Raw genomic sequence first — 135,131 nt, 5'->3', positions numbered from 1 at the left:
GACACGAGGATCGGAGGGACACGGCGAGGGCACCGAACAGCTGCAGGGGGCTATTGGAAGCCCCAGTTGAGTAAAAGTCTTTTTTTTTTTTTTCGACTTAAAGGACTTATGAGCTGAGTCATAGAAAAAAAAGTTAATTACCTTAAGTGAGTATCAGACCTCAGGGCAGACGATCACTGGCCCCCTTGCTGTCTACAGATGCTCCGTTAGCCTAATCCACTTATCATTAGCGTCCCCGACCCGGCCCAGGGTCGCCTTAGCTCACAACGCTTATAATCGCTGCTTTAAAAGTCCTCTGCCAGTGCCTGCGCAGTTCGCATAGCCAGTACTGCGGCTGCGCAGGCTTTCAGCCCTGGGAGCTCCACATCGTCGCTCCGTATACACTGTAATACGTCATGTGGGCGTCACCACATGACCGCCCACATGACTGACTGCCCTTCACTAGCCGCGCCCCCTCAGCACAGAATATCAGCGCTGAGTGAGGGAGGACGTTACCTAGTTACAGGATTTGTTTACTGCAGATTTGCAGAGTAAGTTATTTTATGCAAATCTGCAGTAAACAATTCCTGCAGATAGGTAACGTCCTCCCTCGCTCAGCGCTGATATTCTGCACTGAGGGGGCGCGGCTAGTGAAGGGCAGTCAGTCATGTGGGCGGTCATGTGGTGACGCCCACATGACGTATTACAGTGTATATGGAGCGACGATATGCCGCTCCCAGGGCTGAAAACCTGCGCAGCCGCAGTACTGGCTACGCGAACTGCGCAGGCACTGGCAGAGGACTTTTAAAGCGGCGATTCTAAGCATTGTGAGCTAAGGCGACCCTGGGCCGGGTCGGGGCCGCTAATGATAAATGGATTAGGCTAACTGAGCATCTGTAGACAGCAAGGGGGCCAGTGATCGTCTGCCCTGAGGTCTGATATTCACCTAAGGTAATTAACTTTTTTTCTATGACTCAGCTCGTAAGTCCTTTAAGGATCACTTTAAGAGCCAAGCGGTGGGTAATGTCTATTACTTATATACATGTCAGCCATTTTGCAAGCAGAGGTAAAGGCCAGTTCTAGCAGAAGACATTTTTTTGCTTTTAGCGATGTTCCATATATGGTGGAATGAATGACAGTCATACTTAAGCCTATAAGACCATGAGAAAACGGTCATAGTTTTTCAGACGGGATTCCCCAGTTGATCGCAAGGCACTCTGTATAGGCCATACTAGCTTGGGAAGGTTCTTGTATGGAAATATTTACCCTTGAGACAAAAGTCAACATTTCATTCAAAATGCCATAGCCATGTAAAGCTTGTTGAGGTCTGTACTGGTAATTATATAGATTGGTTTAGCATTCTTTGCTTGAACCGTTGTGAACCAAAATTTATTTGGTCCTTTTTCCAGTTTTTCACATAAATGCGTTTTCTTCCATTTTGTATTCTCGGGAAGAAAACAATGTGAAACAGACAACCAGGAAGTGATTATTGTTCCTAGGAATTTCTAGCAATGATTTCGGCTTTCAGCATAGGCTAAGATCACTGCAGGAGGCCTCAGAATATAGTGATGGAAGCATGCTTTGTCACTCAGAGGTTAGTTACTACAAAAGATGTGCAATGAAGACCACCAAAGTCATTCTGTGCTCAATCCATCCAAGAGCAGGTGAATTACAGAAGCAGGGATTCTTTGCACGTGACTAAATACTTGAAATAAATGCAGTAAAACTTTACTGCTCTGCACTGAATAGTCTCAATAATGAAACACTCTGCACCAGATTGGATGCTTGAAGTGAACACAGTGAATATTCACCGCTTATTATTGTACATCTCTTTCAGTAAAGCCTAGGTGGCAGGGATAGGTCCTCGATCTCTCGGGTGACGGTGAAGGGTTGAGGCTGTACAGATGCATTGGTAGCCTCCACTCTAGCAATGCGATCTGTTGCTATGGAATGGATGGGGGTGGACATGCGCACGCACTATGCAGTGGCTCCCTGGGGCAGTTTGAGTGGGAGAACAATGCTCTCAGGGCTCACTTGAATGTCAGATGTCCCTAAAGATCTGGCATCCTGGATCTTTAAGGCCTGTACCCACCATGCAATTCTTCAGGCAACCTTTCGTGACGAATAACAGTTTTCCACGGTATTGTGTAGCATCTTGTACCATCATTTAACATAAATTAGTTAAAGTGTCATGACAGTCGCGATCACGGACAATCGTTCCGATTCCTGTAGACTCCCTTGTATTTACGCCCCCTGTTTCCACCAATACAGGCCTGAAGCCTGAAGCACTATGATTTTTTTTATGGCATACAAAATGGCTGACTAGGAAATGGCTGAATAGGAACATTTTGGAATGAATAGATAATAGTACAATCTTCTAACAGAACTGACACTTTAGTCTGCTGCAGCGATGGCAACTGCACATTTAATGGGTACCAATCAATAAAATCTTAATATGCAATGAAAACTATCATCTTGTCTCCTACGAGGTTTCATGAGATATGTACAATGGCTTTTATTTCTAATAGAACTGATTGTATACTGATCGCCACAGACTGATTGGCATGTATGGATTCAGTTAGCACTGATGAGATGCCAGACACAGCTCTACTACGCTGGTCTCACTTTGCAGAGAATCATGTGGTGCACATGTTCTGCTATTTCACACCTAGGTTCTGCCAACAATGGGCATGGCCAACGAGATGCTAATAATGATGGCTAGCATGCAAATAAAAAATCAATAAGTGTATTTAATAGACCCAGTTCCAATCAGCATAAAATGTGCATTAAATTTGCATGCAAGCTAGAATTATTAGCATGTCACTGACCATCTCTACTAACTTATGCGGCTTACACTGTCCAACCACAACATGGCATACTCTGCACTTCAAACTGCATCCACATACTCAGTTCAATTTAAACATAATGTATGATTAATGATAATATAAATGATGTAATCTATTTTCTGTTCATAATTGAACTAAATTAAGGGGGGAAAATACAATAAACATTAAGCAATTTCTATGGTGACTATAATGTGTGGTTTTTTTTCATAAAAGGAAATTATACTAGTGGTTGGTTAGGTTTGAAATGTAAAAGCAGTGTTTTATATCTCTGTCACATGGCTCCACTGAAGTGAATAGAAAAACAGGGCAATAACGTTCGTTTTTTCCTATCCATTGCCTATGCAATGTAACATAAGAGCTGAATGCAATAAAAGAAGACAAGAACACGGAAGAAAAGAAAAACTTAAAAACTAGAAGATCAGGGAGGAAGACAAACATAACGTGAGCATTCGCAATATCGATCATTTGGGCCAATTTGGATAATCAATCATCCAAAGAATCGTATCATTAATATTAATGGCCACCTTAAAGGAAACCAGAAATGATAGAAACTAAAAGTTTTAGACATACCTGGGGCTTCCTCCAGCCCCATGCACACGGATCGCTCACACGCCGCCGTCCTCAGTCTCGTCCCTCTTCAGTACCAGGTCCCGTAACTTCAGCCAGTGGCTATTCTGCGCAAAACAAGAGCGCCCTCTATGTATCTCTCCGGCGGCTGATTTTATAGATTAAACTTATTATTAGCAAAGCAGTATCCCAAAATTTTGACGAGTTTCCTAAACCTCACGAGAAATATCACTGTGCCTCACAATCGATTAGCATTGCACTAACTGGCCTAATGCACAAAATCACTGCCAACATTCAAATCTGAGGTTCGAACGTGTTGCCTGTGCATGTTTGAATAACAAATGTTAACCTACGAATGACTTCTGCTATTATATATTCAAGCAGTTACCACTAGCTTTGTATTCTATTTTACATCATGTAACTTGTCAGTGTGCATGTAAAGATTGGTGTCAGCAAGCACAGAATTTCTGATTATTGGTGATCTGCAGTATCACCAATAATACAGATGCTATACCTGATTATATGGTGAGCTACAGAATCACCAATAATGCAAGTATAGCGTGACACGAATACAATCGGGTGCAAGAAGGTGCTTGGTGCAATAGAGTATCTCTATGGGACACAGAAATACAACCTCCAGCAAGCTGGAACAGCAGACAACAATAATATACAGTGTAATTAACAAGTCTGTGGAAAAGTCCACAACACAGTAATTCCTCAGAGGTGTGGTTACCTCTGAATGGGAACCCCGTGTGTAAGATCCTCCAAAAGACGGAGTGAAGGAGTCTAGGCCTCTAGCAGCAAGGGTTTGCTAGTGGCGGTCGTCTCAAAAGAGGCAAGCCTCTGATAGAACCCTACAGTGGGAGACGTTCCACTGAAGGGAGAAAGGTCAGACAAAATGAGGTTCGGCAACAGATGAGGCGGCAACAGTACAGAAACGTGAGACAAGAGAATAGTCGGAAACCAAGCCAATAGTCGATAACGGTACGGGCTGGCGAAGTACAGAATCAGGAAACAGAAGAATAGTCAAGACAGGCACAGAATCATACACGATAAATCAAGACAGTATAATATGTGTATATATTGGCGATAAACCAATATATAACACAATATCAAATACAAGGCTGACTAAGTGTGACAAGAGCCGGGGTCCTGCCGGATTATCACACGGGAACTGACTAGGTCTGAGTGCTGACACAGGGTAACGCAAACACAGACGAAGTGCTACTGAAAAGCACTTCCTTAAATACTGCCTGGGAAAGGAGTCTCCACCCCAAGCAGCAACCAATCAGAGCAAGCTAAAAAACGTCAGCTGACCTCCAGGTCAGCTGACCCGCTTTCAAGGAGCATAAAGGCGTGCCTGGCGTGCGCGCGCATCCCCTAAAGGCACGATGGCAGAGCCCTGGTGAGCAGCACGCTGGTGAGTTAGGCACTGTGCGCTCGGAGGATCTTGCGCGGCGGATGCGGCCAAATTTCCGCATTCCGCATTGGAAAGTCCGCATGCCGGAACGGATGCGACCATATTTCCGCAATCCGTCCGGCGTCGTGGGATTTTCGTTACAGTGCATTTTTACTACAATTAAGAATAATAGCAGTTTAAGCTAAGATCCACTCAAACAAAATGGATAGGGGTAGCATAGGTTCCATTACTGTCTGTGAGATTAGATTGATGCACTTTTAGGATTGCTGTTGGAAATGTCAATTCTATAAATGCAAATTAATATTTATAATACAGTTAAGAAAAAACAGGCTAGTATATCCATCACCAGACACCCTTCAAAGTACCAATTTCTGAAGAGACCCATGTTATAAGGTCTAAAGGCTCAAATGGATCACCCATGTGATCACCACAACGATCAACTTTCTCACAAATCCTTGAAGATTTGTATTACCACTGCTCCTCTTTAAAACAGCTGCCGCTCCCAGCATAAAAAGAATAATAGCCGGGACAAATCTAAGTGTACTCCGTTTAAAACAACACATTTATTGCACATCCACGATTAAATACAGTTTCAGTACTTAGTTCCAGGCCCTTGTGACTGGGACCCTTAATCTTATCTCGCATATCACAGAAATATCCTGGAGTGCCATCCTTGTCTACCATCCGTAACCCCGACCGATTTCGCTATTGCGTCATCAGGGGCATGCATCAGGGGATTTGTGAAAAAGTTGATTCTTGTGGTGGTCGCATGGGTGATCCAATTGAGCCTTTAGACCTTATAACTTGGGTCTCTTCAGAAATTGGTAAGCCTGCACTTTGAAGGGTGTCTGGTAATGGATATACTAGCCTGAAATTCCTTATAGCGCTGAAGTTATTGAAGGAGAATTGGTGATGAAGTCAATCTGAGGACTTTTTGACTTCTTGGCAGCTTATGGGACATTTATTATCTCCAGCGCGGATATATTAATCTATACAATCACCTTACATGACCTGATGAAATAAGAAGTGTCACTCAGTGGTTGCTGTGAGTCATTAGATTCTTTACTAAACCCAAACTCCTGCTATTTTGTATAGAGCTTTTTTCAGAGTACTTTTGAAAATGAGAACTTGTTTTTATAATGTTGACCCTTTATTTATAGTATTATGTCCCTTAGTTTGTAACCTTGCAAGGCCAGTGTTCCTTCCCCTATTGTTTCTTGCAACTTATGCTTCTGTCAAAAAAATGCCTTAAGCTACCCAAACAGTATTTAACCGTGTCGCTAATTTTCCCTCAATCTACCTGCAATTGACATTACGGGTCGATCAAAGAAAAAACTCCTATCCCAATCATGAGATATGGCTGCAGGTTGATTGCTAGACAACTGCAGCGCCATGATTGACCACAAGTTCTGCCCAATTAGACATATTTGTCTGATCTAACGTCTGATTGGGCAAAAGATATTGTATAGTGTATGGGTACCTCTATCCTGCTCTTTGCTCTTACGTGTATGCTTGGCCAATCACATTGTGCATGGTCATGACAATATATTTTTAAATAAGGCTTCAACTAAACTCATATTCTTGTTTTGTTGTGTTCATTGTATGGGGAAGAGGCATGTACACCGGCAATGAAAGATCAGGTATACAGTTTGATATACACTCCCATAATCACTGACATTGCTAATACATATGTCATCATCAGTCATAGAATAGGCAGTAATAGCAGCTACACAGAAGAAATATTGCATGATACAGAGGTCCAGAAGCTTTACTAAAAATAACTGCTTTCATCTCCACCACAAGCTGATCTTCTCCCTGATGACCCCATTTACCTTTCTAAATATAGGCTTGCCTTAAAGTTTGTGCACATTACACATGTATGTTTGTTACGGCAAGACAGGGTCCCTGCTGTATTCAGAAGCAGCCTTGAATAAATTGATTCCAGTGGGACCTTTAAAATGCACCAGAGACTAGCTCTTGCTTTGTTAGAAATAAAACCGCTGAAGATCCATAAACAGTGCATTGTAAATAATCTGCAGCAATCATCATCCTTACAAGTCATATCACATCTACGAGTGTCTTAATGAAATGCAGACATTTGTCTAACAGTTTTTCACACATAAAAATACGTACCACGCAAAATTGCTTGTTCATATTCTAAATACTGGCGTACGCACATTTACTAAGCTAAACCCAGCTGTCCAGCACACCCTATCGGCAGTTGGCATTGGCTGTACAAGAATTCACTATAGTAAATCCTGGCTATTTGCAGTGGCACAGCCCTGACATTTTTCCACAAAACGTTGTGTAATCTTTAGTTTTTTGTTTTTTAATCTTTTTGTTTTTTATATTTTCTTTTTAGATTAAATTTAAATTATATTTTTTTAATTGAACTATTAAACACACACAAACACACACACACTTATGGCCCCCTCCCTCCCAAGCCCCTTTGATCCTTGTCCCTGATGTAGGCTAGTGTAACCCAGGCATAGGACAGTCTACTGTAGGGCTCCACCACCTGGACTATACCATTCCACATGCTCGATAAGACTGGGGGACAATCTGCAGGAGGAGGAGGGCAGCAAAGTCTCCCCACCTTTACTAACTGACCTTGTCAAACATTGTAGATAAAAAGCTAATACCTACTTTGTGCTAAGGAAGGTTGGGATAGCTACCCCCACACATGTGAAGGCCTCCGGTCAAATCTAGAAGCCTCCTTTAATAATATGGAGACCCTTAGATGTACACCTCGTCCCAGGTAAATTAGGTAATTTTGCACCATCTACCTATTTATAAAAAATAGTTAATAATGGACTTTATTGAAATCAGTAGCTAATAAAATATTTGTCAAGTATAATCAAGTAAACATTTTTTTCTCTGTTTTTGTTTGTATACTTGAATTTTCACCTGTATCCGTCTTTCTTCTCTTTTGTGTCTTTTTTCTTCCGTATTGTTCCTGGTAATGATGTAATCTTCAGTATAACTTAGTTATTTTTCTGGCATTTTTATGTCTCAACTTCTTCCCTCTGCTTGAATCTCATTTTTTTCTAGTCTTATGTTCCTCTACCCTTGCAGTCTTCTGGTTTTTTTTTATTTGTTTTATGCTTCCCGTTCTTCCTTCTTTCATCTAATAGCTTGGTGGGGCAACTGCATGCGGCTCATGCCTACTGCTACCTGCTGAAATAGTAATCAGGGGAATACTGATCCATAGTGGGGACCAATAGGAATTCTGTGGGCAAATTCAAATAAGTGATCAATAAAGCAGTAATAACTAGTGATTTACAAAGTGGTAATCACTAGTGATGATCTTAATGTGGTCATTACGATTGCATGAAATTTTGTGTAAATTTTCGCAATTACGGACAGCATAATTACGATTTGGACATTTAACTGATTTTGTGTAAGCCATTCGTAATTTGTGTAATTTTGTGCCGGATTTTGGGGTTAAAAGCAAAGCCCCCATACTTTCTATTGCTGCCAAAACTTCTATATATTAAAGGAAATTACGCAAAAATTACATGAAATTGCAGAATTATGATTCCTGATTATATTTATAAACAAAACTAATTACGATTTTACCCAAAATTTTGCATCGTAATTGCTAATTACGATGCAAAATTACGATTATGAGAAAATGTATGCTCATCACTAGCTCCCCATCAAACCTAGCACCAATCTCCAGCCAGCCTGGAGGCTCCAGCCTGAGCCCCCATTTCATGCTCGACTGAGGCCTTCAGGTTAAGGCTCTTGCACGTTACCTTATTCTGACATTTGGCAAGCTTCATGTCAGTGCAGAAATTCATGACAAAGATGCAAACGGCATAGTACAGTAAAGCATGCTGAAGATGAAAACCTAAGCGATAAAAGGGAGATCGGAGCAAAATATAAGGTGCATAAAACACAAGAGGAAGTCTTTGAGTATTTGTAAATGACACACTGCTCAGAACACAAACACCTAGACTTCTGTAGACCTTTCCTTCACCACAACCAAAATGAGCATGGCATGGCAGGCATGACATGCGGAACCCTCTTCAGGTGTAGAGTTGGGCCGGACGGTTCGCCTGCGAACGGTTCCATGCGAACTTCAGTGGTTCGCGTTCGCGTCCCGCAGGCGAAGTTTTGCGGAAGTTCGGTTCACCCCATAATGCACCATGAGGGTCAACTTTGACCCTCTACATCACAGTCAGCAGGCCCAGTGTAGCCAATTAGGCTACACTAGCCCCTGGAGCCACTCCCCCCCCTAATAAAAGGCAGGCAGCGGCGGCCATTACGCTCACTCGTGTGCCTGCATTAGTGAGAGTAGGGCGAGCTGCTGCAGACTGTCTCTCATAGGGAAAGATTAGTTAGGCTTAGCTTGTTCCTTCCTGGCTGCATACCTGTTCTGTTCAGTGAGCCCACCATACCTGTTCTGTTCAGTGAGCCCACTGCATACCTGTTCAGTGAACCTGCCACTGCATACCTGTTCTGTGAACCCACCACTGCATACCTGTACTGTGAACCCACCACTGCATACCTGTTCAGTGAACCCACCACTGCATACCTGTTCAGTGAACCCACCACTGCATACCTGTTCAGTGAACCCACCACTGCATACCTGTTCAGTGAACCCACCACTGCATACCTGTTCAGTGAACCCGCCACTGCATACCTGTTCAGTGAACCTGCCACTGCATACCTGTTCAGTGAACCTGCCACTGCATACTTGTACTGTTCTGTGAACCCGCCACTGCATACCTGTTCTGTTCAGTGAACCCGCCACTGTATTCCTGTTCAGTGAACCTGCCACTGCATACCTGTTCTGTGAACCCGCCACTGTATACCTGTTCTGTTCAGTGAACCCGCCACTGTATACCTGTTCAGTGAACCTGCCACTGCATACCTGTTCTGTGAACCCACCACTGCATACCTGTTGTGTTCAGTGAACCCGCCACTGTATACCTGTTCTGTTCAGTGAACCTGCCACTGTATACTTGTTCAGCTAACCCGCCACTGCATACCTGTTGTGTTCAGTGAACCCGCCACTGTATACCTGTTCTGTTCAGTGAACCTGCCACTGTATACCTGTTCTGTTCAGTGAACCCGCCACTGTATACCTGTTCTGTTCAGTGAACCTGCCACTGTATACCTGTTCAGTGAACCCGCCACTGCATACCTGTTGTGTTCAGTGAACCTGCCACTGTATACCTGTTCAGTGAACCTACCACTGCATACCTGTACTGTTCTGTGAACCCGCCACTGTATTCCTGTTCAGTGAACCTGCCACTGCATACCTGTTCTGTGAACCCGCCACTGTATACCTGTTCTGTTCAGTGAACCCGCCACTGTATACCTGTTCTGTTCAGTGAACCCGCCACTGTATACCTGTTCAGTGAACCTGCCACTGCATACCTGTTCTGTGAACCCACCACTGCATACCTGTTGTGTTCAGTGAACCCGCCACTGTATACCTGTTCTGTTCAGTGAACCTGCCACTGTATACCTGTTCAGTGAGCCCGCCACTGCATACCTGTTGTGTTCAGTGAACCCGCCACTGTATACCTGTTCTGTTCAGTGAACCCGCCACTGTATACCTGTTCTGTTCAGTGAACCTGCCACTGTATACCTGTTCTGTTCAGTGAACCCGCCACTGCATACCTGTTCTGTTCAGTGAACCCGCCACTGTATACCTGTTCAGTGAACCCGCCACTGCATACCTGTTCTGTTCAGTGAACCCGCCACTGTATACCTGTTCAGTGAACCCGCCACTGCATACCTGTTCTGTTCAGTGAACCCGCCACTGTATACCTGTTCTGTTCAGTGAACCCACCGCATCAGTGCGCATACCTGTGCAGTTAAGTGAACCCACCTACCTACGTGAGTGCACGCAGTGTGATATACCACTCCGTGCATACCCGATATGGACAAAACAGGTAGAGGAAGAGGTAGTGCCAGAGCCAGAGGAAGCCCACCCGGCAGGTCTGTGCGAGGTCGTGTAAATGTAACTTCGTGTGGACCTGGCCCACAGTACAGTGCTCGGAAGAAGGCACGTCCCATCACCTCCCAAGATTGTCAGGACGTGGTTGAGTATTTAGCGACACAGAACACCTCATCTTGCTCAGCCACCAGCGCTACTACTAGCACCACTTCCGCTGCATTTGACACTTCGCAAGAATTATTTAGTGGTGAAATCACTGATGCACAGCCATTGTTGTTACAGCCAGATGAATTTTCACCAGCTCATATGTCTGAGTTACGCGGCAACACTATGGATGTAACGTGTAAGGAGGATGAAGGACCTACTGATGGTGCATGTTTGGATTTTTCTGAGGCAAGCGAAGCTGGGCAGGATGATTACGATGATGACGATGATACGGATCCTCTGTATGTTCCCAATAGAGGAGATGAAGAGGGGGACAGTTCAGAGGGGGAGTCAGAGAGTAGTAGGAGGAGAGAAGTTGCTGAAAGAAGCTGGGGCAGCTCTTCGTCAGAAACAACTGGTGGCAGTGTCCGGCACCATGTATCGCCACCTATGTACAGCCAGCCAACTTGCCCTTCAGCATCAGCTGCTGAGGTCCCCATAGTGCCCACATCCCAGGGTGGCTCAGCGGTGTGGAAATTTTTTAATGTGTGTGCTTCAGATCGGAGCAAAGCCATCTGTTCGCTCTGCCAACAAAAATTGAGCCGTGGAAAGGCCAACACTCACGTAGGGACAAGTGCCTTACGAAGGCACCTGGAGAAAAGGCACAAACAGCAATGGGATGGTCACCTGAGCAAAAGCAGCAGCAGCACACAAAAGAAAAGTCACCCTCCTCCTCTTCCTCCTTCAGGTGCATCATCTGCTTCTGCCGCTTTCTCCCTTGCACCTTCACAGGCACCCTCCTCCACTCCGCCTCTGCCCTTGAGCGCTTCCTGCTCCTCTGCCCACAGCAGCAGTCAGGTGTCCGTGAAGGAAATGTTTGAGCGGAAGAATCCAATTTTGGCCAGTCACCCCCTTGCCCGGCGTCTGACAGCTGGCGTGGCGGAACTGTTAGCTCGCCAGCTGTTACCATACCGGCTGGTGGACTCTGAGGCCTTTCGTAAATTTGTGGCCATCGGAACACCGCAGTGGAAGATGCCAGGCCGCACTTATTTTTCTAGAAAGGCCATACCCAAACTGCACCGTGAAGTTGAGAGGCAAGTGGTGTCATCTCTTGCGAAGAACGTTGGGTCAAGGGTACACCTGACCACGGATGCCTGGTCTGCCAAGCACGGGCAGGGCCGCTACATTACGTACACAGCCCATTGGGTCAACCTGGTGGTGTACGATGGCAAGCAGGGCGCAGCGGACCAAATTGTGACACCTCCACGGCTTGCAGGCAGGCCTCCTGCCACCTCCTCTCCTCCTGCTACATGCTCTTCGCTGTCCTCCTCCTCCTTGGCTGAGTGGCAGTTCTCCTCTCCAGCTACACAGCCCCAGCTCCGCAGGGCCTATGCTGCATGCCAGGTACGACGGTGTCACGCCATCTTAGACATGTCTTGTCTCAAAGCGGAGAGTCACACTGGAGCAGCTCACCTGGCTGCTCTTAAAGGGAAGGTTCAGGGAGGGTGGAGAAAAAATAAAAATCAATTTCCACTTACCCGGGGCTTCCTCCAGCCCGTGGCAGGCAGGAGGTGCCCTCGCCGCCGCTCCGCAGGCTCCCGGTGGTCTCCGGTGGCCGACCCGACCTGGCCAGGCCGGCTGCCAGGTCGGGCTCTTCTGCGCTCCAAGTCCTGGCACTTCTGCGTCCCACGCCGGCGCTCTGACGTCATCGGACGTCCGCCGGGCTGTACTGCGCACGCAGAAGTGCCAGGACTTGGAGCGCAGAAGAGCCCGACCTGGCAGCCGGCCTGGCCAGGTCGGGTCGGCCACCGGAGACCACCGGGCGAGGGCACCTCCTGCCTGCCACGGGCTGGAGGAAGCCCCAGGTAAGTGGAAATTGATTTTTATTTTTTCTCCACCCTCTCTGAACCTTCCCTTTAAGAAACAGGTGGATGAGTGGCTGACCCCGCACCACCTGGAGATAGGCAACGTGGTGTGCGACAATGGCAGCAATCTGCTTGCCGCTTTGCATATGGGGAAGCTGACACACATACCCTGCATGGCACATGTCATGAATCTAGTTGTTCAAAGATTTGTGTCAAAGTACCCTGGCTTAGCGGATGTCCTGAAGCAGGCCAGGAAGTTCTGTGGGCATTTGAGGCGGTCTTACACAGCCATGGCACGCTTTGCGGAAATTCAGCGGAAAAACAACTTGCCGGTGAGACGCCTGATTTGCGATAGCCCCACTCGCTGGAATTCGACCCTGCTCATGTTCTCCCGCCTGCTAGAACAGAAGAAAGCCGTCACCCAGTACCTCTACAACTACAGTAGAATGAAACAGTCTGGGAAGATGGGGATGTTCTGGCCCGACAACTGGACACTGATGAAAAATGCATGCAGGCTCATGCGGCCGTTTGAGGAGGTGTCCAACCTGGTGAGCTGCAGTGAAGGCACCATCAGCGACTTAATTCCCTACGCTTACTTCTTGGAGCGTGCTGTGCGTAGAGTGGCGGATGAAGCTGCGAATGAGCGTGACCAGGAACCGTTACGGCAGGAACAGGCATGGGACCAATTTTCATCAGACCCAGCTGTTTCCTCAACACCTGCGGCAGCACAGAGGGGGGAGGAGGAGGAAGAAGAGAAGTCATGTGCAGAAGACGAGTTAGACTCAGAGGATGATGAGCAAGGTGTTTCTTTGGGGGAGGAGGAGGAGGAGGAGGGGACGGCGGCAGGAGAACAACCGCAGCAGGCATCGCAGGGGGCTTGTGCTGCTCAACCTTTCCGTGGTATTGTTCGCGGCTGGGGAGAGAAGGTTGACTTACGTGACGTCACTGAGGAAGAGCAAGAGGAGATGGATGGTACATCTGCATCCGACTTTGTGCAGATGTCATCTTTTATGCTGTCCTGCCTGTTGAGGGACCCCCGTATAAAAAACCTCAAGGGGAATGAGCTGTACTGGGTGGCCACACTACTAGACCCTCGGTACAGGCACAAAGTGGCGGACCTGTTACCAACTCACCTGAAGGTGGAAAGGATGCAGCACATGCAGAACAAGCTGTCAACTATGCTTTACAATGCCTTTAAGGGTGATGTGACAGCACAACGCCAGCAAGGTACCACTGCCACTAATCCTCCTCCCGTGTCCACGCAGTCAAAGACAGGACGCTCCAGCGATCTCATGGTGATGTCGGACATGCGGACGTTCTTTAGTCCAACGCCTCGCCGTAGCCCTTCCGGATCCACCCTCCACCAACGCCTGGAACGGCAGGTAGCCGACTACCTGGCCTTAAGTGTGGATGTAGACACTGCTGTGAACAGCGATGAGGAACCCTTGAACTACTGGGTGCGCAGGCTTGACCTGTGGCCACAGCTGTCCCAATTTGCCATCCAACTTCTCTCCTGCCCTGCCGCAAGCGTCCTGTCAGAAAGGACCTTCAGCGCAGCTGGAGGCATTGTCACTGAGAAGAGAAGTCGCCTAAGTCACAAAAGTGTTTAGTACCTCACCTTTATCAAAATGAATGAGGCATGGATCCCGGAGGGCTGCTGCCCGCCCCAAGACTAAGTCAGTCCTCGCACACACAGCATCTCTGCCTGCACGCCGTGTGACTGGCTGCCTGGCCTGCCCCAAGAAGACTAAGTCGCTCCCAGTCCCTCCACACAGCATGTCTGCCTGCAGGTCGCTTGACTACCTTCTCCGCCACCACCAACAGGGTCCGGGACTCCAGGCGGATTGCTGAATTTTTTAGGCCGCTGCTAGCAGCGGCCGCTGTAATAATTTTTCTGGTGCGTGTACATGACTGCCTAATTTTTCTGGCTGCACTGCGGGCAGCTGCAACAACAAAAGAAAAGGCATGTACATGCGCCCATTCCCCTTCGTGATCATTACCTTGCCGTGGTGAAGGGGCTTGCGTATCACAATGAAGCAATGACCGGCGCCTAGATGAGTGTCTCGGGGGGCACACAAAAGATAATAAGGTCGTTGCTTCATTGTGGTCAGACCAAATTTGATCAGCTGGACAGTCACTGTTCTGTCATTCAGCTACATCAGCCAGGCGACCATATGGGCTGTAAAGCCACCAAAACCTGCACTCTCGCCATGGTGCGCACCAGTCCAGCACGGCCGTCACTACACAAACAGCTGTTTGCGGTGCGTTACACGGTGAGTTTGGTGTGTCAGTGTGAAGCAGTACCTTAATTACAGTACCTGATTGATGTATACACATGCAAGATGTTTTAAAGCACTTTAGGCCTGTCATTTAGCATTCAATGTGATTTCTGCCCTTAAAACGCTGCTTTGCGTCAAATCCAGATTTTTCCCCGGGACTTTGGGCGTGTATCCCACTCCGCCATGCCCCCCTCCAGGTGTTAGACCCCTTGAAACATCTTTTCCATCACTTTTGTGGCCAGCATAATTTTTTTTTTTCAAAGTTCGCATCCCCATTGAAGTCTATTGCGGTTCGCGAAATTTAACGTGAACCGAACCTTCCGCGGAAGTTCGCGAACCCGGTTTGCGAACCTAAAATCAGAGGTTCGGCCCAACTCTATTCAGGTGCGGGGCCTGGGGCGATCGCCCCACTTTCCACCACCCAAAGGCTGCCTCTGATCACTGTCTGGTGATCTATAAAGGGATGATCACTCTCTGGTGATCCCTAAATTGATGATCACTGTCTGGTGATCTATAAAGTGATGATTACTCTCTGGTGATCTATAAAGTGATGATCACTGTCTAATGATCTATAAAGTGATGATTACTCTCTGGTGATCTATAAAGTGATGATCACTGTCTAATGATCTATAAAGCGATGATCAGTCTCTGGTGATCTATAAAGTGATGATCACTGGTGATCTATAAAATGATGATCATTGTCTGGTGATCTATAAAGTGATGATCACTCTCTGGTGATCTATAAAGTGATTTCATACAGAAATACATGGAGAATAGCCTAGAGGATAATCAGCCCCTAACTGGTGCAATTGCATGGGCCCTAGAGGACATGGGGCCCCTGGGCGTCTGCACGGCTTGCACGGGCCTATGTCCGCCTCTGATGACACTATCACTGTTCACTACTGTATGTGATCTTTCTTGCACATTTTTTAAAGTGGTAACTGAACCCGGGTTCTTACTGCAGTGGTGTTCTATTGGTGAACAACTCAGAGTATATAGTTACATAGTTATTTTGGTTAAAAAAAGACAAATGTCCATCGAGTTCAACAACACCAGCCTGCTTCCTCACATATCCCTGTTGATCCAGAGGAAGGCGAAAAACCCTTACAAGGCATGGTCCAATTAGCCCCAAAAGGGAAAAAATTCCTTCCTGACTCCAGATGGCAATCAGATAAAATCCCTGGATCAACATCACTGGGCATTACCGAGTAATTGTAGCCATGGATGTCTTTCAATGCAAGGAAAGAAAATATATTTATATCTATTCACTAGCTGACGCATATATGTAATTTATGAGGTCATTACTGATTATTTATATGAGTAACTGTGGCATGGCTGTTCTCTTTGGTTTTAGTTTTTTTTTAACAATCTATAGAGGCTTTATTTTGTTCCTGACACAGGAACAAACTGTACAAACTGTACTGTACAGTATAAGTTCGGTCTTGCAGTAAATCAGCCCCAATCTCGCTAAGGCCCATACCCACCTCACGATTTTTCATGAAGAATTTTTTTGCGAACAATTTTGCGCAACTAATGCTTTTGTGCAACTAACATTTGTTTCGCAATATTGTGCAACATCGTTTAACGAATTTTCGTTGCCCGAACCCCTATAGCCATGGCACGTCTAGAGGAATTCGGATGCGTTCTCGCATCACCAGGGCCGGATTTGTACTGCTTAGTGCCCTAGGCCGAATATTGCCAGCCGCCCCCTGACACAGCATCCACCCACCCCTCCCCCCACATACAACTCTGTTTTAAGTGTGCACAATGGGGATTGTGCAGGACAGTACACTTTCCAACAAGTGATGTCAATCAGGGGCTGCTCTCACTGTATCTGTATCTGCTGGTGTCCTGGCAGGTAGCACACATACAGGACACCAACGGCTAGAGTGATGTAGATAGGCATTAGGAAGGTAGGGGTAAAAAAAAAAAAAAAAAAAAAGACAGGGGGGGGGGGGGGGGGGGGGGGGGTATTTGCCTCCTTACACAAACATTTAGTCACTGAAAGGACATCAACCTGACCTATGCTTTATAGACCTCGCTGCTATAAATGGGGCTTTGCCAGCCACCACTGTAATAAACCTATTTTTATTTATCAGAAACATTGGAATAGCAAACATTAAAAATATTTAAAATTATGCACAGGTATCAGCTAAATGGATTAAAATAACAGCACTGCTGCAAAATAGCAGATGGCCCACAAAATAGGATGCAAATATGGCTTATTGCACAGTGCAAGTTCTGAACTCTAACAAATTCCAACTGGGAACAGTTCTCCACAACAGAGCTCCATGTGACAGTGTTCATGCTCAATCTTTACATATCCAGATCACAATTTGGAACACAAAGGCACACAGCAGAGCAGCTAGTCAGCATATTTTGCATGCAGTGAGGTGTAAGCAAGGCAATGCATATGCACAGCAAAGCCAGCATTCAAAGACATATGCCCTCCATACTCACAGATCACGTCATCTGCAGGTTGCTTGTGTTGGCATGCATACGTTGAGTGCAAGTGTCCCAGCTCAGGTGACCACAAATGTCCATAGGAAGGGGCCCCACTAACTTCCACATTGCATGTGTCGTGGATCCTCATACACAACACCGCTGATAGATGCCCTCCGACCGAGAGTTGAGCAGTGACTCCCCCCCACAGATCAGCTGACAGATCAGCTGTTTCAATCACCAGTCTGTGTGGCCGCCGGACTTGCGATCTAGTGCCGCTCCTTCCCGTTCGCTAACCTCCCCGCACTTTGCAAACATAAATCCTCCTCCTTGCGGTTGCTGTGGCTTGCAGGCCTGCCCGACATCAAACAAACAGCGGCAGATAAATAGCGGTGCTTCTTTCATCAGAGCGATGAGACAGCGAGCAGTTCCCAGTGACGCGCCGTGTAATTCAAATACAGGAAGTGACATCACCGCTCACTTCCTGTACACGGCTCGTCACTGGGAACTACTCGCTGTCTCATCGCTCTGATGAAAGAAGCACCGCTATTTATCTGCTGCTGTTTGTTTGATGTCAGGCAGGCCTGCAAGCCACAGCAACCGCAAGGAGGAGGATTTATGTTTGCAAAGTGCGGGGAGGTTAGCGAACGGGAAGGAGCGGCACTAGATCGCAAGTCCGGCGGCCACACAGACTGGTGATTGAAACAGCTGATCTGTCAGCTGCAACAGCGCCCCAGCCACGTTGCCGCCCTAGGCCCTAGCCTTTGTGGCCTGCCCACAAATCTGGCCATGCGCATCACTGCTAGTGTTGGATTGCGTTTTACAAGATGCACGCCGACACAGTGGAAACGGGTCCTTATTGCATTATAGTCACACAGCACAGCACAGCATACATACTCTACTCAAAAGCAAGTGATTGTATTAGTGACTGACTGATTGACAGTGACTACCTAGCTGTGTCACTGTGTCCTAGCTACCTAGCTGTGTCACTCTCATCAAATCTGCCAGAAACCACTTTCCCAAACATTTCTGACTGGCCAAATTTCTATCGATTATAAAGCCATTTTTCTGAATCTGATGCTTACTGTCCGACCAGACGTTAAACAAAAATTTTGTAAACCTGCCATTAAAGTAGACCTGAAACATAGAGATATGCACCCTGTATGTATTTAGAGAGTTTAGCCTGTCTAATTCGCCTCATCTGTGTCTAATCACAAGTTGTAATTTTCTCTCTCCCCTGTGTCACCTGACTGCCAATGACAGATAAGGCAGATAAACTCATTTGAAAGCACAGGATGTTAACAATATGTCTGCTACCATGAAAGCAGGAAGTAGAAACAATGTAGATTTATTGCAGGATTTGTATAAGATGTAACAAAGAAATGTTTTTCTTTAAAGGCTATTATGCTGCTGTGTGTCTTTAAGAGCAGAAAGGATGTTCTGACTTCAACTTTAACGATTTTGCTCATCCCTAATGAACAACACCAGGAAGGGGTTAAAGCAGCAAACCTGTAGGCAGCTCACTAATCTCAAACATCAGATACTAGAGATATGAGCTTACTTCTTGTGGGAATTTCACCACCCAGTAGTGTGACCACATAAAAAGACCAGGCATTTCCATGGGAGTGCCTCATACTTTTACACACAGCCGCCCACCGGTCATGATTTGAATATTAACTTTAAGGATCTGCAGAGACAAAGCACAGACACAGCATAATCATAAATGTACTCTGTGATAGTCTATGCTGCCCGCTGTGATGTAACACTGCTGTTTGAAATATGTTACTGCATACAGATATTCCCTTTGATAGAAGCTTCTATTCTGCATTAGATGCACAAAGAAACAGCACTATATCAAGGGTAGGGATGGTCAATGAACTGCTAATGATTCCAAGTTGGTGCAAATTTGATGCTAATGTTACAGAGATATATGTAGCTTGCATCTCTACTAGGGTTGTTAGTATGTGTTACATTAACAATTAAATGCATCCGAAGTGTCGTGTCATGCCAACTATTATAGACAACAAATTCCCTTGCTTAATGACTGCACACTCAGGCATGGAGTCTATCATTGTGGAAGTACCGTAAGTATTAAGCTTTCACGCTACGTAGAATGTAATCACTTACCTTGTTTGCTGAGAATTTCTATTTTAGACACTGGGGCCTGTTTAGATGACAGTTCTATTTTCCTGCATGTACTTTCACTAGACAGTAGAGGTCACCATAAAGAGAGGGATGACCTGCTACTTTGCAGCACTGACCTCTAGAGGCTGGAGTGAGCAGGAGTATGGAGCTCCAGAAAGCAGGAAAAACGAAATGACTGTTTTTTCATTGCTGCTACATACTGGGCAAAATGTATTCTTAACCAGTCAATGTTCTTGCTTTAGCCTGCGTACACGCATTAAATTTTGATTGGCCAATAATTTGACGTTTTTACCACTTCCGTGTAGTATGAGGGCCAACAGATTTTGAATATTGTGAACAGATTGTGTAGGTAAGTTTTCATACTACATGGAAGTAATAAACTTGGCCAATTATTGGCCAATCAAAATTGGATAGGTGTGCGCTCCTTTACAGCTTATTGGCCCTGGTTTCATTTGCCAATATGGGCAAACTCTGCACTGAGTTTCAATGTTCTACATGCTTGCATGGTTGCATAAATCTACTTTGGGCTTCTCGCCACAAACCAAAAACAAAGAGGCACGTGAAGAAGCATCATGCCAAAGAGCCTTGCACTATGTTTTATGGTATGTGCTTGTGAGACTTTTTAAAGTCACATCACTCTAGGCTCCTTTAGGAGCAAGACAATATGGGCATTGTTTAATATTCTACACTGAGCAATATAATATGGCAGTGTTTAAGAAATAATGCAAATTACACGCAAATAGTTTTTTCAATCAAGCTTGCAGTGAAAAATGGAAATGCATAAGGCAGATATTTTTATGAATGAGGCAGAGTATCAATTCAACATATACATAGCACATCGGTGACCACATGTGCTTTCAAAAGGTGCTGGCACAATGGATCGGCAATGCAGTGATATTTGTCATGGCAATTTCAACACCATGGTTCAGTGATACCCAAAATGGTATTTCCCCTCCCGACATCTAACCTTAACCTCCCCCATTTACATTAACGGTATTAAACTCTGACTTACTATTCAATAAAAACGTGTTTTCCTACTTTTTATTACCCATACAATTATACTTGCTTTTGTGTTCAAGTATTATTATCTATTTACAAAGTTCACAAAGAACAGTTTATCTGCTCTGAAAGCTGCCATTACATTTTACTGCATAGCTGCTGTATTTTTATATTAAAATCTATCTAGCAATCACTTCTCAGCTCCCTCTGAGCTGCGCACATTTCAGCATGCTTCTGCTGGTTACGAAATGTAGCAGACAAAGGAATGTAAACTAAAGATAATGTTATCACCTCTTTGGATGTGAGAAAGCTTTCCACTGAAGAAGAGAGTGCTGTGTTTAACTGTTTGAATGCTTTTCTACTAACTTTTGGGGGGTTAGGGTGTTATATGCTGTAAATAATCTTTTAAAGCAAAGAAGAAGTGGTGAGTTTCATACCACTTTAACCCCTGCATCAATGCCTAACCCCCCCCCCCCAAAAAAAAAATAACCCCTGCCTGATGCTCTAACCTTCAGCTTGAATAATGATCTCCTCCCTGATGTCTAATCATAACCTCCCCTGAAGTTAATCCTTAATGATGCATAACCTTCCCCTCAACAGTAACAACTTCTTGACTCTTAGCACCCTCCTCTTATCCCGCTCTTCCTGTATTTTATAAGGTTGCCAATGTGGCATGTCCGAAAACTTGTCACCATATTTGTTGCTGTATTAGATGCACTTTTTCTCCCCAAAGTAAATAGTCCCTGCATCTTATACGATAAATTCAGGGAATTCCTGAGTCATGAACGCCCTCCGATACGACCCGCCACAACGTGGGACTCCCTGCACTTTGCTGATCGTGTCATCAGCAGAATTCATCACTAGGGGGAGCCGTGCAGGAGATGAGAGGTCTGTGTTCCTCACTGGAGCCATTGATGTGGTGAGACACACTGCCATTTCTCCTACATACACACGGGGGGGCAGGGCAGGCTACACGGGGGAGAGGGAGACACACAGGGGGGCACAGAGCAGGCAAAACAGGGGACACCGGAGGCCACACTAGGGACAGAGGAGGCAAAATGGGGGACACAGGAGGCCACACTGGGGACAGAGGAGGCAAAATGGGGGACACAGGAGGCCACACTGGAGACAGAGGAGGCAAAACGGGGACACAGGAGGCCATACAGGGGACAGAGGAGGCATAACAAGGGACACAGGAGTCATAACAGTGGACAGAGGAGGAAAAACAGGATAGAGAAGGCCACACAGGGGACAGAAGGAGCCACACTGGGGACAGAAGGGGACACAGTAGGATACAATAATTGGGGGAAAACATGTACCAGACGCTCCTGGACTATGGACGCACCAGGTTTAGTATATATTTTTTTGCTCCCTAAACCTAGGTGCATTTTATATTCCGGGGCATCATATAGGGCAGCATATACGGTATATTCCACTAATTCCAATGCTCTTCTTTAATTCCATTAAATTTTAATGACGTATGGTGTCAGTCAAAGCTTGCTCATCAACCATGTGCAGGTGAAGATGGGACTGATGGAGTTTCATACATGTATGAAGTGAAATATTACACATTTAAAAAAAGATGCTTCTTGTGTCTTTTAGGCTAATTTCACACCAGGACGTTGCGTTAGAGGGGGCGTTAAGGTCGCATAACGTCCCCCTAACTCAACGCCTGGTGGTGCTGGATCTGGACGTCAGAGTGAGCCGCGTTGTGCAGCTCACTCTGGCGTCAGTGATGCCGTGATGCGCACTCTTGTGCGCATGCGGCATCACGTGGTCCCGCCGGCCAATCGCCGCACAGAGCGGCTGCTCCAGGATGTAAACACTGCACGTCACAACGTGCAGTGCATAATAATTAGCCATGTGCCTGGCCGCTCTCCGCTCCTCCCCAACATTACTGAGCATGTGCAAGCAGTCTAACGCGGCTCAACCGCGTCCAAAGTACTGCATGCAGTACGTTGTCTTGTGACGCAGCGTTACAATGTAACGCAACGTCCGCACTGTGAACAGCCTCATTGATTTTTCATTGCTGTGCGGTGGGCTGCGTTACAGGCTGCTCTAACGTGCGCCTGTAACGTCCCACTGTGAAACCAGCCTTAACCTTCACAATGTTCATGGATTTTTCTTGTTTGTTTAACACTAGGTCACTGTTATTTTTGCAAGGAAAATTGCTACTGGGAATATGTAAAACTGTCCTTGTCTAGAGAGGAAGCTCTCGGGAAACTACTGTACCTCGTGAATAGGTCAGGACTGGGTCACAGCTGTATGTAGTTCTGCATTACTAGGATAACTTAGGTCTTGTCTATGAGGAAGTTTTGGTTTTTTTTGGCATAATTTTGAAACCACTTTAATGATTGTGTAATTTCTTTATAACTTGCTAAGTTGATTTTTAAAGCCCTATTTCATCTTCCTAGACTTTTCATTGGCAGTAAAGGTGAATAAAGGATTATACCCCATTACTTACTTTTCATATTCGGTCTAGACACGCCCAAGAAATTACTTTTAGGATCCATTCACAAAAGTTTACATTTGAAAAAAGAGAGTAGGCATTTTCTATTCTCCTGTTAACATGCTAACCTCTCTTTGTCCAGCACTGCAGGTATAGAAGGTCCTTATTATTTAGAGACTTTACTGTAGATATAGTGCTGACCACAAACAGTTAATCTCTTATCAGCAGCGGAAGGAGGTGGGCTGGGTCAGATCTGGTGAAATGTGTTGACAGGGAAAGTTTAACTTGTGCCCCTTTCCTGACTGCCTAATGTTGGTGATGATGGGATAGAGGAAATAGTCCGGATAGCTTTATATGGTCTAACATTGCATTGTTGTCTCAACAGGATAAAGCCAGCTAGCTAATCTTAATATATTTATTACAAAAGGCACAGATGTGCAATACACACAATGCCTGTATGCCTAATTAATGAACGTTTACTATCATTAGCATAAAAATGGGAGGCTGAACTATGGCTGCTGTTATCTTACTGTCAGTTGGAAAGCACAGTAAATGTTTAGCCAACAAATCATAACACATTCCTCCAGAAATCATGCTTGTGCTATAGCTGCTTTCAGCTTGCTACTGAGCAGGGCCGGATTTCTGGAGAGGCCACCAGCCCGGGCCCAGGGCGGCTGGACATGGAATGGTTGCTGTATATGGCAGAGGATAAAAAGGAGCTACCGGACAACAGGTATATTCAACAGGTTAATTCTCAAGAAGAGGCTCATAGGATGAGCGGTGCAATGCTGTGCATGGAAGGGGAGCAACAAGTAGGTTGGCCTGGGGTGAAAAAATATAAATCTGGCTTTGCTCTTGGGGATGATGTCTGTGTACACTGAAGGCAACGCCACACATACTATAGGTGGTTGCTGTTACAAGATGTGGAGTTTCAAGTTGCTGCTGGTGTGACACAGATAGTAGGAAAGCCATGGGATTACATTAGCAGAAACTACTAGAAATGTATGAGAGATATGTTGCCGCTATTTATCTCCATATGTTCCTCTTCTTGGCACCCCCTATTTGTACTGCCCCCATTGGTATATAGCTATCACCCCTTCTGCGAGCAGCCCTCTTCCAGCTCTTTGGGCTTTCCCACTTCCAAGCGTCTCATCCATGTTCAGCAGCCCCTCTCTTTCCTGTACAGCTCCCTTGGCCGGCAGCTCCTGTCTTCCATGTTTTGCTCTCCATTTGCAATGGGCTGCTCAGTTCATCAATCTGAATTAGCAGTAAGGACTGCTGAAATGAAATGTGAAGTGAGACATGCTTTTGAAGAAGATAAGTCTTTTTTTTTTTTTTTTTTTTTTTTTTACAAAGTGATTAGGGAGAGCCATTAACTAATGTTTCCATGAAGCATTGCATACATAGCAGTCTTCCTAGCATTCAATGTGAGCATCACAGCTGATTATAATTTTGCTTTTAGATAGCTTTCTGCAGCACGTTACAGAAGTCTTTGAACAATTCACATTGCCAACTGTCCATCAGCAGGCCTGACAAGTTAGTGTTCCACCACAGCCTGGGTCCAATTTTAGCATTAGATTATTAAATTACTCATGTTTTTGGTCTGTGAGGCCCATCTGAAAAAGGCCAGACAAACACAAATTCAAACTGCATTTAGAGCAGTTTGATCAGGATATGATACTGGAAAGCTATAGGAGAAGGCTAGCCACTTATGACTGGTACACACATCCAATTTTGATTGGCCAATGACTGGTCAGTTCTACCACCTCCATGTAGGATGGGGGCCAACAGATTTTGAATACTATGAACAGAGTGTGTAGGTCAGCTCAGCTCTCATACTACATGGAATAGGTAAAATTGACCAATCATTGATCAATCAACATTGGATGTGTGTACTCACCTCTAGGCACCATGCTGTAAGAACAAGGATGCACAGTGATTGTACCAAGTGGCTTTCTGTTTCAAAATTTTTATTGAATTTTCAAAATACAAAATATAACATATACACTCTTGCATAACAGATCAGGCGGGACAGAGTGTGACACAAAGAAATGTCCAAGTTTCTGGTGGTCTCAATGTACCAGCTCAAGGCTTCATACTTGCGCTTCTGGAATGTCCACAGATGAGACGCATATAGTCAAAGACACAACTGACCGCGTTTATACTGGTTGGGCCGTAGCCCCCAAAACAGAGTGAAGGTAAGGGAAGGACAAACTCAAAACAAAAGAAAAAGAGAGAATAAAAGGAAAAAATGAAGAAAAGAAAAGAATAGGAGGGGGAAGGGGAGGGGGTGAAGGGAAGGGAGGGGATGAGGGGGACAAGGTCTAGACTCCGGTCTCCACGGAGGGCCAGGGTTAGTTCGCACACATGCATAGGACATTCAGAGTGTGCAGTTTCTTAGTGGGAGGTGGAGGTAATATAGAGCTTCCATGGATCCCAAATTTTGTGGTGGGTTTCAACCCTGTCTTCCAGCATGCTGGCCATCTGTTCTTGGACCATGTATGCAGAGACCCTGTGCTTCACTTCCTCAAAAGAGACAAATTGGGTGCGCCAGGCACGAGCCACTGTCTGGGAGGCCGCCACCAGGATAAAGTGAGCCAAAGTATTCTGAGGTTTGGTCAACTGATCGATTTTATAGTGTAAAAGTGCAGACCACGGGTCTCTAGAGACCTGTTTGCCAAATAGTACCTGGAGCATTCTATATATTCTGGACCAGAACCTGGATATCATGGGACAGGTCCAGAAGATATGTAACATATCACCTTTGGTTTGGCAACCTCGAAAGCAGTGGCCCGATTCCATACCAGGAACATGTCGGAGTCTGGCAGGCACCCAGTACCACCGAAGCAGAACTTTATAGGCTGATTCAACCAGGGCTAAGTTTAAGGAAAGCTTGGGTACCGTGCTCCAGATTGTCTCCCATTCCTCCTTAGATTTAGAGCTCTTCAGGTCCGATTCCCACCTGGAAACATATGCATGGCGAAATGATAAAGGCGGGTCATTAAGGAGGGCATACAAAACCGAGATTACCCCCCTGGCAAAAGGTTCCAGGGCGCAAAGCCTCTCGAATCTAGTTAGGACAATTGGGAACTGGGTTTGCCGCGGGAAGAGCGAATTTAACCAGTGTTTCAATTGGAGATAACGGAATCTTTCTTTATTTGGAATTTGATATTTGTCTTTTAAGTCTTCCCAGGATAATATCCCGGCACTGTTGGTCAGAGATTTTATTTGCTCTAGGCCCTGGTCTCTCCACCATCTAAAGCTGCCCGGGTTATCGGAAGCTGGGGTGAAGAGGGGGTTGTCAATAATGGATAGAAGGGGGAGGGTAGGAGACATCAGATTTCTGGAGTATCGTGCTGCGTCCCACACCGCCAGACAGTGTCGCAGTGGGGCACTCAGGGTCTGGGGCCGAGATCGTTTATGTAGCCATATGAGAGTCTGGATAGACTGCGGGGCTGCCCCAGGAATGTCAAATAGGACCCACGTAGGCATTTTGGGACCTTTGTACAAGTCTACTAGGTGGGTTATTTGGGCAGCCTGATAGTAGTTGGAGAGGTTGGGAACTCCCAGGCCTCCGTCTCTTTTGTGGATATAAAGAGTCAGTTTACCGACCCTTGGGCGGGAGTTATCCCAAATGAATTTGTTTAATTTGCCCTGCAACATTCTGAGGAAATGGGAGGGGACACGGACCGGCAGCAGCCTAAAATGGTAGAGGAGCTTGGGGAGGAGTGCCATCTTGATGGAATTAACCCGACCCAACCAGGAGAGCCCGTGGGTGGACCATTGGGATAGTAAGTGTGTTATTGACCTAGCTAAGGGGTAGTAATTGTATTGAAAAAGTGTGTCGTATGAGGCAGTTAGGTTAATTCCCAGATAGTCTAGAACAGGGCCTGACCACGTAAAGTGATATTGGAGTTGGAGGGATTGGCAGGTATCTGGGGCTAGGGTGATATTAAGAATTTTAGATTTTTTAGTGTTGATCTGGAGGCCAGAGATAGTTGAGAATGTATCCAATATAGACATTACTTCTGGGATGGTAGTTTGGGGTTGGGTTATAAACAGTAATAGGTCGTCCGCAAATAGATTTAATTTGTGGTGTACTCCCGCTAGCTCTACCCCCCGAATTCCACTGTGTTGTCGAATAGCCGCCGCTAAAGGTTCCATGGCTATAATAAAAAGGATGGGCGACAGGGGACAACCTTGTCTGGTGCCTCTGTGGATCCTAAATAAGGGGGCAGAGTGACCCGCGTAGTGTATACTAGCTGTGGGGTTAGAATATAAAATTTTGATCCATGAAGTGAATGAGCCTCCCAGTCCCCATTTATCCAACACTGCGTACAGATACTCCCATGAGACCCGGTCAAAAGCCTTATAGATATCGAGAGAGAGGCACAGGCCTGGTATCTTCCTTAAGTGCATAAGCTCAAATATTTGGATTGCCAGTAAGGTGGCGTCCGAAGCCTGGCGACCTGGGACAAAGCCCACCTGGTCTTTATGTATGATATCTGCCAGAAATCTGTTGACTCGAGAGGCCAATATTTTGCTTAGTAATTTAAGATCTATGTTCAGTAAAGATATAGGCCTAAAATGTTGAGGATCCAAAGGCTCTTGGTCGGACTTAGGGAGCATCACTATATCAGCCTGCAAAGAGCTGGGGTGTGGGGCATGGCCCTGCTTATAGGCATTGAAAAGTGGGACAAGAAGGGGGCTCAGCGCATTTGCAAATTTCTTGTAGAAAAGTCCTGAGAATCCGTCAGGTCCGGGAGTTTTTGAAACCTTGAGAGATTTAATAGCCTCTAAAACCTCCCCCGACGTAACTTCCCCATTCGTCAATTCTATAAGGTCCGGAGGGATCTGTGGGAGATAAATGGAGTCTAAAAAGGATGCAAGATCCGCCACCGGGTGAGGATCTGGAGGGGCGTAGAGCTTGCTCAAAAAATTATGGAAGCCTTGAGTGATCTTTTGGGGGTCTAGGGTTACCTGACCAGAGGGTAGGCGAACTGATAAAGTAGGGGGTCTATAGACCCTATGTTTTAATTTGTTGGCCAGTAAAGTGTTTGATTTATTGGCCCATCGGTAGTATTTATTTTTTTGCCAGCGCAGTTGTTTTTCAGCCACATCTGATAATTTAAGATCAAGCTGAGTGCGGAGGAGGTCTCTTTCTCTTTTGAGAGAGACAGTAGGGTTATCTTTCCAAGCAGCCTCAGCTTTATCTAACTTATCAGTGAGGTCCGCTATGTCTTTTTGTTTCTGCTTTTTCATATGTGAGGCTAGGCCAATAATGCGTCCCCTGACTGTTGCTTTCAGGGCCTCCCAAAGAATGATGGGCGAACTGACTGACTCCCCATTCTCCTCTACATAATCCTCTAAAAAAGTGCGAATTTTGCCCAGAGAGTCCGGGTCTGAGAGTAGGGAGTCGTTCATGCGCCACCTAAAGTTTGATTTCCTGGGAGTTAGAGAGGTTAGCTGGATGAGTAGTGGGCTATGATCCGACCATGTGACTGCTAGTATTTTAGCTCTATTTACATTGGGCAAGGTATGCTGGTGGAGAAAGAAATGGTCTATCCGGCAAAAGCTATTATGGGGATTGGAGTAAAATGTGTAGTCGCGCGTATTAGGATTGAGCTCTCTCCAGGCATCAAGGAGGTTCTGGGAGCGAAACAGTGAGCTAATGGTTGTGGGGTTTGGGGTGCCGGGAGCCTTGGAGGTATTGAGTTGATTAGTGGTCCGGGACCTGTCTAAAGCCTCGTCTAGAACAGAGTTGGTGTCTCCACATAAGATTAGAGTGCCCTCTTTGTGACGATTAATTACTTGAATTAGGTGAGAGAGAAAACGTTCCTGAAAGCTGTTTGGTGCGTAATAAGACACTATATAGTTAGGCTTTCGTCGCCCAATAACCCCACTAAAAGAACATATCTCCCGGTTGGGTTGGTTATAGATGTCTTACATTTAAAGGGAAGTCCCCTGCGAAATGCAATTGTCACCCCCCTCACTTTTTCTCTAGCCTGGGAGTTAAATGTCAAGGGAAAATGATAGCTAAGGAAGGAGGGGTGAGAAGAGACCGAAAATCTTGTCTCCTGCAAGCAGACAATGTCTGCTTTGCACGATTTATAATAGTTAAACGCTTTAGTTCTTTTTTGTGGGACGTTGAACCCTTGTACGTTATGGGAAATGATAGTGAGGCCTCCAGTGGTACTAGTTACAGCCATGGTATGGGCCTGGTGAAAGCAAAATTTTACCTGCCTCCTGAGAGGGCGGAGTCGGCGGCCCTGGGGAATTGGGGAACGGGGTGGGGAAGGGGAGGAGGGAGGGAAATGAAGGGTGAAGAACATAGAGGGAGAAAGAAAACCATAAAGTGCACCCCCCTGGAAGGAGACCAAACAGGGGGTTGCAAACCATTTTCAAAAGTTGGCTGTCCCTGTGATCGGAGAGCACAGGGGGAGCCAAGGTATCGCCTAGTATTACTAGGAGATAAGCCAAAAAGTCTGGGGCTGGCGGGGGAGTCCGTAACCCCCTCCAACTGCAAAGCTTAGTGTAACTTTTTAAACCAATAGAAAGAGGAACCTGTCACATGATAAACTACTACAATTGAAGCCAACTCATCTATATAACAATAAAACTGTGCATCAATGGAAGGTTAGCATATATGTAGAAAGAAGCTGATGTGCTTTATAGAAGCACAAGGCAATACTTAAGAGATAACAGCAGCTAATTGAGGAGCAGCCCTCCTGCAGAAGGACGCTAACATGGCTAGGAAGTGATTCAATGCAGTGGGTTAAGGTCTGGATAGCCATCCAGGCCTATTACTTAAGCCAGTGCTAGTTTAGCCTGTAGTTCTCAACCCGGGTCGGACATCCTGGAGGGTGAACCCCCAATCTCTCGGCGTCTGGAGGTAGTGCGGCGTGGTTTGACCGTTTCCCATAGGGGTGCCGAGCGAGCTGAAGTGTGGCTGCGCGCGGGAGAGTTGTCAGGCAGGCACAGATGCAAGGCTTAAAACTTTTGCTGAGCCTCCTCAGGTGTGGTCACGATCACTTGCTTGTTCTGATGGGTGAAGATCAATTTAAAGGGGAACCCCCACTTATATTTTATGCTATGAGTTATCAAGATTTGTAGGTAAGGTTTCATGGCTCGTCTGCGCAGAATCGTTGAGGGTGCAAGATCCGTGAAAAGCTGGTATGTGTACCCTTGAAAAGTGAGATCGTTCTTATCTCGACGCAGCCCGCAGCAAGGCCTCTTTGGTATTGTAGAAAGTGGGCTTCACTATCACATCCCGGGGAGGGCCGTTAGGCTTGAGTGGGGTGAGAGCTCTGTGTATTCGATCAAACTCCAGCCTGTCGATCGGTATTGCTGGATCGAGTTCTTGGAAGAGAGCAGTTATGGTAGAGTTAAGGTCAGTCACTGACTCAGGGACCCCTCGGATTCGGAGGTTACAGCGTCGGGCCCTATTCTCAAAGTCCTCCATTTTAAGCTGGGCTGACTGCATATCTGTTTGGACTGACCCGATATCCTTTTCATGGGCATCTAAAACCACGGAAGCATTGTCCATTCTTTGCTCGAGAACATTAGTACGGGCCCCAAGCTCTCTAAGCTCTCTCTTGAGTTGGTGGGTGATATGCGCGGAGGCCTCGTCCAGCCTGCGCTGGAGAATAAGTTCAAACTGTTCTAGCAGTACTTTATCCCGAGACTCAATCACCCCAGTACCTTTGTCAGCAGTGGCCGATCCCCGTTGGGCTGAAGATAAGGAGGCTGCGGTACTCGTATCTGAGGCTGATGCAGGCGACCCTGCACGCTGATGTCCAGGCGCCATCTTGGCTGCGCCGCCCGCAGAGGGGGATGATTGTTGTGATGTATCTTTGGAGGCTTTGCCTCGAGCAGCAGGGAGCTGTTTCTGCTGCCCGTGCTCTACCGGCTGAAAGGAGATAAAGCTACTGTCCTCGGAGATGAGAGCCGGAGAGTCCGCGCGCGGCTGATCGGGCGCCATCTTAGACTTCTTGCCGCGGGGAGGGAGAGGCTGGTGTGTCTTTGTTTTGGGTGTTTTGCCGGAGCGGCGGCCGCCCATCTGTATTCCAGAGGCTCTTGTGGCTTCAATCGAGTGGAAGAGCAGTTTAAAAGTCTGCTGTGACAGGTGCAATTAGGGCAAATGCAGCCGGAGGGTGCAGAGCGAAGCTAACGTGCGTCCATCAGCCTCGGTCGCTGGCCACGCCCCCCGTACCAAGTGGCTTTCAAGCAATGAAATGTTGGTTGTTATGGACAATACAAGAAGGCTGTTACAGCACCAGTCACTAGTAAGGCTTTGTTCACATTATTCACATTGCAGTATAACGTAATTTTTAACTACATAGAAACGCTCTGCAATGAATCCACAATCAGCACATTCACAGTGCTGCGTAGACTCCGTGGTGCATCAATTTCCATTATAGTAGCTCATATTGAACTATGCAGTATTGAGTAACACGCAAGGTTTACCTGTTTTATAAAAGGCTGGCTACAGGGTACCATGTGCTGTGACACATGCGTTGCTGCCAGCCGCCAGTTTTGAAATCCATTGAAACGTGCCGCATGCTCATCACAATGCATTCAGTGTGAACTTAGCCTATCTGTTAACCCTGGTACACACCTCAATTTTGATTGGCCAATTACTGACCAATTTTACCACCTCCATGTAGTATAAGAGCTTACCTACACAATCTGTTCATAGTATTAAAAATCTGGTGCAGGTGAATCAGTGTAACAAAAAAAAAAAAAATCTGGTGCAGGTGGTTTCAGCACACAGTGCTCAGCACCAGCTGCTGAATGTTATGCTGCGCGTAAGAGTAATTCGGGATCTGGCGATTGCACCTCCCTCCCTCCACCTGTGACGACTCGGTGGAGAATAGTATTTAACGCCGGCTGGGAGTTTAGCGGCAGCAGAGACAGCCGTCATTCTGCTCGCCCTGCGCTCAACTCACCGACGGCGTACTTACACATACTCGTTAATCCAGCCTCAATAATGATCAATGAGAGGGAAATAATCTAGGTTTGCATGCAAACCACAGCATGCAGCTTGGAACTGAGCCAAACAAATGTAGTGGTGGCATCAATTTGCTTGGTTGAATTTTAAGTTATAAGCTATTTGCAAGACAAAGTGGAATATCAGCATGTTCTCAATCAGCACTACAGACCATCAGAACTAGAATTGGATTACTAAAGTGTCAAATGGCATCTGCACTAAGGAAACCACTACAAGAGGGGTACAAAAAGTCACTGCATGTAACATATTACTGGTGAGAATATATAAAGGCTCATATCTCAGCCTCTTGCTGCTCTGCAAATGCCTCAACCCACTAAGTGCAGTTCGGTTTTAGGTCAGTAAAATACCACATTTGGTATTTTACACTTTTTTTTCCAAATTCACTAAAGATTTTCTGCATGAGGTAGAAGTTTGGTAACTTACTGAACAAACATGCTTTCATTCACTAAGCATTGCTTAGTAAGGCCCAGTGCACACCGAGCGGTTTTTGGAGCGATCCGCCGGCCGCATCCGCCTATAAAAACGCTTGTCTAATGTATTGCAATGGGATGGTGCACACCGGCGGTTTGCGGTTTTTGCCAAGCCGCAAACGCGCCTCCTGCTGCGCGTTTGCGGTTTTCGGAAGCGTTTCGTCCTCAATGTAAAGTATAGGAAAAACGCAAACCGCTCTGAAAAACGCTACTTCAGAGCGGTTTGCCAGGCATTTTTGTTACAGTAGCTGTTCAGTAACAGCTTTTACTGTAACAATATGTGTAATCTGCTACACAAAAACGCACCCAAAACCGCTAGGTATGTTTAGAAAACCTCTCTAAACATACCTAGAATCGCTCTGAAATCAGCTCCCAAAACCGCTAGCGTATTGCGGATCTGCTAGCGGTTTTGGTGTGCACTGGGCCTTAGTCTCACTTACCAGGTGTGAAGCAGGTCAGCGGTCAGGCAGAAAACTGTGAGCATAAGTCAGGGTTTTCTGTCCAGTGCATCCCCGGCATTCCTATAGATGTGCTGCAGCCACCAGGGGGAGCTCTTCTGTATGAGTCTAATATTCAAATCTAAACGGATGCAGAAAAGCCTCATAAAATGTCTTCTTCCCCTGCTCTGTCAGAGTGAAGTCCCGCCTTTCAGGGCAACAGACCAAATCACCGTGAGAAGCAAGGCTGTGTGGCTCTCCCTACTGGCTTTCTGCTACATCTGTCAATATGTTACCACATAGAAAAAGTGAGTTTTCGGCTGGTCAGAGCTGGAGAAAAACACAGTACACTTTTGCCTGATTTCCTAAATTCATAAATCTATGTGAATTGCAATTTCTTGACATTTCTTGAGGTATTTACCTCACTAGTCGGTAATTCTAAATTTCTGTGCGGTAACAAGTTTAGTGAATTGGAAATGTGATCAGTAAAATCAGCTGTTTTCTGCATTACCGACTGCGGTAATGTTTAGTGAATTGAGGCCAAAGTCATTTTACCTTTTGTGTTAAAGTGTATAGAGTATAGACACATATTTCTAGCTAAGCACCCTGGTAGTGATCATGTGACCCACCACACAATGGCAAAACAGTTCCCAGATTCAAGGAAGAAGGTACACATTTCTGATCTCCCTTTAATATTTTCATGCTGGTGGATTTTTGAAGACTGAGAAACAAACGCAAATGTACAGTGCGCTATAAAATATAGATGGGCCCATAGCAAGAAAAAAAAAAGATTCAGTGTGTCACAGTGTACAGATTTGACCACAGAAGCATACTTCTGAGTTCGGAGGGACAGCTAAGTGACAAGACAATATACTCTGTACAGCGCTGGGGAAGATGTCGGTGCCGTACAAATACTAAATAATAATAATACTTCCCTTCATAATTGGCTTTGATAAGCTTATCTTACAACGACAAGAAACCTATACAAATAAACTTAAACAGCAACTTTACATAAATAGTTCATTTTCTGTACAGATATGGGTATGTTTATTGAATGTATGTTATAAAGACAATGTTTGTATAATAAAGTATATTCCTAACATTTTTATTTTGTAAACAATGACCTTTTACTAATAGATTAGCACTCTCGGATGAACGGTTTTAAGTTCTGGATTACTGTAGCCAATAATTTGCTTCCAACTGAGTTAGCTTCAAATACTCAACCCAGTTCAGGAGATATATTTGCATTATGTGAATTCCTTGGAACTGATAGGGTATTTGAAGGGGGCACAGGTTGGGGGATGGGTGACTCCTTTAGCATATCAAACCTTTACAATTATTTCTACCATGCACATACTGCAATAGGGTAATCAAAGCATTTAATTTTTCATTACTGACTTCGTTAAAGGGCAAGCAAAAATCATCTCTTGTAATGTATTACAAAGATTGCTCTAAATGAGCAGTGCCGAGTGTTGCAGCTGTATTACAACACATGCCGCTCCTGTTGTTTATTTTTATAACCCGTGTCGGGGTCACAGCGTACAAATTGGTCCCACTGGGGCACTAATTGGCATCCTGCAGGAATTGGTGTTGTTACTCAGTTACCCTCTTAAGAACGGACAAACATATACTTATATGAATCTCTTTTAATGCAAAATAAACTAGCTGCAGCGCCAACACCCAGGATAGGCCCGACAGATGGTAACCAGAGGCGTCAAAGTCTCACAGTTTTATCCTTTTATTTTTTATGTCCGCATATATGCTTTGAGTCATAGGCACATATTTCTTTTCCCTCTCATCCAGGAAATAAAGGGGGTCACTGATGGTGGCTGGATCAAAGCCTTGTTTCACAAGCTCCACCTTGCGCTGTTTGAAGGTTCCGGTGATCTCCAATTGATCCTAGTGAAACAAACAGTCAAGCAACAATGATTAGAATCTGGTTGGGGTAACAATCTGGAGAGATGCAATAATAATAAGCCATAGAAATAGTACCAGTGAATCTTACAATTAAGACTCAGGACGGTTTTACACTTATGTTTTGCGTTGCAGTGGGGATGCGCTGCTCCTGACGCATCCTACCGCAACTCAAAAAATGACAAGCATATGACCCTAGGGCAGAGTGCGCCGACAGGGCCATATGCAGAGCACCGCCCCCCACTCAGTGACGTACTCCTTGCTTGGCAGGAAGTATGTCACTGGGATTCCCTGGGATTCTGGTCGGTCCACAAATGCGTGCCATGACTCAACGTGTTCCCAATGAAATTCTTACATCACTTATTGACTTCAATTACTTCTGCCGCTGCTGCGTCACCACGGAAGTCATACGATGATGTGCTGCAGACTTTACGTCAGCTCGGCAGCAATTCAGAATTTTCCGGCGCAACGTGACGCTACACGGTACGTAGGCTAGGCCGTATTGACTTGCATTGCCATTGCGTCACCCTGTGGTAAAACAGGGTAACACAAGGCACACTTGCAATGCAAGTGTAAAAGGGGCCTCAAATTCGAGGCCAGTTTTTCCCAAACGTACTCAAGTGCCAACAGTACACGGATAGGATATATATTCACACGGGTAGCTAATTCATATTGCTGAGACGTTAATTACCCCAACTGCCCATATTAATAACTCTACATGTCCAACCACGTGTTCTGTTTGTGGGATTTCTGGTCAGGTTTGGGAAACATTGCCATTGGGAAAATAATAAGCCATACCTGAATTCTAATAAAGCGAGGTCTTGCATAGTTTGGAAGAAAGTCTCGAACATGCGCATATAGCTTTCTACCATCAAAAGTCTCATACTCCCTTAGCTTGATCGTGGCCATTCCTATTCGACCTTCATGATCTGTTCAAGAAAGCAGAACATCGTTCAGACTGCAATTGCACTACAGAAAAATGAGGCAGAACAATACTTGTGACTTACTGTAAGCCTGGTACACACATCCAATCTTTATTTGCCTATTTAAAACTTCCATGTAGTATGAGAGCTTACTTACACAATTTAATCAAAGTATCTAAAACGTGTTGACAATCTTACTACATGGAATTGGTAAATTTGACCAATCAAAATTGTAAGTGTGCATGCATCTATACCAGAAGGTCTAGATTGCTTGTTACGCAGCTCCAAATCAGTATAAGCAGCATACAGTTTCAGAGTTGTGTTCTGAAGCTCTACAGCATTAATACGTACCTAGAGAATTTGACACACAGGGCTGATTATTTACAGACCCCCCCCCCCCCTCCCCCAAAAACAACCAATTCTTTTGATGGGAGGGTTGACGGGATGGGGCATGAAGCGCGTCACACTGCTTATTTTGGGAGCTTTTGGGGGAAAAGGGGTCTTCAGGATGTGGATGGAGCTAACTGTTATGAAACTCTGTACTCGGAGTGCTGCAGAAGATGTCAGTGTTATATAAATACACAATAATAATATGGTAGGACATTAGACTTACTACGGTACAATTAGATTGTGAGCTCCTCTGAGGACAGTCAGAAAAGGGGGACATACAAAAGAGGGGGATGCATAGGAGGAGGGGGGATAAAAAGGGAAGTGGCACAAGATGGAGAGCTTGGTGGGAGAGGAGAAATGGCAGGAAGACCAGGCCCATTTCTAGGCGCCCTGAGGGAGGGGGGCGCTGTAATGGAGGGGGGAGTCAGCCATGGGGAGGGCAGCGCGACCTCTCCCTCCCTTCCTCTCCACGGGCCGCCCTCCGTGCTCCCCCCTTTCCGACTGCAGAGTTAGCGCAGGGAAGCGCTGTAAATAGTAACTCACCTCTCAGGTTCCAATCGCTGCTCACTAGCCGCTGGTCTCCTCCTCGGCATAGACTCTGATACACACGCTGCTTCCGGATGGCGACCTGGAGAGAGGAAGGAAGGGAGAGGTCGGGCTGCCCTCTCCGCGGCTGACTCCTGCCTCCATTATGGGGGCAGCTACCTATCTACCCTATACTGGGGGGCAGCTACCTAATCTAACCTATACTGGGGGGCAGCTATCTATCTAACCTATACTGGGGGGGCAGCTACCAATCAAACCTATACTGGGGGGAAGCTACCAATCTAACCTATACTGGGGGGCAACTACCTATCTAACCTATACTGGGGGGCAGCTACCTATCTAACCTATACTGAGGGACAGCTACCTATTTAACCTATACTGGGGGGAGGGCAGCTACCTATCTAACCTATACTGGGGGCACCTACCTAATCTAACCTATACTGGGGGGCAGCTACCTATCTAACCTATACTGGGAGGCAGCTACCAATCTAACCTATACTGGGGGGCAGCTACCTATCTAACCTATACTGGAGGCACCTACCTATCTAACCTATACAGGGGGGCAGCTACCTATCTAATCTGTACTGGGGGAACCTACCTATCTAACCTATACTGGGGGCACCGACTTATCTAACCTGTATTGGGGGCACCTACCTACCTAGCTAGCCTATACTGGTGGCAACTATACTGACTACATATATTGAGGGCACCTACCTAATTAACCTATTCTGGGGGCACCTACCTATCTGACCTATGCTGGGGGCAACTATTCTGTATACCTATATTAAGGCACCCACCTAGCTAACCTGTACTGGGGGCACCTACCTATCTAACCTATACTGGGGGCATCTGCCTTTCTAACCTATACTGAAGGCAACTATATCGGCTACCTATACTGGAGGCACCTACCTGGCTAAGCTATAGGGGGGGGGCAACTATGCTGGGGCACTTATGCCTGGCTACCTATACTGGGGGACCTATAGCTGGCTACCTATACTGGGGTACCTATGCCTGGCTACCTATACTGGGGGGACCTATAGCTGGCTACCTATACTGAGTACAACTAGACCTGGCTAACCTATACTGCAGGCACCTATACCTGGCTCCGCGGGGCAGGGGGCGCAATTTTTACACCCTCGCCCTGGGTGCATTTTAGCTTAGAAACTGCCCTGAGGAAGATCTCTCCCCAGGACTGCAGACATCACCAGAGCTGTTTGGCACAGGCATGCTGTTAAAAGAAGCCACTGAAATCTGAAAAGAGGAAAGGGTCATGGGGTAATACAACAGAGTGGGAGGGGGAGCTGGGAAAAGAGATAAGATTACCTGCAATCAAGCTAATCTAAAATGCCTGGAGCTTGCTTCTCTGTAGAAGTTGGCCGTCAGCACCTGTATCATTGGTGTGTGCAACAGCAGACTGCCCTGCACTATTGATTAATTACTCTGATCAAGGTAAATAATCAATAGTCTAGGGCACACTAGTATTACAGCAGCCAGTGCACATGGCTACTAATGACAGGTAACCTCTGAAGCACTAAACACATTCTGCCACCTCTCCCTGCTAATGTCCCAGCTGCAGCACAGCAATCGTTGTCTCTTCTCACCCTGCCGCTCTGCATGTTCACTCACTGCAGGCTGTATGTAGAGAGTGAGGAAACACATTGCCAGCGACAGAAGTGGGGAGGGGTGCTACATCTAGTGCAGGAAGCAGTCCAGTCCCATGCACTGCCTGCTGCTATTTTCCCAAATGTTGCCCAAACTATGAAAAAGGTCCCAGGTGGAAGAACACAGTGATTGAGCAACACAGCAGCATCCCTAGCCATGGCTACACCCAGGGCTGTGCGCACCTGCAGCCTTGTGGTAGGTACGCCACTGATGAAGATAAAACAGTGCGTAGTATGCAGCATTTCCACATTTCTCAACTGTACTTGTGTAGGAGTTGTGGGAGGCGAGTTTCTGCAGCAGGATTCATAAAAACAATTTTACAGCATATAAGAGGATTTGCTGTCTGTTGAGCGGTCTGATGTGGACACTTTAGTCCTGGTTTAATGACAGGAATGAGAGGTACAGTTACCCGGGCACAGCACATCCTGCTAAGGAGTATATCTACATGAGAAGGAAAGCAAAGAATATTAAATTCCAGTCAGCAATGTTAGCTACAACAGTGCATAATGCAGTAGTGTAGGATTGCTGTGACTGTATATTGTTCACCAGCATGGGAAATATATCCCTACATAATAATATGATTAACATAAGCTCTATAGTAAAGTAAAATGATATAAGCTGCGAGATGAACTCTGTACACTGTAACATGAAGATCTAGGCTGGCAAGGCAGGAAGCAGGCAGCAGGTGAACTGGATGGGTGCCCAGATCTTGCTGTATATCTCTGCTATTTTAAAGTAGGTAACAGATAAAATGTCTGGGGTGCTCACACCTTGCACTGCCATATTTAAAGCCTTTACACACATCCAATTTTGGTTGGCCAATCACTGGTCAATTTTAAAAAGGTGGAGAGGCGCTTAGGTGGTATGGGAGTACAGATGGGGATAGTGTGGTTCTTTTCACCCGCTGCTGTTCACTGGCCAGGGGTTCCCAACCACCTCTGGTTGTGTTATAAATGGAGTCTAAATAGGTATGAACAGCGCTGAGAGTAGTAGTTGGATAATATAAGCTTTAATAGATTGTTATGGTCTGTATATATTCAGGATAGATTTCAAAGCACAAGGTCAAATGTTAAAAATACAGAATTTAAAATCTGTAAAAAGTCTCACAGCATATAGCTAGAGTGCATATATTGCATACACGTACCCTGTGTGTGTTTAGGATTAATATTCAATCAAAAAAATCCCTATTCAAAGGTACAAAAAATATATAAAATCGCATAGCATGTAATTCAAATCCATATATTGCATACAGTTGTGTTATAAATGGAGTCTATATAGGTATAAACAACTCTGAGAGTAGTAGTTGGATAATAGAAGCTTTAATAGATTGTTATGGCTTGTGTATATTCAGGATAGATTTCAAGGCACAAGGTCAAATGCTAAAAATACAGAATTTAAAATCTATAAAAAGTTGCACCGCATATAGCTAGAGTGCGTATAATGCATACACATACCCTGCGTATGTTTAGGATCAATATTCAATCAAAAAAAGATCACTATTCAAAAGTTCAAAATATTTAAAATCGCATAGTACGTAATTCAAATGCATATATTGCATACAGCTAACTGGGTTGTTATAAAAGTTGTAAAAGTTCACACCGCATTGGGAGTATTCACCATAAATTCTGTGACAAAGAATGCAATATTCAGTCTACATTCAACAATCAACCCCTATTCACTCTTGAGCCACCCGATGCTGTTTATGCACAAAAATGCGCTAAGAAAAAAAAAAAAAAAAAATTGGTCAGATAATTCTAGGACCAAAATGTCCGAAAGCAGCGGGGGGGGGGGGGGGGGGGGATGATAAATGATGGATATTCTAGCAGTAGAGACTGAGTTTAGAGTACTTCTCGTGGTTGCGCTTCAATTGCGCTTGCGGAATTCCGCCGGATGTAGATAATGGTGGATCAAAAACTTGATGAACGGATCTTTTCCCCGATCAGCGGGGGTACTCACACTCCTGCAGCTATCCAGGTGTACAGCGGTTGGTGTCGTCCTGTGCGGGGCTCCGAATGTCCTTGTCCGCAATCCAGGTGCGTATCTTCCGCTGGTTGCAGAGCTCCAGTTCCAGTGTAAGTGCTCCCTGACAGCGTGAGAGCTGTGCAGTGTGACAAGAGTCCTTCCGGATCTGCCTAGACGCCGGTGGTATGCTTCCGGGTATGGATGGTGACGTCACCCTTCTAACACCAGGATTTCCCTCCATCGGGGGCGCCACCTACATCTGGCACTCTCCCTACCCCAGGGCCCTCCATTCTATATACACGCCTCCTCTTCTGTGGTGCCACCCACACCTGGTACCCCACCCCCCGATCAATCCATTCCCATACCACTCCCCAATCTCTCTCCCCCCCTTTCCCCCACTGCTCCACACTTTATTCCCCCGCTCCCACCCACCTCCCCTCCTTCCTACCCTCCTCACTAACACTTGGAGCTGGTAGGGACACATGCATAAATCAGCATGTGTAATATATAAACCGAAGATGGGACAAAGTACAAGCGGGGGGGGGGGAATTGAACTTACAACATGTGTGATAACCTGGCCTCATGCCCCTATGCATGGTGTCAAAACCACGTTTTGAGTGGTGTTTAAGTTACCTCCATAAACAAAGAACTATGTAACTAATACAAAGGGATTGAGGAAGAGAAAGGACTACTGTCTCTTTAAGACTGGAGTGCATTATGGGAAAGACATGTGACCAGACATGTGACCAGAAAAGACAATATATCCAGGATTTGCTGAGACACTGGTATACTTCCATTAAGCTTTGATAAAGGCGGCCGGGACCGCAGAAACGCGTCAGCTGGAGGGATATAGCGTGTGAGCAGGGCCATCAGGTACTGCAGACCAGAAGACACTTGCGAACACGCTAGAAGGGTGACGTCACCATCCATACCCGGAAGCATACCACCGGCGTCTAGGCAGATCCGGAAGGACTCTTGTCACACTGCACAGCTCTCACGCTGTCAGGGAGCACTTACACTGGAACTGGAGCGCTGCAACCAGCGGAAGATACGCACCTGGATTGCGGACAAGGACATTCGGAGCCCCGCACAGGATGACACCAACCGCTGCAGGAGCGTGAGTGCCCTCGCTGATCGGGGAAAAGATCCGTTCATCAAGTTTGTGATCCACCATTATCTACATCCGGCGGAATTCCGCAAGCGCAATTGAAGCGCAACCACGAGAAGTACTCTAAACTCAGTCTCTACTGCTAGAATATCCATCATTTATCATTCCTCAGCCCCCCCCCCCCCCCCCCCACCTCCCGCTGCTTTCGGACATTTTGGTCCTAGAGTTATCTGACCAGTTTTTTTTTTGTTTGTTTGTTTTTTTCCCTTAGCGCATTTTTGTGCATAAACAGCATCGGGTGGCTCAGGAGTGAATGGGGGTTGATTGTTGAATGTAGACTGAATATTGCATTCTTTGTCACAGAATTTATGGTGAATACTCCCAATGCGGTGTGAACTTTTACAACTTTTATAACAACCCAGTTAGCTGTATGCAATATATGCATTTGAATTACGTACTATGCGATTTTAAATATTTTGAACTTTTGAATAGTGATCTTTTTTTGATTGAATATTAATCCTAAACATACGCAGGGTATGTGTATGCATTATACGCACTCTAGCTATATGCGGTGCAACTTTTTATAGATTTTAAATTCTGTATTTTTAGCATTTGACCTTGTGCCTTGAAATCTATCCTGAATATACACAAGCCATAACAATCTATTAAAGCTTCTATTATCCAACTACTACTCTCAGAGTTGTTTATACCTATATAGACTCCATTTATAACACAACTGTATGCAATATATGGATTTGAATTACATGCTATGCGATTTTATATATTTTTTGTACCTTTGAATAGGGATTTTTTTTTTATTGAATATTAATCCTAAACACATACAGGGTATGTGTATGCAATATATGCACTCTAGCTATATGCTGTGAGACTTTTTACAGATTTTAAATTCTGTATTTTTAACATTTGACCTTGTGCTTTGAAATCTATCCTGAATATATACAGACCATAACAATCTATTAAAGCTTATATTATCCAACTACTGGTCAATTTTACCACTTCTATGTAGTATGAGAGCTTACCTGCAAAACCTGTTTATAATATTAAAAAACTGTTGGCCCTCATACTACATAAAAGTGGTATAGTTGTTTGGTCATTGGCCAATCAAAATTAGTTGTGTATACCAGCCTTTAAATCTGTTTATCTGGCCATACACTGGTACATATATGCTAGACATTAGGCACAAGTGATATTTCCCTGACTAAAAATTGGCTGAGAAATATCAGCCCATGATTTGAATCCACCATTAGAATCATGGACATTCAATGCGTACTATAATGAGAAGGGACAATAAACTAATAAGATTGGCCCTACATGGGATTGTGACAATCAAGGAAGTTAGATATGGTATTTTATCCTGTCAGGGAATTTAACATTACTGTCAATCTGAGAGGTAGCGGCGCTGCTGATTGGCTAAGCCCCTTTGCTCAGGTTGCAGGGTAGAAAAAAGTAGCTCATGTGGGGATTGGTCGGCAGGTGGGCTAAAGGTAATCTGACACGTGTTGCTGGGGTCTAAACATTGTTGCAGCAGCCAATTAGAGGAAAGTACAGTGTATAAAAAGAGGGTTCCGTCAGCCACAGAGTGCCTTTTGTCCAGAGCGGTCTGGGCGAGCTCCCCACCGACCCGCCCTTTGTTTTAAGCGGAATTTCATCGTGGTCAAGCAGCTTTATTGGTTCTACAAGTCACGCAAGCAAGTGTGGACCTACTTCATGCAGGGGTCCTTTCTGAAAGTTGGATGTTTCTAAGTGGTCTGAACCGTATTGGTGGATCACAATAAACTGCTTTTTTATATGTTTTGTTTGGTGAATAAAGTTTTATATTTAATAAAGTTATTTGGACCTCTTGAGTTTTTAAAATAACCAATAAAGAAGGCCATGGCCATTTTAATGCCAACTTGGAGGGTTTTGTGTGTTTTATTTATAGCTTAAGTTATATGTCTTTATTCATTGTATTGTCTACATTCCCATTTATATTCAATCAGATATCAAGTAGAACTACCCTAGTTATTAATCAGTTTTCATTGGAGTCAATATTTCCAGAGACAAAACACACATATCGTGATGCAAAACGCTTGTGGGAAATCATCTGTAGTCCTGCAAATATAAGTGTTATCCATTCCTCAAAGATTCCCCCGATCTCTCAGCCACCAGCATAAACAAGGTCTCCTCGTGTCTCTCAGCAATTTCCTCCTGGATGTCAGCTAGGTTCCTAAAGCTTAACCCAGACAAAACCGAGCTCCTGATCTTTCCACCCCATGCTGCTGCAACCATCCCAGGTTTCCACCTCACAATCGACAACACAACCATTCTCCCTACCTCCCAGGCCCGCTGCCTGGGTGTCACCTTGGACTCTGACCTCTCCTTCATCCCACACATCCAAAACATCACAAGAGCCTGCAATTTCCACCTCCGTAATATCTCCAAGATCCGCCCATTCTTAACCCCGGACACGACCAAACTGCTCATCCATGCCCTCATCATCTCCCGCCTTGATTACTGTAACTCACTCCTTTCTGGCCTCCCCCTGAAACGCACTGCCCCCCTTCAATCAGTGATGAACGCGGCTGCAAGACTCATCCATTCTTCGCACCGCTCTGCATCCACATCTCCCCTTTGTGAATCCCTGCACTGGCTCCCTATCCGTCTCAGGATAAGTTTCAAGATTCTATGCCTGGCGTATAAATCTGTGCACAAAACATGCCCTACCTACATCTCGGAGCTTGTTCACAAGTATACACCAGGTCGCCCTCTCCGTTCCTCCAACGACCTTCGCCTCACCACCCCGCGCATTTCACACTCCCATGCCCGCCTGCAGGATTTCTCAAGAGCTGCCCCCACCCTCTGGAATGCCCTTCCACCACCCATCAGACTTGCTCCCTCTTTCAACACATTCAAGCAAGCCCTCAAAACCCACCTCTTTATGATGGCCTACCCACCTCCTACCACACAGTAACTCTCTAAGGAATATTTAACAGCCCCCCCTAGTGTTTCCACCCCTCCCTTTAGATTGTAAGCCTCTGGCAGGGTCCTCCACTCCCTAGTGTAATCTACAGGATCATGTGCTCCTGTCCTATGACAGCCTGTACTTGTATTACTGAACCTACCTAACCAGCCCATATTGCATGATCATGTATTTTGTACAATTTGTATGTATAACTTTGTTCTATGTGTATAACCCTATGTATGTCATCCTTGTATCATTGTATATATTTATTGTCTAGCGCTGCGTAATATGTTGGCGCTTTATAAATACAATAAATAATAATAATAATAATAATAATAAAAGATATGAACTGATGGTCCCCATTTATGCTGCCTTTAGTTATTAAGCTTGAAAATTAATTTACACAGATACAATTTCAGCAATTATAAATATAGGGAGCTGAGGTACAACAATTATCATATTTATTAATCAATTAGCACATATCAAAAACACATAATTCATATCCACATGATTAAAACCAATTAAAACTCATAAACTATAGAACCAACGTACGCAGGATAATTAATTAAGGGTAATGTAGATTCAGGTGCACCTATTTATACCGGTATATGCATATATATCTCTTCAGGCCCCTTTAAATCCTGTTCGGTTAGACTATAGGACGTCATCCATTAGCTATCTTCAAGTGTGTCAGCGTTCTCGTCTACGTGTTGTGACGTCATCCCGCCACCACGCTGGCTGCAGCGATCCACCCTGTGCCTCCGCCCCTCCTCCTTGGCTCAGCCTGACTCCCGGACACCTCGTAACGCGGCTATTCCTGCCGTCCAGCCGCAAGGAGAACGCTGACACACTTGAAGATAGCGCTGCAATAATGGCCAAGTCCCTGCTAACATGACAGGACACGTGAGTACCAGGCTTGTCTGGCCGACCCGACCTAATGCAAGGTGGCTTTGAAAAAACCATCTAATGCAACCCTATGCTGCTGTCAGAAAACATTCCTGCTAAATGTCATTTTTATGATTGTTGTTCTGGTTGTAGTCTAAGGCGAGCAAGGTTTTGTAGCAGCTTGCTACATGTAATGGGGGTGTATCTCATAGATGGATAAGAGGCTTGTTCAAAAATTAATATACAGGGTGAATTGAAAATACTGCTCTCCCTAATGGATGACGTCCTATAGTCTAACCGAACAGGATTTAAAGGGGCCTGAAGAGATATATATGCATATACCGGTATAAATAGGTGCACCTGAATCTACATTACCCTTAATTAATTATCCTGCGTAGGTTGGTTCTATAGTTTATGAGTTTTAATTGGTTTTAATCATGTGGATATGAATTATGTGTTTTTGATATGTGCTAATTGATTAATAAATATGACAATTGTTGTACCTCAGCTCCCTATATTTATAATTGCTGAATCTGTACCAAGTTAATAGGTGAGACAGAGAGTCTAACTACTTTTTAGGTTGATATCCCGCAGTAATGAATGGTTTTGTTGACACAGATACAATTACCTGCGTTTTTTTCCAGCCCTATGTGGTCCATGGGCTCCCTAACGTTCCTAACTGGCCGGTACATTGTCCTGTGGTAGCCTCCACTATTTTCTTCAGGAAGGCCACTCATGCACCTGGCCACGGGTGCACCATGTCGCGGTCCCACGGCCGGCAGTGTTCTGTGCCTACGCAGTAGTACCAGACTGACGAAAATACCGAAGGCTACCACAGGACAAGGGTTCGGCTGGGGAGGACAGCAAGCAAACTCATGGACAACATAAGGGTTGGAGGAAGCCCCAGGTAAGTATAAATGCAACAGTATGAATTGTCTCAAGTTAACGGTACCAACTGTCCTGTGATATAGGCCTTATTTAGGCCTTTTTTAAATTATACATTTTATAAAGTAATGAAAGATAAATATTTATCTGCACTGCCTCATAATCAGATGAAAAGGTGAATATTGTCTTGATCAGCTGACCAAAGTAGAGATAAGCACTGCAATAGATGACAATGAAGATCTAATAGCATGAAACAAGATGAAGCATTTTTCATACTTGGAACAGGTACTCCGTATACATTGACTTCTTCAATAAATGTCACGAGACCCAAAATATCAGCAACTTCAGTGGTAGCAACATTTTCTCCTTTCCACCTGAAAATACAGCATCAGTCCATTAGCTCTTTGTCCTCACATTATTCATGTTTCCAGTTTCACTAAAAACTCGCTCACAATATAGGCGGTCATCTGAAATAGCCCTCAGTCAGGTCATCACTCCATAGATGGAGCACTGGCTGGCTGTATGAACACTACATAAATATGTACTGTATATACTAGTCAAAGGATTGATTAAAATAACTTGCACATGGCAATCTTATCATTGCTTTGTGAATCAGGGACATCATATCCTAATTTCTTTCAAGAGTAAATGCTTATTAACTGGATAAAATAGATAATCAATTTACTCACCTGTCATTTTTTAAGTTCCCAATTGGTACTATACACATAATGGTTCTATACACTTTACACATACTGAAATGGTGCTACACACATAATGCTTCTGCATTCCCGATGCCTTGGGAATGGGGCTAAGATAATTAATGCAAGTATGTTACCTTGTTAATTAGTGTTAGTCTAGTAATTGCAGGTACACTCAAGGGTTTCTGATAAAACATTCTGCTATACAGGTAGTCCCCGGTTAACGAACGAGATAGGGACTGTAGGTTCGTTCTTAACCTGAATCTGTTCTTAAGTTGAAACATTGTGCCATCTCTGTCCCCTGCATCTCCTCTGTGCCCCCCTGAGCCTCCAGTGCCCCCCTCTGTGTCACCTCTGCCCTTTGTACCTGTTTATACAAGTTTAAAAGCCATTTTTTCTTTGATTTTTTTCTTTTATCGATTTTCTCAAAAACTACAAGTCCAATTTGAAAAAATGTTTTGGGCTTGTTCCCATGGAAACATAGAATCCATGCCATTCGTATCGGCGGGTCGTTCGTAAGTCGGGCGTTCATAAGTCAGGGACTACCTGTATACAGTAAATGTTTATAGCATGTGAGTTCTGAATCCATCATACAGATGCAACATCATTAGTTATGTAAATCACCTGAATGTATCTCCAACTCTGTCATGAAAATAAATAAATTTCTGCTGGTCGACCATTAAAATATCTCCGGTGTTAAAATACATGTCTCCTTTCCGGAAGACGTCCTGGAGTATCTTCCTCTCGGTGTGAGTCTTGTCTCCAGCATAGCCTCCAAATGGAGACAGGCTTGTAATCTTGCTGACAAGAAGCCCAGGTTGGTCTAGGAAGACATTCAGGAGAGACATTAGGCTTCTTGTGTAAATCCAATATCATGAAAGCATTTTTAGAAATGAATACCAGGACATCTACAGTATGTGCACTGAAAACATACAGTTCCCTCTTTATTTATTTATTTTTGTCTCAGCTCCAGGCTCACCCAGGGAAGCACTGCTAGCTCTGCATACAAGGGGTGCTTGTTAATAGCATTATAACAAGAGCGCTGTAAGTTACTGGGGATCCTGCTGTTTATGGTGGTCTGTGAAGGAGGTGATGCCTATTACTAGGGGTCTTGTTTGTCACTGTGGGACAGTCTGTATCTGGAGGTTTTATGACGCAGTCTTTTACAGGAGGTTTCCGATAAGGGCTTCTGTCATGGAGAAGGGGAGTTGTAACTGGAGGAGGTGGAGGGATACCATCTGATAACATGGTCTGTAATGTGCACTATCTCTTGCTGGGGCCTATTGTGGGATCTGTTTTTATTTCTGGAACATGCATGTTGCCTAATTATGTTATTTGGGAAAACGCCTTCCTAATTTTGGACACGTTTACATGCTTACATATGGGCAACCTACCACGAGGCTTGTCATCAATCTTAGCAAAGTATAGAGGTGAAATTAAAGGACAGGTCCGTGGAGAAAAACAAAACAAAACAAGATCTACTTACCTGGGGCTTCCTCCAGCCCCTGGCAGCCTATCTATCCCTCGCCGCAGCTCCGGTATCCTGGTGTCCCCTCTGTTGCGAGCGCAGAAAATTTCGACCCGGTTGACATCTGCAACAGAGGGGACAGTGGAGCTGCGGCAAGGGACAAATAGGCTGCCAGGGGCTGGAGGAAGCCCCAGGTAAGTAGATCTTGTTTTTTTTTTCTCCTCGGATGTGACCTTTAGGGGATTGTCTATTTTCGCAACAGTAGTGGAGTTTCACTTTAATATTTATTTCTGCAGAATGCTGTCTCTAAGCTTTGGAAATTACTTTCACTCTGATTTCAGCTGTACTCCTGCTCACCTTCAGCTTAGGAGCTTAACAGAAAAATGAAGATCTCCACTCTGCCTTCTGGTCATTTTGATGACCAGACCCTGTGCTATCTATTCAGACAATCACTGTGCAGGGCTTGTGCTTGGGCGACTGACCAGGGTCCCAGGCTCCTTAGGGGTCCTATGAGTCAGGGATTTTATAGGTCACAAATGTAATGTGCAGTATGAAAATATAAGGGGCCCCATAGTCATTGCAGCCGAAGGCCCAATTTTACCGAAAACCACCCCATGTCACTGTGCTATTTACTCATTCATCCCAAGTGCTATCTGCTGAGCCAGTCCCTGTGCTATCTGCTGAGCCAATCCCTGTGGTATCTGCTGACCCAATCCCTGTGGTATCTGCTGAGCCAATCCCTGTGCTATCTGCTCAGCCAATCTCTGTGGTATCTGCTGAGCCAATCCCTGTGCGATCTGCTCAGCCAATCTCTGTGGTATCTGCTGAGCCAATCCCTGTGCTATCTGCTCAGCCAATCTCTGTGCTATTTGCTTAGCCAGACCCTGTGCTATCTGCATAGCCAATCCCTGTGCTATCTGCTCAGCCAATCTCTGTGCTATTTGCTTAGCCAGACCCTGTGCTATCTGCATAGCCAATCCCTGTGCTATCTGCTCAGCCAATCTCTGTGCTATTTGTTTAGCCAGACCCTGTGCTATCTGCATAGCCAATCCCTGTGCTATCTGCTCAGCCAATCTCTGTGCTATTTGCTTAGCCAGACCCTGTGCTATCTGCATAGCCAATCCCTGTGCTATCTGCTCAGCCAATCTCTGTGCTATTTGCTTAGCCAGACCCTGTGCTATCTGCATAGCCAATCCCTGTGCTATCTGCTCAGCCAATCTCTGTGCTATTTGTTTAGCCAGACCCTGTGCTATCTGCATAGCCAATCCCTGTGCTATCTGCTCAGCCAATCTCTGTGCTATTTGCTTAGACAGACCCTGTGCTATCAGCGTAGCCAATCCCTTTGCTATCTGCGCAGCTAATCCCTGTGCTATCTGCTCAGCCAATCCCCATGGTATCTACTAAAGGGGGCCATACACTAGGCGACCAACCAACCAATCGAGCATCCAATTCGATTGGATGAAAATTGGTGCTGCCAAGTGCCTGCCTGACCGACAAAGCGACCAATTTCGGGACAGAAATTGGCCGCACAGTCGATCGCGCATGTTGGAAAATGTCGGGCCGAGTTGGTTGGTCGGGTGACGTCAGACGTTATGCGCCGCTAGCGTGTATGCGGCAGACCCGGCGAGATGGACAGATGGACCTGGCGAGCTGCTACAGGACAGGTAATGTATAAATGCACTACACAACATACATTTATACATTTTGGGGGCAGCGGCGAGGCGGATGGCGGCAGATCAGCCGATTCCCTGATGATTTTATGCTGAAATCGGATGGGAATCGGCCTGTAGTGTATGGGCAGATTCGATTAGAGACAAATTTATCTCTAATCAGATTCGATTAGAGATAAATTTGTCTCTTGCTTGAATCTGCCCATATTCGTTCTAATGTATGGGCACCTTAAGCCAATCCCTGTGCTATCTGCTCAGCCAATCCCTGTGCTATCTACGCAGCCAATCCCTGTGCTATCTGCGCAGCCAATCCCTGTGCTATCTGTGCAGCCAATCCCTGTGCTATCTGCTAAGCCAATCCCTGTGCTGTCTGTGCAGCCAATTCCTGTGCTATCTACGCAGCCAATCCCTGTGCTATCTGCGCAGCCAATCCCTGTGCTATCTGTGCAGCCAATCCCTGTGTTATCTGCTAAGACAATCCCTGTGCTATCTGTGCAGCCAATCCCTGTGCTATCTGCTAAACCAATCCCTGTGCTATCTGAGCAGCCAATCCCTGTGCTATCTGCACAGCCAATCCCTGTGCTATCTGCGCAGCCAATCCCTGTGCTATCTGTGCAGCAAATCCCTGTGCTATCTGTGCAGCAAATCCCTGTGCTATCTGCTCAGCCAATCCCTGTGCTATCTGTGCAGCCAATCCCTGTGCTATCTGTGCAGTCAATCCCTGTGCTATCTGCGCAGCAAATCCCTGTGCTATTGTTAGGAACCTGTTCAGGACTTGATCTACCTGCTGGTGGCAGTGTGTGCGGGACTTATGTACTTTCTATATCCACCACCAGGGGGCTGTGCACTTCATGTCATCAAACTTGCAATCCTCAGTCTTACCTGCAGATGGCATCAGACTCTGGAGTTTCTTGGGACTTCCACCTCCTGCCAGCAGAGGTCAACCTGCTTGGGACTTTGCAGGCCGATCTGCTGACACGCCCAATGCTCACCTTACTTAAGACCAGCTCTCATTACAGCAGGTGCCAGAACATCACATAGCTTCCCTTGTGCTTGTTGAACTCTGGTCTCCTGTATTCCTGGTCCTTTGTATTTCTGGTTCTATCCTGATTATCTGGTATTTGATTTATGGCTTGCCTCTGACCTTGCTTCTGTGTTGCGATCTTGTACTGCGATCTGATGTGTATATATATATATTGTATATATTGTATAGAACCTGTATATTGTTCCTGTGTGGTTTCCTCAAATAAGTATATACTGTATATTTGTGTATGACTTCTTAGTTAGACTAGTTAGGGTTTTGGTTGCACTATTCATTTGTTTGTATATACACTGTGTGGTTGTGCTTAATAAACACCATTCACTTATTTCTGTGTTCAGTCTCCTTATATCCTGCTGCAAACAGTGATCACATGTGCTTGCTCTGTGGGGTTTGTAACAGCTATCTGCGCAGCCAATCCCTGTGCTATCTGCTCAGCCCATCCCTGTGCTATCTGTGCAGCAAATCCCTGTGCTATCTGCGCAGCAAATCCCTGTGCTATCTGCGCAGCCAATCCCTGTGCTATCTGCGCAGCCAATCCCTGTGCTATCTGCGCAGCCAATCCCTGTGCTATCTGCTCAGCCCATCCCTGTGCTATCTGTGCAGCAAATCCCTGTGCTATCTGCTAAACCAATCCCTGTGCTATCTGCACAGCCAATCCCTGTGCTATCTGCGCAGCCAATCCCTGTGCTATCTGCTCAGCCAATCCCTGTGCTATCTGCGCAGCCAATCCCTGTGCTATCTGCACAGCCATCTTGATGAAGGAAAAAACTGCTGTTATATAAATATGTACAGCATTCCATAGACCTAACTGTAAATTGGAATTTCAAAAATAAAATAAAATCTCAAAAAATCCAAAATCCAGATGCAGTGTTTACAGAAGCACAGAGTAAAGTCTCCCAAACAAAATAAACCATTGCATACCTCTCTTGGCCTTCACACAGCGTCCTTTAGCATCTCGCACAGGTTCATCCTTTTCAATATCATATTTAATAAATTCAAAAGGAAGTGCTTTCTGTTAAAAGAGAAATAACTGCAGTTACAGGTGAAATTGAGACAAATGTATTAAAACGCAATGTAATTCAGTGCCAAATTGAATCAAAGCTGATATTTTAGGTTTGATTAGAGGGGAGGAGTGTACCCATGTCAAGTGTTTATTGCTGCCTGAAAGGTCCACAAGACGCCCCTGCACCATGAACGCACCAGGTTTAGTATATTTCTTTCCCCCTCATTTTTGTCCTCTAAACCTAGGTGCGTCCTATTGTCAGGAGCGTCTTGTGGTTCAAAAAATGCAGTATATATTCTCATCGATGAAAATTTATGGAGAAGTATGTGATCAGTCAGGTGACTGATTTGTAAGTCTCTGAATGGTTAGTCCAAATCATGTGACATTGTCTCACTTTTACTTACTGGAAGTGAAACTTGACAACAGGATTAGGACCAGCTATTCTACAACTTAGAAATAAGTCACCTGGTGAAATTAGTCACATGTTTTTCACGAATCACTCCCTGAATTCTAGAAGTGAAAATATGGTGAAAAACAGGTCATCTCTAGAGATCAGTGCAGCTCCTGTTCATGTCACAAATCATCTAGTTGACTTCCCATGACCTGTCCTCACAGTGACAACATTGCTTACCTTGAGTAGGAAGTTTTCTCTGCCTACTGCGCCAACGGTATTGGTATAATTCACAAACAAGACGTTTCCCTCAGTAGCGGCATAAAACTCATACATCTGAACATCTCCAAACCGCCTCAGGAATTCACTCCAGACATCGGTGCGCAGTCCATTCCCAATGGCCATCCTCACGTTATGACAGCCATCGTCATCTGTCTTTGGAGAAATGTGAAAAATATTTACATGGCGTACAGTAAGCGCACTGAATGAATGGTTCGATAATAAAAGGGTCTTCCTCATTAGAAGAGAAAGGGAAAATGTTCTGGACTGCTTTTAAATCTAGGCTAAAATGTGAAATTCTCAAACTTTGTACTAGTAACTAAATGAAAGGAACAAGTATATGAGACAACTATAAGTACCTTGGGAACATTGCAGAGGTATCGCAGCACTTCTCCGATATATTGTATTACCGTCACATTATACTTCCTGCAATCATCCCAAAACTGGCTGGCTGAAAACTTCTTACGCAAGACTATTGTGGCACCTGAGAGAAACGAGAGTAAATAAACACCACAGAATGAACAGGAACAACATTGCTTAATCCAATCTAAAATCCAACAAATTTAACTGTCAACATCAGTGTTATTCAAAAGAAATATGACACAGAGCAGCCACAGCTCAGCTCATGTGCCAAATGCTTCTTATCAAGTTCTGAAGTAAACCTGTTCTCTTACTTGTGGCATTTACACTGGCTACATGTGGCTGCGGAACAGCTGTGTTTTGCGTTTTTCACCCATGTACTTTGCTGAATAAAAACTGTTGTAATCTACAGGGAACAGACTGTATTATTATTATTATTATTGTTATAGACATACCAAATGTATGTTTTTAGCACTGGTCAGAGTGAGGAAGCAGTTAGAAAATATGGCAACATTTTACTGCTATCTGGGCGCCATTTTAACATATGTACATGTACCAACCACATATCAACTATGTATGTATCTGTATTTACTCTATTCAATGGCATGACTGTACAGTGTCTTGTATTTCTTATGTATATTTGTTCCCCATTATTTGTTTGTACTATGTACAGCGCTACGGAAGATGTTGGCGCTATATAAATAAAAAATAATAATAATAATAATTTGTGGTTATTTCTCCTTACATCCCTTATCACTAACAGAGTCACAGAGAATACATAGAAAGTGAACTTAAAATCTTCCCAATGGAGATTGGAGACCCAGCCTGCAATAAAAACTGTTCTACTTGTGTGAGAAAGTTCAAACATCTGAGTGTTTTTTTCATCACTCTCTATGTACCGGTGTTTCCCATGAAACTGGTAAGCCTGCAGGTATTTGCAGCCATTGGATTTAGTCCCATAGGAATACAACCATTTCCCAAACTGACCATTATTGGCCAGAGCTGTACATGCATGGTATCTGTATGGACTGCCTTTGACAAGGCATAAACAGATCTTAAAGAGGACCTTAAAGTGGACCTGAACTGAGAACTTTCTTTCTGCTCTAAAAGATAAGCAGCAAAGAAACAGCATAATAACCTTTAAAGAAAAATGTTTCTTAGTTACAGATGATACAAATCCTGCAATAAATAGGCAGTGTGTCTACTTCCTGCTTTTATGGACGCAGACATAGGGTTAAAATCCTGTGTTTACAAATTAGATGCTCTGCAGAGACAGCCAACTGACACAGCTGGGAGATCAAATTACATGTTGTTATTAGTCACAGATGAGGGGGAATTAGACAGGCTAAACTCTCTAAATACATACTGGGTGCATTTATTTATGTTTTCCTTCTGTCCTGTGCAAGAGTTCAGGTCTCCACTTCCTGTGTACACATATAATAACAGCATGTAAGCAAAGAAGGTATATAGCCATTAGTCTCCAACTACATTGCACATGGTTCTATTTGTAGCACATCCCATACAGTAAGCTGTCACAATAGAGTATGTTACCTTTCAGTATGCATCCATGCACTCCAATGAGCATAGCTGAGCTGTGGTACAGTGGAAGGGTGATATAAATAATGTCTCTGGGTCTGACGTGGCAGATTTCAAACAGGCCAGTAGCCAGCAGAATGCGATTGTGATTTATAATAGCTGCTTTTGGAAGCCCTGTTAAAAAATATTCAGAGTAATTGGTGAGTTGGAATTGCTAAAATGATGAACACTACAGTGCGCTAGTAGACACACAATATAGATAATTCTTGACCCAACTCATTTATAAAGGCATTCCCCTTGCTGGTTTAAACAGCCAGAAAAAAAAGGCTGGAATCATTACCTATAGAAATTTACATTAAATATTGGTAATCATCAATGGCTAACCTTTGGCTAGTGCTATTTTTATATAGCATTAAAGAACAGTCAAATGCAGCATTTCTTGTGTGGCAAATGCTCACAGGGTACGCCAAAATTCCATTTAACTATCCATTGCTTTTCTCTTGATCTACAGTGGTGTGAAAAACTATTTGCCCCTGTCACAGGAGCCCTAGTGGCTGACCGCACTTAGCCTTCTAAACGGTGCCAGCGCACAGATCGTGCGAACTCTGGTCGCAGTCAATGCGCAGGAACCGTTAAGAATTAGCCGCAGACAACTCAGAAGGGAGCCTGTGAGACACGGGTGATTACAACTTCACCCACTGGTTCAGGGTACTGCCACCACCGCGGTTACCATGGGACCGTGGAGCCCATTAACTGACTAATCCTGCGAATAAAACGGTTAAACACACGATATTCTGTCTAGCCAACAACAAACAAACAGTAGCGTATCTTCAGAGACCCGGGATCAGTTCTGTGTGTGCTGATAAGCAGGGTAGCAGACAGTGAATGACTTGGAGAAAGTCGTTTATTCACGCAATATAAATAATTAATATATACAGACAATTATTAAAATCAACAATTATTAAAACAGTAATAGCCAGTATGAACAATAAAAGAAGGGAGAAAAATACTTAGTTCCTGGAAAGATGTCCTTTTTGTGGGAAAAATCAGTTCTGGATTTCAATCAAAGTTCAGAGTTCAGACCAGGTGGATGCCAGCATATCCTCAAGCTGGCATCTGATGAGTGCAAGATGTTTCAGGCTGGAGGACACTGAGTTTGGGTCCTCTGCCATTCTTATGCCCCTGCTTCAGTAGGAGGGAGTGAGGGCGGGGAGCCATACACCCCCTTAGAAGATGAGATGAGCCCTCCCCTTATCCTGGGGGCTAGAAATCATATCTACCCATATATGGGCTCTATCTCACAGAACCGTACAGGTCAGGGCAGATTTATTAACATTTTCAGGTCTGTCTCGATTTACCCAGCGCCCTGATACCAGACATGAGGGGTGGGACCCCTGTGGTATCATCAGGGCATTTTCAAACTGCCTAACTGGCAGTCCTTACCTCAGAATGTTCTGAAACTTCCTCAGAACCAGCACCGGGGCTCATGCTACACTTCCCCCACGTTTGGTGAAGCTGCCATCTCAGGAACCCCAGAAATATTACAGATCTGGGAAGTTATGGATTATGCCATGAGACTTCAGGTTTATTCAGGGTGTGTTCTAGCTGCTAACAGCTGACTTTCCTTTGATCCTTACTAGGGAGCAAAGTGTCAAGACCTCCCGTGGATTCGTAGCCTGCCTGGCTGTACCTAGGCATCCTTTGGTTAATTAAAATCTCCATGAGATCAGCTAAGTGTCACCTGGTTCCCAGAACCAAAAGGGGAATTGTGCCTTCCACAGGGAATATGTCCAAGCTAATTAACACCTTCCCCCCAGGCTGTCACTTCAGCTAAGACAGATCCCCCAGCTGTTCCTAGGCAGAGAGATACTACACATCAAATCTTGGTTCTATTGATCTGAAGCGCAATCGATGCAGGAATCGAGTGCGATCGTTCTTTTCTTCACGGGCGGTTCCAGGACGCGCCTGCGTCCCCGCAATCGTCCGTGACAGCCCCCTTCCTGATTTTTTATTCTTTTGCATGTTTGTCACACTTAAATGTTTCTGCTCATCAAAAACGTTAACTATTAGTCAAAGATAACATAATTGAACACAAAATGCAGTTTTAAATTATGGTTTTTATTATTTAGTGAGGAAAAAAAACTCAAAACCTACATGGCTCTGTGTGAAAAAGTGATTGCCCACCTTGTTAAAAAATAACTTAACTGTGGTTTATCACACCTGAGTTCAATTTCTGTAGTCACCCCCAGGCCTGAATACTGCCACACCTGTTTCAATGAAGAAATCACTTAAATAGGAGCTATCTGACACAGAGAAGTAGACCAAAAGCACCTCAAAAGCTAGACATCATGCCAAGATCCAAAGAAATTCAGGAACAAATGAGAACAAAAGTACTGTAATTGAGATCTATCAGTCTGGTAAAGGTTATAAAGCAATTTCTAAAGCTTTGGGACTCCAGCGAACCACAAAAACAAAAACATGGAACAGTGATGAACCTTCCCAGGAGTGGCTGGCCAACCAAAATTACCCCAAGAGCGCAGAGAAAACTCATCCGAGAGGCCACAAAAGGCCCCAGGACAACATCTAAAGAACTGCAGGCCTCACTTGCCTCAATTAAGGTCAGTGTTCACAACTCCACCATAAGAAAGAGACTGGGCGAAAACGGCCTGCATGGCAGATATCCAAGGCACAAACCACTTTTAAACAAAAAGAACATTAAGGCTCCTCTCAATTTTGCTAAAAAAACATCTCAATGATTGCCAAGACTTGTGGGAAAATACCTTGTGGACCGCCGAGACAAAAGTTGAACTTTTTGGAAGATGCATGTCCTGTTAAATCTGTCGTAGAAGTAACACAGCATTTCAGCAAAAGAACATCATACCAACAGTAAAATATGGTGGTGTTAGTGTGATGGTCTGGGGTTGTTTTGCTGCTTCAGGACCTGGAAGGCTTGCTGTGATAGATGGAACCATGAATTTTACTGTCTACCAAAAAATCCTGAAGGAGAATGTCCGGCCATCTGTTCGTCAACTCAAGCTGAAGCGATCTAGGGTGCTGCAGCAGGACAATGACCCAAAAGACACCAGCAAATCCACCTCTGAATGGCTGAAGAAAAACAAAATGAAGACGTTGGAGTGGCCTAGTCAAAGCCCTGACCTGAATCCTATTGAGATGTTGTGGCATGACCTTAAAAAGGCAGTTCATGCTATAAAACCCTCAAATAAAGCTGAATTACAACAATTCTGCAAAGATGAGTGGGCCAAAATTCCTCCAGAGCGCTGTAAAAGACTTGTTGCAAGTTATCGCAAAAGCTTGATTGCAGTTATTGCTGCTAAGGGTGGCCCAACCAGTTATTAGGTTCAGGGGGCAATTTCTTTTTCACACAGGGCCATGTAGGTTTTGAGTTTTTTTTCTCACTAAATAATAAAAACCATCATTTAAAACTGCATTTTGTGTTCAATTATGTTATCTTTAAAGAGACTCTGTAACAACAAAAACCTCCCCTGGGGGGTACTCACCTCGGGTGGGGGAAGCCTCCGGATCCTAATGAGGCTTCCCACGCCGTCCTCTGTCCCACGGGGGTCTCGCCGCAGCCCTCCGAACAGCCGGCGACTGTGCCGACTGTCAGTTCAATATTTACCTTTGCTGGCTCCAGCGGGGGCGCTGTGGCGACTTTCGGCACGGAAATAGACGGAAATACCCGATCTCCGTCGGGTCCGCTCTACTGCGCAGGCGCCGGAAACTTGCGCCTGCGCAGTAGAGCAGACCCGACGGCGATCGGGTATTTCCGCCTACTTCGGCGCCGAGAGGCATCAGAACGCCTGCGCAGGAGCCAGGAAGGTAAATATTGCGTCACCGCTGTACGGAGGGCTACAGCGAGACCCCCGAGGGACGCAGGACGACGTGGGAAGCCTCATTAGGATCCTGAGGCTTCCCCCACCCGAGGTGAGTACCCCCCAGGGGCCGTTTTGTCGTTACAGTTCCTCTTTAACTAATGGTTAACGGTTTTTGATGAGCAGAAACATTTAAGTGTGACAAACATGCAAAAGAATAAGAAATCAGCAAGGGGGCAAATAGTTTTTCACACCACTGTATGTCTGCCAATTACCGTATATATTACCGTATGTTTTTTTTTCCTCTTTTTTGGATAAGTAAAACTCACAATGGAATGTTGTTAAAATCATTACTTGCATTACAACATGTTGCATAGTTTTTCCATTACATGGATGGTATGAAAAGATAAGCCTTTATATTTAACTTCAAGTACAATTTCCCTTTACATAAATTGAGGCATGCCTGTTTTTAGGGGCAGGCAGAATGGGCTTTGCCATTGGTGCAGAGGTGGGGGTGCATGCAGAGTGGGACTATGGGAGTATTTACATTAACTCACCATCCGGGATCCATGGGTCGCATTTACTCTATAATTCCCTGCATCTTGTGTCTTTCACTGGTAACAGTAACAGCGCCCTCTAGGGGGGGCGAGAGAGATGGGATGCAGGGAACCAGAAAGTAAATGTGGTGCGTTGGTGAAGGGATGGGGCTCTCTGGCTACCAAAACTAAGGGTTTTTCTGGCTACAAACATGGGGGGAGGAGGGCTCTCTGGCTATCAAAACTGGGGGTTCTCTGGCTACCAAAACCGAGGGAGCTCTCTGGCTACCAAAATGGGGCTCTCTGGCCAAAGCAGGTCATTTCGGCGCGCAGTCCGACCTGGGCCATAGACATAATGTTGTTATGTCCACGTCTGTGCAGCAGTGTAATTTGGGTGCTGACAATCGTCAGACCCTGAATTACTTCTCTCTGTGAGTTGCTATGACTCGGAGGGGGAATAGTAATTAATGCCAGCCAGGATTTGTGCGGCAGCAGGATGAGCCAGAATAAGGGGCGGCGTAGATCCATGTATGCCTCACTGGCTACCTACAGGGTGGACTCTCTGAATGCCTACAAGAGGGGGGGGGGGCGGCACTCTGACTATCTGCATTGGGGGATATCTTATACTGGGGGAGCTACATCTGGCTAACACTGCGGGCCTCTGGCTAGCTGTATTGAGGTTCCTCTGGCTACCTAGACAGGGTGGGGGGCTACATCTGGCTAACTAACACTGCGGGCCTCTGGCTAGCTATATTGCGGGTTATCTAATACTGAAAGGCACCTCTGTCTACTGCATCGCATTAGTGTGCCCAAGTCTAAGGGGTCCTCTGTGACCTAGAAATAGGCTGACCAGGCGTCCTGTTTTGCCCGGACAGGTCCACTTTTTCAGACCTGTCTGGGCCGTCCTCCCGGGTTTTTGAATTGTCTGGTGAGAGAGCCGAACAGGAGCTGAACACGAGCGGCAGAAGAGCCGCTTGCAGAGACATAGAGCGGAACACGAGTCAAAAGAGCCGCTTGCAGAGACACTGTCTCTGCAAGCGGCTCTTCTGACTCGTGTTCGGCTCCCCAAACGGCTCTTCTTTGGCAATCAATCCCTGCTGCGCTGCTCTGCTCCTCCTCCGCCCGGAGGAGTAGGATGGAGGGCAGAGGAAGTCGGGTCGGGTCCAGACACATCCAGCCAGTGAGGAGATGCGGGGATAGCGTGGTGCATCTATCCTCATTTAAAATGGCAGAGACTGCCAGAAGAGTCCAGTCCTGCCTCGTGTCTGCAGTGTTCTTGCAGAGTGCCAAGTGTCCCCTCAGCTCAGTCCCAGCATCCTGGCTCTTGAAGCTCCACGGGACAGGGACACACTGGCGGCACAGACACCAGAGAAACTCTAATTGGTAAGCCGACACCTCTTCTCTCCATTTGTCTTCTGTGTCTTGAACAGGCAAGCCCTGCTAGCACAGCCCACATCTGTCTCCTGTAACCCTTTCATTGCTGGTATTAGCTGAATGAATCAGCTTGTTGCAGGACTGGTACATTGCATTTAAAGGAAACATCAGTCTTTTTATAAAAAACCAACAGATCTTATCTGGGGCTTCCTCCTGCCCCTTGCAGCCTATGTGTCCCTCTACTCCCAGACGTTATTCTGGGGTCCCCTCCGTAGCAGTTGGCAACCTGGTGTGGCCGGGAGCATTCTGCGCAGGCGGCATGGCTGTGTGCAGTTGCAGAAGTGGCCAACCTCACCAGGTCCCCGGCTGCTATGGAGGGGACCCCAGGATAACTCCTGGGAGCAGGGCTGAGGTGAGGGACACATAGGCTGCCAAGAGCAGGAAGAAACCCCAGATAAGATCTGTCACGCTGGTGCTGTGTGGCCTGTGGGAGCAATTCTTATTGCGTTAGTGGGGAAATCTGCTGCCAATAAGATTGCATTTGTGGGGAAATCTGCCAATCTTATTGCATTTGTGGGGAAATCTGCTGCCAATAAGATTGCATTTGTGGGGAAATCTGCTGCCAATCTCATTGCATTTGTGGGGAAATATGCTGCCAATCGGATTCCATATGTGGGGAAATCTGTTGCCAATCTCATTGCATTTTGTGGGGAAATCTTCTGCGAATCTGATTGCATTTTGTGGTCGGTCGGCCCTCCACCATGTGGTCCTCTTTTTCGGAAATCAAAATATGGTCACCCTACCTAGAAACTGCCCTGCATTGAAGTGCTCATTTAGAAGATGTGGCGATTTGTTATCGGGTCACTTCTTTGACTGTCATTTTTTAGCTGATCATCTCTTAAAGATCATATTTATGAACGTCAGATACAATTTGTCTTTTTTTCTTTTTTATGCTGGTAATCAATGCAAGGCGCATCTTTACAAGTTTGCCTCAGGCAGCAAAAAGTCTAGGAGTGGCCCTGGTGATAATTAATGCTGATTGTTGTATTAATAAATACAATCTGCAGAGATAACAGCACTATGCTGGTGACCTGCTGCTAACCACCTTTATGAATAACTACCATAAAGCTGCAATACCTTGTCTGAACTAGACACTGACAGACGTACATGTGGTGATATATTGGGGTACTGATAATGTTAAGGATAATAACAGAACATATTTCTGTCCTTTTTCTGTCTACTGGGTAAAACCTCAGATGTGTATTGTGCTTGGGAGTAATTGGTCACCTGGCCAGAGTAAACTGAAGGATAATGTGAGTCTGCATGTAAATGTACATTACCTCTGCCCTCATTGTCCATCAGGAGAAACTGTGTCTACTGCTAATTAGCTGCCAATTGAGGAAGAATAGGCTGGTCAGCATGGCTTTTGAACTCCGGAGTCAGCCATTGTCCCATTATGCAAAGCAAGCCTACGAGAGTCTTGGGGACAGGGGAAGCTGACACCTGAAGGTTTGAAATTTACATGACAGCCGGCTGGAAGGGGTTGGAAATCTCTGCAGACTTTAAAAACGGAGACAGGAAAGCTTTGATGCTAGGAAATAATGTTGAGGAAGCCTTTTAATGTCTGTTAGGATACAATCTTACCTGTTGAATTCTGCAACCTTCAAAAAGCTAAAACAGGAACCCTTTAAAGTTCACATATCACAGGAAGACTAGGACAAGCGTTCGGTGATGTCACAAATGGGGAAATTGCATTAGTTCCTGGGGGCTGGACATTAAATGCCCCCAGGGGACACTTCGGACTATTTAAGTTGGTCCAGGACAGTCACAGGTATCTTCTCCTGGAGATAGCGCATAGCTAGGGATGATCTCGACTCCTGGTCGAAAAAACGGCGTGCTCCCGCCAACAACGTTTAGACCTTCAAGTTGGTAACGTTTTAATCCCAATTTTATTTTACGCAAATATCCTTGTGTGTATTTCTGTAACTTTTATCTTGTAACTTTTTACTTAGTAACTTTTTTACTTTGTTTTTTGTACATCTTTTGTATATATTCTTTTCTGCACTGTTCCACGTTTTTCCTGGAATATTAAATTGTTATTTAATAAGCTTGACTTCTGCTGTACTAAACTAACACTCACAGCCTAGTGTAACTGTGTATAAGTCCCTGCCGCCTGTCATGTAAATTTCAAACCTTCAGGTGTCAGCTTCCCCTGTCCCCAAGACTCTGGTAGGCTTGCTTTGCATAATGGGACAATGGCTGACTCCGGAGTTCAAAAGCCATGCCAACCAGCCTATTCTTCCTCAATTGGCAGCTAATTAGCAGTAGACACAGTTTCCCCTGCTGGACAATGAGGGCAGAGGTAATGTACATTTACATGCAGACTCACATTATCCTTCAGTTTACTCTGGCCAGGTGACCAATTACTCCCAAGCACAATACACATCTGAAGGTTTTACCCAGTAGACAGAAAAAGGACAGAAATATGTTCTGTTATTATCCTTAACATTATCAATACCCCAATATATCACCACAGTACAAACCCAGGGAGGAGAGATTATGCCAACACTGTGAGCAGAAGGACGAGAATCACTTCCTGTTGCACTGCCCTAAATATACTGCAACATGGGAAACCCTCTTTAACCATCCTGGCGTTCAATTAATTGCGGCCACGGGTGGCTTTTTAAAAAACAACAACATGTGTTTAGGTTAGTGTAACTAGGCTAGCTACACTTTCCCCCCAAGTCCCCCGGCACTGTTTCCCCCCTCCGATCACTGCCTGCAATATTTACCTGACCACGATCTTTACCTGGCCGAGACTTCTGCCATAGCTCCAGGCGTTGCTATGGTGTTGATTGGGCATGACGTCTGACGTCATCGACATCATGCGCAGTTCCGATCGCCGCCATAGCGACCCCTGAAGGCTATGGAGAGGCTGTGCCGGTGCAGGCTCCGGGGGGGGGGGAGGCATAAAACAGCGGCGATCGGGGGCACCAGAGCAGGCCGGCGGCGATCGGAGGGGTGATGTAGCTAGCCAAGTGCTAGCTATACCCCTCCGAAAATTTGGTGAAAAAAGACCCTCCAGGGGCTGAGCAATCCACCACGGCGGTGATGGACGAGCTGAGCTCGTCATTACTGCCAAGGTGGTTAATAAATTGATGGAACTATTCCAAGACTTTCACACATTAGAGGACGAGAGAAAACTCTACATTCTACTGGGTGAAGAGGAATTCACAGTGACAATCGCTGCACACTTTGTCACAATATGCCACAGACTGAGGGGCGCATAAATTAACTGTAAACCTAAAAAATGTCTGCAAACTGCTAACCCACTGTACCCCTACCCCATTCCCCCTGCTTTGCAATGCCCGTATGAATCTAGGTCATGCCAATAAAGCTATCTTTGATTTGATTTGACTTAATATACCTTGAAATAAAGCAGCAGTTCTGAGTGGAGAATCTCCTTGCTTTTACCTGTAGTTCCTGATGTGTAGATGTACATGGCGAGTGTTTTTCCAGTGACAAATGACCTTAAAGATTTGGGAACGGAGTCAGATGAAGCAGCTTTAACTTTGTCCAGGAATGTTTCGGTACCCTCGCAGACAGGCGTTTCTGTCACATAGAATATTTTGGCATTTTCTTTGCGAAGTTCTGGCATCACTTCATCTATAGCATCTTTCAGCTCTGTAAGAAAATACATATTTTTTTAAAGCATGGAAATATATAATTTTTTATGTAAAAAAAAAAACCAAATTTTTTTAATTAACAGTTAATATCATAACAATATAATCAAAGCTAAATGACGTCATCAGCTTAGTGTAAACAATATATTGGTGCTCATTTAAAGAAAAATAGGGGTGTGTGCGCTATATGCAGTGTCTGGATAGTGTAATGGTTAAGGACTCTACCTCTGACATAGGAGACCAGCACCTATTGAGTAAGGAGTTCTGGGGCAAAACTCCTGAATTCTGCTGCTGCCTACTGAGTGCCCTCTAGTGGCTGCATCCCAAACAATTTGAGTCTGTCAGGAGAAACGCGCTATACAAATATTGGAATTATTATTATTATACTACTAAGCAGAATTACGTGTGCAAAGTTTTATGCAGGATGAGTAGAACATAACGCATGAAATATAATGTATTACATTCTGCTCTACTTATCGTGCTGTAAGACTTTACGCACATTATTTTGCCTAATGCAGTTTAGTGCATACACTCCACAGTTACAGTTATACATCAACAGCTTGGCATAAAAGACAAACTATACTTGTTATCCAGGGCTGGGTTTACCATAAGGCACTGTAGGCGCGTGCCTACAGGCACCAGTGACTTAGCTAGAGATCATGGGGCCCCATAACCAAACTTTAATTGGGCCCTAAGATGTAGGCACTCTTAAGCAATGCCACCTGCCCCTACCCTATGGATATGAGGTAATTTGTCAATATGAACAAAGTTCTTGGGCACTGAGACAAAGTTAGAGGATGGAGGTTCACAAGGAAGTTAATGGTACATTAAGTATCACCTGGGCCCCCTCTGCTCCAGGGCCGCATAGCAGCTGCTGTGGCTATTGCTATGGCTCTGCAGGCACCTGATGATGGAAAAGCATCTCTCTTTTCTCCCTGAGTACCTATCTCCCTCCATCCCAATGCAGAGTCCTGAGCAGAGCATAAATGAGAGATTACTCACCCAGCTCTCTGCATTCCACTGATGAGATCTCTCTTTAGCCAGGGGCACCTCTAGCTACTTAATACTGAGGTTCCTCTGGATATCTAATGCTTGAGGGCACCTCTAGCTACTTAATATTGATTGTACTTCTGGCCACCTAATACTAAGGGGCAACTGTAGCTACCTATGACAGGCAAGGGAAGTAAGGGAGAAGTGACAGCTGGGACAGCCAGCACACTTGAGGTTCGGCTCGGTAGGGGTTTGTAGGTTCATGGAGGACGAAGTCTAAGGTGCCAGGAGATCTGTGCCTATAGGCTCCTGTGAGGTAAATCTGGGCCTGTTGTTGTCAGTTACGAGTATTGTAAATGAAGAAGAATACTACAAAATGCAGAGCCTGTTAAGGTGCTTACTTTCCATCTGGTCACCCAGCTTAAAGAAAACCTGAACTGAAAATTAAAAGTCAAAATAAACATACACAAGTCATACTTACCTCCTATGTAGTCTACTCCTCAATCTATTTTTCCTCTCCTGCGTCCTGTTTGTCCACCGTGATCAATGGAATTCTCCGTCCTCCATTTTGAAAATGGCTATTACCCCATAACAGCTTCCCGGTCAGCACACTGTTAAACTGTAACATCGCCCACTTGAGCCATAGGAAAACATGGACACATCAGTTCTCCTCTCAACTGTAACTGACAGCAACTGATTTATAACTGGCAAAATGTTGTCAGAACTGGAAGGGATCACTGTAAGAAGAAAATGGTGAGCTTCTGAGAGGAACTGATGGCCAGGTAACTATGTAATGTTCATTTTAAGTTACTTCATGTGTTTATTTTAAATAATTTTACTCAGTACAGGTTCTCTTTAAGTTAATCAATTAAGGTGAATTTGCAGAAATGCTGTAATAACTATATTTAATTCAGCATCAGAGCGTATGTTACATGTCACAAGATGTCTGGATGGGTCTGGTGTGATAGCTGTATAAATCTCAAATTCGGATCGCTTTGATATAGAATAATGTACCTTCCCAAAGGTGCCATGGTTATACTACAGGACACATCTCTTATTTTTAATAACACCACCAAGTGTAATGAAATCATTTTAAAACCTCTATGTCTAAATTAATTACACAGTAAGATGTTCTTCCACCAAATCACTGTGGCATACCTATAAATCATGGGGCCCCTCAGCAAAGCTTTGATGGGGACCCACAACATTCACACAAGCGTGGACATTGTAATCTGCACACCCATAACAAGTGTAGCCACAGAAACACCTGATCTTAAAGATGGACCCCTTTATCAGAGGGAGCGAAGTAGTGGATTCCTGGCGTCTTTTTCACCCATCTCAGACCTTTTATTCTTTCCAAAGGGAAAAATATTTAAGAAGGGATTTGTTTTTTTATTGCACAAAGAGATTTGCAAAGAGCCTGTGATACAGAGATACATGCAGTCTCTCTCTCTCTCTCAGACAGGCATCTACACTCCACTTGCCTAAATTCTCAAACAAAACTTGGAATTGGGGGCTGAATCCTTTCGCCATGTCTAACCATGATAATCCCTCTATGGCTCTCTGGGAAAATTTTAGTCTGTACAATGGTAAAGAGAATTCACATATGACTGTATGAGAAACATGTATGCAAGGGATCAGAGAAAAGTTAATCAAATTTGGGGCCCAAGGTAGAAAGCATTCTGTCACTTCTCTCCAAAATTAGCGCACTTGAGAAAGTCCATGCATCTCTGCATGCTAGCTGAACTTTTAAGATGTAGGACTGACCTCACTAAACTGTCAGATTACAATGCTAAATTAGCATACTTACTCAACAATTGTATCCTTTATGAATTTATCTCCAAGGATGGGACAAATCTGGCCGCTACCTTGAAAGATAAAAACCCTAGAATACATATCCAATCAATCAGAAATAAAGAAGGTCTTCTTCTTTTTCAACTAGATGAGGTTGCTAAGCAATTCAGACATTTTTACCAGAACTTACACAACGTTCCTGTTGATTCAGACCATAATAGATTTAATGCTATCAGGCCGTTGTTGACAAACAAGTCCATTTTAAAGACCTATGCTCTCAAACTGGATTCCACCTTTTCCAAGGAACCAAAAACCTAAAATCTGGCAAAAGTGCAGGCTCAGACAGACTAACCTCTCAGTATTATAAGCCATTCCCGGATGTCTTTATCTAAGAACGTAATGACCAGCACCAGAGTTTGAGGAAACTTTGCTCTTTATTCACAGACCATAAGTGAACAAAGTAGCCTACTTCGATCTCACAGAGATCTCCATATTGCTTATAATGTGTAATAAATAGCTCATATTACACATTATGCTCCTACCTTACTCATTTTGCCTCTAAAATAATGTTTAATCTTGATTTGTGATACCTGTTCCTATTTCTTCATGAAGTTGTTTGAAACAGAAACAGTTGATGTTCCCTGGTGCTTCACCTTCTGTTAATAGTGTTATATTGGCATCCTCCATGGGGCAATGATGCCAAGCAAAGGATGTCCTGGGTCCAAACTCCACTGTAGTGCTAAGTTCTTGGAGTAAGTACATTCCAATAACATTGATAGGCGTACATAATCAAATTGGCCTTGGACTGTGTGCACATGTACAAGGTGATTGAGATAAGAACATTATTCTAGGTACACACGATTACATTTTCTAGCAGATTTACAGTCAGATCGATGATTTCCAACATGTTCGATCTGATTTCCGATCGATTTACGAACATTTTTTGATCTACAGTATTTTACATAGAGGTGGAAATCAATCGGAAATCAGATCAGACATGTTGGAAGGATCGATCTGACAATAAATCTGCCAGAAAATCTCATCGTGTGTACCTAGCATAAGATTGAGACCTGTGCATAGATCTTAATGTGAAAAAAATCCTGACCTCCTATGAAACTCTACTTATTATTATAGGTAGGTTAGTGAAAAATACAATGCAATAAAAATAAACAGAATTGTCTGCAGATTAGATTTTTTTTACAGTATAAAATATACCATTCACAATTTTTCTGTTTGTAATGTCGATTCTGCATTTTATTTTTCATGACTTCTTTATAAACACAGTCCTCTCAGTGTAGGGCACACCAGAGCAACACGCCAGGCAGTTTGTGACCTAATTGACTGGTGTAATAACTGTATGTGCTTATTGGATGTTTAGTGATCTTTGTAACCCATCTTATCTGTTTTATTCTTATCTTCGCTCACCTTTCAGTGAACCTCATCTGTTTGCATATTTTCTATTCTGTACCTTCCCTGTGTGTTCCTGCTGTCAGAGAATGGAACCAGCAAACTGTCAGGCCCCAGACTTTTCCAGTACAACCAACATATTTAAACCAAACCTGAACTGAAAATTAAAAGTAAAAAAAAACAAACCTACAAACGTCACACTTACCTCCCGTGTAGTCTAATCATAAATCTCTTTCTCCTCTCCCGCATCCTGTTTGTCCACTGTGATCAATGAATTCTCTGTCATTTAATTTGAAAATGGCCATTACCCCATAACAGCTTCCTGCTCAGCACACTGTTAAACTGTAATATCTCCCACTTGAGAAAAAGGGAAACATGGACATTACCTTGCTCATCAGTTGTCCTTTCAGTTATAACTGACAGTGACTGCTATATTTCAGCTCTAACAAAATCTTGTCAGAACTGGAAGGAATCATTGTAAGAAGAAAATGGTGAGCTTCTGAGAGGAACTGATGGCGAGGTAACTATGTAATATTAATTTTCAGGTACATCATGTCTTTATCTTAAATCATTTTACTCACTTCAGGTTCCCTTTAAAGCTCTCTTTCCATTACAGAGCTATGGAGGCTGCCACCTGGTTTACTGTCTTTAGACTGCTAGCATCTCAGCTACAATGTATACAGATTCTGTCCTGGGACAGGCATGCTCACCACACTGAGGAGACATGGGGTCTGATTTACTGAGGTTCATTTAAATGCAACTGACCTAAGAGGGCTGTGGAGGCTGCCATATTTATTTCATTTTAACCTCTTGAGGACCACAGTGTTAAACCCCTCTAAAGACCAGACCATTTTTCAAAAAAATAGGCCACTGCAGCTTTAAGGCCAAGCTGCACGGCCGCACAACACAGCACACAAGTGATTCCCCCCCTCCCCCCACCACTCTTTTCTCCCCACCAACAGAGCTCTCTGTTGGTGGGGTCTGATAGCCCGCCCCGCCTGTCCCCAGTACAGCGCTGCTGCAGATCGCAGCGCTGTACAAGGTAATTAGACAGCGGTTTCGCCGTCTAACAGACTCCAGAGCGAAGGTGGAGCTCCACTCCGCCTACCAACAGGAGATGCACACGCAGCCTGCGCGCGATCTCCTGCACTGTGAGCCCCAAGGACCTTACGCCGATCGGCGCTAGGCGGTCCTGGGGCTGCCGCCGCAGTCACGCCCATCCCCGTGACGTGGTCGGCAAGCAGTTAAACAATGCAAATTGCCTGGGTCCTGCTGATCCTCTGCATATAACACTTTTAGTTATAATCCTTGAACAAGCATGCAGATCAGATGTTGCAATTCAGTTGACTGCATTTACCACATGCTCGTTTCAGGTGTATGAGTCAGACACTACTGATGCATGAAAGATCAGCAGGAAGTCAGGTAAATGGAATTGTTTAAAAGGAAATAAATATGGCAGCCTCCATATCTCTCTCAGCTCAGTTGCTCTTTAAAAAAGTTCTCTGGAGTTTAAAAAAACAACACAAACAGACACTTACCTGGGGCTTCTGTCGGCCCCTTGTAGCTGTCATGTCCTGTGCCGTCCTCCTATGAACCTCCATTCCCCGCCGCCGGTCCTGGTCTAATTATCCCTTCAGCGAGACTGCGCGGCCGTGGCCGCGCGCGTGCTTACTCCCGCTCGCATCTCTGGGCGCAGTACAAGAAGACCTTTTCGCATTGCATGGAAGAAATTCGCATTGCATGGAAACAGCCCCATTCACTACCATTAGTTGCCAAATCAATGCACATTTTCTGAGAGAAAAATCTGACACAAAACACACAAGTGGAAACCTAGCCTAAAAGAACTGTTTTTTTTTTCTTTGTGTTTTTTACCAGAAAGGAAGGTCTCCCTACCTTCAGGAATGGGGAGGTTACGCTTAAAGTGATAGTGTCCTTATGTCAGAATAAACAGGACATATATGAGTAGGATCCATCTGTACAGCTAGCTTTAAAGGACAACTGTAGTGAGAGGGATATGAAGGCTGCCATATACATTTCCTTTTAAAGAAAACCTGTAACTTTAAAAAGTACCCTTGGGGTACTCACCTCGGAAGGGGGAAGCCTCCGGATCCTATTGAGGCTTCCCCCGTCCTCCTGTGTCCCACGGCGGTCTCGCTGTGCCCCTCCGAACAGCGGGGAGGTAAATATTTACCTTCCCTGACTCCAGCGCAGGCGCAGTATCGGCTCTCCAGTCGGAGATAGGCGGAAATAGCCGATCGCTGTCAGTCCGCTCTACTGCGCAGGCGCAAGGCTCCTGCGCCTGCGTTGTAGAGCGGACCCAACAGAGATCGGCTATTTCCACCTATCTACGTTCTGAGAGCTGCAACAGCGCCCCCGCTGGAGCCAGGAAAAGTGAGTATATCAAGCCAGCGCTTCGGGGGAGCAAGCGCTGGACTGCCTGCAGCTACAGGGATGGGGGAAGCCTCATTGGGAACCTGAGGCCTACCCCTCGGAAGGTAAGTATCCCCAGGGGACTTCTTTTTGTTACAGAGTCTCTTTAAGCAATACTAATTGCCTGGAAATCCTGCTGATTCTCAACCTATAGTACTTTTAGCCATTGACCCTGAACAAGCATGCAGCATATCAGATGTTTCTGACATTACAGGGAGTGCAGAATTATTAGGCAAGTGGTATTTTTGAGGAATAATTTTATTATTGAACAACAACCATGTTCTCAATGAACCCAAAAACCTCATTAATATCAAAGCTGAATATTTGTGAAAGTAGTTTTTAGTTTGTTTTTAGTTTTAGCTATTTTAGGGGGATATCTGTGTGTACAGGTGACTATTACTGTGCATAATTATTAGGTAACTTAACAAAAAACAAATATATACCCATTACAATTATTTATTTTTACCAGTGAAACCAATATAACATCTCAACATTCACAAATATACATTTCTGACATTCAAAGACAAATCAGTGACCAATATAGCCACCTTTCTTTGCAAGGACACTCAAAAGCCATCCATGGATTCTGTCAGTGTTTTGATCTGTTCACCATCAACATTGCGTGCAGCAGCAACCACAGCCTCCCAGACACTGTTCAGAGAGGTGTACTGTTTTCCCTCCTTGTAAATCTCACATTTTATGATGGACCACAGGTTCTCAATGGGGTTCAGATCAGGTGAACAAGGAGGCCGTGTCATTAGTTTTTCTTCTTTTATACCCTTTCTTGCCAGCCACGCTGTGGAGTACTTGGACGTGTGTGATGGAGCATTGTCCTGCATGAAAATCATGTTTTTCTTGAAGGATGCAGACTTCTTCCTGTACCACTGCTTGAAGAAGGTGTCTTCCAGAAACTGGCAGTAGGACTGGGAGTTGAGCTTGACTCCATCCTCAACCCGAAAAGGCCCCACAAGCTCATCTTTGATGATACCAGCCCAAACCAGTACTCCACCTCCACCTTGCTGGCGTCTGAGTCGGACTGGAGCTCTCTGCCCTTTACCAATCCAGCCACGGGCCCATCCATCTGGCGCATCAAGACTCACTCTCATTTCATCAGTCCATAAAACCTTAGAAAAATCAGTCTTGAGATATTTCTTGGTCCAGTCTTGACGTTTCAGCTTGTGTGTCTTGTTCAGTGGTGGTCGTCTTTCAGCCTTTCTTACCTTGGCCATGTCTCTGAGTATTGCACACCTTGTGCTTTTGGGCACTCCAGTGATGTTGCAGCTCTGAAATATGGCCAAACTGGTGGCAAGTGGCACTGGCATCCTGGCAGCTGCACGCTTGACTTTTCTCAGTTCATGGGCAGTTATTTTGCGCCTTGGTTTTTCCACACGCTTCTTGCGACCCTGTTGACTATTTTGAATGAAACGCTTGATTGTTCAATGATCACGCTTCAGAAGCTTTGCAATTTTAAGAGTGCTGCATCCCTTTGCAAGAACTATTTCTGACTTTTCTGAGCCTGTCAAGTCCTTCTTTTGACCCATTTTGCCAAAGGAAAGGAAGTTGCCTAATAATTATGCACACCTGATATAGGGTGTTTATGTCATTAGACCACACCCCTTCTCATTACAGAGATGCACATCACTTAATATGCTTAATTGGTAGTAGGCTTTCGAGCCTATACAGCTTGCAGTAAGACAACATGCATAAAGAGGATGATGTGGTCAAAATACTAATTTGCCTAATAATTCTGCACTCCCTGTATTGTCAGATCTGAAAAGATAAGCTGCATGCTTGTTCCTGGTGTTATTCAGACACTACTGCAGGCAAATAGATCACCATGGCTGCTAGGCAACTGGTACTGCTTAAATGGAAAAAAAGTATGCCTCTCACTGCAGTTGTCCTTTAAGCAAGATTGGATCAGCATACTGCAGAACCACTATCCTGTATTTAGTCAGTGAAGAGTGAAAAGGCTCAGTACTCCTTCTTCTGCAGTGTCTCAAGTCAAGCAGTTACTTGTGATGCACACAGGGTCGAACTGGGACACTGGGGGCCCACCAGAGAAATTTCAACCTGGGGCTCCCACATCACATGATTACGGTGAAAAGGGGGCGTGACAATGCACCAAAAGGTGGGAGTGGTCATGATGTATCACAATCTAATCCCTACCATAGTCATATGTCTATATCGTGTGGTGTATGAATCGTAGTCTAGGGCCACTTTTTAGGAGGAAGCCAATTAAATTATCTGTATATTTAGAGGATGTAGGAGGAAACCAGAGTGCCCAGAGGAAACCCACACAGACACGGGGAGAGCATACAAACTCCTTGCAAACGTTGACCTGGCTGGGATTCGAACCAGGGACCCAGTGATGCAAGGCGAGAGCGCTAACCACTACATCAACGTGCTGCTAGTTGTCCTTCCTCCCCTATACAGTTCCCTGGTGTCTAGTGAAACTCCTCCCTGCCCAATAAGGTTCCCTGGTGTCTTGTGTACCCCTCCCCTATACAGTTCCCTGGTGTCTAGTGGTTCTTAACCCCACAGCCTGTCACCAGGGGAAGATGAGAAGCTATACTTACCTGGGGCTTACACCAGTCTCTGTGGTCCATCAACTACTCGTCATCAGGTCCATCAGGTTCCCTCTGTTCTGTCACTGTCAGTCCTGGTAAAGGCAACAACTCAGCTGAATTGGGACTATTGTGCATGCGCTGCCCCAGAGCCTCCTCAATCGCGCTCCCATGGTCAGGAGCGTTCTGCACCTGCACAGCTACAAGCCTTAACTGCGTAGACGCAGAACACTCCTGGCAATGAAGCATGATCGAGGAGGCGTGTGTCCAGTGCTGCGCATACACAGTAGTCCTCGACTACTGGGCTGACAGCAGCAGAATGGAGCGTAAAGTATACACACTGAGGAAGCTGACAGACTAAAGGGGGCTCAAAGAAGTCCCAAGTAAGTATAGATCCTGTTACCCCCTCCCTTCAACCCCCCCCCCCCCACACACACACACACACACATCACATGGATCTGTATGTACTGTAGTAAGGACAGGAGAGAACATGTGAATTGCTGTAGGGTAGGAATGGATCATGTGAAGAGAGACATGGATGTTGTACTGTGGAGAATAGAACATTTTATGAGTAGCACCAGCCAGATTGCAGCACAGTGCTGGTCTCTCTCCACATGAATGATCCATTCCTACCCTGCGTGCTCAGCACAGTAATATGTTCTCTCCTCCTCAGGGTTGGACTGGGACACTGGGGGCCCACCAGAGAAATTTCAACCTGGGGCCCACACATCACATGATTATGGTGAAAAAAGGGCGTGACCATGCACCAAAAGGTGGGTGTGGTCATGATGTATCATGGACAGGGCCAAATGTACATGAACTTAGCAGCATTGTAATTCAGAGTCTCCCCTGCCCAGCAAAACTTTGCATAGAGTCCCCCTCCTTTAATATAAAGTCATGTTCTAGTTGCCATAAATATGACACTGATTAGATTGTAAGCTCCTCTGAGGACAGTCAGTGACATGACTATTTACTCTGTAAAGTGCTGCAGAACATGTCAGTGCTTTATAAATACGTAATAATAATATGGTAGGACATTAAACTATGACTATGGTAGGATTAGGGTGTGAGCTCCTCTGAGGACAGTCAGTGACATGACTATGTACTCTGTAAAGAACTGCAGAAGATGTCAGTGCTATATAAATACATAATAATAATAATAATAATAATAATAATAATAATAATAATAAGGTAGGACATTAGACTATGACTATGGTAGGGATTAGATTGTGAGCTCCTCTGAGGACAGTCAGTGACATTACTATGTGCTCTATAATGTGCTGCAGAAGATGTCACTGCTATATAAATACATAATTATAATAATAATAATAATATGGTAGGACATTAGACTATGGCTATCATTCATGAACAGGCTGTCGGTAAAGAGAATCAGTGCGGGAAAACACCGCTGGCGGACTTTTAGACTTCTGGGTGGGCATTCATAAAGATGTATCCATGTGCGGAAGCAGTGCGGAGATTCCCCGAGCTAAGCTGGCGGTAGGCAGGCGGTAGGCTTGCGGAGACACGGAAGCTGCCGAGTTGATACATTTCTCCGTGTTCCGCTCTGCTGCAGCTGCCTGGGAGGTCTGTGTGTCTCCATTCATTTACATTGATATCGCCACATCAGAGGGAGCGGAACTTCCCGACCTCACACCGCTTGCGGTGATCTTTATGAATGAACATTTTGCTACATTTGTACCGATAATCACCGCACAAGGCGGTGATTTATCACTCTGCTCGGTAGTGTCATTTTTCCATGCGGAAAGAGGCTTTATGAATGCTGACTTTGCCGAGTGGTCGGTAAAGTCAGCTGTTTTAAGCATTTCCGCATGCGGAAATGCTTTATGAATGATAGCCAAAGACTATGGTAGGAATTAGATTGTGAGCTCCTCTGAGGAAAGTCAGTGACATGACTATGTACTCTATAAAGTGCTGCAGAAGATGTTAATGCTATATAAATACATAATATATAGCACATTAGATATGGTGGGAATTATTAGACATGTAATGTCAAGTGCTAGCAACTGGGAGGCCTCCAAGTAATAACAAATGCAGCAATCCTGAGGAGTCAAGTGCACCTCCTACCTCCAATATACATTTCCCTGGCATTAAGTGGACCACTCCCTTCCTTGTACAATTCTCTGGTGTCTAGTGCCCCCCCTTCCCTATACAGTTCCCTGGTGTCTAGTGAAACTCCTCACTGCCCTATAAGGTTCCCTGTCTAGTGCCCCCCTCCCCTATACAGTTCCCTGGTGTCTAGTGGTTCTTAACCCCACAGCCTGTCACCAGGGGAAGAAGAAGAGCTATACTTACCTGGGGCTTACTCCAGTCTATGTGGTCCTTCAACCCCTCAGTGTCCATCAGGTCTCCTCTGTTCTGCCGCTGTCAGTCCTGGTAAAGGCAACGACTCAGCTCACTTGGGACTATTGTTCATGTGCTGCCCCAGAGCCTCCTCAATCATGCTCCCATAGTCAGGATCGTTCTGCACCTGCACAGCTACAAGCCTTAAAGTGTACCTTAAGTGTCCCCAAAAAATTGAGTTTTACTCACCTGGGGCTTACCTCAGCCCCCTGCAGCTGATCGGTGCCCACGACGAGTCGCTCTGATGCTCCGGGTCCCGCTGGCGGCCACTTCCGGTTTCGCCGTCAGGACCCGTCAGGCTGGGGAACGCGGCTGATACTATGCGTTCCCAGCCAAAATAGCACCCCTATGCGGCCATATGTCCGCATACGGGTGCCTATGCGGACATATGGCCGCATAGGGGTGCTATTTTGGCTGGGAACGCGTAGTATCAGCCGCGTTCCCCAGCCTGACGGGTCCTGACGGCAAAACCGGAAGTGGCCGCCAGCGGGACCCGGAGCATCAGAGCGACTCGTCGTGGGCACCGATCAGCTGCAGGGGGCTGAGGTAAGCCCCAGGTGAGTAAAACTCAATTTTTTTGGGACACTTAAGGTACACTTTAACTGCGTAGACGCAGAACACTCCTGGCAATGAAGCATGATCGAGGAGGCGTGTGTCCAGTGCTGCGCATACACAGTAGTCCTCGACTATTGGGCTGAGAGCGGCAGAATGGAGCGTAAAGTATAGACACTGAGGAAGCTGACAGACTACAGTGGGCTCAAAGAACTCCCAAGTAAGTATAGATCCTGTTACCCCCTCCCCCCCGTTCACACACACACACACACATCACACGGATCTGTATGTACTGTAGTAAGGACAGGAGAGAACATGTGAATTGCTGTAGGGTAGGAATGGATCATGTGAAGAGAGACATGGATGTTGCACTGTGGAGAAGAGAACATTTTTTGAGTAGCACCAGGCAGATTGCAGATTTATAAGAGTGCAGCAAGGTAGGAATGAATGATCCATTCCTACTTTGCCTGCACAGCACATGTTCTGTCATGCATAGAAAATATAGCTGGGGATAGACAGACATGCACTATATTGCTGTTACCTGATAGAGCAGCATTAACTGAACACACAGAACAGTACAAATAAAAATGATACATTCACCACCTCAGTACAATCAGCTCCTTTCAGAACCAGAAGCTTTATCAGCATCAGGCTCTGTTCCCACTATAACGGAGAACTGACTTTTTTTTGTCTGTTCTACGCTCATTGCTAAGCGGAGAGTAAACGGTTCCTATGTCAAACATGCTATCAGCAGGGTTTCTTCAGCCAGGTAAAAGTGTTTTGCCTTCTTTTTTCAATATATATTTTATTGAAGGGCATATAAAGGTTGAACCTCAACAAATATAGTATAAAATAACTTCCATATAAGGTTCACCATGTTATACAGAAGAGTAACAATTTTTTTCCTTGCTATTATTTAAGCTGCCAGTATCAATGCACCAGTAAGCATCAACATTAAACAGGTATTTTGATCATATAGCCCCAATAGCTTCAATCAGTACATGCCTAACATCATCATAAAATAACTAGCCTATGATATCCAAATGAACTAGATAACTAAAACAGAGAAGTATATACCGAATGTACCTCCTGCAGATACCTACCGTATTTAAGAACTAAAAAAAGACCTCAGTTGTCGCACCAGAGAGCTACTCAACCTCTAAGACTTAAAGTCCTGTTGCAAAGCTACGTATCACTAACGGTTAGCAAGAGATAAATTGTGATTTGGGAGGTTCAAAGAGAGCTATGAGAAATCTATGAGCAAGGTAGAGGAAGGTAAAAAGAAGTAATACAGCAGAAATAGCAAGTTTACCCCATAATCTGGCTATATGCTTCAGAGCACTGAAACTTGTACCAACAGACCAAGTTTTTTTGTCATCCTATCCACCTGATCATGGGCAATTAATACCAGTTCTTCAAGATCTTTTATTCAATCTTTGAAACCACATTTTGGCTGTCGGGACAGTGGTCGCCCTCCAGTGTAGGGGAACCAGTGCTCTGGCTGCATTTATCATATAAGGAAGAATAGATTTATTTTAGGCCGACAGAGACAGTGTAGAGTTATGTAGCAGATATGTATCAGGTGAAAAGAATAATGGCAAACCAGACACCAATTTGGTGAGTCTGTGCACCTCAGCCCAATATGAACTCAACAATGGGCAATTGCAAGCTATATGCAGTAAATCTCCAGACCCGCCCTGGCATCTCCAGCATCTATCCAATGCATCAGCATAGAATTTGTGTAAAAAAGCAGGGGTTGTGTACCACAGTGTCTGGAATTTGAAATTCTGCTCTTTGGCACTGGTGTTTCTGACTGATTTATGTCTATTGGTAAACACTATTTCACTGATCAGGAGGTCAGGGGAGAAGACAATGGGTTGCCCTATTTCTGCATGTAAGAAAGGCCAGGGCAAGGTTTCAGAGTGAGAAGAAGTGTATACATCCATGAGAGCACATGTGACCTAGGAGACTTCTTCATACATTTTCGGTCAAAAGTTGTTAAAGGTAACAAAACTTTATCCTTAACCTGTGATGACAAGACATGTCTAATCTGGAAATACAGCTATTGTGGTAGTTCAAAAGAGTCATCAGGATGATGGATATCAGATAGATTTTGAGTTTTGCCTTCTGTTTACTTTTCAGGACATCAGACTGTATTGGACAAGCTCATTTGCATAGATAACAACACTAGTTTTTTAACTGGAAAATATAAAGGGCCAATAATCATAGTAGGGCAAGTAGTATATGTACCTATGTGGACCTACAATGTAAATATCAACCTTGTGCCAATTGATTCCTTACAGCATAAGAATTTCTATGAACAAAGTTAGTGTGAGGGCCATTTTACACTTAATCAGTTGCTCTCAGTTAAACGTAAAGAAAACTGATTTACAAAGTAGTGCCCATGTTTTCCTATGGCACCTTTTACACTTAACGCGTTTTAACTGAAAACTTCTTCCCAATGCACTGCTATGGAAAAAACACGCACCAACGCGTACTAACGCATACTAACGCACACTTGTCACTAACGCACACCAACTGATTAAGTGTAAAAGGGGCCTAAGTGTAACTAGACTGTTTTCACTTTCCTGGAAACCGTATCAGTTACATCACTGCACTGCTGCTTTAGCACCCCTGCCCCAGGTTCTTATCTGATCACTCACTGAAGTTTATAAGACTGAGCAAACTCAGAAGAGTTTTTTTCTTTGCAGGATTGAGTGTGACTGTAAGTAAAGGAGAAATAACTTCCCACTCTGGCAAGCTTTTTAAATAAACTTGATATAATATATCCATGCAATGTCATCTACCAGTATTGCTATAGTCAAACCTGGGGGGCTTTGTGATCTGTTATACTGATGACATTACTTTGGGACAAAAATAAGTAGGATAAATGCACGGGGGCAAAACAGACTTTTTATGGTATGTTGTGCCAGAATATATGAATACCAGGCCTGGATTTATCTCACAGGAGCCTATAGGCACAGATGTCCTGGCATCCTAGACTTCACCCTTCAAGGGCCTACAAACCCCCACCAAACTGCACCGCAAGTTGCTGGCTGTCCCAGCTGTCACTTCTCCCTTACTTCCCTTGTCCATCATAGGTAGCTACAGGTACCCCTTAGAATTAGGTAGCTAGAGGAACCTCAATATTAAGTTGCTAGAGGTACCCCTGACTGAAAGGAGATCTTGTCAGTGGAATGCAGAAACCCGAGTGAGTAACCTCTCATTTACACTCTTATCAGGACTCTGCATAGGGAAGGGGAGAGGGAGGAGATCAGCCGTCTTTCCATCATCAGGCGCCTGTAGCAGGCAGGTGCCTACAGTGCCTTATGGTAAATCCAGCCCTGATGAATACTATAGGTGTACAGCTACAGGCATTTACAGCTCCACACTGCATGGAATTTGTATATTCTCCCCATGAATGCAAGGGTCAAAAAGCATACTGGTAAGTTAATTGATGTTGACCCCCCCTTACACACACACACACACACACACACACACACACACACACACACACACACACACACAAAGAAAAAGCTGCCTTGGACAATAATACACAGGGGTCAAAGTTAGTCCTCAAGGGCCAAGTCCATGCCAGTGTTTATGTTTAGGATGGACTGAGAAATAAAGAAATAAAGAGATGTGTTCTACTTGATGATCCCCACCTTCCCTGATTAAGTCTCATCAATTAGTTTGAGCTGTGCCAAAAATGTGTGAGGACCTCGGCTCTTGAGGACTGGAGGTCGACACCTGTGCAATAATAGCAGCATTAGACAATAACTATGGAAAGAATAGATTGTGAGCTCCTCTGATGGGATGGCTATATATGTTACGGCCAGAACCCGAAGTGTGGCCACTTCGCGTTCTGGCCAGCCACTTCGGGTTCTGGCCGGCCAATGTGCGAAGTGGCCGCAGCGCTGCGGCCAATGTGAGGAATGGCATGATGACACATAAGTTACAATGTATTTTATGGCCGTCACGCTGCAGCCAAATGTATTAGAAGTCTCGCACTGCCTCCTCTCCTCCTCCCCCCGCCTCTCTCTTCTCCCTGCCTCCTATACCACATACGGAGCAGCCGGCGGGGACACACGCGGAAGTTGGTCAATTTCCTCTCTCCTCTCCCTGCCTCCTATACCACATACGGAGCAGCCAGCGGGGACACGCGTGTCCCGGAGAGTCGTTCGTTGCAGCAGGGCAGCAGAGCGGGGAGGCTGCAGACATTGCTTCTGCCAGCACCCGCTCTGCAGGAACGGCAGGATTCCCCTGCCGCGACGAACGACTCTCAGGGATACGCGTGTCCCCGCCGGCTGCTCCGTATATTGTATAGAGGCAGGGAGATGAGAGAGGCGGGGGGAGGAGGAGAGGAGGCAGTGCGAGACTTCTAATACATTTGGCCGCAGCGTGACGGCCATAAAATACATTGTAACTTATGTGTCATCATGCCATTTCTAACATTGGCCGCTGCGCTGCGGCCACTTCGCACATTGGCCGGCCAGAACCCGAAGTGGCTGGCCAGAACCCGAAGTGGCTGGCCAGAACGCGAAGTGGCCACACTTCGGGTTCTGACCGTAACATATACACTGTGTAAAGTGCTGCAGAAGATTTAAGTGCTACATAATTATGTAATAACAATATTTTTAAAAAGTGCTTGTATCCAAATTAGCACACTTTGTCTATTATCCATGAATGAGCAGCTGCTAACGTGGCTTGCTTGTCATTATTGTGAACTTTGACCTAATTTAGTTTAGCAACAAGTACAAAAGTCTACATCTAACTAGAAGTCTCCATCACAATAAATACAGGTGAAAGTGCAGCATACCTGTTACATGGACAACTGACACTAGGAAAACTAGGATAAGGGTCATCAAAATCATCTTTACCCTCTACTGAGGACACTAGAACTGATTCACTAAATCAGCAATGAGCAATGATCAGGGCAATTTCTGACCATTTTGGTGCCCACTGGCTTGTTCCCCAGACCTTTGAGTGATACCCCAGACCTTCTGTAGAACTTAATAGTCCTGCTTTCCATGCATGCAGAAGGCAGCACAGCAGCAAACCCCAGTGCGTCCTGCCTGTCTTAAGTGTTAGGAGCTGGGGAATGATATGTGCTGTGCTGCATCACCTGGCACTAGCATAATATTCTGGCCAGCCAGGGGTGAGGGAGGCTCTCTGTAGGAGATGGTAAAGCTGCCAGATGCCATTGAGCTGAAAGGTGTCTGTTTTTTGTTACAGGCACTAGAGAACACCAGTGATTTGGGGGGAACACTAATTAATTATTTATGGTGGTACATGCTGCTTATTTGATTAAATATGCTGCCTAATTATGTTGTCTGGGGGCCACAGTGCTTAATTTGTTGTCTGGTGGATATGCCTGCTTAATTATGATCTAAGATTATCACAGTGGTTATTGGTTTGGTGCCCAGAGCTGACCAGAATTTTCAGGGATCATGGCAATGCTGCTGTTGTTGTCCTTCTAACTAAAAAAAAACATATTTACAATTCGAAAAATCAAAAACAAACTATCCCTTAAAACTTAATAAAGCCACCCGCCATGGATATTCTATACTCCTCTAACTGCTACTGCCTTAATAACCCTTACTTAAACCTTTTGTCTGGACATTATGCTTCGCTTGATGAAACTCTAATGCTAGCCACACATTTCAAGTTTAATCTCTGGAATTAATGGTCATACTGATATGCAGCGTTCACTGAAAGTAACTGGTGATAATGTGCTTTAACCGCACTTGTAACATGAGTTCAGCTGCGAGTGATGTTCTGGGCCTGGGTTGGAGCCTTATAAGGCAAGCTACACAACGCATGGTCTGTGTTAGGTTTTCGTAGTGATGGGCAAACAAAAGGGTGTTTGACAACAGTCTTCTTAAATGTGTGCTGTAAATATTAATCATTTGTCAGGGCTTGTGAAAAAACAAAAGATCCATTCCACAAACAGCTAATAATATGTGGAATGTCACCTTAAAAGACAATGATAGTGAACCTGTCCAAGAGGGGAGTAGGAAAGGTAGACTCTGCCCTTGCTTCTTTCAGTGGTGCTGAAGGATTTACTGCATTTCTGAAGTGTTAATACTAAAGCTTGGTTAAGTCGGTTACATCAGTTTCCATCTTGTTTACATGTTACCATAGCAGCAGAGGGTGAGAAACTGAAGCTGTGCAGAGACAAGTGAGGCACTTCTCCTTGCCGGTCTTTAAGTTTCTACACTTTTCAGAAAACTGAAAGACAAGTGTGACCCCTGCCTTACAGCAGCTAATGTAATTTATAGAGAAAACTGACAAATTGCGCAAGATGTCAGTTTTTTTTCTGCATGCGAAATCTGCATTAAAGTGTGACCTTGCTTATTGATTAACAGTTAAAGTCAGTTTTTCTGTGCAGAAAACGCGTATGAAAGCCGATAAGTGTGACCCCTGCCTCAAGTGTGACCTATCTCATGAGTTCTCAGTTGAAAACAGTTTTTCTATGCAGAAAACGCGCACGAAAGCCGACATGTGTGACCCCTGCCTTACTGTTTTCTTGAAACATTTGTCTCTGTTAGTTTGTCATCTTACTTCTCAAAGGCTCAGCTCAGACTCAGTGGAAAAACTGACATTTTTGTCCATTTCTGAATTGGAGAGAGAACAGTGGAAAAATACATGTCTCTATATCCTATGTTATTAATAGGATCCATGCACACATATTCATTACTAACAGATCATATGGATTTGCTTCAGCATCACAAAGTTACAATGGATGGAAGTTGGACATGACATTATAGCAATGCTGTGTATGATATGTCCAATGTAGTGGATGCAATCGAAGCAGTTCATTTGGGTGGCCGCCTTGTAATGCACCGCAATGTAAATTGGGGCTATGCGGCGCAGAGGTGGTGAGTTGTGCGCCCCAATAATAGCTGAACGGTTATCACTAGCGAATTAAGTACCGCAATTCTTACATTGAATACTAGTTGATCGGCTGTTAGTAGGGTGGCTAGTGTTAGGTATTAGGAGAGGAGGGTAAGTGTGAGAAAGTCAATAGGAAAATATTGGTTAGAACAGATGAACAATATTTTCAGCGCCCAACAAACCAGGCAGCGGCACTACACATACATGATACAATGGAGTCACTCTGAACAATGGGGTTATGGAGTGGACAATGACAGTGCCCACTGTAACCGTGCAAAGCACAAATCCGTCATAGTATGGACTGAGCCAAAACATCAAGAGGATGGCATCTAACTTTATAGAAGCCTAATCAACTAAAGCTAACACAGTGATATCCATAAAAGAATGGGGATTATGGCACATGCATACTGTTCTGCTTCTCCCTATCTCACCACAGCAAGCCCTCCCCTTCAGAGTTCCCATACACACTGACAGCCTTGCATCACAGTAGGAATTTGATGAACAGAGGTGCCAGCAGAATAGGTGGACTTACCTCTGAAAGCAGACTAGACTGCTTGTCTGACATAAACACTTTATTAGTACCCCAATAAATGCAACGCGTTTCGCAGGACCAAGCCCGCTTCATCAGGCAATAAAACAGGGGATAAACAGTAGTTCTCTGTTCATCAAAGTCATTATAGTGTCCACTCTTGGTGGAACGGGGCCCCATCCCTACCTTTCTTCTATCTACAGAGAGCGACTTCTTAAAGGGAACCAGACATAAACGTTTCACACAAAATAAACATATCAGTCGATAGCTTGTAAAGAATAAATGCTCTGCTTGATAATTTCACCACTCTGGTGTGCCTTTTTTAGTGTTTTTTATCCATTATTGCTCCAGGAAAAATCCAATTTGGCCACCAGCTCATATCCCTTCTGCTTCTGGGTTATGAGTTGTTCTGGATGTGCTGTCCAGGCTATATGAGAAAGGCTGCTGCAGCCTTTCATCTGTGTGCTTTCATTTTGGTATGATGTGCGGCTGCCTGTAGGAAGTGTCTCTCATAGGAATGAAACTGCAGTCATCATCATTATCTATGCAGAGTGCACACAGAGCACACAGATCATATTGTAGCCACGCTTGTCTATTTCAGAGCTTCTCTCTCAGCAGAAGCAGCCCCTCCCATGTGATCAGAACTCTCAGTATGCAAAGCAGGAAAGCTGAGTTAGGAGGGGGCAGGCTTGGGCTTGTAAAGACTCCACAGAAGAGTGACTCAGCTATAATGATTCCAGGTCAAACCTAGACTGAAGGCTCAGTCGGGATTCTTATCACAGCTGATAAGACTAATTAAGCAGATAAGAATGAAACTAAAAGCAGGGTAGGTGTTTACTGTCATGTTCCCACTGATAAATGTAATAAAATACATGAGGGTGCTTCCTCTCTGGTCCTCTTTAACCCTGAGTGAGGACAAGTCTAATCTCCTCACCTGCATTCACAGTGGTTGCGTCAGCGGTAACCCTTGTTTGTGAGTATAACCTTCTCACATTACATTATTCACTATTGTTCCGAGCATACTACACCATATTGGGCTCTCGGTGTCTTTTTCTTGCATCACAGTATGGAAAAAAATCCTATTGGCCAAAATTTGATGCAGAGGATAGGTGGCCCTCATTTATTTTTCCTGAAAAGGGCCATGCATGCACTAGCCTCCTACACTACTACATAGCAAAAGTGACATGTATAAACAACCCCAACCAATAAAAAGTGTAGCCAGCACAACTACCCTCCACCCCCCTACAAGTGTGGCTAGTATAAACCCTTAAAATATTCAGCAAGTGACACCCCCCTTCCCAGGCACCCCATACCCCATTTTGTACAATAGCATAATGGAGCAGTCAGACCTTGGCAGTCCTCAGCAGCCATGCGATGTGCAGTGTCATGCCTCCGCTCTGTGCAAGTCAAGAGCCAAAGAAGCAGAGGTAAGCTACCACTCATCGCGTGGCTGTCAACAGAAGACAGGACTGGCTAGCACTGGAAAAGGCAGAGCTTCTCTGTGCTACTCTACTAACTACCAGATTGGGGAGACGCAGTAGCACCCCCCTTCCTCTCAGGCCCCCATGCAGTCATGGGAGAACTAGTTTGGCCTTGTCAGGGGTGCTCTTGATCTTGTCACTAGTCCACTGGTTGTCCTTCCTTGGACTACATTTGGTAGTTTCTAACCACTGCAAAGTAGAGCATAATGCAGTATGGTAAGACCCACTACAATGCTTTACTTATTGTGCAGAAGACTTTATGCACGTTATTCTGATTACCACCATTTAGAGAATTTACCCCAAGATTTGCTGTTTATGAGAAGCTCTGACCCAGATATCTAGCCATCACAATTTGGCCCTTGTTATAATATAGCCTATTTTCTCAGCTTTTATCACATCGCCTTCAAAAACTGACTGCTTGCTTACAGACTGACATTCCACCATTGTCATGAGATAATTATTATGATTGATGTCACGATCACCTGGCAGTGATTTTTATGTTGTGGCTGCTTAGTGTATATGTATTCTTCACACACCCATGACCTTCCCCTCATTCTGTGATGTCTGTGATGCCTGCTGCATACCAGTTTTACTGTGAAGGAAAATGTATACTTTAATGATATACTACTTCTGTACTTCCTGTCACAGAGCTGAATCATTGCTTTCAAGATACATCCACTCCCAAATTCCACTCAAATCTGACACTTCTAGTTTGTTCCGTCATCAGTTTCTTACAACTTTCTAGGAATTATTCATGCTCTGTATTGTGGTATTACCAGGCTGTGCTCTGCATATAATGTACTGTACTCCTAACTACCTCACTACAAATATTTAAATATACTATACTAATAAAACAAACAAAAATAAATAAAACAATTATAAACTTGATGGTACAATTCTTTTACTTTTTGAATTTGTTGTTATAGTTAAATATAGATAATGGGAGTTATTTCTACACGTTAGGTAGAATAAACAAGCATCAAAACGGACCATTTATTTATATCCAAGTGTAGTCAGGTTCTTCAGAAGCCAACAGGTGGATGTTACCACCCAATAAACACAGGCTGTTATTGTCCAGCATGCCTTTCAGTGATCTAAAAAAACACAAGTAATAACCCCAGCTGAGAGCAGCTGCTGTTTTGGGACCATGCATGACCTTTCTTCAAGGCAGTGCAATGCAGAAAAGGTATAATGAGCCAAATGGCTTAGTATGCAACACAAATCTGCTTTGCTGTACTAAAGGGAATACTTCAGGCTATAGTCCCAGTTATCTGTGCTGTTCCCCTGGGCAGGCCCGTAGTTCTGAAGACCATCTGATGCTGGAGATTTCACTATGGTCTAGCACTAGAGTGAGCTGGTATTTACACTCATTATTAGACTACCTCTGAAGTGCAGATCCAGTGCAACTCTCTCTATTATTATTATTTAGTACTTATATAGCGCCGATATCTTACACAGCGCTGTACAGTATATATTGTCTTGTCACTTAACTGTCCCTTAGAGGGGCTCACATTCTAATTCCTACCATAGTCTTATGTCTATATCGTGTAGTGTATGTAGCATAGTTAAGGGCCAATTTAAGGGGAAGCCATTTAACTTATTTGTGTGTTTTTGGAGTGTGGAAGGAAATCGGAGTGCCCAGAGGAAACCCACGCAGACACGAGGAGAACATACAAACTCCTTGCAGGTGTTGACCTGGCTGGGATTTAAACCAGGGACACAGCGCAAGGCAAGAGTGCTAACCACTATGCCACCGTGCTGCCCATCCTACTCCTACATCTCTAGGGAATTTCTAACAGTAAAGACTTGTACACACACTAGATGGTTCTTTGCCGATGCAGCAGGACTAGACTGTCTCTGCCAAAAATCGAGTGTGTACAGCCACCATGATACACCGCCAAGAGATCCAGGACTGCTGGAGCATTTCGGGTTGACTGAATACTCACCTCGCGACCAAGGAAGATGGATCCAAGTGACATCCTACAACGAGGAGCACTCCCCGATACAGCTTCCTGTCGGCGGGAATACGTGACGTCACACGACGGGCACGATCGAGTATTCAATTGATCGCGGTACTTTCTGCTGCAGTCGCTGGGGATCTTAAAGACAGTAATTTATCGCTGCACGTCACTAAGTGTCGTTCTCGTAATGATGTGCCTGTACCCATCTTGCGAGATCATGGAAATGATCGCTCATCGCATGCTAATTAAATTTTTGCAATTGAGTCTATTCCCCTTTAAGGTGGCCACGCACAATACAATTTTTGTATTTATTTTTGGGGATTCAAGAATTATGATCAATTTTTTTCAATTGATCGTAATTCTTGAAAAATCTGACTAATCTGAGACGTGTGTGTTAAATTTTTCTTCAGTTAGGAAAAAAATGATCTAAAACTCAGAAAAAAACATTCTTGGGTCTATAAATCAAGAAAGCTACCATCTATCCTACACGATTCTATTTTCCCAAAAATTTAACAGGATTTTCCACCATGGTTGATCGAAAAATGGAAAATTCAATAACAATAACATTTCTAGACTGAACTCCCCCTCCCCCCCCCCCCCCCCCCCCCCAGTTTTCTATTCAATTGATTATTTTTATGGGAAAAAACATGAAATCAAACATTTTATTGTTTTGTGTGTGGCCAACCTAAAAGTGATTTTTATTTTTTTTATTTTGTTTACTTCGATCTGAAAATTAAGGTTTTTGCAGTTCATTCAAATTTGTCAGAGATCTAACTGATATGTCACACACTTTGATGTTCTATCAATCATGAATGATGATTTAAAAAAAAAAAAATTCGATTAGGCTTTAAATTCAAGAAATCTAAAAATTATCCTATATCAATTCTCAAAAAGAAATTCTCAGAATTTTACACCCTGCCCTATCGACAAATATAAAAACAAAAAACTGAAAACATCCATCAGATTTGTCAGTCAAAAAATAAATCTATCATAACTTTTTATTCTGTATAATTGATTGTCTTTATAAAAAGATGGGAAAATGTTATCAGATACAACAGAAAGATTTGGTTTTTTTGGTTTTTGATAAAAAACGATCGTGTCTGATAGGGTAAGGGTAGGGGGAACTTAGGTTAAACACTTAAACTACATTCACATTGAGGTGCTGTGGTCGGACAAAATAATCGCATTGCTAACAAAATGCAATTATACTGTGATGGTACGTTGACATTGGCGCATTAGCAGAGCATGCAATGTAATCCATTGCCATAACATTGCCCCCATGCATGTAATGTGGTACCGTATAATGCATGTGTCAACGGTTGCAGAGAAGCATACTTTGTGTGAACTGTATGCTTCACTGTATTACGATTTTTCTCTATCACTGTATTGCGATCCTGCTTTCACAGGTTTTGGGTGTAGGTAATAACAAGATAGTACTTCAAACACAATGTTGGCTCTCCAATGATACAAGTGGAAAGGTTTATTTAAAAAAAATGGGCAAAATCATCCACCGTTTCAGAACGTCCTTTATGAGGGCAAATGCAGAATAGTCCATAATCTAGGAAACAATAGCAACTAATCAGACAAGTACAGAAAAATAAAGTACAGAAAAAAGGAAAAATCACGTCCAGGAGAATGTTAGGACTAAACAGCCTATCATCAGGAAAAAAAGACACATTCAATTCTGAATCTGGTGCTGGTGAATAGGGATATACCATAGAACATGAGTAAGCATTAGGTCTATGCAGCTAGTCACACCAAAGCCCACCTAGGTTGTGAGAAACATGGGGGACTAGTGATGGTCATGCTTAGGAGAAAGAAATCATAGAGAAGCTTGTGATTTGTTTGATCAGCTGATAGATTTGCAAAGTCCTGATTTGCTGTGATCACATCCTGCTTTAGCACATGATCATGGCTAGCAAATCAGAGATTTACATATCTTTCACCTGACCAAACTTACCACATGTTTCTCTATGAGTTCTCCTAGACATCACTGTAACGATGGGGGATAATGCACATTCTGAAGTGTATGACCAAGAGCACATGCAATAATAGGATGAGTCTCCTGTTATCACAAATATACATAACACGTTCATATCAATCACATATGGCACGACAAACGAACCTACACATCTTGAGCAAAACATTGTTATGATGTGTTTGCACCGCATCATGTGTGGCCATGGTTATGCAGCATGTCATAAACACACACTGGTTTTACATGCTGAATTCGTGATAAACATTTACAGAAGCAAGTGGCAGGACCATGAGTAATACACAAGAGGGTTGTAAGAGCCCCCATGGCTTAAAAGTGCTATTGCAATGCATGTGACTAATACCTGTGCTTTTATTAGAGGCAGACATTGTTGCAGCCAGCTCAGGGCCTCCTGGAGTGTCTGTGTGTGTTTAGTCTTCTATTCACAAGATTGCGGGGAGGCAAAAGGTGCCTTGCCTGGAGTACCAAAATGGGCAGAGACTGACCTGTTTGTAATGCAGCATGTTCTAATCTGATGCACTTGGAAAATTCCAAATGTAGTATGCCAACAGTATGAGTGCAGTGCGCTTGCGTATCACAATTTCAGTGCACTGGTACTGTGGTTAGTGTACACATGCTTTTATACAGACTTACCTCAAAGCTGCTTGTGTGCCCTACTGCAATCAGGGTGGATTCACCGTAAGGCACGCACTGTAGGCACGTGCCTACAGGCGCCTAACGATGGAAAGGTGGCTCCCCCCCCCCCCTCCACAAGTGCCTCCATCCATATGCAGAGTCCCGATCAGAGCGTATATGAGAGGTTACTCACCCAGCTCTCTGCATTTTACTAATCAGGGCTCCTTTCAGTCGGGGGTGCCATTAGATACTTAATGCTGATGGTACATCTGCCTACCTAATGCCAAGGGACACCTGTAGCTACTTAATACTGAGGGTACTTGGGGCTACCTAATCTTAAGGGACACCTTTGGTTACCTATGACAGGCAAGGGAAATAAGGGAGAAGTGACAGCTGGGCCATCCAGAACACTTGGGGGGGGGGGGGGGGGGTCATTCGATGGGTGTTTGTAGGTTCGTGGAGGGTGAACTCTAGGATGCCAGGACATCTGTGCCTATATGCTCCTGTGATGTCAATCCGGGCCTGACTGCAATAGCTTCCTGAAGTTGCTGACACTTGCAATAGCAATTACTCTGACTGATGTATACATGGATTTGTACTATCTGCAGCATAAGGGCACCACTGCAGCACATCTAGAGTTACTGGAGAAGTTGAAAACAATAAGTGAAACTTGACTTTTAGCATTTTGCAATCTTGTGAAACAATATCACAAAGTGATTCTGGGAAGTCTTCTACACTAAATTGTTTCCAGCAAGTTTACTAGAACATTGTAGTAGCTGCATATTGTCACTGGAACATAATATCTGATGACATACAGTTAGTTACAAAATAGCTTGTGTAGTGATGTTATATAATTTCTTGCAGTAAAATAGATACGTCAGAGGAAATAAAAAAAATAAAAATAAATGAGATCTACTTATCCAGGGCTTCCTCCAGCTACTGGCAGCCTATCTGTACCTCTCCACAGCTCCGGTGTCCCGGGATCCCCTCTGTTGCAAATGCTGACCTCGCCAGGTCAGCATCTTCTGCACCTGCAGAACACTCCAGGCCATGTGAGCGTGATCGTGAGTGGTACGGCCACATGCCTGCACAGGCGCAGAAGGTCCCGATCTCAGCATCTCCAACAGAGGGGATCCCAGGACACCGGAGCTGCGGCGAGGGACAGATCGGCTGCCAGGGGCTGGAGGAAGCCCCAGGTAAGTAGATCTAATTTTTTTATTTCCTGGGACAAATCCTTGGATGTGTTCACACAGTGTGCGTTGCTGCATGCTGCATTGATGCATGTGAATGCAGTGCCCATAAATACAGCGTGTATGGGTATGTACTCATCTCTGCAATGTAAAGGACCATATTATCCACTTTCTAAAAGTGCTTTTCTGGATAATGCGTGCTATCACGAGCATGAACCATAGAAGTGTCCATAGCATTTGTTAATGCTATGAACAATAATGTGCTAAATGTGCGTTGCATTATGCCTGCATTGTAGCATGACCATTACACTAGGCACAGCACTAGTTGCAGGCACACTATCATATCCTCCTGGATGCTCAAAATATCCACAGTGGGGGAAGCAGTATGAAGATATGTAGAGAAAAGTAACTGACTTGCTATTAGCAACAGTACTGATGGTAATCTCATAAAAGCAGTAATAAGGACAACCGGTTAGGTATGGAGTGTGTCACATCTGTTTCTCTGCATCTAACTTGTTCCTATAAAGGGAACATTCATCTTATTGTACACCACATCCAGGGCCGGATTTGTACTTTTTACCGCCCAAGGCCAACTATACTGTCTGTTTGGTTTTTATATCTGTGTGCCCCAATGAGAATTCTACTTACTTTCCATCATTGGATGTCACAGACAATAACTATTTTAGTAATATGCGTATAGACTATGTTATGTTTTCCTTAAGAACTTTTATGTTATGCTTGCCATCTCGTTAATGATGGAACCATTGTGTCACCATGAGAGTTAGGCTGATGTGTACCTGCATGATAGAGCTTACAGGTCTTGCAGGGACGACACAAGTACAGGACAGAGGGTTCAAAAGGTAAATCTGTCCTTGTAGATAGGGATGGCTCCATAGAACAGCTTTACTGCCCCTCACTGAGCCGCCCCTAAATTTCTGGTGCCTTAGGCCATGGCCTATGCGTCCTTCCCAGAAATCCGGCCCTGACCACATCTCCTGTGCCAGTATGTTTTTTCCATATGACGTAATTTGTCTTATGTTCTGTATGTCTTTTTGATGTGTTATATATTGTTGGCCTGTACATATCAGCTGGACCTTTGTGCATCTTGTATTTGATATTTATAGGCACTACATTCGGTCAGAGGAAGTGGACTTTGATCTGCGAAATAGGTTGCAGTGCAAATATTTTCATGTCGTCATTTTAGTTGTTTTGTTTTTAACTTTTTATACATCCCTGGGCTCCTCTTTCTCTTTTGTGTATAACAGTGATCAGGTGGCCCAAGTTTCATTACTGGCCTCTATTGTATGTATATGTAAGTGTGAGTTTTGCTAATTATGCATGCACGCTACTTGACCACTAGCCGCACCAGCAGCAGTATATCTATGCCCCGCGGTTGCTCTCTAACCACTCCAGAGGCGTAGATATTCGTCTTCCTATTCCTGTGGGCTGTGTGCCCGCAACCTCCCCTCCATGGCGGTGTACTAGTACACTGATCCGTGAATGGGAACATAGATCCCTTTGAGATGACTGCAGTCATTGCAATAACCTAAGTAATACATACACGCGTTACTTCCTGTTAGCATACTTTAGTATGCTCAGGAAGGTAATGTGTAATACTGTAATGTGTAAAATTACACCTACATACATTTTTTTTTTATAAAAAGACCTACACATACCATTAAAATTAATTAAAATGACAAATAAAAAAAATCTCATTGTTTATACTTTTTGCATATTGAATTGGTGGTGCAGATTTATGTACAGTCCTTCCTCTCTTTTTTTGCTATTGTGATTAGTAGTGGTAAAGTTATTGGGGAGTGAAAGGGAGGAGCGCTGAAATGTTAAAATTGCTCTGGGCCACAAGGGTAAAAACCCCTCAGTGGTGACTGCCATTAATAGAGGAGGCTACCTACAGCTACATATCAATACTTTATGCTTGACGTGCACAACATAATGTACAAATATACATCTGATGTGAATTAAGTCATTGTTCAGGATTCAATGTTCCTAAATGATAAAATATGGAGTATATGGTCTTCAGGCACCAGGAGAGGTATAGACTCTGTGTAGTTAAATTCAGCTAACACTCTGCTAAATTCCAGGGGGAGTCACTTGAGAACCAGCCCTGCGGAGTTCCAGGTCTCCAATGGCCCCACCAGGCACAGATGAGTTACATGATTTTACAGGAGCAAAATAATCCTGTTGCCAGAACATGTATGTTTATGAGGTTTCTAATAACAACACAGATCCAAGAGTCCCCCAGTACATCACCACTTATCTTCTGCTCTATATGAGAGAGTGAAGGCTTTTACAGCTGTGTATATCAGAGCAGACAGATAAGAACGCTTTGCTCTGGCAGCCAGTCAGGATCACAATCCCCTGTAGACCTCACTTAGTCTGGGGGCATCTGTTTTAATTAGCTGTTACTACAACGCTAGCGTTGCCATTATTATCTTATGCCATGTCATCATTTCAACTAATAATTCTTCCATTATAGACACACTAGATGAGTGTATTATTTATAATATTATTTATTATTATTTATAATAATATTCACATATCACACACACACACACACACACACACACACATCATATACAGGCACACACACACACACACACACACACACACACACACACACACACACACACACACACACACACACACCACACACACACACACACACACACAGGCACACACACACACACACACACACATGTACAGGCACACACACATCATATACAGGCACACACACACACACACACACACACACACACACACACACACCACACACACACACACACACACAGGCACACACACACACACACACACACATGTACAGGCACACACACATCATATACAGGCACACACACACACACACACACACACACACACACACACCACACACACACACACACACACAGGCACACACACACACACACACACACATGTACAGGCACACACACATCATATACAGGCACACACACACACACACACACATACAGGATCTTCTAAAAAAATTAGCGTATTGTGATAAAGTTCATTATTTTCTGTAATGTACTGATAAACATTAGACTTTCATATATTTTAGATTCAAATACACACAACTGAAGTAGTTCAAGCCTTTTATTGTGTTAATAATGATGATTTTAGCATACAGCTCATGAACACCCAAATTTCCTATCTCAAAAAATTAGCATATTTCATCCGAACAATAAAAGAAAAGTGTTTTTAAAACAGTGTTCAAGCCCATTCAGAGATATTGGAAAGATGTAATAAACATGATCAATGACATTTCTCATAACCAAAGAAAAGTTGACCCTTTATTTTGCCTATCCCATAATATTAAACAAACAGAAGAGACGGAGTCCCCCCCCCCCAATCTCTAAGTGGAAACACTTATCATTATTAGCTGCCACTAAAGGGTCATGAAAAAATGGCTTGACCCAACCCCACCATCATTGACAGAAGCAAAAGTACTTCTTAATCACATACTGCTTGTCTCTGGAACGAATGAAACCTAAAACAATTCCTAAATTTTTTAAAACATGGCAATCTTTTATTGAAAAGACATATAGTAGGCCCCAAATTATACAAGTGATGAGATTTTTTGAAGACACTGAGTGGTATTTAAAGGGCAAAATTGGGGGTTACTTGGGCCTATTGGAAATATGAACGTTCAAATAAATAGATATCTACGCAAGGGGATTCAGATAGGGGGGAAGGGGAAGGGAGGAATGGAATGGAGAACTGTATTTATTTGGTTGTGTTTATAGAGAAATAAGGTTTAGCTAGAGTAAATCAGTAATAACTGGGTTAAGAAAGCAGAAGAATTGAAATAGACATACAAAAATAAAAATCTCAGAGGATCTAGGTAATGATATATTAATACTCATGTTCTTAACTATAATACTCTGTGATGCGATTTATCGGCCTTCTCAAATAGAGACAAAGTATAAATGTTGTTTCTAATACATAAAAGAAATTGTATTGATGCTTTATGATACTAAAATGTGAGAAATTGAATGTTATTTTGTATGCACAATACTTAATAAAAAAAAAATTTGAAAAAAAAAACAGTGTTCAGTTGTGCACTCAATACTTGGTCGGGAATCCTTTTGCAGAAATGACTGCTTCAATGCGGCGTGGCATGGAGGCAATCAGCCTGTGGCACTGCTCAGGTGTTATGGAGGCCCAGGATGCTTTGATAGCGGCCTTAAAGAAAACCTGAACTGAAAATTAAAAGTAAAAATAAGCATACACAAGTCATACTTACCTTCCATGTAGTCTACTCCTTAATCTCTTTCTCCTCTCCTGCGTCCTGTTTGTCCACTGTGATCAACGGAATTCTCCGTCCTCCATTTTGAATATGGCCATTACCCCTTAACAGCTTTCTGGTCAGCACACTGTTAAACTGTAACATCCACTTCAGCCATAGGCAAACATGGACATTACCGGACACATCAGTTGTCCACTCAGCTATAACTGACAGCAACTGATATATTTCAGTTCTGACAAAATGTTGTCAGAACTGGAAGGGATCATTGTCAGAAGAAAATGGTGAGCTTCTGAGAGGAACTGATGGCGAGGTAACTATTTAATGTTCATTTGAAGTTACCTCATGTGTTTATTTTAAATAATTTTACACAGTACAGGTTCCCTTTAAGCTCATCCAGAGTGTTGGATCTTGCGTCTCTCAACTTTCTCTTCACAATATCCCACAGATTCTCTATTGGGTTCAGGTCAGGAGAGTTGGCAGGCCAATTGAGCACAGTAATACCATGGTCAGTAAACCATTTACCAGTGGTTTTGACATTGTGAGCAGGTGCCAGGTCGTGCTGAAAAATGAAATCTTCATCTCCATAAAGCTTTTCAGCAGATGTAAGCATGAAGTGCTCCAAAATCTCCTGATAGCTCGCTGCATTGACCCTGCCCTTGATAAAACACAGTGGACCAACACCAGCAGCTGACATGGCACTCCAGACCATCACTGACTGTGGGTACTCGACACTGGACTTCAGGCATTTTGGCATTTCCCTCTCCCCAGTCTTCCTCCAGACTCTGGCACCTTGATTTCTGAATGACATGTAAAAGTTGCTTTCATCTGAAAAAAGTACTTTGGACCACTGAGCAACAATCCAGTGCTGCTTCTCTGTAGCCCAGGTCAGGCGCTTCTGCCGCTGTTTCTGGTACAAAAGTGGGTTCATGCTTCCATCTGCTGAAAAGCTTTATGGAGATGAAGATTTAATTTTTCAGCACGACCTGCTCACAGTGCCAAAACCACTGGTAAATGGTTTACTGACCATGGTATTACTGTGCTCAATTGGCCTGCCAACACTCCTGACCTGTACCCCATAGAGAATCTGTGGGATATTGTGAAGAGAAAGTTGAGAGACGCAAGACCCAACACTCTGGATGAGCTTAAGGCCGCTATCGAAGCATCCTGGGCCTCCATCAGGGCCGGATTTCTGGCAAGCCAACCTAGGCCAAGGCCTAGGGCGCCAGAATTTCAGCAGTGTTTGGGGCGGCTGAGGGGCAGGAAAGTGCGTGCAGTGCAGACAGGGGTGTCAGGATTAAACAACATCAAAGCGCCCAGCCGCCAGCTGAAGCCTCCTATGCACTTCCCCCTGCTGTAAGCAGCCTGACCAGATCTGTCCAACACCGCCCTGCATTGTTTGCATATGATAAGCAGCGGGCGGTGGGCAGGCTGAGTCAGGTGGCACATGACTCACTTGTGTGGTGGCGGGGGATGAAAGATCCCTGCGGGGCACTGGGAGCAGGCAGCGATCGAGCCTCTGCACTTTCCCCAGCTCCAGCCTATTTCTGCAGGACAGGGTGTGCATCCAACAATCTGTGCGAGCCAGCCCGGGAGGTTATGATTTATAGCCTATATTTCCGTACAAGCCGGGGAGGCCGCTCTTCTGATTGTTTGCAAAGGCTTCTTATTTACCTCTCCGTGCACGCTGTACTTCCTTCCTCCTCCAACAGGTCTGCTCGTCTCTCCGCCCCTTCCCCTTGGCATTGTGGAAGTATGGAGCTGTTCCGAGCAGACCTGCTGGGGGTGTACTGGTCAAGGGTGTGTGTTAGTGATGGGTCGTTCAGGTGTGTGTCTATCTATGTGTGTATATATATATATATATATGTGTGTGTGTGATATTGGTGGGGGACTGTAAAGGCAGAATGTTTTTGGTCTACAGCTGGCATATACTTGTAATAACTGCGGCTGACATAATAGTTGTATTATTGCATTTCCCACTCTCTCTCTTCTCTCCCTCTAGGCTAGCTTCCCACCATACCTCTCATTATGCCCACTTGTCCTGTCCCATACTGCCTACCAACCCTTGCTATGTTGCTTTCTCTACCCATTTTCTATTTTATGCTCTGTCGGCACTATCTGTAAATGTCTTCCAATGTATTTAAAGAGAATCTGTATGGTTAAAATCGCTCAAATGTAAACATACCAGTGCGTTAGGGGACATCTCCTATTACCCTCTGTCACAATTTCGCCGCTCCTCGCCGCATTAAAAGTGGTTAAAAACAGTTTTAAAAAGTTTGTTTGTAAACAAACAAAATGGCCACCAAAACAGGAAGTAGGTTGATGTACAGTATGTCCACACATAGAAAAATACATCCATACACAAGCAGGCTGTATACAGCATTCCTTTTGAATCTCAAGAGATCATTTGTGTGTTTCTTACCCCCTGCATCTCTCATGCACTGAAGTTTCAGGCTGCTCTTTTCTTCCTGCAAACAGCTTTGCCCTTGTTTGTAATTCCTCAGTATGTGAAAGCCCAGCCAGCTCAGAGGACGATTTATCCAGCTTGTAAAACATAAGAGAGGAGAAAGAAGCTGCTCTAATCTAAATAGCACACAGGCAGTGTGCAGAGAGGGGCCTGGAAGGAGGGGGAGTTCATAGCAGAACCACAACACTGAAGAACTTGGCAGCCTTCCAGACACAGGCCGACAAGTCTGACAGGGGAAAGATACATTGATTTATTACAGAGACAGTGATAGTATAAAGTGCTGCAGTAAGCTAGAACACATTAGAATAGCTTTTGTAACTTGTAGGATGATAAAAAACAGGATGCAATTTTTGTTACGGAGTCTCTTTAATAACACTAACATCTTCTGCAGCACTTTACAGAGCACATAGTAATGTCACTGACTGTCCTCAGAGGAGCTCACAATCTAATCCCCTATAGTCATAGTCTAATGTGCTACCATATATTATTCTGTATTTATATAGCACTGACATCTTCTCCATCACTTTACAGAGTACAGTCATGTCACTGACTGTCCTCACAGGAGCTCACAATCTAATTCTACCATAGTCATAGTCTAATGTCCTACCATATTATTATTATGTATTTACAGTATATATATATATACACACACACACACACACACACACTTTCTCATGTACTCTCAATGACAGACTAATGACAGTCACACTGTATTTGTATTGGGTCAGGTGTAGATGTAAGCATGATGTTGAGTTGAAAATTACGAACAGATTAAAATGCTGGTGTACAGAATGTTTACATGTATTTTGTGTAAGGGATCCATGTCACTGAAATTATGGGCAATGTCATCAACATTGTTATTATTGTTGTTGTGTGACAGTGGAATGTTCAAATAGAAACGTAATTACTAAAGGAGTGCACTACAACTGCTCAGTAAAGCTCTGCATACATGCTAGGCTGCGGTTGTCTGAAAAAAAACTGGTGAACTCCGAGGGTTAGCAACAAGCGAACAACGCCAGTGTACATTTGAATTCAGCGACAACAGAATGACGGCCCGCGTACCGGATCGTTAGCGGAAGCAAAAAATTGAAGACCTGGAAGTGAAAATTCGCAAAACATATGAGTAGTTTGAAAGAATTGATTGTTTACAATCATTCGATAGGAATGATTAACACAGATTACCACTGAAACTGATCTGCCTGGATGGATTGGTCTACGTGGAAGATGATTGCTGTCTTTTACGGTCATTGGGACACTATTAAAAAAGAGCTTTAAACTTTCAGCCAAGATTGGGTATCCCATAAAGTCTAGAGCAGCCACTTTTGGAGGGGCACCTGCTTCTAAAGGCTTTACTCGAAATCAGTTGCACGTTAAATATAACATCACTTAAGAATCTTGCAGGGCTGGATTTCTGGAAAGGCCACAATGGCCCAGGGCTTGGGTAGCTGCTGCCCAAGGGAGTGGCTGGGTATAGAAAAGGGGCTGCTGAATATGGAAGATGAACCTGCGAATGGAAAAGGGATGATGCAAATGAGGAGCAACATGTGGAAGAGGAGAGATGCTGCGCAAAGAGCTGTACATGAATGATAGAGAAGGGCTGCTGTTCACGGATGTTACACAGAGAAGAAGGGGCTGCACATGGAATGGGAGGAATGCTTTTGTATATGGATATGAAGCAACAAGAGACATAGGACAGAAAAAGTATAAATTCAGCCTTGGAATATTTCTATACCAAGCACAGGATTGCATAAGCTTTGGAATTAAATGAAGTATTACTTATGTTATTCTTGGGGTGCTAACGTAGTGTCTTCAGAAGTTGCCTTTGTGAAAACAGGGAACGTGTCAGATAAATCTACCTTGAAGCAAACCTGCAGCAAAAATAAACTTAGGAGATAATGAATTGTATGTGTAGTACAGTAAGAAATAGAAATTAGTAGCAAAGCAAAGAGTCTCATATTGTTTTCCAGTACAGGAAGAGTTATGAAACTTTAGTTCTATGCAAAAAAAGCTTCTCTGAGCTCCTTGACCCAACTTGAGTAGAAGACAGTCCTGTTTTCTGAAGCACTTAAACAGCAAAGATTCAGTGAGGGCTGGGATCCACTACAAATCGCAAAGCGCTATAACAATCGCTAGTGCTTTGTGGTAGCGTTTTTAAAGTAATTTTAGAAGTGATATCCCTGATCCAATATAATACCTTACAACGCAAACGCTCACAAAATGCTGCATGTCCTGCAATTGCAATTAGCTCTAATTGCAATCGCTCTAGTGGGTTCACGTCCATTCATTTTCATTGGCAAAGCATTTTTGAAATTGCTGTCAACTGTTGGCAAACCAAAATGCTGTCAAAGTCGCTCTGGTGGGTCCCAGCCCTTAGAGACAGGTTGACATAAGGTTTACTGCAGGACAGTTCAAAGGGTCATTAGCTCGGAACTCTGGCAATCCAGTGCAGGAGACTTGGGCACAGCCGGCGCCACCGTAGAACATAATAGGAATTACAACTATAGCAGCGCACAGTGAGTAACTTTGGCACCGTCAGAAGACGGAGCTGAAGTTACTTTTAAAACACTGTAATTCGGCCTCTAGCAATAGCTGAAAGCCAAATTATTTCATTCCCCACTATCCACCTCGACCTAGAGGGGGAATAGTATTTAACATCGCCGGCAACTTGTGCTGGAGCAGGATAAGCCATACCGGCTGTAGCCTGCGCCCAAGTCTCCCAGCAGCGATTCCTCTCGTATGCCATTAGCTCTGCTCGTTTTATAGTTTAAAATACAGTATCATTTGTAAACTGCAAATATGACAGAATGATACAATATTATAAAAAAAAAGAGAGACTATTTTTCTTTGCTACGAATGTTTTATTCATTATCAGTACTACACATACATTTCATTATATCCTTTTCATTTTATAGGTTTTTTTAAGCTTCTGGCTTGCTTTAAAGAACAGAATTGTTAGCACCATATAAATTCCAAAAATATTCATGGCCTGATCAGTATATGTTGAAATACTCCTTTTACACCCTTCAACTGAGCGGATACGACCTCTCTACAAATTAGACACAGCGCTCCTCTCATCTTCTGTCAATCAGTTACTGTCATCACTAGGAGAGGCTCTGACCCTTGCAGCGGTTGATCTGGGCACAGTTTGTATACTCTTGTTGCCAATTGGACTTTGAACCTACCATAAGTAGGTAAGTAGTAGGGACTAGATTGTGAGCCCCTTTGAGGGACAGTTAGTGACAAGACAATATACTCTGTACAGTGCTGCGCAATATGTCAGCGCTATATAAATACATCAATAAATAAGTAGTAGTACTTTTGTCTGTCATTCTTTTAGTAGACTGTTACTTATGTTTGTATCATATCTGTAAATATGCTTAAGTTTCTTTATTGAAATATTTTTTAAAGTAAAGCTATAGCTAAGCTATCATTGTTCTACCTAAAAAAATGATTAATTCTGTTCTTTTAACAGAGAACACTACTTTTCACTGTTGCGTGATGAATTTTGTGATTGCTGACTGCATGTCAGGTGTGTAAACCTGGTACAATTATGCCCTAGGCCTGGGACCCACTTGCAGAACTTTGGAATCGAAAAGTGATAGGCCAATGCTAGCCAGTGCAGGTGGTTCCATTGCCGGGGTTGCAAATTCCTAAAATTACAATTGCGGCTTCTGCAGCATTTTTCGCAATTTGCCCTTTGCGATCACTTAACCGCCATTAACTGGCAAATCGTGTTTGCTTCAGGAAATTACTTTGCAAAATGCAGTACTTTGCGCTTTGCAAAATGCAGTACTTGCGCTTAGCGCAAGTAGGTCCCAGGCCTAAGTATTACAGAGAATGATACAACTGTGTTGGCTGTCAACAACATAGCTAGCAAAGTTAGGCTGGGTGCCCACTTGTGAACGCACAGTGGGTCCCCGGTTCGAATCCCAGCCAGGTCAACACCTGCAAGGAGTTTGTATGTTCTCCCCGTCTCTGTGTGGGTTTCCTCCAGGCCCTCCAGTTTCCTCACACATCCCCAAAACATACAGATAAGTTAATTGCCTTCCCCCTAAAAACAAAAATAAAAATTGTCCCTAGACTACGATACATACACTATACGATACATACATAGACATATGACTATGGTAGGGATTAGATTGTGAGCCCCTCTGAGGGACAGCTAAGTGACAAGACAATATATACTCTGTACAGTGCTGCGGAAGATGTCGGTACTTTATTAATAATAATAAAAAATAAATAAATTGCTCGAAAAAACACAGACTACTTAAAAGTGAAGCAATATCCAGAGCGATTTATAGGAAAACTATTGTGGGCCCTGCTTTCCCTTGCATTTCTCAGAAAATTCTGCAACACGCATGATTGTGATTGTGAATTCAGCAAATCGCTCCTGTGGGTCCACCTCCATTAACTTTTAATAGTCAGTGATTCCAAAGTGTGGCTCAAAGCGCTCTAGTGGACCCTAGCCCCTAGGCCAGAAACCCACTCGGAGCGATTTATAATCGCTATTTGAAAAAGCTCTTGCTAATGCAATGCTATGGGGGATTTTTATAAAATCACATCGCTCAAGTGGGATCACACCCATAGCATTACATGAGCAAGAGTTTTCAAATCGCAAATCGCTCAGAAAATCGCTCCTAGTGGGTTTCTGGCCTAACTGTGTTTCTGTTAAAACGTGGTGACAGCAAATGTGTTCAAGGGGTTAACTGCTGAGACAACATCCTTGTAAAAGCTGTGCTGCCCACTGTCCCTTTAATATCCATGCCACTTGTAACTGACTCCTACTCACTGCTTACGCCATTCACCCAGATTTGTGTCCCCTGTTGCTCATGTGTCATCACACTAGGGGCTTGTTTCACTAATGCTGGGCATACACGGTACGTTTTGTACCATGTAAACGAGCCGCTGATGGCTCGATTGATAATTTCCGACGTGTCCGATACCCTGTCGGATCGATTCCGCGTTCGATACCGGCGGGCAGGACAAAAGAATAAACGAGCGGAAGATAAGAAGCCACCCACGGAGAAGAGCAGGAATCGATCCGGGCGCCCGCGGGGATGAGCGGGGACGCGCCGGAATCGAGCCAGTGGCTCGATTTACACGGTACAAAACGTACCGTGTATGCCCAGCATAAGACAACTAGCACGGCTTATCAAAGTTAGCACGCCTTATCAAAGTTAACACGCCTTATCAGAGTAGCATAGCGACCGTATGCTTGCTAATTGGCAATGACGAGAGCTCCATATGTCCTGCCCTGAGCCTGTGCGAGTTCGAAGTGCTCGCTATGCTACTCTGATAAGGCGTGTTAACTTTGATAAGGCATGCTAACTTTGATAAGGCATGCTATTTGTCTTAGTGAATCAAGCCCAATGTGTGCAGAGGCATCTTTAAGAGTTGTAAGTTATGTTGTTATCTGGCTGCATCCTGGTTGGAAGTTGTTTTTAACACCTTAAAGTGTACCTATGAGGAAAAAAAAAATCATATTGAGATACCTATCTCAGTAGAGGAAAGCCTCTGAATAATCCTGAGGTTTCCTCAATCCTCCTCGACTGCACTGATCCAGCACTGGGACCCTCCAAACATATTCATCATGAGCTTGTAGAATCTGTTTTCCCAGCTGCACGCCTGTCCGTGATTGAGCACCTGTGCAGTAGCACGGGGCCACTCAAGCACATCTGTTTCCTCTGTGCACAAGCAGTTTTGTGGTACTGTGTAGGCGCAGGCCGTACTTACAGCTGCATAGTGCGGCCACGCTTGTACACGGGCGGGAGCATGGCCGCAAAGAAGAGGGAGGACTCTGGATTATCCAGAAGCTATCCTTTACTGAGGTAAGTATCAAATCCCCCCCCCCCCCCCCACACACACACACACAGGTTCACTTTAAGAGCTATTCTGTTTCCTAAAAAAGTTAGTTATATTGCATTATTGAATCCTGTATGGCAGACTTTCTCAACCTTTCTACCCTGGAAGAACCCTGCAAATTACTCTGGGATCTCCAGGAACACTCCTGCAAACAATTTTTTGATCTCGAGGAACCCCTTCATTTATTTTGCAGGAGGCGTGGTCTTTAAAAGTAGGTGAGGCTGTTTATTTCACTACCCCCTATTGCACTGCCACTCATTATACTGTCTCCTGACCCCCAATTTAGTGCTTCTTGTTACAGTACCCCCTATTATAATGTGATATATTATACTTCCTCATTATGGGGGAACATGCCAAGGAGCCCCTGCAGAGTACTCAAGGAACCCTGGTTGAGAAAGCCTGCTGTATGGAATTTCACATTATAAATTCCATGCAAATAATGTGCAAGCATTTTTCTGCATCTTGGTCCATTCTGAAGCCAGTAAATGTGCCATGTGCAGATAGCGCACAGTAACCTTACCAGTACTTGTGCCATTTAAGTAGTCTGTGCTATGCAACTACTTGGTACTTATGTAACTAGCATTGCTACAGTAATACACGCTACACAAATAGTGTAACGTACATTACCATAGCAACGTGTGCATTACCCAAGTACCGTAGGTTGTGCTAATTGCACATCGTGCACTATATAAACCCTGTAAGTACTGGTAAACTTGCTGTGTGCTGTCTGTGTATGGCAGATTTACCCACCTTTAGTGCATCAACCCCACAAGACCACTTTCACACAATGGGCTTGATTCACTAAACCGTGATAACTCAAATATCACACCTTATCAAAGATATCACACCTTATCAAAGTTAACATGCCTTATCAGAGTAGCATAGCGAGCGTTACGAACCCACAGGGGCTCGGGGCAGGACGAGTGCCATTGCCAATTAGCAGGCATAAGTGTGTAACACTCGCTATGCTACTCTGATAAGGCGTGTTAACTTTGATAAGGTGTGATATCATTGATAAGGTGTGATATTTGAGTTATCACGGTTTAGTGAATCAAGCCCCATGTGCGCAACGCTTCTTGAAGAACAGGATCGCAGCATAGTGGTGTGGTAGAGTCGCATCCTGTGTACCATGTGTGATGCGAGACATACAGTAAAGCATACATTCCATTGTGCATGCTTACATGGCAAGCATTAATACGCACATCATCCAACTTGCGTTAACTTACAAGTACCTTTACATTGCAAGTATGGTGCTACTTGTGGAACAAGTAATTTGCAATGAATTAGCTAACTTTGAAACATAAGAATGAACTTTATCACAATATGCTAATTTTTTGAGAAGATCCTGTATTTATACAGCACTGACACATTCCACAGTGCTATGTAGAGTTTATTGTCCCTCAGAGAAGCTCACGGTTTAGGGCCTGGAACCCACTAGATGTGCTTTTCTAAGCTCTTGTGATCTGAAAAGCTCTTGCTAATGTAATGTTATGGGTGTAATCCCACATGAGGGATGTGATTTTCTAAAAAATCCCCCACAGCATTGCATTAGCAAGATCTTTGCAAATCACAAGCACTTAGAAAAGTGCTGCTAGTGAATTCCAGGTCTACGTATAGTTTTTCACTATAGGGTTGCATTACACATAATGCAAAATGAAGTTGGCAAAAAAAAAAAAAAAAAAAAACATTTGTGGTGGCATGCAGAGACAATTTGAGGGTTGAACGCAAAGAAGGTAAATTTCTGAGCCCGGAGGCAAAAAGAAGTGGGCCTAATATGGAATACCGCAATTTTCATATCTGCATGCCTCAGCGCCCGCAATTTTTTTGCCACTAATCGTGGGTAGGCGGCCACAAATCGTGACTCTGTAGCGGGGGGGGGGGGGGGGGGGGTTAAGGTTTAGGCACCAGGGGGAGTTAGGGTTAGGCACCACCAGTGGAAGGGGGATCTTAGTGTTAGGCACGGGGGGGGGGGTCTAAGGGGTTAGACACTGCCAGGGGGTCTTCGGGTTAGGTTTCGGTAGTGAAGGCATCTGTGTGAGAGTAGGATTAGGTTTAGCCATAGTAAAATATCAGTAATCAATACTGATATTTTACGATTTGAATGCAGCAGTATCACACCCAGAGGTAGCAGGTGATGTTTAGTGCTCACAAATCAGCAATGTACTAGCAGCCTGAGAGGAGGGCTGCACTCACCTGCTTAGCAATGTAATGTATAGGCAGCCCGAGAGGAGGGCTGCACTCACCTGCTTAGCAATGTAATGTACTGGCAGCCTGAGAGGAGGGCTGCACTCACCTGCTTAGCAATGTAATGTACTGGCAGCCTGAGAGGAGGGCTGCACTCACCTGCTTAGCAATGTAATGTATAGGCAGCCTGAGAGGAGGGCTGCACTCACCTGCTTAGCAATGTAATGTACTGGCAGCCTGAGAGGAGGGCTGCACTCACCTGCTTAGCAATGTAATGTATAGGCAGCCTGAGAGAAGGGCTGCACTCACCTGCTTAGCAATGTAATGTATAGGCAGCCTGAGAGGAGGGCTGCACTCACCTGCTTAGCAATGTAATGTACTGGCAGCCTGAGAGAAGGGCTGTGCACACCTGCTTAGCAATGAAATGTACTGGCAGCTTGAGAGGAGGGCTGCACTCACCTACTTAGCTATGTAATGTACTAGCAGCCTGAGTGGAGGGCTGCACACACCTGCTTAGCAATGTACAGCACTAGCAGCATGCGAAGAGAGCTGCACACACCTGCTTAGCAATGTAATATACTAGCAACCTGAGAGGAGTGCTGTGTACACCTGCTTAGCAATGTAATGTACTAGCAGGCTGTTAGGAGGGCTGTGCACACCTGCTTAGTAATGTAATGTACTAGCAGCCTGAGGGGAAGGCTGTGCACACCTGCTTAGCAATGTAATGTACTGGTAGCCTTAGAGGAGGGCTGCACACACCTGCTTAGCTATGTAATGTACTATCAGTCTGAGAGGAGGGCTGCACTCACGTGCTTAGCTACTGTATGTACAGCATTCACAGCCTGAGAGGAGGGTTGCACAGCTGCTTAGCAATGTAATTTACTAGCAGATTGAGAGGAGGGCTGCACTCACCTGCTTAGCAATGTAATGTACAGGCAGCCTGAGAGGAGGGCTGCACACACCTGCTTAGCAATGTATGTATAGCACTACCAGCCTGAGAGGAGGGCTGCACTCACCTGCTTAGCAATGTAATGTACTAGCAGCCTGAGAGGAGGGCTGCACTCACCTGCTTAGCAATGTAATGTACTAGCAGCCTGAGAGGAGGGCTACACACACCTGCTTAGCAATGTACTAGCAGCCTGAGAGGAGGGCTGCACACACCTGCTTAGCAATGTAATGTACTAGCAGCCTGAGAGGGGGGCTGCGCACACCTGCTTAGCAATTTAATGTACCAGCAGATTGAGAGGAGGGCTGCACACACCTGTTAGCAATTTGATGTACCAGCAGATTGAGAGGAGGGCTGCACACACCTGCTTAGCAATGTAATGTACAGGCAGCCTGAGAGGAGGGTTGCACACACCTGCTTAGCAATGTAATGTACTGGCAGCCTGAGAGGAGGGCTGCACTCACCTGCTTAGCAATGTTATGTACAGGCAGCCTGAGAGGAGGGTTGCACATACCTGCTTAGCAATGTAATGTACTGGCAGCCTGAGAGGAGGGCTGCACTCACCTGCTTAGCAATGTAATGTACAGGCAGCCTGAGAGGAGGGCTGCACTCACCTGCTTAGCAAGTTAATGTACTAGCAGTCTGAGAGGAGGGTTGCACACACCTGCTTAGCAATGTAATGTACTGGCAGCCTGAGAGGAGGGCTGCACACACCTGCTTAGCAATGTAATGTACAGGCAGCCTGAGAGGAGGGTTGCACACACCTGCTTAGCAATGTAATGTACTGGCAGCCTGAGAGGAGGGCTGCACTCACCTGCTTAGCAATGTTATGTACAGGCAGCCTGAGAGGAGGGTTGCACACACCTGCTTAGCAATGTAATGTACTGGCAGCCTGAGAGGAGGGCTGCACTCACCTGCTTAGCAATGTAATGTACAGGCAGCCTGAGAGGAGGGCTGCACACACCTGCTTAGCAATGTAATGTACTAGTAGGCTGAGAGGAGGGCTGCACACACCTGCTTAGCAATGTAATGTACTAGTAGGCTGAGAGGAGGGCTGCACACACCTGCTTAGCAAGTTAATGTACTAGCAGTCTGAGAGGAGGGCTGCACTTACCTGGCTCTGACAGGATGATCTTTGCTCCGCTGCACCTGAAGCAATGCAGTAATGACTGAGCTCTGATGTTGTTATTCAGGCAGGCTAATGAGCAGCCTAGTTTAGCCACTCCGAGCCAGATCCAGATGTAAGCGGGCGAGTTGCTCATGTATATGGCCACACAGTCCCCAGACTTCAGGCCAGCGTGCTTGCGAAGGGCTCTGGCCGTCTGGTTGCTCAGCTTGTCGATCTCAGCATAGGTGTAGACCTCCTCCTGGTATATGATGAAGGGCTTGTCCGGACACTTGTCCACCTTCTCCAGGAACAGGTCCACCAGGGAGTGGGCTGGGGTCTTGTTGGCATGTTTCCTGGTCTTGATCCCGAAGCGCACGACAGTGATGAAGTTGGCGATGTCCTGGAAGATGTAGGGGAAGATGAAGCTGATGAGAAGAGGCAGAAGCAGCAGCCCAGGGAGGGCGGTGAAGAACACAGTGATCATGTGCAGTGACAGAGTGGCGGTGCTCAGGCGAACTCAGGCTCTGCACCTGTTCTCTGCCTGACTCTATCTACACGATTAACCATATCTCAATACACCAGCGAGAGCTCAATGCACTCTTCAGGGAGCAGGAGGTGGTGTCAGAGCTCAGTGTCATAGTGTCACTATGCCATCCATCCCTCCCTGGCTCTCCTCCCCCCTCTGCAGGTAGCTAGGTACACAGGAAAGTGCTGGGAACTAGCATGATCGGCACTATGTCAGTGTATTAGTCAGCATACAACGTAAGGAAAGTGTCTTCTGTTTTATTAAACTAAAACAACACACAAACACTTAAAAGTTACAAACTCCACAGTTACAGTGTTTATAAACACAGGTATTTACAGTGTTTCTACTTGCAGGCACAGCAACTAGAATCTCTTTGTGAATGTGTCCACCACAGTTGTTTGTACACCTGCTACCATCTTATTAAAGCTACAGTGCCAGACAAACTTTTTTCTTCAGTGTTTTTTGCAAACTCCTACCTATCTTGTCTTGAGCACTTAGCCCTTGCTGGAGGTCCCCACCGACAGCCATCTAAACAGACAGCATCCACAGTTGCTTACTAAGTGCCTGCCTCTCCTCTCTCGGTTTGCATTCTTCGAATTTTGAACCTTGTTCCGACTTCTTCTGATCAGAACCTGCATGCGGATAGTGGCAGGGGTGTTACCTAATAGTGCCCATACATGGTACAATGAAAATGTTCAGTAGTGTGAAAATCCAATAGAATTTTTTTTTTTACGATTGAGAAAAAACAAACGATTATTCAGTTTTTTCAATAAAAATCTGATCGGACATGTTCTGGGTGATTGTATAGTGGGTGATTGTATAGTGTATGGTAGGTTGTATAAGAAAATACTATTAGATAAAACCATCTTTTTCTTCATATTTGATCCTTTTGATTGGATTTTCGGAAAAATCGAACATTTGTGTATGGTACCTCAAAAATAATTAAAAATTATCCTACTAAACATAACAATTGATTGAATTCCTCTTAGCCCCCCTGCTCTTGCTCTCATATATTTCCTCCTTCAAAGCTGGAAGGAGGAAGTATTGAAGTGATGTAAAACGCAACATAGAGAGCAGCAGCCAGAAGCAGCGGAAAGGGTTAGTTAACATTCATGTGAAAAGGTAAATGTGAATTCGGTTATAAAACGATGCAGAATGTAGCCAATAAATATGATTTAGTTTATAAAAGGGCGGCATACAGTACAGACCAAAGTTTGGACACACCTTCTCATTCAAAGAGTTTTCTTTATTTTCATGACTATGAACATTGTAGATTCACACTGAAGGCATCCAAACTATGAATTAACACACGTGGAAGTATAGTACATAACCAAAAAGTGTAAATCAACTGAAAATATTCTATGTTCTTCAAAGTAGCCACCTTTTGCTTTGATTATTGCTTTGCACACTCTTGGCATTCTCTTGATGAGCTTCAAGAGGTAGTCACCTGAAATGGTTTTCACTTCACAGGTTTAATAAGTGGGATTTCTTGCCTTATAAATGGGGTTGGGACCATCAGTTGCATTGGGGAGAAGTCAGGTGGATACACAGCTGATAGTCCTACTGAATAGACTGTTAGAATTTATATTATGGCAAGAAAAAAACAGCTAAGTAAAGAAAAAAGAGTGACCATCATTACTTTAAGAAATGAAGGTCAGTCAGTCCGAAAAATTGGGAAAACTTTGAAAGTGTCCCAAAGTGCAGTCTCAAAAACCATCAAACGCTACAAAGAAACTGGCTCACATGCGGACTGCCCCAGGAAAGGAAGACCAAGAGTCACCTCTGCTGCGGAGGATAAGTTCATCCGAGTCACCAGCCTCAGAAATCGCAGGTTAACAGCAGCTCAGATTAGAGACCAGGTCCACAGAGTTCTAGCAGCAGACACATCTCTAGAACAACTGCTAAGAGGAGACTGTGTGAATCAGGCCTTCATGGTAAAATATCTGTTAGGAAACCACTGCTAAGGTCAGGCAACAAGCAGAAGAGACTTGTTTGGGCTAAAGAACACAAGGAATGGACATTAGATCAGTGGAAATCTGTGCTTTGGTTTGATGTCCGATTTAGATTTTTGGTTCCAACCACTGTGTCTTTGTGCGACGCAGAAAAGGTCTGCGTTCCCACTGTGAAGCATGAAGGAGGAGGTGTGATGGTGTGGGGGGGCTTTGCTGGTGACACTGTTAGGGATTTATTCAAAATTGAAGGCATACTGAACCAGCATGGCTACCACAGCATCTTGCAAAGGCATGCTATTCCATCCGGTTTGCGCTTAGTTGGACCATCATTTATTTTTCAACAGGACAATGACCCCAAACACACCTCCAGGCTGTGTAAGGGCTATTTAACCAGAAAGGAGAGTGATGGTGTGCTGCGGCAGATGACCTGGCCTCCACAGTCACCAGACCTGAACCCAATCGAGATGGTTTGGGGTGAGCTGGACCGCAGAGTGAAGGCAAAAGGGCCAACAAGTGCTAAGCATCTCTGGGAACGCCTTCAAGACTGTTGGAAGACCATTTCAGGTGACTACTACCTCTTGAAGCTCATCAAGAGAATGCCAAGAGTGTGCAAAGCAGTAATCAAAGCAAAAGGTGGCTACTTTGAAGAACCTAGAATATGACATATTTTCAGTTGTTTCACACTTTTTGGTTATGTACTATACTTCTACATGTGTTAATTCATAGTTTGGATGCCTTCAGTGTGAATCTACAATGTTCATAGTCATGAAAAGAAAGAAAACTCTTTGATTGACAAGGTGTGTCCAAACTTTTGGTCTGTACTATATATAGCCGATAAATATGATTTTGTTTATAAAAGGGAGCCAGATGTAGTTAATCAATGTGATTTCGTTTATAAAAGGGCACCTGTTTGTAGCCAATGAGTGTGAATCCATTTACAAATGGCAGCGAATGGTGACGTCTTTAGAATTTAAACCTAACTCTAATTTTAACTCTAACCTTACTCCCTCCTGGCATTCAACCTTAATTCCCCATGATGGTGCCTAACCTTAACCCTCCCATGCCTAAATTTAACCCACCATTGTGGTGCCTATCCTTTACCCCCTACGCCTAACCTTAATACCCCCATGGTTTGAGCCTAACCTTAACCTTCACCTTCCTCATCGCCTAACCTTAACCCCCCATGGTGGTGCCTTAACCGCCCCAAACACACATGCACACATTTGTGCCCAACCTTTAACTCCTCTGGTGCCTAACCAAAACATAGTTACATAGTTACTGTAATAGATAGCGGAGAGGCCACCACGGCGGTGAGCGGCACGGCGGCCATATCCGCCCCCCAGCCGGCGGCCTCTGCCACGCAGTTACATGTTGGAGCTTTGCCTGGTCCTTCAGTTGCACATAGACTGAGGGCTACACGCGCGCGCGCCAGGCGACAGGACCTCTGTGCGAGTAGAAGGGGAGTCAGCTGATCAGCCGGTCAGCTGACTCCAGTAGTGCTCCGGATTGGCTGAGTGACTGGGGCGGCGCTGTGGAGCGCTCTGAATATATATAGGACCTGCCTGTCAGTTGCACTTTGTCTGCTGTTGCAAATGCTACGTGTTAGCACTCAGACCTTAGTCAGATCCCAACGTGTGCTAGAACCAGCAGGAGCTGGGTATCCACACTTAGCCAGATTCTGTTGATAGCTTAAAGTACTAAATTGAATTGTATTATTTGTTATGACCTTCTGCTAGCCTTGACTACTTTTCTGCCTCCTGATTCTGTGCCTATGCCTATCTGATCTTGTTGCCGACTCAGCTTATACCTCACTCTGATTCAGTCTTCTGTCTTTGTACCGTATCTGTCCGTGTGTTGCCGATCCTGCTTGTCTGACTCTTCTACCCTCACCAGTGAGATTAGTTCTGGTGAGGGATTCACAGTTTAGTAATCACCTGCTCCTCAGGTTGATAGCTGCAGTACAGTCTTAATCACCTGCTCCTCAGGTTGATAGCTGCAGTACAGTCTTAATCACCTGCTCCTCAGGTTGATAGCTGCAGTACAGTCTTAATCACCTGCTCCTCAGGTTGATAGCTGCAGTACAGTCTTAATCACCTGCTTCTTAGGTTGATAGTTGCAGTACAGTCTTAATCACCTGCTCCTCAGGTTGATAGCTGCAGTACAGTCTTAATCACCTGCTTCTCAGGTTGATAGTTGCAGTACAGTCTTAATCACCTAATCCTCAGGTTGATAGCTACAGTACTATCTGAATCACCCGCTCCTCGGGTGATAAGGTACATTCCGTTCTTCTGTGTATCACCCACTCCTCGGGTGAACCGATCACTAGTTCCTCTGTGTCTCCAGCCTGCTGGAGTACTGATTCCAGTGTTCTATAGAGATACCTCCCTCTACCAGCTCCTCTGGAATTGTGGGTATCTCTATCTATATTTACTGTTGCACCAAACACTTATCTTACACCTGGTTGTCCTGTGTTTTGCTATACTTGCATTATTAGTGATTCTGCAGATCACCACATAATCAGGTATAACATCTGTATTATTGGTGATACTGCAGATTACCAATAATCGGAAAATCTGTTCTTGCTGACACCAATCGTTACAGAACAGCAGGCCAAACATTATGGACGCACTGCGTGGTCAAGTTAATGTCCTGACCACCGCGGTAAACAATCTTTCCGTGGTGATCAATACCCAACAGACTCAGATCACTCAACTGTCTGGGACAGTTCAGGTACTTCAAATGACTATTGACGCAGTGCGATCTCCTCCAGTCACGGACCTTCGCATGTCCGTACCCGAAAAGTTTTCTGGACATAGATCTGACTTTCAGAATTTTAGAAATCGTGTGCTATCCTATTTTGAGTTGAGGCCTAATCTGTCAGGATCTGAGAACCAGAGGGTAACATTTATAAAGACCCTTTTGTCAGGAGATTCACAAACATGGGCATATGGGCTACATGCAGAGCATGAGGCTTTATCCTCAGTTCAGGAGTTTTTTAAGGCCATGGCCATTATTTACGATGATCCGGATGTTGCTATCACGGCTGAGAGGAAGTTAAAGACTCTCAGGCAAGGTCGTAATCCGGTGGAGATTTATGCCGCAGAGTTTAGGAGGTGGGCTGTGTCAGCTAGATGGGGAACGTATGCGTTATTAGATTGTTTCCTGTCAGGATTGTCTGATGCAGTTTCTGATCTGATGCTAGGGCATCCTGAGCCTAAATCCATAGACGAGACAATTTCATTGGCAGTGCGGGTTGATCGCCGCCTTCGCTATCAAAAACTAACCCGTAGGAGAAACGCTGTAAGATCTGTTTCCTACGCCTCTTCTCCACCCTCGTCACCACAGGACGAACCGATGCAAATCGGTAATTCTAGGTTAACGCAAGTGGAAAAGAATCGCAGAAGGTCAGAGAGACTCTGTCTATATTGTCAGAATTGCGCTAAAAAGTCGGGAAATGCTGCCGCCTAGGTGTAGTCAGAGGTAATACCCTAGGCGAGATGTTAGTACCTCTAAATAATAAACGCTTGCTCCTCCCTTGCTCCATTACCTGGGAGGGTCGGGCCACGCCCACTGAAGCATTTGTAGACTCAGGTTCTGCAGCCAATTTTATAGATTATGACTTTGTCAAAAAATTGGGGATTCCATTATACCCATTAGACCGTCAGATTCTGATCACAGCAGTAGATGACTCTCCGTTACAATGTAGACAGCCTCTTTCCCAGACTCCCTTGTTATTATGTGAAATATAGGTTCTACATAAGGAGAAACTACAGTTCTTTGTCCTGCAAATGGCAACCTCTAGCATAATCCTCGGTATGCCCTGGTTCCAACTTCACTCCCCTCAGATCGACTGGGCTTCAGGTCAGCTACAGAGCTGGTCAACCCATTGTCATCATCAGTGTTTGGAAAAAGTTGCTGTTTGCGCCACCAAGGTTCAGGTGAAAGGGGTACCAATGCAGTATGCAGAATTTTCTGACGGGTTTTGTCCCAAATCAGCTGAGAAACTTCCACCACACCGGAGTTTCGATTGTCCCATAGAACTAAGATCAGGTTGTATGCCCCCTAGAGGTCATTTGTATAATCAGTCAGGGCCAGAGAAGCTGGCGATGCAGGAATACATTAAGGAAAACCTGGCCAAGGGCTTTATCCATCCTTCCCGGTCACCTGCAGGGGCTGGGTTCTTTTTTGTACAGAAAAAGGACGGTGGGCTTCGACCTTGTATTGACTACCGGGGGTTGAATAAGATCACAGTAAAAAAATCATTATCCACTGCCGTTGATTGACGATTTGTTTGCTCAAGTTACCAATGCCAGTATTTTCTCTAAGTTGGACCTACGAGGCGCATAGAACCTTGTACGCATTAGGGACGGTGACGAATAGAAGACGGTATTCAACACGCCCGACGGGCACTACGAGTATCTGGTAATGCCCTTCGGGTTGTGTAATGCCCCTGCCGTCTTCCAAGAGTTGATCAACAAAGTTTTTAGAGAAGTTCTAGGAAAATTTGTACTAGTGTATCTGGATGATATACTGATTTTCTCACCCAATCTGACAGAACATCGGAAACACGTGAAGGTTGTTTTAAGGAAATTGAGGCAGAACTCGTTGTATGCGAAGTTAGAGAAATGCCTGTTCAAAGTCACTAAAGTCCCTTTCCTGGGATATATTATTTCCACTTCAGGTCTCTCCATGGATCCTGAAAAAGTCTCTGCTGTATTGGAGTGGCCTCAACCTGTAGGATTGAAGGCACTCCAAAGGTTTCTGGGCTTTGCCAATTACTACAGGAAGTTCATCAAAGGGTTGTCTTCTGTAGTGTCACCCCTCACCAACCTTACCAAGAAAGGGGCTGACACTTACCATTGGTCAGCAGAGGCACAGTCTGCCTTTGCTACTTTGAAAAGGTTGTTTTGTTCTGTGCCCATTTTGAGACACGTGGATGTCACCTTCCCCTTCATTGTTGAGGTGGATGCATCAGAGGTTGGGGTTGGGGCTGTGCTGTCTCAGCACTCTGGCCTGCAAGGCAAACTACATCCCTGTGCCTTCTTTTCTTGTAGGTTCTCTCCAGCCGAGAGGAACTACGATATCGGCAATAGGGAGCTCTTGGCCATTAAATTAGCCTTTGAGGAATGGTGCCATTGGCTTGAAGGGGCAGAACATACAATTACAGTCTATACTGACCATAAAAATTTGGAGTACATCGAGGGGGCCAAAAGGCTTAGCCCCCGACAGGCTCGCTGGTCCCTGTTCTTTTCAAGGTTCAGATTTATTATAACGTATACTCCAGGAAGCAAGAATGTCAAAGCAGATGCATTGTCTAGGTGCTTTGAGGCCGAGACAGTTCAGCCATCAACCCCTGAGACCATCTTACCTCAAAAACTGGTGGTGGCAGCCACGGAAACCTGGCAGGATTGGGCGCTTACTCTAGGGCCTTACCAGCAGGATATCCCAGAAGGGAAGCCCGAGAGGGTTTTGTTTGTGCCACTTCCTTTTCGCTTACAACTCTTACAGTTGTTTCACGCCCATAAGAATGCAGGGAATCCTGGGGCTGCTCGGACTCAGGACCTACTGGCCAGGTGTGTATGGTGGCCTTCTTTGGCACTTGATTGCAAAGAGTTTGTGAGAGAGTGCTCTGTGTGTTCCAGAAATAATCCCTCTCGCCAAGCACCAGTAGGTACGCTACAACCGTTGCCAGTGCCCAATGAACCATGGACTAATTTGTCTATGGACTTTGTAGGAGAACTCCCCAGGTCTGAGGGCAAGACGGTCATCTGGGTGGTAGTTGATAGGTTAAGTAAAATGGCTCATTTCGTCCCGTTGAAAGGACTCCTCTCGGCCCAGGAATTGGCTGATCTCTTCATTCAGCACATTTTCCGGCTGCATGGCATTCCGGAGATTGTGGTATCAGATAGGGGAGTCCAGTTTGTCTCTAAATTCTGGAGAGCCTTTTGCCACCAGCTCGGTATGGACCTGTCATTTTCATCAGGCTACCACCCACAGACCAACGGGTTAACCAGTCCCTGTAGCAATTTCTTAGGTGTTATGTGGCGGATGCACAGTCAGATTGGGTAAAGTTCCTGCCATTTGCAGAATTTGCACATAATAACCTAAAGAGTTCCTCTTCAAGTTTTTCTCCTTTCCAGGTGGTTTCAGGGAGATCCCCCAAATTTTCTCCTATACCAGTGGCATCTTCTCCTTTTCCGGCTCTAGAGGATTGGCAAAGGGCATTAAAGGAGATTTGGGTGCTACTTAAAAGGAATCTGGGGAAAGCCTTCCAGACTCAGAAAAAACAGGCGGATAAGAGACGGTCTGTAGAGTGGAGGTTTTCCCCAGGAGACATGGCGTGGGTGTCTACTCGGCATCTGGCCTTAAAGCAACCATCACCTTAGCTAGGACCCAGATTTGTAGGCCCATATCCTGTGTCCAGAAAGATTAATGATGTGACATATGTGATTGATCTCCCAGCTAGCATGAGAGGTGTGAGATAATTTCATGTTTCTTTGCTGAAACCTGCCGTGCATGTGGATTCCTCTCCCGCCCCCCCCCCCCCCCCCCCCGTGATAATTGACGGCCAACCCGAGTATGAGATCGAGAAGATTTTAGATTCTCGGTGGGTGCAGAATTCTGTACAGTACTTGGTCCATTGGAAGGGGTATGGCCTGGAAGAGAGAACTTGGGTGCCGGATTGCCGCATGTATGCTGAGGAGCTAAAAAAAGTTTCATGAATTGCACCCTGAGAAGCCGTGTAAGAAGTGTCCGGGGTCCACTCCTCAGGGGGGGTACTGTAATAGATAGCGGAGAGGCCGCTGCGGCGGTGAGCGGCATGGCGGCCATATCCACATCCCAGCCGACGTCCTCCGCCGCGCAGTTACATGTTGGAGCTTTGCCTGGTCCTTCAGTTGCACATAGACTGAGGGCGCCAGGCGACAGGACCTTTATGCGAGTAGAAGGGGAGTCAGCTGATCAGCCGGTCAGCTGACTCCAGTAGTGCTCCGTATTGGCTGAGGCGCTGTGGAGCGCTCTGAGTATATATAGGACCTCTTTCAAACACAGAACCTGACTGGATAGAAATACACAGTAATATCCCTGTCTGGGGCTAAAATTTAACTTTTAATTCAAATCACATTAAAAAATGTAACACTACAATGTAGTTAAAAGGACATGATGTCTGAATAAAGAAATGCTGGAGGGAAGCTTTTTCAAGGGAGATATACATAAGTGCTGAGTGCAAAACGTGCTAAGGTGCAAATATATACAAACATATCATTTCAGTACATCAAGATAGCATAATGGCCATATGGTAGCAGCCAAACGCAACGCTCCTCTAACTGATCCTTTTATACCTACACTAGGACCTAGAGAAGGAGCTAAGTCACCTGACATGCATGCCCACCTTATTAGATATACCTATTGGTCCAGATGACCATCAATCACTTTTTCCACCAATGAGGGATGAGCACTATATCTACCATGTATCAATTTTCTAGTCCTAAAAAACCTATTTTCGCTCCAGAAAGGAACTTCCTAGAATGCGCATATTAAGCCTTATTACCCGTCCTATCCACGTTAGGGCTACACCAGCTGAAGATACATTTCCACTAGAGATCGTATTTGGACGCATCTGATTGGTCCTCTGGTGATCACATGGACTGGTTTCTATTCATATCCAATGGGGAGCGAGTGAGGTGACGTCATATGACAGCAACCTATGGTAACCTGGCTGGGGGCGCGTCAAACAACATAGCCGGATCCCCATTCGTGCGGCCAAATGGAGGGGGCGTACACAAGGCGTCAAACTAGCGTGAGCTAATAGTAGGTATACGGAAATCCCCGCTACAACATACCAGAGACGCCTACTAGTATACATGTTGCTAAGCAACCCCATTAGGCCACACATTAATGTAAGCATAAGAGCGAGAAGTACACAACACAAACCAGGCTGGATTCCCCCATCAGATAAAATCAATAGTAATCCTCCGCAGTAGAAAGAAGGTGGGTATCTACGGGTAAAGCCACTACAGAATCTCCAGACGGGGCTCCAGGGCTTAGTGTGGCCTGAATGGCTACAATGTGCCTGCTGACTGTGATGCAGAGGGTCAAAGTTGACCCTCATAGTGCATTATGGGGCGAATCGAACTTCCGCAAAAGTTCGCCTGGTGCAGGCGAACGCGAACCCCCTAAGTTCGCCTGGAACCGTTCGCCGGCGAACCGTTCGCTACATCTCTAGTGTATTGTGGTCCTGTATATGTTTACATGATTCTAGTGGTCTCTTATATTTTTCCCTGGTGTCTAGTGGCCCCCTATACCTTTTTCTGGTGTCCAGTGGGCCCAAATACATTTCACCCAATGTCTAGTGGCCCCCTATAGATCTCCATGCTTTCTAGTGGTCCCCTATATGTTAACTTAGTACCTAGTGGCCTGACATATATTTCCCTGGTGTCTAGTGGTCTCCATAAGCGTCCTTTGTGTCTAGTGGTCTTCCTACACTCCCATCTGCAGAGATTGGCAGCAGGAAGTGATGCTGGGGAGGTGTGCTGTCTCCTACCGCACCTCCCTTGTGGCTGCGTCCCCCTCTGTGTTCACCTGTAAATGGCTCCAGGTTCTAAAGATGGTCAACATCTTTGATCCAGTCGCTGCTCATGCGCTGTATGCTGGGTCAGCTCCTTTGTGACCGCACTGGGGATGTATCATCATGTGCACACACATTGACCATGACAAGAGGGGAGTGCGGTCACAAAGGAGCCAATCTTTGTTAGCTCATTTGGCTGCAGTAGTATCTGAATCAGACCAGAAACAAGCATGCAGTTAGTTAATCTTGTCAGATCTGACAATAATGTCAGAAACACCTGATCTGCATATGTTTGTTCAGGGTCTACTGCTAAAGGTATTAGAGACAGAGGATCAGCAGGACAGCCAGGAAACTGGTATTGCTTAAAAGGCTATTCCTCTCACTTCAGGTGTCCTTTAACCACTTGAGGACCGTAGGCTTACATCCCCCTAGTAGTGACCAGGCTATTGTTTAGCAATTAGGCCACTGCAGCTTTAAGGCCTCGCTTCAGGGCAGTACAACTCAGCACACAAGTTATTCCCCTTCTTTTCTGCCCACCAATAGAGCTTTCTGTTGGTGGGCTATGATTGCTCCCAGGATGTTTTTTTAAATATATAATTAAATATGTATTGTATTTCTTTGGAAATAAATAAACCTATTTTTTTTCTAACCCTCCCTCCCGTCGCCAGCCCATGACAGGGATCAGCTGTCATAGGCATCAGTGTTTGCAGAGGAGACAGCTGTGTCACACGGCTGTCCCCAGTACAGCGCTGCCTTAGATCGCAGCGCTGTACAGTGTTATTAGATGGCGGTTTCACCGTCTAACTGTCCCCATAGCGGCGATCGGAGCTGGGAGACTGATGATGGAGTGGAGATGTGCTCGCGGCGCGCGTGATCCCCTGCAAATCCCCGCCCCAGGACTTGGCACGAATTGGCATTAGGCGGCCCTGGGGCTGCCGCCACGTTCACGCCCATTGGCGTGACGCGGTCGTTAGGGAGTTGAGTAGTGTCTGTGACCACACTCTGAACTAATCATTTGTGTAGTGGACATTTGTTTGGTATTGATTGCTTAAATTAATGCAAATACTCAGGATCTATGGACCAGATTTGAGCTCCTTGATTTGCAGTTCACTAAAACAGATATGAATGTCTGCCTGTGTGGCTAATTGCAATATACTGTACAGTATGCTAAGAATAGCGTTGCTGTTCAGGTTTGTGCCAAAGTTGAAGGATACCAGATGCGAAAGCATCTGGTAAAAATGAAACCTGAACTGGGTAAGGGGGGGGGGCAAAATCAAATACTCACCACGCCTCCGGTTCCCTTCCGTCCCCCGCCGCTCTTCTCTGGTCCATCCCGTTGTTCTGGGTGACTTCAGAGACTCCAAAGCCAGACATAGGGCTCGATTCACAAAGCGGTGATAACCCAGTTATCACGCCTAAAAGACTTTAGGCGTGATAACCTTTGCACCACTGAGTTATCACCGATTTTTGCTCTAACTCGCGCGAAGTCCCCTAGGGCTTAATGGGAGCTTCGCGCGAAGTTTTGCACGCGGAAAATTCGCGCGAGTTGCTTCTTATCATGCCTAAAGTGAGTTTAGGCGTGATAAGGGGCTTTTCACTGGCGTGCAAACACTTTGCACCGCTTTGTGAATCAAGCCCATACTGCGCTGTGCATGCACAGGATGTCCGTTCTACTCCCCTGTGGCCATGTAGTGACGTCACAGGACAGGAGCGCGCTGGCTCCTGCGTCCTGGCGTGGCCACTTTTCCTGTCAGCCACGACACTCCTGAGGATCTAGCGTGTGTACAGTTCCCCCCCCCCCCCCCCCCATAGGAACAGATATAACAGCTCGAGCTACATGACAACACCGCAAACTAAATACAAGGCTGCTCTAGTGAAATCTAGTAACTATGTTAATTAACATATAGCAGCTGCTCTAGTGAAATATAGCAATTAAGTTAATTAACATATAGCGGCTGCTCTAGTGAAATCTAGTAGCTATGTTAATTAACATATAGCGGCTGCTCTAGTAAATTCTAGCAACGATGTTAATTAACATATGACGGCTGCTCTAGTGAAATCTAGCAACTATGTTAATTAACATATAGCGGCTGCTCTAGTGAAATCTAGTAACTATGTTTATTAACATATAGCGTCTGCTCTAGTGAAATCTAGCAGCTATGTTAATTAACATATAGCGGCTGCTCTAGTGAAATCTAGTAACTATGTTAATTAACATATAGCGGCTGCTCTAGTGAAATCTAGCAACTATGTTAATTAACATATAGCGGCTGCTCTAGTGAAATCTAGCAACTATGTTAATTTACATATACCGGCTGCTCTAGTGAAATATAGTAACTATGTTAATTAACATGTAGAGTTGGGCCGAACGGTTCGCCTGCGAACGGTTCCATGCGAACTTCCGTGGTTCGCGTTCGCGTCCCGCAGGCGAGCGTTTGCGGAAGTTCGGTTCGCCCCATAATGCACCATGGAGGGTCAACTTTGATCCACTACATCACAGTCAGCAGGCCCAGTGTAGCCAATTAGGCTACACTAGCCCCTGGTGCCCCACCCCCCTTATATAAGGCAGGCAGCGGCGGCCATTACGGTCACTTGTGTGCCTGCATTAGTGAGAGTAGGGCGAGCTGCTGCAGACTGTCTCTCATAGGGAAAGATTAGTTAGGCTTAGCTTGTTCCTGGCTACATACCTGTTCTGTGAACCCACCACTGCATACCTGTTCATTGAACCCACCACTGCATACCTGTTCATTGAACCCGCCACTGCATACCTGTTCTTTGAACCCACCACTGCATACCTGTTCAGTGAACCTGCCAGGCTGCCACTGCATACCTGTTCTGTGAACCCACCACTGCATACCTGTTCAGTGAACCTGCCAGGCTGCCACTGCATACCTGTTCTGTGAACCCACCACTGCATACCTGTTCTGTGAACCCACCACTGCATACCTGTTCAGTGAACCCACCACTGCATACCTGTTGTGTTCAGTGAACCCGCCACTGCATACCTGTTCTGTTCAGTGGACCCGCCACTGTATACCTGTTCAGTGAACCCGCCACTGCATACCTGTTGTGTTCAGTGAACCTGCCACTGCATACCTGTTCTGTGAACCCGCCACTGCATACCTGTTCTGTGAACCCACCACTGCATACCTGTTCAGTGAACCCACCACTGCATACCTGTTGTGTTCAGTGAACCCGCCACTGCATACCTGTTCTGTTCAGTGGACCCGCCACTGTATACCTGTTCAGTGAACCCGCCACTGCATACCTGTTGTGTTCAGTGAACCTGCCACTGCATACCTGTTCTGTGAACCCGCCACTGCATACCTGTTCTGTGAACCCACCACTGCATACCTGTACTGTGAACCCACCACTGCATACCTGTTCAGTGAACCCACCACTGCATACCTGTTCAGTGAACCCACCACTGCATACCTGTTCAGTGAACCTGCCACTGCATACCTGTTCTGTGAACCCACCACTGCATACCTGTTCTGTGAACCCACCACTGCATACCTGTTCAGTGAACCCACCACTGCATACCTGTTGTGTTCAGTGAACCCGCCACTGCATACCTGTTCTGTTCAGTGGACCCGCCACTGTATACCTGTTCAGTGAACCCGCCACTGCATACCTGTTGTGTTCAGTGAACCTGCCACTGCATACCTGTTCTGTTCAGTGGACCCGCCACTGTATACCTGTTCAGTGAACCCGCCACTGCATACCTGTTGTGTTCAGTGAACCTGCCACTGCATACCTGTTCTGTGAAACCGCCACTGCATACCTGTTGTGTTCAGTGAACCCGCCACTGTATACCTGTTCTGTTCAGTGAACCCGCCACTGTATACCTGTTCAGTGAACACGCCACTGCATACCTGTTGTGTTCAGTGAACCCGCCACTGTATACCTGTTGTGTTCAGTGAACCCGCCACTGCATACCTGTTGTGTTCAGTGAACCCGCCACTGTATACCTGTACTGTTCAGTGAACCCACCACTGTATACCTGTTCTGTTCAGTGAACCCGCCACTGCATACCTGTTGTGTTCAGTGAACCTGCCACTGCATACCTGTTCTGTTCAGTGGACCCGCCACTGTATACCTGTTCAGTGAACCCGCCACTGCATACCTGTTGTGTTCAGTGAACCTGCCACTGCATACCTGTTCTGTGAACCCGCCACTGCATACCTGTTCTGTTCAGTGAACCCGCCACTGTATACCTGTTCTGTTCAGTGAACCCGCCACTGCATACCTGTTGTGTTCAGTGAACCCGCCACTGTATACCTGTACTGTTCAGTGAACCCGCCACTGTATACCTGTTCTGTTCAGTGAACCCACCGCATCAGTGTGCATACCTGTGCAGTTAAGTGAACCCACCTACCTACGTGAGTGCACGCAGTGTGATATACCACTCCGTGCATACCCGATATGGACAAAACAGGTAGAGGAAGAGGTAGTGCCAGAGCCAGAGGAAGGCCACCCGGCAGGTCTGCGCGAGGTCGTGTAAATGTAATTTCGTGTGGACCTGGCCCACAGTACAGTGCTCGGAAGAAGGCACGTCCCATCACCTCCCAAGATTGTCAGGACGTGGTTGAGTATTTAGCGACACAGAACACCTCATCTTGCTCAGCCACCAGCGCTACTACTAGCACCACTTCCGCTGCATTTGACACTTCGCAAGAATTATTTAGTGTTGAAATCACTGATGCACAGCCATTGTTACAGCCAGATGAATTTTCATCAGCTCATATGTCTGAGTTACGCGGCAACACTATGGATGTAACGTGTAAGGAGGATGAAGGACCTACTGATGGTGCATGTTTGGATTTTTCTGAGGCAAGCGAAGCTGGGCAGGATGATTACGATGATGACGATGATAGGGATCCTCTGTATGTTCCCAATAGAGGAGATGAAGAGGGGGACAGTTCAGAGGGGGAGTCAGAGAGTAGTAGGAGGAGAGAAGTTGCTGAAAGAAGCTGGGGCAGCTCTTCGTCAGAAACAGCTGGTGGCAGTGTCCGGCACCATGTATCGCCACCTATGTACAGCCTTGCCAACTTGCCCTTCAGCATCAGCTGCTGAGGTCCCCATAGTGCCCACATCCCAGGGTGGCTCAGCGGTGTGGAAATTTTTTAATGTGTGTGCCTCAGATCGGACCAAAGCCATCTGTTCGCTCTGCCAACAAAAATTGAGCCGTGGAAAGGCCAACACTCACGTAGGGACAAGTGCCTTACGAAGGCACCTGGAGAAAAGGCACAAACAGCAATGGGATGGCCACCTGAGCAAAAGCAGCAGCAGCACACAAAAGAAAAGTCACCCTCCTTCTCCTCTTCCTCCTTCAGGTGCATCATCTGCTTCTGCCACTTTCTCCCTTCCACCTTCACAGGCACCCTCCTCCACTCCGCCTCTGCCCTTGAGCGCTTCCTGCTCCTCTGCCCACAGCAGCAGTCAGGTGTCCATGAAGGAAATGTTTGAGCGGAAGAAGCCAATTTCGGCCAGTCACCCCCTTGCCCGGCGTCTGACAGCTGGCGTGGCGGAACTGTTAGCTCGCCAGCTGTTACCATACCGGCTGGTGGACTCTGAGGCCTTCCGTAAATTTGTGGGCATCGGAACACCGCAGTGGAAGATGCCAGGCCGCACTTATTTTTCAAGAAAGGCCATACCCCAACTGCACCGTGAAGTTGAGAGGCAAGTGGTGTCATCTCTTGCGAAGAGCGTTGGGTCAAGGGTCCACCTGGTCTGCCAAGCACGGGCAGGGCCGCTACATTACGTACACAGCCCATTGGGTCAACCTGGTGGTGAACGATGGCAAGCAGGGCGCAGCGGACCAAATTGTGACACCTCCACGGCTTGCAGGCAGGCCTCCTGCCACCTCCTCTCCTCCTGCTACATGCTCTTTGCTGTCCTCCTCCTCCTTGGCTGAGTGGCAGTTCTCCTCTCCAGCTACACAGCCCCAGCTCTGCAGGGCCTATGCTACATGCCAGGTACGACGGTGTCACGCCATCTTAGACATGTCTTGTCTCAAAGCGGAGAGTCACACTGGAGCAGCTCTCCTGGCTGCTCTTAAGAAACAGGTGGATGAGTGGCTGACCCCGCACCACCTGGAGACAGGCAACGTGGTGTGCGACAACGGCAGCAATCTGCTTGCCGCTTTGCATATGGGGAAGCTGACACACATACCCTGCATGGCACATGTCATGAATCTAGTTTTTCAAAGATTTGTGGCAAAGTACCCTGGCTTAGCGGGTGTCCTGAAGCAGGCCAGGAAGTTCTGTGGGCATTTGAGGCGGTCTTACACAGCCATGGCACGCTTTGCAGAAATTCAGCGGAAAAACAACATGTCGGTGAGACGCCTGATTTGCGATAGCCCGACTCGCTGGAATTCGACCCTGCTCATGTTCTCCCGCCTGCTAGAACAGAAGAAAGCCGTCACCCAGTACCTCTACAACTACAGTAGAATGAAACCGTCTGGGAAGATGGGGATGTTCTGGCCCGACAACTGGACACTGATGAAAAATGCATGCAGGCTCATGCGGCCGTTTGAGGAGGTGTCCAACCTGGTGAGCCGCAGTGAGGGCACCATCAGCGACTTAATTCCCTACGCTTACTTCTTGGAGCGTGCTGTGCGTAGAGTGGCGGATGAAGCTGCGAATGAGCGTGACCAGGAACCGTTACGGCAGGAACAGGCATGGGACCAATTTTCATCAGACCCAGCTGTTTCCTCAACACCTGCGGCAGCACAGAGGGGGGAGGAGGAGGAAGAAGAGAAGTCGTGTGCAGAAGACGAGTCAGACTCAGAGGATGATGAGCAAGGTGTTTCTTTGGGGGAGGAGGAGGAGGAGGGGACGGCGGCAGGAGAACAACCGCAGCAGGCGTCGCAGGGGGCTTGTGCTGCTCAACCTTCCCGTGGTATTGTTCGCGGCTGGGGGGAGAAGGTTGACTTACGTGACGTCACTGAGGAAGAGCAAGAGGAGATGGAGGGTACTGGATCCGACTTTGTGCAGATGTCGTCTTTTATGCTGTCCTGCCTGTTGAGGGACCCCTGTATAAAAAACCTCAAGGGGAATGAGCTGTACTGGGTGGCCACACTACTAGACCCTCGGTACAGGCACAAAGTGGCGGACCTGTTACCAACTCACCTGAAGGTGGAAAGGATGCAGCACATGCAGAACAAGCTGTCAACTATGCTTTACAATGCCTTTAAGGGTGATGTGACAGCACAACGCCAGCAAAGTACCACTGCCACTAATCCTCCTCCCGTGTCCACGCAGTCAAAGACAGGACGCTCCAGCGATCTCATGGTGATGTCGGACATGCGGACGTTCTTTAGTCCAACGCCTCGCCGTAGCCCTTCCGGATCCACCCTCCACCAACGCCTGGAACGGCAGGTAGCCGACTACCTGGCCTTAAGTGTGGATGTAGACACTGCTGTGAACAGCGATGAGGAACCCTTGAACTACTGGGTGCGCAGGCTTGACCTGTGGCCAGAGCTGTCCCAATTTGCCATCCAACTTCTCTCCTGCCCTGCCGCAAGCGTCCTGTCAGAAAGGACTTTCAGCGCAGCTGGAGGCATTGTCACTGAGAAGAGAAGTCGCCTAAGTCACAAAAGTGTTAAGTACCTCACCTTTATCAAAATGAATGAGGCATGGATCCCGGAGGGCTCCTGCCCGCCCCAAGACTAAGTCAGTCCCCGCACACACAGCATCTCTGCCTGCACGCCGTGTGACTGGCTGCCTGGCCTGCCCCAAGAAGACTAAGTCGCTCCCAGTCCCTCCACACAGCATGTCTGCCTGCAGGCCGCTTGACTACCTTCTCCGCCACCACCAACAGGGTCCGGGACTCCAGGCGGATTGCTGATTTTTTTAGGCCGCTGCTACCAGCGGCCGCTGTAATAATTTTTCTGGTGCGTGTACATGACTGCCTAATTTTTCTGGCTGCACTGCGGGCAGCTGCAACAACAAAAGAAAAGGCATGTACATGCGCCCATTCCCCTTCGTGATCATTACCTTGCCGTGGTGAAGGGGCTTGCGTATCACAATGAAGCAATGACCGGCGCTTAGATGAGTGTCTCGGGGGGCACACAAAAGATAATAAGGTCGTTGCTTCATTGTGGTCAGACCAAATTTGATCAGCTGGACAGTCACTGTTCTGTCACTGTTCTGTCATTCAGCTACATCAGCCAGGCGACCATATGGGCTGTAAAGCCACCAAAACCTGCACTCTCGCCATGGTGCGCACCAGTCCAGCACGGCCGTCACTACACAAACAGCTGTTTGCGGTGCATTACACGGTGAGTTTGGTGTGTCAGTGTGAAGCAGTACCTTAATTACACTACCTGATTGATGTATACACATGCAAGATGTTTTAAAGCACTTTAGGCCTGTCATTTAGCATTCAATGTGATTTCTGCCCTTAAAACGCTGCTTTGCGTCAAATCCAGATTTTTCCCGGGGACTTTTGGCGTGTATCCCACTCCGCCATGCCCCCCTCCAGGTGTTAGACCCCTTGAAACATCTTTTCCATCACTTTTGTGGCCAGCATAAATTTTTTATTTTTTCAAAGTTCGCATCCCCATTGAAGTCTATTGCGGTTCGCGAAATTTAACGTGAACCGAACCTTCCGCGGAAGTTCGCGAACCCGGTTCGCGAACCTAAAATCGGAGGTTCGGCCCAACTCTATTAACATATAGCGGCTGCTCTAGTGAAATCTAGCAACTATGTTAACCACTTGCCGACCGCCCACAGCCGATGGGCGGCGGCAAAGTGGACGCCGAAAGGACTGCAATACGCCCAAGGGCGTTGCGTCCTTTCGGCATGCCGGGGAAGCGATCGCTTCATTGATGACGCGCGCTTCCCCCGACAACTGGCTCCGCCCACCCGCGACGACACCCCGCCGGCCGTTCGGAAGCGCCGGCGGGTTGTTAACCCCGCGATCGCCACTACAAAGTGTATAATACACTTTGTAATGTGTACAAAGTGTATTATACAGGCTGCCTCCTGCCCTGGTGGTCCCAGTGTCCGAGGGACCACCAGGGCAGGCTGCAGCCACCCTAGTCTGCACCCAAACACACTGATCTGCCCCCCCGCCCTCTGATCGCCCACAGCACCCCTCAGACCCCCCCCCCCCCCCCCTGCCCACCCCCCAGACCACTGTTTGCACCTAATCACCCCCCTAATAACCCATCAAAAACTCCCTGTCACTATCTGTCAACGCAATTTTTTTTAATTCCCTAAACTGCCCCCTGGGGACTCCTGATCACCCCCCCACCCCTCAGATTCTCCCCAGCCCCCCCCAGCCCCCCCCCCCCCCTGTGTACTGTATGCATCTATCCCCCCTGATCACCTGTCAATCACCCGTCAATCACCCATCAATCACCCCCTGTCACTGCCACCCAACAGTCAGCCCCTAACCTGCCCCTTGCGGGCAATCTGATCACCCACCCACACCATTAGATCGCCCACAAACCCGCCGTCACATCACCTCCCAAGTGTATTGTTTACATCTGTTCTCTTCTCTAAACACCCACTAATTACCCATCAATCACCCATCAATCACCCCCTATCACCACCTGTCACTGTTACCTATCAGATCAGACCCTAATCTGCCCCTTGCGGGCACCCAATCACCCGCCCACACGCTCAGATTGCCCTCAGACCCCCCTTATCAATTCGCCAGTGCATTATTACATCTGTTCTTCCCTGTAATAACCCACTAATCACCTGTCAATCACCTGCCAATCACCTATCACCTATCAATCACCCCCTGTCACCCCCTGTCACTGCCACCCATCAATCAGCCCCTAACCTGCCCCTTGCGGGCAATCTGATCACCCACCCACACCATTAGATCGCCCATAAATCGCCATCAGATCACCTCCCGAGTGTATTGTTTACATCTGTTCTCTCCTCTAAACACCAACTAATTACCCATCAATCACCCCCTGTCATCACCTGTCACTGCTACCCATCAGATTAGACCCCTATCTGCCCCTAGGGCACCCAATCACCCACCCACACCCTCAGACCCCAGCCCTGATCACCTCGCCAGTGCATTGCTTGCATCTATTCCCCCCACTAATCACACCTTGAGACACCCATCAATCACCTCCTGTCACCACCTGTCACCCCCTAGCACACCTACCCATCAGATCAGGCCCTAATTTGCCCCGTGTGGGCTCCTGATCACTCGGCCAAACCCTCAGATCCCCCTCAGACCTCCTTCCGATCACCTCCCCAGTGCCCTGATTGCATCTATATTCCCCTCTAACCACCCCCTGAGACACCCATCAATCACCTCCTGTCACCCCCCTAGCACTCCTATCCATCTGATCAGGCCCAATACAACCTGTCATCTAAAAGGCCACCCTCCTTATGACCGGTTCCACAAAATTCACCCCCTCATAGACCACCTGTCATCAAAATTTGCAGATGCTTATACCCCTGAACAGTCATTTTGAGACATTTGGTTTCTAGACTACTCACGGTTTTGGGCCCGTAAAATGCCAGGGCAGTATAGGAACCCCACATGTGACCCCTTTTTAGAAAAAAGACACCCCAAGGTATTCTGTTAGGTGTATGACGAGTTAGCGGAAATTGATTTTTATTGTTTTTCACAAAGTCTCATCTTTCACTAACTTGTGACAAAAAATAAAATCTTCTATGAACTTACCATACAACTAACGCAATACCTTGGGGTGTCTTCTTTCTAAAATGGGGTCACTTGTGGGGTTACTATACTGCCCTGGCATTTTAGGGGCCCTAAACCGTGAGGAGTAGTCTAGAAAACAAATGCCTCAAAATGACTGTGAATAGGACGTTGGGCCCCTTAGCGCACCTAGGCTGCAAAAAAGTGTCACACATGTGGTATCGCCGTACTCAGGAGAAGTAGCATAATGTGTTTTGGGGTGTATTTTTACACATACCCATGCTGGGTGGGAAAAATCTCTCTGTAAATGGACAATTGTGTGTAAAAAAAATCAAAAAATTGTCATTTACAGAGATATTTCTCCCACCCAGCATGGGTATGTGTAAAAATACACCACAAAACACATTATACTACTTCTCCTGAGTACAGCGGTACCACATGTGTGGCACTTTTTTGCACCCTAAGTTCGCTAAGGGGCCCAAAGTCCAATGAGTACCTTTAGGATTTCACAGGTCATTTTGCGACATTTGGTTTCAAGACTACTCCTCACGGTTTAGGGCCCCTAAAATGCCAGGGCAGTATAGGAACCCCACAAATGACCCCATTTTAGAAATAAGACACCCAAAGGTATTCCGTTAGGAGTATGGTGAGTTCAAAGAAGATTTTATTTTTTGTCACAAGTTAGCGGAAAATGACACTTTGTGAAAAAAAAACAACCAAGTAAAATCAATTTCCGCTTACTTGTGACAAAAAATAAAATCTTCTATGAACTCACCATACTCCTAACGGAATACCTTGGGGTGTCTTCTTTCTAAAATGGGGTCACTTGTGAGGTTCCTATACTGCCCTGGCATTTTAGGGGCCCTAAACCGTGAGGAGTAGTCTTGAAACTAAATGTCGCAAAATGACCTGTGAAATCCTAAAGGTACTCATTGGACTTTGGGCCCCTTAGCGCAGTCAGGGTGAAACAAAGTGCCACACATGTGGTATCGCCATACTCAGGAGAAGTAGTATAATAAAAAAGTAAATGGACAATTGTGTGTAAAAAAAAATAAAAAAATTGTCATTTACAGAGATATTTCTCCCACCCAGCATGGGTATGTGTAAAAATACACCCCAAAACACATTATACTACTTCTCCTAAGTACGGCAATACCACATGTGTGGCACTTTTTTGCAGCCTAACTGCGCTAAGGGGCCCATAGTCCAATGAGCACCTTTAGGCTTTACAGGGGTGCTTACAATTTAGCACCCCCCAAATGCCAGGACAGTAAACACACCCCACAAATGACCCCATTTTGGAAAGTAGACCCTTCAAGGTATTCAGAGAGGAGTATAGTGAGTCTGTGGCAGATTTCATTTTTTTTTGTCGCAAGTTAGAAGAAATGGAAACTTTTTTTTTGTTTTGTTTTGTCACAAAGTGTCATTTTCCGCTAACTTGTGACAAAAAATAAAATCTTCTATGAACTCACCATGCCTCTCAGTGAATACTTTGGGATGTCTTCTTTCCAAAATGGGGTCATTTGGGGGGTATTTATACTATCCTGGAATTTTAGCACCTCATGAAACATGACAGGTGGTCAGAAAAGTCAGAGATACTTCAAAATGGGAAAATTCACTTTTGGCACCATAGTTTGTAAACGCTATAACTTTTACCCAATCCAATAAATATACACTGAATGTTTTTTTTTTAATCAAAGACATGTAGCAGAATAACTTTCGCGCTCAAATGTATAGGAAATTTTAATTTATTTGAAAAATGTCAGCACAGAAAGTTAAAAAAAGTCATTTTTTTGACAAAATTCCTGTCTTTTTTGATGAATATAATAAAAACTAAAACTCGCAGCAGCAATCAAATAGCACCAAAAGAAAGCTGCATTAGTGAGAAGAAAAGGACGCAAAATTCATTTTGGTGGTAGGTTGTATGACCGAGCAATAAACCGTGAAAGCTGCAGTGGTCTGAATGGAGAAAAAGGTTCTGGTCCTTAAGGGGTAGAAAGACTGTGGTCCTCAAGTGGTTAATTAACATATAGCGGCGGCTCTAGTGAAATCTAGTAACTATGTTAATTAACATATAGCGTCTGCTCTAGTGAAATCTAGCAGCTATGTTAATTAACATATAGCGGCTGCTCTAGTGAAATCTAGTAACTATGTTAATTAACATATAGCAGCTGCTCTAGTGAAATCTAGTAACTATGTTAATTAACATATAGCGGCTGCTCTAGTGAAATCTAGTAACTATGTTAATTAACACATAGCGGCTGCTCTAGTGAAATCTAGTAACTATGTTAATTAACATATAGCGGCTGCTCTAGTGAAATCTAGTAACTATGTTAATTAACATATAGCGGCTGCTTTAGTGAAATCTATTAACTATGTTAATTAACATATAGCGGCTGCTCTAGTGAAATCTAGTAACTATGTTAATTAACATATAGCTGCTGCTCTAGTGAAATCTAGTAACTATGTTAATTAACATATAGTGGCTGCTCTAGTGAAATCTAGTAACTATGTTAATTAACATATAGCGGCTGCTCTAGTGAAATCTAGCAACTATGTTAATTAACAAAGTAGCGGCTGCTCTAATGAAATTTAGTAACTATGTTAATTAACACATAGCGGCTGCTCTAGTGAAATCTAGTAACTATGTTAATTAACAAAGTAGTGGCTGCTCTAGTGAAATCTAGTAACTATGTTAATTAACAAAGTAGCAGCTGCTCTAGTGAAGTCTTACAGTTGCGATACTTCTCAGGCCCAGGGGCGTGCATTACCCAGTAACCAGGGCACGCAACTAAGGAAAGCACGCTACATAGCACAACCGCACGTAGCGTACAGCCTGTATTTAGCTCATGGTGTTGTCATGTAGTTCATGCTGCTATAGCAGCACAGCTTCATGAATCATGTCACTAGCCTGCAGGCATCTGTACAGCGTCGCCCAAGGGCTCGAGTACCGATCCCTGCCAGGCGACATGCATCTAGCATGTGTACGAACTTCAGTAAAATAATGTAAAGGTGGCCACACACCATACAATTGTTTCAATATCTTTTCAATTCAGGAATTACAATAACATTTATGACTGATTGTAACATTTCAAAAATCTGAGTAATCTACCGCACACACGTTAAATATTTTTCCAGTTATGAAAAAAAAAATATTGAACTATGAAAAAATTGCTTGGGTCTGTACATCAAGAAGTTGCCAATCTACCCTACCCCATTCAATTCTCATATTAATTGATTCAGAAAAACAAACACTCCCGAACTTCTTATATCGACTAAAACAGGAAATTTGATCAGATTTCTCTTAAAAATGAAAGCAAATAAAAAAAAGCTTACAATTTTTCTGTCCAACCGATCATTTTTATACAATTGTCATAAAATTGCATAATTGGGCTCAGCCTTTGACACAGGAGACCTGGGTTCAAATCTTGGCTCTTCCCACTCAGTAACCTGCACCTATTCAGTAAGGAGTTCTTTGGGTAAGACTCCCTAACACTGTCTACTGAGTGCACTCTAGTGGCTGACTCTCAAGTGCTTTGAGTCCGATGTATGGTGTATGGCCACCTTAAAGCGTACTTGAGATGGGGCCACAACATAAAAATATACATACCTGGGGCTTCCTCCAGCCCCTTCCGGCCTGATCGCTCCCATGCCATCCTCTTTTGGCTCACCGTTTTCCCGCAACTGCCCCAGTAAAATCCACCAGTCGGGCTGGTCGATGCAGACGCAGTCGGGCCAGGCGCACTCCCCCATCTTGCTCTCGTCACTGAGCGCGTTCTGTGCTTGCGCAGTAGTACTGCACAGGCGCAGAGTGCCCTGGCAGCGTGAACGTGGTAGGAGCGCGTGGCCTGGCCGTGCATGCGCAGTTGGCCCCGAACTGCAGGACTTTCCGGGGCCAATTGCAGGCAAACAGGGAGTCAGAAGAGCACGTGGGAGTAATCAGGGCGGAGGAGGCTGGAGGAAGCCCCAGGTATGTATGTTTTTATGCTGTGGCCGCATCTCAGGTTCCCTTTAAGATTTATATTTTGTAGAAAGCTTACTCAAAGTTTTTAACTGATTAATAATTTTTTTTTAATTTTTTTTCAAAACTTTTAATAAATATAATGTTTGGTATTTTTTTTTTGTATATCATGACAGATATATAATAACTATAGTTCTGCGTTCACTTTATTTTCCGAAATTTTATGCAGTTATGCTTTCAGTATCTGTGACTTACACAAGTCAGCAGCGCCACCTAAAGAACGTTTTGCTAAGTGCACGTTCATTCAGAGGAATTTTTAACAGCAGACTGTCTGCAAGTATCGGCTTCCTTCCACCATGGAGTATTTTCTAGGAAACACATAACAATGACGTGAGTTGGAAACCAGAAGATGGTTCACTGACAGGGTAAAGACACAGCTGTGATTTACATCACGGTTACAGATCTGAAGGCTGTTCACATTTCTACAACTGTAATTCTAAAAACAGATCCTGACGCTGAACAAGGCAACTCATTGCATCTCTATCAGCGGGGTAATATAAATCCATTCACTCTCCTACAGTACTTAATGTTTGCGTGTATACTCAATCTCCTGCCTATTACATTAAAGGTTAGGTTAAGTAATAATATTTATTTAAAATAAAAAAACACAAATAAACGAATATATATATATATATATATATATATATATTTTTCCATATACAGTATATACTTTCGTTTTATTCATCTATGGTTTTCTTTTTTCTTTCTTCTTCCATATGCTTCTTTGCAAACACATCTCCCTGAACACAGGGTGAGCCCTCTGCAAAGGAAAGGCTTTGTCACCAGCATGGTGCTGTCCAATGCTATGGTTCCCAGTGCACAATAAGTACTAGAGGTGCAATTCCTTCTTGTGTATTGTTGGCACAAATATAGGAGCACTACCATGCCTGCAAAGTAGCATGACTGTACTCATGCATACGCAGTACAGCCTCACCTACACATGGAGTGGAGCATGACCACAAACACGAAGAGGGTCGCTGGCAGTGGCGGTGGGGATGAGGAGGATGTGGAAAGCCTCTCGACCATCTCAGAGGCTTACCTCTACTTAGGGCAGTATTTAACTTTTTTATTTTTTGTATTAAGGTTACAGGTTTGCTTTAAAGAGAAACTGTTGTGAAAATCTTAAAATTTACAACACATACAAATAAGAAGTACATTTCTCTGGTTTAAAGGCTTTTTAGTTGAACTCTGGGGGTGGTCAAGTTATTGGATCCATTTAATCTGAGGTTGACGCAGGTGTGACGCAGTTGCAACAAATCCTTCAGGTATCCAGGGCCTAGGTCGTGTAGGGATTTGAATGTTAGCATGCCAATTTTGAAAAGGATTCTCCATTTTATGTGTAGCCTGGTGTAGTGAGCAAAGGATTGGTGTTATGTAGCATGGCCTGGTTGGCATGGTAACAGCCTTGCATTCTCTACTAGCTGCAGGTGGTGTAGGTTTTTATTTGGAAGGCCTGCATAAAGGGCATTGCAATAGCCTAGCCATGATGTGATGAAGGCATGAACTAGGGTTGGAAGATCATCTGAAGGTACGAGGTGCTTCATTTTTGTAATATTCCTTAGGTGAAAAAATGAATGTTTCACAACAGCTGAAATTTGATTCCTGAAGTTTAAGTCCCCATCAACTTTACATACACTGCCTACAATGTAAATCTGATATGAAATCCTACCTAATAAAATCGGTACAAAACAAGGCAATCCGTGCACTGCTTCAATGGTTGCTTTATTCCCGTAAAGAGTCAC

The 135,131-nt window shown here is 45.0% G+C and overlaps 1 protein-coding gene across 1 annotated transcript; it reads right to left on the bottom strand.

Annotated features, from left to right (window-relative positions):
• Window positions 1-34,594: 34,594 nt before the first annotated feature.
• Window positions 34,595-108,296, bottom strand: SLC27A2 (solute carrier family 27 member 2). Its single transcript, XM_068275377.1, has 10 exons — window positions 107,693-108,296; window positions 63,868-64,077; window positions 54,666-54,824; window positions 53,114-53,238; window positions 52,716-52,910; window positions 52,003-52,093; window positions 47,526-47,724; window positions 46,480-46,577; window positions 35,679-35,809; window positions 34,595-34,865 (listed from the first exon to the last, which is right to left on the bottom strand). Exons 1-10 carry the CDS (start codon window positions 108,168-108,170, stop codon window positions 34,689-34,691), a joined length of 1,863 nt encoding a protein of 620 aa, XP_068131478.1. The 5' UTR covers window positions 108,171-108,296; the 3' UTR covers window positions 34,595-34,688.
• Window positions 108,297-135,131: the final 26,835 nt, after the last annotated feature.

Source organism: Hyperolius riggenbachi, chromosome 3 (genome assembly GCF_040937935.1).
Source record: "Hyperolius riggenbachi isolate aHypRig1 chromosome 3, aHypRig1.pri, whole genome shotgun sequence".
Lineage (NCBI taxonomy): Eukaryota > Metazoa > Chordata > Amphibia > Anura > Hyperoliidae > Hyperolius > Hyperolius riggenbachi.
The sequence above is the reverse complement of the archived record's forward strand: the minus strand, read 5'-3'. Positions and strand labels throughout refer to the sequence as shown.

Coding starts and splice junctions, on each gene's coding strand:
- SLC27A2 (XM_068275377.1), bottom strand. CDS start 108,170: ATGATCACTGTGTTCTTCACCGCCCTCCCTGGGCTGCTGCTTCTGCCT. Junction 64,078..107,692: donor GATCATCCTGTCAGAGCCAG/GTAAGTGCAGCC, acceptor ATTTTCTTACAG/AGCTGAAAGATGCTATAGAT. Junction 46,578..47,525: donor AGAGTTGGAGATACATTCAG/GTGATTTACATA, acceptor CTGTATTTTCAG/GTGGAAAGGAGAAAATGTTG.